Genomic DNA, 124439 nt, shown 5'->3' with positions numbered 1-124439 from the left:
CCAACAGGAGACAGATGAATTAGCATGGTTTATCCGATCCACTGGGTGCAGCCAACTTCTTCGATGTTTTCTCAGCTATGTCCCTGATTTTCTACCGTGTATCTCACTTCTGCTCTACGGAGAGATACAGCGAATATGGTGCGGAGCCTGTGGGAGGGGGGCTGAGGCCAAGAATCCAGGGTCTGCTCTGTGTGAAGCGTGTTGGTTGGAAATAGCAAGTATCTCTTGTCGGCTGTGATGCTTGCGTATCGGTGCTGGTAATATCTTAAAAAGGTCTCCGTGACGGTGCCCAGTCTTACAAAGCACAGCGGCCTCCTGACCAGGTCTAGTCCTTCCGCTAGAAATACCCAAAGGGAACCATAATTAACGCTCAGGCCAGAGTCTCAGAGTAGGGACACTGTGAGTTTGTTTTCCAAAGGCAGCAAAGGGAGAAAACATAAACATACAAATGGTACAACGTGGGGGCACATGAAACATGGGCTGACCAGCAAGCTTCGTCAAGATCCAAAATAAAACTCTGACCTCCGAGGGATAAGCACACGTGAGGAATGCGCGAACACAGTTTTCTTCCCCGTATCCTCGGCTTCACAGAAAACACTGGGGATTCTTTCCTCCCCCTCTAGATTTTGGGTTCCGATGACCGACGTGAACCGCGAAATGCAGAATTTAGCACGTGGATCTCTTAAAGCACAATGCAGATCAAGGAATGTAAAAACGATTTTCATGGCCCTTTGATGCTTTTCTACGAGAGACTGTATCACTAATGGGGGAGCAGTTCTGTCTTTTCACATCCGTATTCTTTGTCAAGATGAGCGTGTTCATGGTAAGCAAGTGGCTGTGAGTCACTGAGCTGGAGCTGTTAGTCATTCACAGGGAGGCAAGGTAGAGTCTGGCTGATTCATCGGGAACTCGTAGTGACAAAGGCCAAGTATTTCACAGCAAACTGGGGCTTCAAAGGCTTTTGGTACAGGACTCTGTGTCACTGCTTTTCAAGAGACACACAACTGCACATATATGTATAGATATATACGTATCCCCGTATATATGCACACACATATGCGCACAGACATATGCATCTGTATATATCTATACACATAGGCATACCTACCCTGCCCCCCCATAAGCTCTGGAAGCTTTCAGATTACTAGTCACCAAAAACACTCTGTGTTCACACATGTTTACAAGGTAACAATGGAATGACTTCTAAATCTTTGGTTTCTCCAAGAGAGAACTTCTAAAATCACAACATTTTTGGTTATTTTCTCCGTAAGTGCACAGTGAATTTTTTTTTTTTTACAAAAGAAGAAAACAGTGCCTTAGTGATTTAAATTAAAACAACAACAACAACAACAACAACAACAACAACAACAACCAAACCAGCAATAGCTACTTTCTACAGCATGCAACACTAGAAAACGGTGAGCTGGGAGCCACAGTGAGCTTTAGAGAGACTGCCTTGCCACTTGAGCTGAAAACAACTCCCAGCAAAAGCACAAGATAATGAGGAACGCACACGAGAAAAATTGTCTTTCTTCCTTCCCTCGTTTTCCATGTGCGACTCTGTTTCCTTTCACCACCAAGACCTGAAATCCTCTCTCCTGGTAAATATCGTTCACATCTATTTTTACAACATAATAATTTCCAATTTCCCCTGAACCACCCAAATTGATGACTGCAGTAAATCAAATGACTGAAGAATGAGCTTTGGGACGGAGGACCCCAAGGTTATCCTTCCCCCCTCACTGCAAGGACATTCTTTCGGCTTTTTGAAGCAAATTATGCATATGGAGAATGAGTTCTCCAGGAGAGCCTGGGAGTTTTAGCTTTTTAAAATATGGCTTATTAGGGGTATGGCACCTTGTTAGATCTGTAGTCCTCTCCTCTCCAAGTTGGGGCAGAAAAAGAAGGAGTTTCAAAAGGAGAGCAAGAAAAGATTCGTATCTTGAAAGAAAAGTGCAGTGGGAGAAGATAAAACAGGTGGGCCCCCTTCCACCCTCCAAGAAAAGTTGGACCTCCATAATTAGTCATCCGGCTATAGTAATCCATGGTGTTTATTCTCATGACACGTGAAACTGTGTTCTCTATAGCTTGTCTGAATGATCCCGCCATGGCTTCCCGAAGCTAGAGATGTTCTTCCCATGTGATCATGGGATCATCTCCAGTCTTTGAAACTAAAGGGGGGTTGTGTTGGGGAATGTTCCATATGGCAGGGGGTTTTGGTTTTTGTTTGCTTTCAGGTTCTTGGCTGTTTTGTGGTGCTTATCACCACAGAGACAGCAGCAGGAATGATTGGGCTACTGGTTGAGAAAGAGGGAAATTCTGGGTGGACCAAACATAGGTTCATTGCTATCAGTGACCACATGGTAATCCTGGGTCCAGAATTGGAACCACCCCAATGGGGCAGCTTTGTGGCCAAGAGACACCGAGTTGATTCCACTTCCTTGGGAATGGGTTGGCTCTGTTCCTCTATTCTATCTCCAGCACCCAACTGAAGTCGGGCCTGACTTCTATTTGGAAAGACAGGGAAGGGGGTGCTGAAACACAGCTTCCACCACTGAGTGAATCTTCCAGAAACTTTGATGGTTATGCTATACTCCCTGTACTCCAAAAGAGCTACATTTCCTTTCCACGGTATAAATTCACGAGAAAAGCATACGAAGCGCGATCACGCCCAAACAATGCCTGAGAAAAATTATGGGCTACAAAAACACTGGTGTTTGAAAAGGCAGTGAAAGAATTTTAGGTTTTTTTTTTTTTTTTTTTTTGGCATTCTTGATCTCAGAAATCACATATCTGAGTGCACAGCTGAAATCATGAACAGTTACTGCACGTTGGTAAATATTACATTTTACATAGATCTAAAGACTCCTATTTGCTCTCATTGACTGTCACAGAAGTCTCCATCATGTCTTTTTAATTTTCTCCTTCTCCCCTCCTCCTCCTCCTCCTTCTCCTCGCCTACCTCTTCCTCCTTTTGGATGATAGGAGCGTTTTTGGTTGTGTGATTTTCCCCATGGCATCCCCATGGGTCTGCCTAAGCACCTCTTCATCAGACATTATCTACCACTGCTGTAAATGAAGGTCCATGGGGGAATTCAAATTGAGATCCGTGACGTCCAAGAAATCAATGTTAAAGATGCTGGGGCCGCTGGGGCCCAGGGAGCTGAAGCTTGGTGTAGAACTGGGTGGAGTAAGGTCCAGCCACTCCATGGTTTCCCAAGGAGATTCGGTGAAGCTTAGCCGCAGCCCACTGCTGTCTGCAGAGGAAGGTGAAAACTGAGTCTGCATCGGGGAGAGGGGGCCTGGCAAGATCTCGTGCGCGCTGAAGAGGTCTTCTGCTGCCTTCCCGGAGAATCCATCCATTATCCCGTCAAAAGGAGGCTCTTCGTGCCCGATTTTTAGAAGGGCCACATCACTCACCTTCCCCAAGGGGCTCTGGGAATTTAATAAGACTTCAAGGTGCTCATCACTGTCGGTACCATAGTGATCGAAGGAGAGTTGGCCTCCTGAAGATGAGGGTTTGGAGAGGGCGGCGTTAGGGCTTCGGGAAGACCCGGCTATTTTGGGGACTTTTTGAAGACATGAATGATCCTCCCTAGCGTCAGCTGGCATTTCTGTTGGCAAAACACAATGGGGATCGTTACACTACTACCAATGGAGATGCTACACAGCGGGGATCTTTATTTTTATTTAAAAAAATTTTTTTTCAACGTTTGTTTACTTTTAAGAGACAGAGCGTGAGCAGGGGAGGGGCAGAGAGAGAGAGAGGGAGACACAGACTCCGAAGCAGGCTCCAGGCTCCGAGCTGTCAGCACAGAGCCTGACACGGGGCTCAAACCCATGAACCGTGAGATCATGACCTGAGCCGAGTTGGATGCTTGATCGACTGTGCCACCCAGATGCCCTGACAGTGTGTGTTTTAGATTTGGAGGTACAAAGTCAAGAGTGGAGTCAAGGGCCATCTCTAGCTTTTTGACCTGTTTTGACCCATTGGCCCCAAGATAAATATTAAGGAAGGAACAGGTCCTGGTGATTAAGATAATTAACTTATTTTAGGTCACATAGAAGGACTCCATCTTGGTTTTAAGAGCTGGATAGACTTAAAGTACTTTTTATTTTTATTTTTATTTTTTAGAGAGAACGTATAAACCGGGTGGGGGTGCAGAGGGAGAGAGAGAATCTCAAACAGGCTCCATGATCAACTTGGAGCCTGACACAGGGCTCGATCCCACAATCATGACCTGAGCCAAAATCAAGAGTTGGATGCTCAACCGACTGAGCCACCCAGGTGCCCCTAAAGTACCTTTAAAAAAATTATTTTTTAATGTTTATTCATCCTTGAGAGAGAGAGAGGCAAGCATGAGTGGGGGAGGGGCAGAGAGACAGGGAGACACAGAATCCGAAGCAGGCTCCATGAACCATAAGATCATGACCTAAACCGAAGTCGGATGCTTAACCAACTGAGCCACTCAGGCGCCCCATATATGCTCAATCCCCTTGCCCCATATTCCCTTGGCAAAACTCCACACCTGAATGAATCTTGGTTGCAAGAGAAAAATGACACAACAGAGCTGGCTGGTCTCATTTTAGATTCAAGGTGACCAGCCTACAGCTGGCACTCAATACAGCATAGCAATCCCACTGTGTTTCTCTAGGAAACTCCATTCATTTGTGATTGATTCGTGATTGCTCTTCTGTGCTTGAATCTCCCGTGCTCCCCCCCTGCACCCTCACCTTTGTTGACTGGGCCGTACATTTCATTAAAAATATAAGGGTGGGGGTGCCTGGGTGGTTCAATCAATTAAACGTCTGACTCTGGCTCATGGTCTCATGGCTTGTGGGTTCGAGCCCCGTGTCAGGCTCTGTGCTGACAGTGCAGAGCCTGCTTGGGATTCTCTCTTTCCCGCTCTCTCTGCTCTCCCCCAAAATAAATAAATAAAAGAAATATGGGGGGGGGGTCTGATAGTCCCTCTTATCTTTCCATCACAAAAGTTATAAAGATACAGACTCCTGTGACCATCTGTTCCTTCTTACTCTTGCTACACACAATGGAGAAACTGCCTGTTCACTCTCCTGTTTTCCATCTCCTTTACCAGACTGCGAGCTCCATAAAGGTAGTCTTTGTCTGGTGCAGCATTGAGCCAGTAAATGCCTGCCTACTCCTTCTCAGAAACTTTGTTATTTTTTTATGGTTATTTTGAGAGAGAGAGAGCATGCGTGCATGCATGTGAGAAGGGGAGGGGCAGAGAGAGAAGGAGAAACAGAATTCCAAGAATCCTAAGAATCCACGCTGAGCCTGGAGTCCGATGAGGGGCTCAATCTCATGACCAACCATGAAGTCATGACCTGAACCGAAATCAAGAGTCGGACGCTTAACCAACTGAGCCACCCAGGCGCCCCCATTTTTAAAAGCTAATAAATGAATCACTGCAAAGGAACCCAAAAGAACACGTTGATCATTTTTTTGGTGTTGTTGCAAGCGTGCATGATGTCTGCACCTGAACAGACCATCCAGTGGGAGATCGCTGATTGAATTTCATTTCGAGGACGTGGCACAAAACTTGCTTTATCTGCTCTCTTGTTATAGGGAGACTGGGATTAGAAGGGCCAAGAGAAATGGAGTCACAAGGCAAAACACTTAGGGAAGTAGGGTAAATAGGGTCAAATGATTGGTGAGCAAGTTCTTTGGGCAGGGGGACAAATCATCCATTGTGCCTTCTTTCCCCCACTCCAGCGTGGACGGAGAGCTCCCACGCAGAGATATCCTACCCATCCATGGCTTTTGGTGAGCATCCGACCTTGGTCCTGAGGGTCCACTGTCTAGAGCACATGCAGGTACCGGGCGTTCCAATGGGCAAGACGGGCAGTCTTACCTCCACTTTCAATGAGGACATCCAGGAGATCATCTATCTGCTGACTCCGAGTCACTTGCTGTCGCAAATTAAGCAGAAGAGAACGGAGAGGTTAGAAGGCTGGCTCCCTCTTCTGTGGGAAACCATTAGGAACAGGACTACAGGTTTTTGAACTAGGTTTGGTTAGGGTATTTTTTTCCCCCTCAAATTGTGATAAAAATACACACAACACAAAATTTACCATCTTCATCGTTTTTTCAAGCAGACAGTCCAGTGACATTGCATACCTTACAGTCACATTATTTATTTATTTATTTCCTTTATTTATTTTTGAGAGAAAGAGACAGAGCATGAGTGGTGGAGGGGGAGAGAGAGAGAGAGAGAGAGAGAGAGAGAGAGAGAGAGAGAATCCGAAACAGGCTCCAGGCTCCAAGCTGTCAGCACAGAGCGTGACGCAGGGCTTGAACTCACAAACTGCGAGATCACGACCTGAGCCGAAGTCAGACGCTTAACCAACCAAGCCACCCAGGTGTCTCTACAGTCACGTTATTGTGCCACCTTCACCCCCATCCATCTCTAAAACTTTTCATCTTCCCAAACTGGAACTGTCCCCATTCAGCACGAACTCCCCATTCTCCTCCCCATAGCCCCTGACAACTTCGGTTCTGCATCCTGTTCCTAGGAATCTCACAACTCTAGATCCCTCTTATAAGTGGATTCACACAGTATATTTCCTTTGGTTACTGGTTTACTTCGCTGAGCATAATGTCCTCTGCGCTCATCCGTGTTGCAATACCCGTCAGAATCCCTTTCCTTGTTAGGCCTGACTAGCATTAATTGTGTGTGTTCACTGCATTTTGGATAACCATTCATCTGTCAGCAGACTTAACGGGATGCTTCCACCATTTGTGAATGAAGCGGCCATGAGCAAGACGGTAACCGACTGTGCGACTGAAGCTCAAGGTTAACTTCAGACAGGAAAAGGACTGAATGAAACAATTGACTACAACAAGAGAAGGGGACAAGAAGGCAGAGTGCTCCCAGCAGCATCCCTCAGAGCGTGTCCCGTCCTTTGAGAGGCCTCCGTTCCAGGAGCGAGGCATCTTAATCCACAGATAGTATACCCATTTTTGGCCACTCTGAAGTGACTTGGATTTGCTTCCTGTTTGGGTGCTGTGGTTGTGGCCCAAGAACGTGGCTCATACTTTCCTAGGGCATCATCGCAATAGCTTGTGGAACCCATTGACACATGTAGTGTCCACACCCCTTCCCTATGGTTCATCTGAATGATTCGGTAGAGTCTTGTTGATGGAAGTCCACTTTGCTTGACCATTTTCTTTTCTCTGGAAGCCATAAAGGATCAGTTGGTGCTTACAGATACCAGGGGTAGGAAATGGGGGGAAGAGAGACACATACGTATCCCACTCCCCTGAGAGCCCACTCTGAAATAAACAGAGGCATCAGCAATCAACACGGATGGGAGCCCTGCTCAAAGAATGAATTGTTTGTCAGTCCAGGAGGCATGAGGTGTCCACAGGGTCTGACAGGTAATGTAAAAGAGCCCAATATAGAACAAGAAAGAAGGGACAAAATGCAGGAACCATGCTGTGGTTCAAAGACGCAGCGGATACTTTGTTCCAGGCGACTGTCCTCTGGCAGAAACGTGGCTCTGCCATTGTTACATCCTCTCATTTTTCCGAAGTGAGAAAGCCCACTTTTTGCATAAAATCTCCTGACATTTAAAAATACTCTTGCAGCCAAGTGAGACTCAACTACAAGCCGATTTGGCTCTGTGGGACACCAGCATGCGGCAGCTGACATAGACTGTCCTTGCTAGGTTGGGCACATACAAAGGGCCATCTGATACTTGATCCGGGCTCAAACCATTTGAAATGTGAGATCATTTAGTGCTTCTCTCTCTCTCTCTCTCTCTCTCTCTTTTTGGTTTATACTTTTTATTTGGATAATTTCCCAACATAAATGACGGTAGAGTATACCACAGTCATCAATACTTTGCCAAGATCATTGGATTTTGAAACTAAGAAGAAACTCACAAAGTATCAGCCTGGCAACTGCTCTCAAATATTTGAGTAGCTATCCTGTGCCCAGACAATGTAGTCGGTGATACACTCTAGAGAACCCTTACAAAGTAGATAGGGACCCTATTTCACATAAGGGAAGTTGAGAACTTGTCCAACCTTAGTGGCAGTGACAGATGGCTGTTGGCAGTACCAAGTCCAGGCACCTGGTGTTGGTACTAAGCCCAGCCCAGACTCTTCTCCGTCAGCTCTCTACATACAGTCAAACCTTGGTTTGCGAGCACAATTTGTTCTGGAAACATGCTTGTCATCCAAAGCACTTGTAATATCAAAGCGAATTTCCCCACAAGAAATGATGGAAACTCAGACGATTTGTCCCACAACCCCAAAATATTCATGTAAAAATGGTTACAATACTGTAATATAATACAAAATAATAAAAAGAATATAAAATATAAAGGAAAATAAACAAATTCACCTGCACTTACTTTCAAAACCTTCGTGGCTGGTGTGAGGGAGACAAGAGAGAGGAGGGTTACTGCGTAGGACGACTTTCACTATCACTAACGGAAGTTGACTACAGTACGGTATTAATAAACTCTTGTCTTATACTGTATTTAGTGTAACTGGCCATAAAGCAGCAGAGGAAAGGGTCTCTATCTGCAGGCAGCCTGACCTAGAATGGAGCAAAGCACTCCTAAGCTCACTCTTGGATGGAAAAGCAAAGGACTGTCCATAGGTGCCTCAAAGTGACAAAAAATACATTAATGCCAGTTGTGGGCACCTTCCAACGTTCTGGAAAATCACTTTCTGCCAAACACTGTGAACTGAGACAAAGCATCCGAGCATGGGAGATGATCACCCACAATCCCGCAGAGAGAGAGAGAGAGACAGAGACAGGGAGAGGGAGAGAGAGAGAGAGAGAGAGAAGAACCATTGGCTCAGTTGTGATCATGTGACGTTCAGGGTCACATACTACTCGTATTGCAAGAGATGGCTCGTTTATCAAGTTAAAATTTATTAGCCATGTTTGCTCGTCTTGTGGAACACTCGCATAGCAAGTTACTTGCAATCCAAGGTTTTACTGTACACGCACTACCTTTCTACAAGTAGCATCTAGAAACTCTGCCCATCCTGGTAGGGGGGCACCAATGCACTCAATGTTGGCACCTAAGACTGCCCGAAGTTGAATAATGAGAAACAACGCCCATTTAGGCAACCTGTTTCTCTACAGAGAACAAAACTTGTAGTTACCTGCTTTACTGCATCTTCGTACGATGGAGGCTGTGTTATCTCTGGAACTGCTGATGTTGGCTTGGAAAAAGGAGGGGAAGGAATTGAAAACTTTGGCCCTGTCTTGTCAGAAGAGTGCAGACCAGCCATCTGTGGGAGTAAGATGCAGAAAAAGATAAGTCAACTCAAGGGTCAGAGATGGGACTGCTTCGCGCTTTCAACAATAGCCAAATTAAGGAAAGAGCCTAAATGTCCATCAACTGACGAACGGATAAAGAAGATGTGGTTTCTATATACAATGGAATATTACTCGGTGATGAGAAAGAATGAAATCCTGCCATTTGCAGCAACGCGGATGGAACTGGAGGGTATTAGGCTGAGTGAAATAAGTCAGTCAGAGGAAGATACTGTGTGTTTTCACTCATGTGTGGAACTTGAGAAACTTAACAGAAGACCATGGGGGAAGGGAAGGAGGGAAAAATAGTTACAGCGAGAGAGGGAGGCAAACCATAAGAGACTCTTAAATACAGAGAACAAACTGAGGGTTGATGGCAGGGGGATGCAGGGGAGAGGGGAGAATAGGTGATGGGCATTGAGGAGGGCACTTGTTGGGATGAGCACTGGCTGTTGAATGTAAGCGATGAATCACAGGAATCCACCCCCTGAATCAAAAGCACACTGTCTACACTGTATGTTAGCCAAGTTGGCAATAAATTCTATTAAGATAACAATAATATGAAAAAAATACAGCTTTTAAACTTCTGAAAAAAAGAAGAAATGGGTCTGCTTCTGTTTTACAAACTCCAAGCTAAATTTTGGGAAAGAATTGATTTGAGTGGAAAAAAAGAGCCAAGGCTTAGAAAACAACCCCAGTGTATTAATAGTACATATGACCGTGGACATATTGCTGGAGACATGATACGATGGGAACCTTGCAGATTCTTCTTTTCCATTTTTTTAAATGTTTATCCATTTTTGAGAGACAGAAAGACAGAGTGTAAGTGGGGAAGGGGCAGAGAGAAAAGGAGACACAGAATCCGAAGCAGGCTCCAGGCTCTGAGCTGTCAGAACAGAGCCCAATGTGGGGCTCGAACCCACAAACTGTGAGATCATGACCTGAGCCTTGATCTTAGTCGGAGGCTTAACTGAGTCACCCAGGAGCCCAACAGATTCTTTTCCCCCTCTAGAGTGAACCACCTTTGGTTAGGAGCAAAGGAAATAAAGTAAGAGTCCAGTCCAACAGGAAGAAGTCACCCAGGAATTCCCAGAGTACTTTACCCCCTCGGGACATTTCATTCCTAACTGGTGCATTTGCAGAGAGGTGGAGACACTGTTGGGGTAGCTCTTCAGGGACCAGCCTTGTGTATTATGAGCTCCATGTTCTATGGAGTGCCTGGGCCATTTCAGGGTCTCTGTCTCCAAAGGACGCCCTGTCCATACTTGTAGCAGGTAGCACTTCTGTATGGTGGCCATCTTGTTGGCCTCCTTATTACCTCTTCCTTAGTCCTTGGGACTTCCCATATCCTGGTTCTCTCACATCCCTGATTTCCACCTGCTGGTATGTACCACCTCTGCCTTTTTCCACCGAGATACTGCACTGTGATTCGAATTCTCTGCACCTTTCTAGACCTTTCCACAGATCCACATACCTTCCTCTTTCTCAAGCACCGTTTTCCCGCATGCCTCTATTCCAATCTTCAACTCCATGGAAACTGATTTGTCTGCCATGTTGTTTCACAAACATACCGTGCTCATTTTAGTCCTCATGATTTCTAGAATGACCCCAGGAAATGGCTCCCTGGAACACCCTAATTTATATCTGTACATCCATTTCACTCTCTTCCAAGTGGATTTGTTTTTATCGAAATGTCATTTATGTCTGCCTTTTGTGAAATTTTTATTTTATTATAATTTGTTTTTAATTTTTAAATGTTTATTTTTGAGAGGAGGGGGGAGGGGCAGAGAGAGGGAGACACGGAATCGGAAGCAGGCTCCAGGCTCTGAGCTGTCAGCACAGAGCCTGACGCGGGGCTCCAACTCACTGACGGTGAGATCATGACCTGAGCCGAAGTCGGACATTTAACCAACTGAGCCACCCAGGAGCTCCTCTATTATTATTTTTTTAATGTTTTATTAGTTTTGAGAGAGGGGAAAGCATGTGGCAGGGAGGGGCAGAGAGAGAGGGGGACAGAGGATCTGAAGCAGGCTCCATGCTGACAGCAGAGAGCCCAAAATGGGGCTTAAACTGACAAACTGTGAGATTATGACCTGAGCCGAAGTTGGAGGCTTAACCAATGGAGTCAACCAGGCACCCCCACCCCAATTTCTTTTAGATAAATTTTTTTTTAATTGAGAGAGGAGAGAGAGAGAGAGAGAGAGAAAACGCACAAGTAGGGAGAAGGGAAAAGAGAGAGAGAGAATCCCAGGCCCCATGCCCAGTGTGGAGCCCGACCTTACAGAGCCTGGGTTCTATCTCACAGTCGTGAGACCATGACCTGAGCGGAAATGAAGAGTTAGATGCTTAACTCACTGAGCCGCCCCGTTTATTTCTGCCTTTGAGCCTCATCATTTGGAGGACGAGGCCACAGAAGAGGGAAGAGGCAAAGTTTAGACCTTTGTCCAGGTGCCTACCTTTTGCTGGACACCTGGGCTTTTGGGACAAGGATTGCCCCCAGCGCCATGATTGCTGTCTGCTTGGGTTCCAGAGAAAGGGGGGTGGAGGCTGGAAGGCTGGGGAGAGAAGCTTGGAGGATGGCCCTCATGTGCCCCTGAGTTCTGAAAGGAAGAAGCAATGAGTTCATTGGTCACCAGCAGCATACTGGACAACATTTGCTGAGACTCCTGGTCCCTGCCCTGCTGTTTTAGCTTTTCAAACCTCCCTTAATCCCACGATCAATGTCTCAAATCTGGCTTTGTGCACATCACCTCCTGCTCAAACACTTTCCATGCCTCCCCTGCATCCACCGTGTAGGGTCTCCGCCCGAAACCAGGTCAGGTACTATTTCTTTCAAAAGCCTGTATTCCAGTAACTGCCACGGACTTCCCTCTGTGTGCCCTGTGCATGGTACCTCCCTACCTTTTCCTACATGGAATGTTCTTTTCCCAACTTTCCTTTTTCGTTTAAAAAATTTTTTAAAGGTATTCATTCTCAAAAATGATTTTTTGAGAAAGAGAGAGACAGAGCGTGAGGGGCAGAGAAAGAGAGAGACACAGAATCCAAAGCAAGCTTCAGGCTCTGAGCTGTCAGCACAGAGCGCAATGCAGGGCTCGAACGCACGGACCGTGAGAACGTGACCTGAGCCAAAGTTGGACGCTTAACCGACTGAGCCACCCAGGCGCCCCCAACTTTCTTTTAAGTCTACACTTCTCATTGAGTCCAACCCCTTTGCAAAAACCTTCCTGGACCTTTCTAGCCCTTCGTGACCAACCCGCTTCCCCCTGCCTTCCCCAGTGCTTTGTGCAGCATTTAACTGCCATTAGCCCAGATCAGGCATGTTATTCTATATTGTTCTTTATCTTTTTACCATGTAATATCGTGTAACTGTTCATATCCTCAAAGAGTGCTTTGTAAACCGTGGCAAAGAAAGGAAAAGGAATTAGAGCGCATGAGGTCATGGTGAAAATTAACGAGATTACTCAGACGCATGCTTGTTAACACTGGTCACCAATGTGAGTCTTCTTCCTATTTCCTTTCTCACCGATTTCAGAACTTTTGATGATGTAAGTTTCTTTCTCAGGTAGACTTCGGTAGACTTCCCCCATAATTCGTTAGCTTCACGGACAAGGAAAGTCTCGGATGATCGCCTTGGTCTAGTCTTTGAACTATTTCCTCCCGTAAGCTGTCTCTACAACTGCGTCTCATTCCGCTTTGGCCACACGGGCCTTCCTTCCGATTCTTGAACATTCCGCGCATTCCCCCACCTCACGGCCCTTAGGCTTGCTGTTTTTCCTTTGCCTGTAACACCTTCACCCCAAATATTCACAAGGCTTTCTCCCTTACCTCCTTCAAAGATTTCCTCGAATGGTCCTGCACCTTTGACTTAAAGTTGCAAATCTGCAAATGTCCCACCATCCCAGCCTCCTTTTTCTCCACCTGATGCATCCTCTTCTACTATGTTGTATAGTTTACCTGTTTATTTTATTTACTGTCTGTCTTCCCACGAGAGCAGGGATTTTTGTTTGGCTAGTTCAGACCAGAGACAGACCAGAACAGGGGCTGCAACATGCTAGGTGGTCGGTAACTATTTGCCCTATGCAAGCCAATGCGTGCAACGAATAGTAAGGTCTGGTAGCTCCCCCCCTTTGGCTCTCTCGATGAATTGATTTGGCCCCCGCTAAGGCTCTATGCCGAGGAACCCTGACAACGGGGGTTGTGGCAATCTGGCCCACCACCTGCGTTTGTGAATAAAGTTTTATTGGAACACAGCCACATGCACTCACTTGCAGATGTCTGAGTTCACGCCACAAGGGTCCCGTTGAGACCAACATGGCCCAGAGAAGCCAAAACACTCGTTACCTAGCCCTCCGGAAGGCAATTTTGCCAACCTCCATTTCAGAGAAGGGGGTCCGGTCCACCCTGAAGGCTTGGGGACGGTGGCAGAGTCCAGAAGTTGCTTTTGGTCAACCCTTCCCACCGAAACTTGCAAAGTCAGCTTTTTAGCCTTGCCAAGCCACACCCCACTTCCAGAAAGCTGGGTGCACCGGGCCCAGGCGTTCTTACCTGTGCCGCGCATGCCTGGCTGCCCACAGGTGAGGAGACCCTGTGACCCTCTCCTTGCGTGCCCCCCGACGAAGAGGGAAGGAAGTAATGGCTGTTGGGGGACGGGGGCAAGCTGATGTGCTGGGGGCTTTGGACGGCCCCCAGCGGGGAGTGCTGAGGGGAGCACTGGGGGCTGAGAAACGTGGAGGGGAGGGCGTCGGGGCGGCCCGGGGCCTCAGAGGCGCAGGGAGCAGGGCCCGGTCTCTTCCCAGGTCTCGGCTGGGGCGCAAATGGACAGCTGGGGACGGCGTCCTCCTGCTTGACCGGCACGGCCAGGAAGGGGGGCGGCCTCTCGGGCCCGAGGCCCCTCTTCTGCTTCTGCAGCTGCATTCGCAACTGCTCTACGTGCCGCTGCTCCTGCTGTAGCTTCCAGGTGAGCTCGTTGATCACCTTCTGCTTCTCCACCAGCATCTTGTCCTTCTCCGAGTCCGGCGCGTCCAGCTCGGGGGCCGGGGGGCCCGCGCCCAGGCCGCCCAGTGGGCTCTCCTCGGCGCACGCGGGGGCCGGGGACGGGTGCAGGCAGAGGGACGGGGACGCGTCGTTGAAGGTGTCCGGCAGGGACCCCGCGGCCGACAGGTCGGAGGAGGCGGGCGAGATTGGGGGGCTTGAGCTGGTGCTGCCGAAGTGGTACAAGCCGTTGGGTAAGGCGCTGGCGGGCGGGGAGGGCTGGTAGCCGGGCAGCGCGCTGCTGGGCGTCACGGGGAAGGTGACCGTCGTGATGTCACCGAAGCTGGGCACGGGGGTCCCCGAACAGTCCTGGAAGGGCCGCAGCCGGTCCATGAGCGCCGTCTTGGTCCCAGACACCGGCAGGCCCCGGAGGCGAAGCTGCTGTCTCAACTCGGACACCTGCAGGGAGACCAGGGCGTGGTGAGTGAGCTGTTGAGGGACAGTGACTTATTTATTTTTAATTTCTTATTACATCAGGTTTTGTTTTGAAAAAATTTTTTAACGTTTTATTTATTTTCAAGAGAGATAGAGACAGAATGCGAGCGGGGAGGCGGAGAGAGAGGGAGACACAGAATCCTAAGCAGGCTGCAGGCTCTGAGCCATCAGCACAGAGCCCGATGCAGGGCTGGAACTCACGAACTGTGAGATCGTGAGCTGAGCCGAAGTTGGAGGCTTAACCTTCGGAGCCACCAGGCGCCCCTTATTACATTAGCCTTATTTTTATTTTTTTATTATTTTTTTTAACGTTTATTTATTTTTGAGACAGAGACAGAGCATGAACAGGGGAGGGGCAGAGAGAGAGGGAGACACAGAATCTGAAACAGGCTCCAGGCTCTGAGCCATCAGCACAGAGCCCGATGCGGGGCTGGAACTCACGAACTGTGAGATCGTGAGCTGAGCCGAAGTCGGAGGCTTAACCTTCGGAACCACCCAGGCGCCCCTTATTACATTAGCTTTATTTTTTTATTTTTAAAAAAAAATTTTTTTTTTCAACGTTTATTTATTTTTGGGACAGAGAGAAACAGAGCATGAACGGGGGAGGGGCAGAGAGAGAGAGGCAGACACAGAATCGGAAACAGGCTCCAGGCTCTGAGCCATCAGCCCAGAGCCTGACGCGGGGCTCGAACTCACGGACCGCGAGATCGTGACCTGGTTGAAGTCTGATGCTTAACCGACTGCGCCACCCAGGCGCCCCAGCTTTATTTTTTAAAAAAAAAATTTTTTTTTTCAACGTTTATTTATTTTTGGGACAGAGAGAGACAGAGCATGAATGGGGGAGGGGCAGAGAGAGAGGGAGACACAGAATCGGAAACAGGCTCCAGGTTCTGAGCCATCAGCCCAGAGCCCGATGTGGGGCTCGAACTCACGGACCGCGAGATCGTGACCTGAGCCGAAGTCGGACGCCCAACCGACTGAGCCACCCAGGCGCCCCACATTAGCTTTAAATTAGCATCCCAGAATGCTCGAAATGCAGAGCTCACATGAACCATAGGGGTCACCTACTCTATTAGCCTCCAAGCCCCAGCCTGGTCCTTGTCCCCATTTTGTAGATGAGAAAACTGATCTCTGCCTGGGTTTGGCCATCAGCCGGCAACCCATCATCCCAAAGCAGGTGGAGACTCCTGGTCTCCTGCTCCTAGGTGAGTGCACTCTCTCTACCAGGCTCTCTCTGTCCCTAGTGCTCCAACCCGAGCACGTGCCGGAACCACTGGTCCTCAGACGACAGCACAGACACCCCGGCCCCGGCCTTGAGTTTCTGCTTCAGTGGCGCTGGGGTGGGGGTGAAGGGCTGAGAATGTGTATTTTTTTAATTAATTACTTTTTACTTTTATATTTTTAAGTTATTTATTTTGAGGTGGGGGAGGGGCAGAGAGAGAAGGAAAGAGAGACAGAATCCCAAGCAGGCTCCCAACTGCCAGCACTGAGTCCAATGGGGGCTCGAACTCACCAGCTGTGAGATCATGAGTCAAGTCAAGAGTCTGATGCTTAACCAACTAACCCACCCTCAGGCGCCCCTGCATTTTTTTTTTTTTAATGTTTATTTATTTCTGAGACAGAGAGAGACAGAGCATGAGTACGGGAGGGGCAGAAAGAGAGGGAGACACGGAATCAGAAGCAGGCTCCAGGCTCTGAGCTGTCAGCACAGAGCCCGACGCGGGGCTCGAACTCACAGATCGCGAGATCATGACCCGGGCTGAAGTCGGACGCGTAACCGACTGAGCCACCCAGGCGCCCCCCTTTTTTTTTTTAAGTAGGCTCCACTCCCAGTGAGGGACCCATTTCGGGGCTGGGACTCATGACCCTGAGATCAAGACCTGAGCTGAGATCAAGAGTCAGCAGCCTAACTGGCTGAGCCACACGGGTGCCCCAAGAATGTGCATTTAAAAAAATTTTTTTTTAACATTTACTTATTATTGAGAGACAGAGCGTGAACAGGGGAGGGGCGGAGAGAGAGGGAGACACAGAACCCGAAGCAGGCTCCAGGTTCCGAGCTGTCAGCCCAGAGCCCGACGCGGGGCTCGAACTCACAAACTGCGAGATCATGACCTGAGCTGAAGTTGGACACTTAACCAGCTGAGCCACCCAGGCACCCCGAGAATGTGCATTTTTAACGGGTTCCCAGGGGATGCTGATATCACTGGTCCCTGGGCCAGTTTTTGAGATCCATGGTTCTACATGAACACTTTTGTCCTAATTTTAGTAACTGGCTGGATATACTGAGACAGAGAGTATGTACGGAGAAAAGAACATAGATTCAAATCCCGACCTTGCCTCTTACCAGCTCAGTGATCACTCCGTGCCTTGGTTCCCTTTCTATAAAATGGAGAGAATCATACCTTATGTGGTTTTGTGAGGCTTAAAATGGCTGAACATTTGTAAAGTGCTTGGAAAAGTGTCTCGCAAATGGTAACTGTGGTGTAAGCGTTTGCTATTATTATTATGTGGCTTCACATCTAATTATTTCATCCTTGCATTTTTTATAATGTTCACAAATTATAAACTACAGATACCTAAAAATACAGGAACTAAATTAATGACGGTGCCTACAAATGATGGAATGTCTAAATCCCTGAAGACTGATGCTATATGTATTTGCTGACATACAATAATGAATAACTGTTTATGGTATATTATTAAGTGAAAAATAGTATGAATTGCTGGATGAGAGAGAGAGAGACAGACAGACAGACAGACAGACAGACAGTGTGAGTGGGCTAGGGGCAGAAAGAGAGGGAGACACAGAATCTGAAGCAGGCTCCAGGCTCTGAGCTGTCAGCACAGAGCCCGATACAGGGCTTGAACCCACAAACGGTGTGATCATGACCTGAGCTGAAGTTGGACGCTTAGCCAACTGAGCCACCGAGGTGCCTTTATGTGTGTGTGCGTGTGTGTGTGTTTAAACTATGCTTGCAGATGAAAATATGTGGCTAACGATAGCCCAAAATGTTAACAGTGGTTCTCCTTATCTCCAGCCCCTAAATATTTCACATAAGATATTACTTTTGTAATTAAAACAGGAAACATTAAATATCTAAATGTTAATGCCATAAAACAGCTAGAAGACTATATAGGGAAGGGAAATACTTTTCTGATATTTTGTAGGGAAAGATCTTTTGAGCCTGAAAGCCAAGAAAGTGATCATAAAAATACTGACAGCAAAAATCAAAAACTCCAGGGCGCCTGGGTGGCTCGGTCAGTTGAGCGCCCCACTCTTGATTTCAGCTCAGGTCATGAACCCAGGGTTGTGGGATCGAGCTCCGTGTTGGGCTCTGTGTTGAGTGTGGAGCCTGCTTAAGATTCTTTCTCTTTCTCTCTCTCTCTCTCTCTCTGCCCTTCTCCTCTGCTCATGCTTTCAAATTAAAACAAACAAACAAACAAAAACTCCTGTCAGTCAAAAACACCAAAAAGAAAATGCAAACGCAGATAGCAGTCTCAGACAAAAAAAAATTGCAGGGCAAATAATAAAATGTCAGTAAAGCTCAATGCACCAAATGTGCTTAATAACCCCCCCCCCCCAAATAAACCAACACCCCAAAATGGGTCATGGACATACTCCAATGCTTCACAAACAAAAGATACATTAAAAAAAATGTAATGTTTATTTATTTTTGATGGAGAAAGAGAGAGAGAAAGAAAGGGAGAGAAAAAATGAGTGGGGGAGGAGCAGAGAGAGAGGGAGACACAGAACCCGAAGCGGGCTCCAGGCTCCGAGCTGTCGGCACAGAGCCCGACGCGGGGCTCGAACTCATGAACTGCAAGATCATCACCTGAGCCGAAATCAGGAGTCTGATGCTTAACTGACTGAGCCACCCAGGCGCCCCTCAAATAAAAATGGTTTTAAAGAAAGCTCTTAAAACACCTTGCTATTCCAAGTGTGGTCCTTAGACCAGCAGCACCAACAGCATCTGGGAACATGCTAGAAATGCAGAGGCTCAGCTCCCCTCCCCATAACCTACTGAATCAGGACCTGTATTTTATCCAGAGCCCCAGGTGACTCAGTGTGCACATTCGTGTTTGGTAAATGCTGCCTTAGCGCGCTGCTTCTGGCAGTAGATTGGTACGCACGTTCGGGATGGTTCAGTGTTGGTCGGGCTGTACTTCATGGACGTGAGACACGCAAAAACCTTCCATGCTGTTTTGCCATCTTGGCTCCTCCAATTTTCTGGCACATTCAGTACAGACATCTCACAATCTGAATTCTTTGGCAAGAACTTTAATATTGATATGTTGTGGGTTTGTTTTTTTTTTTAATGTTTATTCACCTTTGAGACAGAGAGACACAGAGAGAGAGGGAGACACAGAATGTGAAGCAGGCTCCAGGCTCAGAGCTGCCTGCACAGAGCCCGAGGTGGGGCTCGAACTCACAGACCGCGAGATCATGACCCGAGCTGAAGTGGGACGCTCCACTGACTGAGCCACCCAGCCGCCCCAAGAAATATTCATGTGTTTTGGTTCACGAATTCCACTCCCAGGTATTTAGCCTGGGGAGATAATCAGATAAATTAATAAACGGATGTGCAAATTACATTTTTAATAGAAAAAATTTGGAAGCAAGTTAAGTGTCCAACAGAGGAATATTAACTAGGTGGTAGAATGATGTGCTGCTATCAAAAATAAAAATGAGGGGCGCCTGGGTGGCTCAAGTCGGTTGAGCGTCCGACTTCAGCTCAGGTCATGATCTCGCGGTTCGTGGGTTCGAGCCCCGCGTCGGGCTCTGTGCTGACAGCTCGGAACCTGGAGCCTGCTTCGGATTCTGTGTCTCCCTCTCTCTCTGTTCCTCCCCCGCTCGCACTCTGTCTCTCTGCCTCTCGAAAGTAAATAAAGATTAAAAAAATTAAATCAAAATTAAAATGTTAGTTGAATATTGAAAGTTATGAAGAAGGCTCATGGTACGTTACACAAAAAAGCATGCCAGAAATTCATGCTTTTACAGAATTACTCGACAACAGTAACTTTGCAAACAAAACATGTGCATCTGCCTTTGAAGTCTATAAGGAAATATGATCTGCAATGCTGTGAATCGATGATCTTTTTGGGAGGGGAGAGAGAGGGCACAAGGGAGTGAGGGGGAAAGAGACAGGGAGGAGGAAAAGGGAGGGAGGAAGGGACAGGGAGAGAGAGAGAAAAGCAGAGCTCACTGGAAGCAGGGCTTGAGCTCACCCAAAGTGGGGCTCGAACTCACCAACTATGAGATCATGACCTGAACCAAAGCCACCCAGGCGCCCCTCAATTATCTTTTAAAATGCTCTTTACTTTTCCATACCTTGTCACGCTTCAATAGTAAATATATTACCACCTTACAATCATTTAAAAGTTATTTTAAAAGGATCGCCACAACTCACACTACCACAGGCAAAAAATATACCTTCTCCTCTTCCTCTCTCTGGTATGGTTTTATCATTTTCTTTTAGATTTGCTGGTTTGAAAAAGTGCGAAATGGCAACCCATTATTGTTTTAACTTTGAGTTCCTTAAAATTAACGAGTTCTACATTTATTTTTAGGCTCTGTTCTGGCACTGAATATTTTAGACTACATCATTAAATAATGCAGCTCATATTCTGAAATAACAGGAACACTTGTTGGGTTCAGTTTACTTTATGTTTCAGAATATTAGGCTGGGTGGGCTTGGTTGGGACAAAGGTTTGTATACACCTCTTTCCTACATTCACAGGTCTTTTATTCCCTGATAACTCTTTCAACCACGTTGTATGAAAAATTTCGAACCTCCACAAAAGTTGACAAAATTTTAAATTATAATGAGCCGCATGTACCCATCAACCAGCTTCAACAATGATCAATTCATGTTCAGTGTGGGTTCAGTTAATCCCCAAACCATTTCCACATTTCCTGAATTATGTTGAAGCAAATCATATAATTGAATCTGTAAATATTTTGATATCTTTCTCTAAAAAATAAGTACATTACAAAAAACACACAGATAAAAGACCATTATGAGAACTAAAACGCACGGACAATTATTTCTTAAAATCTTTCATATTTTCCCAGTTTTTAAGTTTCCCATTTCTCTGTCTCTCCCTGTCTCCCATGCTCTCTGGCTCTCCAGTTTGTTAGAAACAAGATACAAAAAAAATGCACATACTGTGATGTTACCATGTATAACTCTTTTTTGAAGGTATAATTATTTTGAGAGAGAGAGAGAGAGAGCACAGGAAGGGCAGAGGAAGAGAGAAAATCCCAAGCAGGCTCCACACCGTCAGCACAGAGCCCGAGCGGGGCTCGATCCCACGAACCATGAGATCATGACCTGAGCCAAAACCAAGAGTCAGACACTTAACTGACTGAGCCACACAGGCGCCCCCATGTATAACTTTTTAATGAGAAGTCAAACTCTTTTCTCAATGCTTTTCCCCTTTTATTCCTATTCTGCAAAATGTGAATATTTTGGGAGAACATCCACCTTCGTTACCTTATCTTTCTGATTGCCTGTTTTAAGGGTCACCTTTATTAGTTCCTCTTACTTCTTCCTTTTCCAAGATATGATTACATCACCTGCTTCCTTTATTCCTCTTCTCCTTCCTTCCCTCCCACTCTTTCCATTTGCTCTCCCTTTCAGTCAGTCCTGTATTTCGAACTGACCCGCTATGCAAACAATTCCAAATTTTTTTTTAATGTTTGTTTATTTTTGAGAGAGAGAGAGAGCGAGCGAGACAGAGAGAGAGAGCATGAGCAGGGGAGGGGCAGAGAGAGAGGGAGACACAGAATCCGAAGCAGCCTCCAGGCTCTGAGCTGTTAGCACAGAGCCCGACGCAGGGCTCGAACTCACGAACCATGAGATCATGACCCGAGCTGAAGTCAGATGCTTAACTGACTGAGCCTCGCAGGTGCCCCCCGCTTGTGTTAATGTTTAGATTCCAAAACTTCTGTGCCTAGCCCGACAGCACAGTTGAGCTGAACTGCGGCAGTGTGTTTCTAACTGCGTGGAAACTGGCTAGACATTTCCCCTCGCTTGTCCTGGTGGTACCCGTGACTCAGTTTCCCCAAACTGAATGCACTTGCCAACATCCCTTCAGATCAGATCCCCATTCTGCCCTCCCAATTTCTGCCCCCAGTGTCACACTCCCAGGTGGCACCTCTCCCCACACACCCAGTCGTCAAGTCCAATTAAGGTTTCTCTGTCTGTCCCTCCCCTCATCTCAAATGACAATAGCAAAACCTCTGAAATCGCTCAGTTAAAAACAGAACCACCCTATGATCCAGTAATCGCACTACTGAGTATTTATTCAAAAAACACAGGGGCGCCTGGGTGGCGCAGTCGGTTGGGCGTCCGACTTCAGCCAGGTCACGATCTCGCGGTCCGTGAGTTCGAGCCCCGCGTCGGGCTCTGGGCTGATGGTTCAGAGCCTGGAGCCTGTTTCTGATTCTGTGTCTCCCTCTCTCTCTGCCCCTCCCCCGTTCATGCTCTGTCTCTCTCTGTCCCAAAAATAAATAAACGTTGAAAAAAAAAAAAACACAAAAACACCAGTTCAAAGGGATATATGCAACTAATACTGACGCTGTGTGTTAACTATACTGGCATTTAAAATAAAATAACACTAAAAAGACAAAAACGTCACTCGCTTACGGTCAGCCCCCCAGTTTTACCATCTACAAGCTGGTTAACTTGCACAGCATTCAGCCTGTGGGCTCTGGAAGCACAAGGCAAAGCTGTCAAATGACCACATGGAACTGGGATGGCTTCCACAGGCGAGGGAGAAAATTCACGAAGATAAAAGATTTGCACGTCCACCTATGTTCTGATGGAACGCGTGTATTTGTCCCACTATTCTCACCTGTGCTATCAGGTTCGGTATTGGGTTTATTCACGATATCTTTCTCTTATACAGAAAACCACCGTAGAGCACTCACGACACGTAAATATCAACACTATCTAGGAGGAGGAGTGATGCATTATTCATTCAGCTTCTCTGAGGTCCCGATTTGTATGTTCACATTTAAAACGTATCTTGCACGGTGGAAAGTGGAAGCAAATCTATATAGGATGGTCGACTGATAGTTTACGCCAAAAAAAAAAAAAAAAATGGTAGCTGCCACGGTCATCATTTCCTCGTACCCGTGCTAATTACTATAACTCTAACCAGCCAATCGTTCTGAGCACGTGCATATGGAGGAAGCCATCTCTGGGGGACTCTGCCAGATGGCACATCACATCTGGACTGTGCTTTGTCTGGGGCCAAGCCAACTCCAGATCTACCTGACCCAAGCTCCCATCCTAAGGTAAATTATTTTTTTATTAAAAAAATTTTTTTAAATGTTTATTCATTTTTGGGAGACAGAGAGAACAGAGTGTGAGCTGGGGAGGGGCAGAGAGAGAGGGAACCAGAATCCGGAGCAGACTCCAGGCTCTGAGCTGTCAGCACAGAGCCCGATGCGGGGCTCGAATTCACCGACCGCGAGATCATGACCTGAGCCGAAGTCGGACGCTCAACCGACGGAGCCACCCAGGCGCCCCTAAGGTAGACCACTTTTTTTTTTTTTTATTTTTTTTTTCAACGTTTTTTATTTATTTTTGGGACAGAGAGAGACAGAGCATGAACGGGGGAGGGGCAGAGAGAGAGAGGGAGACACAGAATCCGAAACAGGCTCCAGGCTCTGAGCCATCAGCCCAGAGCCCGACGCAGGGCTCAAACCCACGGACCGTGAGATCGTGACCTGGCTGAAGTCGGACGCTTAACCGACTGCGCCACCCAGGCGCCCCTAAGGTAGACCACTTTTAAGAAAAATCATTTTTATTGTGGTTAAAGATGTACAGCATACATTTTTACCATTTAATCACCTTTAAGTATGAAGTTCAGTTGGGGTCGGTACACTCATGCTGTTGTGCAAATATCACCACTATCCATCTCCAGAACTTTTTCCTCATCGCAAACAGAACCTATGTATCTGTTAGACACCAACTCCGCATACTCCTCTCCCCAGCCCCTGGTAGTCACCAATGGACTTTCTGTCGCTATGAATTTGTCTTCTCCAGGCACCTGCTATAAAGCAGACTCATAGAAAAGTTGTCCCTTTGTGCCTGGCTTACCGCATTGAGTATATTGTTTTCTAGGTGACAGGACCTACTTTTACCTCCATGGATTTATGATGTGGGGAGTGAAGGGTGGGTGACCCACTGCTTGGCGGGGGGGGGGGGGCATTGTCACAAGCTTGGCATCCTCCTCCAGGTTTATGGACGCAAAATTAAAACAATCTCAGTGAAACCTAAGCATTTTTTATTCCAAGTGGAAGAGACAGAGGAGCGATTGCTATCAAGTGACTGGTGTTGGCCCTTGGCAGCCATAGAATTAATTTTCTTTCATTCGAAATAATCCCAACCCTACCTTTCCCCCAGAGCAGATAATGACCAAAGGCTGAGAATGGGGATGAGGGAGACAAACAGGGACTAAGAAAGACTGGTATGGTGAAGGCCCTGGGGACCTATAGGAATCTGATGTTTTGGGGAAAACTGATAAGGTCCTTGGGGGAGGGTAGAGAGTAACACAGGGGCAGAAACCAGGCGAACAGGTGTAACCACAGAAAATGGAGTGAGGCACTGGGGGGGAGAAGGTGTGCTCACACATTACAGGAATCGAAGGCACTTCAACCACCTTCTTTAGTTCTTTTGCTAACACCGGATGGCTGAATATATATGAATATGCCCGTTCTGAGCACTGCTCTGAAACGCACCAGGTTCAACTCAAAGCCCAAGGTCATTTGATCCTCTGTGACCTCCGTGAGGTCTGTGATCCGGAGCAAATGGCTTTCTCTCTCATGCACACAGCACTTCACGAGTTGCTGTGACATTTCAGGGCAGAGGTTCTCAGATTTGGGGATTTCACAGAACCGTACATTGTTTTCAATTATGCAGTGGACATAGGGTTACCAACATTTCACCTTGTCAACTAAGACTAATATTCTTATTTAACAACACCCCTGCTTAATACAAAGAAACAAAACTCTACTAGAAACACCTACCTTCCATCCACTACTGTCACTGCTCCTTAACAGAAAGGATCTTCAGCATTGAAAACGTCGGGAGGAAATAAATACTTGGAATAAAGGTGTGTTGAACACACTTAGATTTATGAAAAGCCCTTTACGTGATTCTTACTTTTTTCATTTCACCAGAGGCTGTAAAAGTTCATCATGGAATTGACCACTGGCTTAGAGCATTCTGGAAGCTCACGTCAATCTTACAGTTCCTCTCCGTGCGAAGCTCTAAGAGCATTCTGGAAGGTCACATCAGTCTTACAGCTATTCTCTGTGCTAAGCTCTATCATGTATATAGGATTCCACTGGGTTCTCACAATAACTCATTTGTGCAAGTAAGCAATCTAAGATGTAGAGAAATTAGGAAAGTAGCCCGAGGTTGCACGGGTCATTGTCTCACGCTTCATGAGTTGAGCCCTGCGTCGGGCTCTGTCCTGACAGCGTGGAGCCTGCTTGGGATTCTCTCTCTCCCTCTCTCTCTCTCTGCCCCTCTTCCACTCATACTCTCTGTCTCTCTTTCAAAATACATAAATACATTTTTAAAAATAAAATAAAATTCTGTCACTTACTTAAGTCTCCCCCATACATTCTCCCTTTCACTAGTTTACTCAAGAAATCAGTTGGTAAAAATGGTGTTAAAAATCTACTGATGTATTTGTTGGGGTGCCTGGCTGGCTCAGTCGGTGAAACATGAGACTCTTGATCTCGGGGTTGTGAGTTTGAACCCCATGTTTGGTGCAGAGATTAATAATAAAAGCTTAAAAAAATCTGTTGTATTTGTTGAGAGAGAGAGAAAGAAAAAGAGAGAAAAAGAAAGAGAGAAAAAGAGAAAGAGAGAGAGAGAAAAGAAAAGAAAAGAAAAAAGAAAAGAAAAAAATCACACCAAATCCTCTACCTTCAGATCATCTAGGTTTGATGGGAGGGGGCCTGGTTTGAGAGAAGAGACACCAGTTTGTCCAGAAAAGCTGTTTTTGACAGGAGACAAAGGGGTATTGCTCAGTGGTGCTGAAGTGGAGTTTGGATTTCTGACCATCTGTTCGTTTGGTTCCCTGAAAAGCAAACAACAAAAAAGGGCCCTTAAAACATGGCCAGATACACATATGGGGGTGTGATACTGTGATGTACAATAAGAAATTACATATTTGGCTCTCTACCCTCTTTCTGGCACAGAGCTCCTAAAATCCTTAGAATTTCTAAGTGAGAAGAGCCCCAAAGGTGCCACTTGTTATGTTAAGGAGGCGACTTTGTGAAAGCCCCTGGGTCACCGAAGGGTGGGGGCCGATTGCCTGAGAACCAACCCTACGATTTGTGGTTGGAATTTTAGTCCCACCCCCTGAACTCTGAGGAGACAAGATGGGGGCTCAAGGTCAAGCCATTCACCAATGGCCAATGATTTAATCAGTCATGCCTGTAAGGAAGACTCTATAAAACCTAAAAGAATGGCGTTCAGAGAGCATCCACGTTGGCGAACACGTGGAGAACGAGGGGGAGTGGAGGGGGCAGGAAGTTCCTCACCCTTTCCCACATCCCTTGCCTTGGGCATCTCTTCATTCTGGCTGCTTCTGAGTTCTATCCTTTTACAATAAGCCAATGATCTAGTAAATAAGGTGTTTCTCTGATTTCCGTGAGCCACTCTAGCAAATTAATCGAACCCAAGGAGGAAGTCATGGAAGCCTCTGAGCTATAGCCGGGTCAACCAGAAGCCCAGGTCACAACTTCTACACTTGCAATTGGTATCTGAAGCGGGGGGAGGAGGCTGGGAAGTCTTGTAGAACTGAGCCCTTAACCTGTGGGATCTGATGCCATGTTTAGGTAGACAGTGCCAGAATTGAGTGGAACGGTCGGAGCTTGGCGATGTGGGGAAAGCCTCCCCAGCACATTGGAACTGGGTGGCCGGAGCCCTGATTGGGCAACTTGCATTGAGATCAGGTCACAAGCTAATTGCCGGCAAGGATCGGGCAACTACTAAGTCGGCAGAAGAGGCTGGGTGAGGAAGACAAGAGTCCAGGCTCCATGACACGTGGCAAGTGAGCTCCAGCTGAGTTCTGGGGAGACAGGAGGGAGTGGTAGAGACTTTGGCCGAGGGGAGAGGACGTGTCCACCTATGGTTGAGCAGGTGCACTGTCCCGTGGGGGCACCATCATGCCTTGTAGAGCATGACTGTATTCAGCACTCAGCATCATTGCCAACCTGATCGGACGCTGAACAGAGACAGGTGAGGGAACCTATGTCCCACCTGTAGAGTTGAAAGGGATGCCCATTTAAACGGTGACCCACAGTGAGGTCACACGCCCCCATCAGGGTCCAGGAGTCAATCTTCGGGGGCTGTTACTGAGTCGCTCAGCGCTGTTGCTTCCTAAAGCGTAAGGGCTGAGTGAATTCAACCAACCGTTCTTATGGGGGCACCTGGGTGGCTCAGTCTCTTAAGCGTCGACTCTCGGTTTTGGCTCAGGTCACAATCTCGTGATCGTCAGTTCGAGCCCCATGTCGGGCTCTGCGCTGACAGCGTGGAGCCTGCTTGGGATCCTCTCTCTCTCTCTCTCTCTCTCTCTCTCTCTCTCTTTCCTCTCTGCCCCTCCCCTGCTCTCTCTTTCTCAAAAATAAATGGATAAGCTTAAAAAAAATCAATTATTAAAAAACAAAACCAAACCATTCTCGCATGGTTTCTCCTCTCTGTTTCACCATTCAGTCTGAGAGTGCTAATCCCTTCTCTTGTCCCGGTTCCCTTCACCGGGGCACTGATTTCTTTGCTTCCTCCCAGCCTTAGGTTCCTGAAGACACGGGCACGGGTTCTCCACGGAGTCCCATTCTACACCCACCTGACGAGGACCCGGCACGATCCGGGACTCACGGGGCATCCCGGTGCCGGCCCGGCAGGTGCCTCAGACACGCACAAGCCCTCGCCAGCTGACCTCTGCCCATCGCCGCCACCCCCCCCCCGCCAGGCTCTCCCGACTTACTTGAGCTGGGCTTGGTGAATCCCAGGGTAGCTGAGCCGGTGCTGTTCCTGCTGGCTGAGGATTTGGAGCTGTAGAAACAGCTGTTGCTGCTGGAGCAGTCGGGCGTAGGCCGAGTCCATGGGCGGAGGCGACTTCTCGGCCTTCTGGTCTGGGGGGATGTACTGGTGATATTTGAGCTTCTTCACCTTGGGCTTGGGGTCCTTGGGCTTTTTGTGGCGGTTCTTACTGTCGCTCAAGGACTTGGACTGCAGAGGGGGGTGGAGAAACGGCACGTGCTTGACGTCACGGGTAGATCACGAAGGGGGTCTGTTTGATGGGCTTTCTCGGATCCCACAAATACAACACAGCAGAGGCACCATGCACAGAGATCCTGGGGCATTAAGGTGTCTATCCAACAGAACTACTACAGGTGCATCACTCTAGAAGGAGGGTCGTGAATCTTGGAAGGGGCTCCAGGAGCATTTCCTTCCCAGCGCAGAGGAAGATGTAAGTAAGCCTATGTTTTGGTGAGGAGGCTTCCCTAAGCTAAAACCAACAGGGGGTCTAAGAAAGGATACGATCTCGGGGCGCCTGGGTGGCTCAGTCAGTTAAGCGTCCGACTTTGGCTCAGGTCAGAATCTCACGTTTTGTGGGTTCGAGCCCCACGTCGGGCTCTGTGCTGACAGCTCGGAGCCTGGAGCCTGCTTCGGATTCTCGGTCCCTTCTCTCTCTGCCCCTCCCCAGCTCGTGCTCTCGTCTCTCTCTCTCTCTCTCAAAATCAAATTTAGAAAAACTTAATAAAAAAAAGAAAGGATACGATCTCATCTTGAGATGGAGTCATAAGAAAGTTCCTTCAAATGTGTACCCGAAATCACGTTTAGTAAAGCGCTTCAGTAAATTGACTTATGAATCACATCACTTTGGGGGCTCCTAGGTGGGTCTGACTTGGCTCAGGTTATGATCTCAAGGTTCATGATTTTGAGCCCTGCATTGGATTCTCTTTCTCCTCTCTCTCTGCCCCTCCCCTGCTGGTTCTCTCTCTCTCTCTCTCTCTCTCTCTCTCTCTCTCTCTCAAGATAAATATATACACTTAATAGAAAAGTAACGTCATCCTGGATGAAATTAAACCTGTCCTCAAAAATCCACAATGTGGATTTTTGCTGCTTTGGGTGAAAAAGTAAGATAGAGTCCCCTTTTCACCAATACTTTCCCCAAATACTGATATAAGGCCAGGAAGTGACACCTTCTGGAATAATGATTCTTGACTTACCGTGAGAAGGGTTAACCACCCACGGGGACCCTTCTAGAAGCTACCCATCGCAGCACATGACTCAGACGCACCGAAATGAGTTAAAGCTACAGGCTAGGAGGCTACGACAAATTTCTGAACATGGTACAATTACTTTGCCACATCTCTGTTACTTTCCCCTGAAAGTTGGGGAAAATGTTCTTCGTTTTCCTCTCAGGGACCGATGCAAGGACGCTGAAAGATACCAGTGAAATAGTAACAGGTCTCAAAAGGACACTGTGATTATGCCTATAACCTGCAAAAGGTAGTCCGTACAGTGATCAGCTGAAACAAAAAATCTTAATTTTCAAGCCCTGACTTTATTACAGAAGATTGAAACGGAGAACCGGGAAGTCACGATAAAAGCATCCTGAGGCTCTGGGCAAACTGTGCAGGGGAAGTGTAGTACCAGCGGTGTCCACAAGAGGGGGCTCCCAAATAGCCGGCAGGCAGGTTCCCACTGGGCAGTGTCCCCATTTTAACCACAAAGCACACATCTGAAAGTGACCCCATCGGAAGGAGCCTACAACCTGCAAGTCTCTGAGGCCACACGTCCCACCACCGAAGCCCCTTCGGTGTTTTCTCAAGGTGGCTTCTTCTCTCGGAAAGTCATAGCTAATGAGAACAAGCATTCCCCTGTGCTGCGTGGCGCCATTCCTCCTTAATCGATTAGCATTCTAATTAACTAATCAATCAGCCTTCTGCACTGGGAGAATTTCTGCAGGGCTTCTGCAATCAGCTGGGCCCTGCTTTGCTCCAGCCCGGCTTCTGTTCCCACCTCGTCCTGGGACTCTGCAAGCCTGGTCTTGCCGGTAAGTCAGAGGTGGGGAACTTTTTCTCCAGGCCACTGTCGTACAGGGACTCGGAACATTCCGGAAGTTACTCAAATTGGACCATTTTCTCTGGAGAGTGGAGGGCAAAGGCTATTGTCCCCACGGAACTCTGACTCTGTCCCAGCTCACAGTGCTCTCTTTCACCTGCAGGTGTCAGGCAGCATTTTGAGGCAGTCTGATAATGGTCGCACCACGGCATACCCTGCCCCAGGGGTGGGGGAGACTGAAGTCCTGCTTCCTACACTGCTGGCCCTGATGGGGGCGCTGGCCACCCAACAGGAACCTCTTCTTTGTATTGTGGTAAAGCACAAGTAACCTACAAATCGCCCCAGTAACTACCACAATTCACAAGTATACAATTCACAGTGTTGTGTGAAGGTCATCACTATATAGTTCCAGGACGTTTTCATCACCCCCAGGAGACCCCATACCCACTAAGCAGTCACTCCCCGTTTTCTCCTTGGTGCGGTCCCCAGAAACCACTCGTCTGCTTTCTGTCTGCCTGGATTTGCCTATTGAGGACATTTCATACACTGGGGAGGTGCCTGGTGGGGTTCGGTTGGTTAAGCGTCTTGACTCTTGATTTCAGCTCAGGTCATGATCTCATGGTTTGTGGGATCGAGCCCTATGTTGGGCTCTGTACTGACAGTGTGGAGCCTGCTTGGGATTCTCTCTCTGTCCCACCCTGCTCTCTCTCTCTCTCTCTCTCTCTCTCTCTGCCCCTCCCACACTCTCGCATTCTCTCTCAAAATAAATAAACATTAAAAAAAAAAAAACCACCCAGAATCATACAGTATGTGGCCTTTTGTGTCTGTCTTCTTTCACTTAAGCATCATATTTTCAGGACTTCATCCTTCTGGATATACCACAAGCTTATCCATCCTTCAGCTCATGGACATTTGACTTCATTCCGACTCTTGAATATTGTGAATCGTGCTGCCATGAATATTCATGTATAACATTTTGCTGCGACACCCATTTTCCATTTTTTTTGGACATACACCCAAGGAGAGGGATTTCTGGGTCATAGGGCAATTCAACGTTTAATTTTCTGAGGAACCACCAAGCTATTTTCCGCAGTGGACGCACCATTTTACGTTGCCACCAGCCATGTGTAAGAGCTCTCCAATCTCCACAGCCTCATCAACACTTGTTATTTACTGTTTTTTCACTAGAGCCATTTTGGTGGGCATGAAGTGGTATTTTGTTGTGAATTTGAGTTTCATTTCCCTGATGGCCAATGACACTCGACACCTTTCCAGGTGCTTATTGGCAATTTCTTTCTTTTCTTAAAAAAATTTTTTTTCCAGTTTATTTGAGGGAGAGAGAGAGTGCACACGAGCACGGTATGGGCAAAGAGAGAGGGAGAGACAGAATCCCAAGCAGGCTCTGCTCTCTCAGCACAGAGCCTGATGTGGGGCTCGAACCCATGAACCTTGAGATCACGACCCTAGCTGAAATCAAGAGTCAGACGCTTAACTGACTGAGACAGCCCAGGCACCCTGGCAATTTCCTTATCTTTGGATAAATGTCTACTCAAGTCCCTTATGGTACATGTTTCTTACCTGCTCAAAACACTATATGGGTTAGTGGTGGCTGTGACCCAATTAGACTACAGGCTTCTTGAGAACAGGAATCCTATTTTATTCATCTCTGATATATATCTTCAAGGAGCCTGCATTGAGAACACCTTTCCCTTACATAGGGCTGGACAGTTTTCAGGGAATTCTGGTACATTCTCTCAGTGGCCTCCAATGGACCTTACAAAGTCAATAGGGCACAGATGTCTTCCCCCCAGCTTGCCCACTTCCTTCTTTGAGAAGCCCTCTAGCATCTTCCTAAGGTAGAGATAATGAATGTCGAACAACTGAGAATTCACAGGCACTGACCAACCCAGCAGGGATGTTGGCTCTCACATACACAACCAGTCCCATCGGATCCGCTGCCCATCAATCCGCTCTTCACTGAAATCGACCTGTCCTCCCTCTGGGCAACCGTCACATTTCCTTAGTACAGTGAGGCTGAAGGCAGTGCTAATCTGACCTATGCAACACTTAACTACGCTGGTAGAAATAGTAATAAAATTTCTCCTTGTGCACAATGGTATAGATAATGCGAACCACCTCCTTCCTCCACCTGCAATGAGCAAAACCTATCAACGGCCCTGTAATTTCAAAGGCTGTTGAATCTGAGTGAATTGCCAGTAAGATTTCAGCTACGTAGGGAGTGGGTTTCTAGCGAGGTTTAGGGAGATTTACAGGGAAGCGGAAATGCCTGCCGTCCACTTGGAACACGAGAACCTCTTTTGTGTATACGCGGTAGAAGGGACCCGGGGCTGTTACTTTAAACGCTGATTCTTATGCTCTTTTAACAAATATTTCATAAGAGACATCTCCGCTCTCATTAAGTGGTGACCCTAGAGAAGCTATTTGGGATAAATTATGATTAGCGACAAAACCCAGTGATCGTTAGCAGGCAGTTAATTGGAAAGAGGAGAGAGCCTTCTGTGAACCATTAGCTATAATGGGAAGATTTAACCGAGAATCTGCTATAATGCTTATAGTTATTAGTCTACTGTGAAGGCGACCCCACCCTTTATCTTTCTCTCCAAAGGGAGACTGGCTTAGGTGATTTGAGCCTTACGTTACGTAAGCCCTCAGACCTGCTTCCCCTGCATAAGACCCAACTCCCCTCTACCTGTCTGATGGCATGTATAAACCCTGTGTGCCTTTCGACCTGCTGTGGCTGTCTCGAGGCTGGCCTGATGAAGTCTTTTAAGTCAGGCCCATGCTGGCTGACCTGTGACCCCAAACAACCGCGAGCTCACAGCTCACAGGTTTCTCCTCTACACGGAAGACCCGTGCTGCGTTTGCACAGCGAACCGACTCTTGGACCATGCACGCGGAGGGCCCCTTTCTCCTCTCCTGACTCGTGATGTTCCCGGTGGACCGAGCCTACACAGGGGTCCCTGTGACTCCCCCCACGTTGCCACACTAAACTCAGAGAGCTCTGCCCCCTGCTGGCCCATCCCTACCTTCACAGCAGTGTGCCCAGCACTGGAGGGGCCCAGGGTCCCAAGCCCTTGCTTGCCCGTGTCTGACTGGTTGCTGAGCTGTGAGGCTGAGTCATTCTTGTCATTTTCCGAGCCAGAAGAGTGATCCTGAAATCCAAATTTTAGCAATATTAGGATGCAGGAGGAAAAAACGTAGGACACAGAAATAAAGTAGAGTGGCCATATGATTTGTCAACCAACTGAGGTCACTGTTGAGAGATAAGGGGGTCATCGTCAATAATTCTTCCGGAAAACAGGTATAGAAATGGCCTGTTCTAGGCCAACCCAAAACTCAGGTGGCTGGTCAACCCTGTGAGAGTTCCACCTGTGACAAGGTCTACCTGTTGGACTTGATAACAGGACTGAAGAAAAAAGGAGGAGGGAGAAGTGGGTGTGGGCATTTCGGCGGAAAGTAGGACCCAAAAAAAGATAAAAGGGGGGTTAGCGGATGGGAGGGAAAACGTGTGTGCGTGTGTGTGTGTGTTTCTGGGTATACGTGTTTGTCTGTGTGCATGTGTGCATATGTCTGCGTGTACACATTTGTGTGTTTATCTGTGTGTGTTTTTGTGGGTCTGTATATACGTGTGTGTCTGTCCATATATGTCTATGTGTGTGTAGATGTGTGCGCATACATGCATAGGTATGTGCATGCGTATATGTGGGTATGTGTAAATATGTATGCATGTGTCTGCATGTCTGTGTGTATATGTGTTTATGTACATTGATGTGTATGTGTATAAAGAAAGTGTGTGTATATGTGTGTGGTATCTGTGTGTTTATGTATAGTTCCTTATGAGCACACGTGTATATGTAGGTGTGTGTATATATATGTGTGTGTGTCGGGGGGGGGTGTGCATGTAGTGTCACGAACAACCTTTCTGAGAGACGTGTTCCAGGATGCTGAGAACTTGGAAAAAAGAGTAATCGTCTTCTGTCCCTCTCCTGCCACCCGATGCTGTGGCAGAAAGGGACAGGGTGCCGCTCACGACCTCCCCCTGCAGCCTCCCCATCCTTTCCTGAGCCCCGGCGCCCGAAAAACCTCTGCAGAATCCTTTCCTCTGGAGCCTCAGTGTCCTTCTCTGCTCAGCGGGGCCGCTGGGTACGATCACAGAGTGATTTCTGCACCCGGCCCGGCATCACCCCCCCACCCCCCGGCTCGTCCTCTTCGAACTGGGTGAAGCAGAAAAGAACTCGTCTTCTCCTCAAACCGTTCTTAAGTCAGAAGCTGAGGAATTTACCATCGGAACCACAGTCACAAGCGATCCAAACTGCTGTCTGCTGTTGTTGGAGAAGCCGGGCGGCAAAGCCCGGCCGCCGCGCGCAGGGGAAGGGAACACGCGTTGCTTACAAACCCACGCGGGACACACGCCTGGGTGTTTCGGCTCTCCTTGTTATCTTTCTCCCACTTCTCCTCGGCAGGTGCGTGAAGAAGGGCATGATGATGACCAGCGAGTAACATGGGTTCCGGAACAGTGTGTGTGTGTGTGTGTGTGTGTGTGTGTGTGTGTGTGTCCACACACATCTCCTCTTTGGGTCTGCGTGAATACCATCATGCTAGGCTGACGGCAGCCCCCATCCAGCCTCTGTGCGGCTTCTAGAAGTAAAAGCTCCAGGGGGGTTGGGAATCTGCAGCGTCTGGAGACCACACAGGGGCTCGGCCTCACAGAGCCTGGGTCCCCCCTCCATCAGAAGGCACATGGATGCTACCCGCCTGGAGGACAGTGGGGCATCTCAAAGGAAACGCTTGGGAAATGCCTAGCGCTAGCCGCTGTTAATTATTTTTCTTAGAAAATGTGCTTTTGAACAGTATTTGCAATATACACGCCTCGCGGCCCAAGTGTCTGTGGATTGGTCCAGAAAGTGGGGGGGGGGGGACTGCTGTTCTCGGGCTGGGCTGGACGTGGACCCTGCAGTGGTGTGGGAGGCAGAAACCCGCTAACCGTAGAGGCACCTCGGGGGCCCCCTGCTTTGCAGCCTGTCGGCACTTCCTGGTCCCCCCTCCCTCCGGACCATGCAGAGAATATGCTCAGGGAAGTCCGTGGGGTTTGAAGCCAGAAGCCCGCGCTGGCACATTCTATCCAGGAGATGACTGGTGAGTCACCTGACGGCAGAGAGCCTCTTTTAGCCTCGCGCGTAAGTTTGGGAGATAGTAGGCATCTACTTGGCGGAGTAGCCAAGTAAGCCAAAGGGTACAGCCCCGAGAGGCTCCTCGTTCGGTGTTTTCTGGAGGCTTTGCCCCCCCCTACACCGATCCCCGGACCGGATCGGGTAAGAAGAGGCACCCATCTGAAGCGCCATCCAGGGACGTACCGGGGTCTCTATGCGAAACCAAAGGTGGCAGTGTGCCTTGAGGACCACAAAGACACGACGGGCTGAGGTGCCGTTTATTTACCTGGACTGCCCCCAGAGCAGGACCTGCTAACGGGGTCTCCGAAGCTTTGGTGTCCGCTGGGGATCCTGCTGAGCCCTGGGGGTCTTCGCTTCGAGTCTGGTCTGGAGAAAGCCCATCACTGCTGCTGTCCTCCTCGAAGGCAAAGGCATCTGCAGATTTGGAGAGACTCACCTGGTTACCTGATGGGGTGAGATCCAAGAAGGGGGTCAGAGGCTGAGACGCTGACCACAGGGCTTTCGGGAAACACTTCAACTTGTCGTCCCTGTCAGGGGCACGAATCTGTCTCCTTTGCTCTGTTTCTAGCTCAAGGTAAGAGTGAAGACAGGTTTTTCAATGATGTGGTTTCTCATGCGTTTACTCCAAATGGGGACCTGCATTTATAAATGTGACGCGTCTGGAGGGAAGGATGTGTGACGTATGCATATTTAAAACAATGTTTTTATTTATTTATTTTTGTGAGAGAGCACACACAGGGGAGGGACAGGGAGAGAGAGAGAGAGAGAGAGAGAGAGCGCGCGCAAGAGAGCAGGGTGCACGCTCAGTGAGGAGCCCGACGCGGGGCTCGATCCCATGGCCCTGGCATCACGACCTGAGCTGAAATCAAGAGTCGGATGCTCGACAGCTGGGCCACCCAGGCGCCCCGCATGCAGTTTTCTACGTGAAACCCATAGCTTTTTGAAACGAAATCAGGGAAGACGATGGAAAGAAAGAGACCACTGGATACAGAATGAGGCCAAAGGAGAACGCAGTGTGGGAGAACGCCCATGGCCCTCAGGTTTTAGAACAGGATATGCTGGGGCCGCTCCCAAGTTTAAATTCCTGAACGTCAGCATTAGCTAAGGTCACCGGTGGCACAAGGCCACTTTCAACGAACGTGCTGCCGTTTATAAAAGCCATAAATGTGTCTTAGAAACTGCAATGGGGTTTGTCTGTCTTTCTTTCTTTCTTTCTTTCTTTCTTTCTTTCTTTTCTTCTCTTCTCTTTTCTTTTCCTTTCTTTTTGTTTCTTTCCTTTTCTTTCTTTCTTTCTCTCTTTCTTTCTCTCTCTCTTTCTTTCTTTCTTTCTTTCCTTTCTCTTTCCTTTTCTTTCTTTCTTTCTTTCCTTCTTTTTCTTCCTCTTTTCTCTCTCTCTCTCTCTCTCTCTCTCTCTCTCTCTCTTTCTTTCTTTCTTTGGATTTTCTTTGTCTACCTCCTAGCTCTGTGTCTATTGTGGACCCATCACTTCCTTGGCCGTCTGCGTGGTCTTTGGAGGGGCTCAGGCTCATAAGCGTGGGGAGGGGGGCTACCAAGCCAGGTGGGATATGATGACATCTTTATACATTCCCCCCCACCCTTTTTTTTTTCTTAAATTGCCGAATTGCATCCGGTTCGTCATCCAGCTGCACGGCACAGAACGTGCTCAGGCCACATAGTGCTTTGGAGCCCATCCCAGGCGCGGCTCTTCTGAAGGAATCATTTCGGTATTATCAGGAAGTTTCCCAGCCCGGTATTCTGCAATCACACGGACGAGAACTTTTGACTCCTGCTTTGTGCAGATAAGAGAGGAGAGCTTTCACGGCGGAGATTGCAAAGGCAGCAAGGAGCTGCACGAAATGGAACACGTGTGGTTTGGGACTTGTCATCACCCCCCACTGCCGGCACCTGTCACGGACCCTCACTCAGACATCCAAGTGGCAAATCAGGAAAGAGCAGGACAAGGACAGGGTGGCTGGAAATTCCTGTTGCTGACCCCACCCCCATCTCCCCCCCCCCCCGCCCCCGGGTACTCCAAAAACCTGGAAGGACTTGGGGACCATCCCCAGCTGCAAGGCTTGTTGACAAAATCATGATTGCCTTCCTATGATTGTAAATGTAATGGATACTTACGAGCCACATTCACACGTACACATTCATTCTGCTTCCTGCTCGTGATCGCCTGCCTCTTCTAGGTTTAGTTCTGTACGTATAACAAAGCACACACACACATGCAAAGCACTTCACATTGGTAGGACCGGTCACAGAGGTCTTCTGAAACTTGCTTATTCACGCTACGTTACTTAGAGTCCTTTCCGTGGGAGCACACAGAGATCATCCTCAATTAAAAAATATATATATATGTATTTTTTTTTAATTTTTTTTTTCAACGTTTATTTATTTTTGGGACAGAGAGAGACAGAGCATGAACGGGGGAGGGGCAGAGAGAGAGGGAGACACAGAATCGGAAACAGGCTCCAGGCTCTGAGCCATCAGCCCAGAGCCTGACGCGGGGCTCGAACTCACAGACCGCGAGATCGTGACCTGGCTGAAGTCGGACGCTTAACCGACTGCGCCACCCAGGCGCCCCTATATATGTATTTTTGGTAACAGCTACCCAGTATGTCATTGCATTACTGGAAACTTTAATTTTTCAACTTCTATTTTCAGAGGTGTCCTTTTTTTTTTTAAGCAATAAAAAATTCTTTGAAATAAAAAAGTACAGAAAGTAATAGAAAACAGCTGTCTACATATCACCTGCAAGAAAGAAATGCTAGCTTTTTTGGGTCTTACTGTCAGCGACCCATTTGTTTTCTAAGAGAGGGGTTTTCCCGGGTATTTGACAAATGGCAACTTTTCTCTCTGAGGTCGGGGGTCACTCTCTCCCCACCCCCCTTCAGGACTCTGATCTATTTTAAGAGTCCAGAGTTAGCTCACCACCTTCGTTTCCTTCTTCTCTCACAGCAAACCCTGGGCTCTGCAAACAAACATTTGTCATTGAAACTTCAAGTCCTGGGGGCGCCTGGGTGGCTCAGTCGGTTAAGCATCCAACTTCGGTTCAGGTCATGATCTCACAGTTTGTGAGTTCAAACCCCGCGTTGGGCTCTGTGCTGACAGCTTAGAGCCTGGAGCCTGCTTTGGATTCCGGGTCTCCCTCTCTCTCTGCCCCTCCCTTCCCCCTCAAAAATAAATAAAAAGTTAAAAAATTAAAACATTTTTTCAAGTCCTACTTCTATTGGTAGAAATTAAAGGCTTTGTCCCTGTTAAAAGGCAGGGAGAGAGAGAGAGGATAGTTTCTTATGTCCAACATGCCACTTTGTTTCAAGCCGGGTGACAGCAAACGATAAAAACAGCAGTTTGCATCAGGCATTCGCTGACTAGTGGCCGCAGTAACAAAAAGCGTCAACTTGCGCGAGGCCTTCCAACCGCTAAGTCGGAGGAAGGGTGCGTTTTCTCATCACTGCTTTGTGGAGGAGGGCACACAGTGTTCAGCGCGCACAGGGACTGAGCTTGGACTGCAGTGTGGACTCTCAGAGCCACCAGCAGAGGGGTGGCAAAAGCCATCACCCTCCCTGGAAGCCATCGGGTGGTAAGTCTTTAGGAAACACCCAGTGGGGAATGGCCAATGTCTCTCCTTTATCAGCACACGTGACCTAAGGATATCTCCATGTTCCACAGCATCTTGTACTTGAGTTCTTGAGGTCTGAGGGACTCTTAGTGACACCGTGATCGTGAGGACAGAGAAGGCGGGACATTCTGGGGAGGGCATTTATGACGATTTCCTGGGTGGGAGGACTGTGGTAGCCCTGTTCTTGCCACTCATCCCTCAGCCTGCCCTTTCCACTTGGACATCTGGCATTTGGTGACCTTGGAGCGAGGCACTAGAATAATGTGGAAAAGTCTCAAAGTCGGGTGTCTGGAGTAAAGGAGTCGGGAATGCTGCACGGAGTGTTCCCCGATTATTTTGTCCCCATCCAGCCTTCACACTTTAGGAGATGCAGAAAAGCAGAAGCAAAATCAGATAGGACGCCGTGAAGACTGTGGGACACAACGGGAGACATCTGTCAAGGACCAGACCACCCGGTGAGTGCTGTCCTGGACAGACGGAGGAGACCGCAATGTGGAGACGTCCAGGGAGGAGGTGGGGTTGGGCTGAGCCTGAGATGACCTCAGTTGTGGACAGGACGACAGACGGGGGGGGGTGGTGGGGGGAAAGGGTGCACTTGACCGCGATGGGGGGAGCAAAGGGGAAGTTGTGCAAAGAGCAGCGTGGTGGTGGGAAGGGTGAGGAAGAAATCCCCCAGCCAGGGGAGAGGAGTATTTGGGGAGCCGATCCCTGGAGAGACACGGCTTCTAGAAGTCTACTTGATCAAGTGACAGCCATCATTTAAAGCAGTTTTTCTGCTTGGAGAGCCTGGGTGGCTCAGTCGGTTGAGTGTCTGACTCTTCATTTTGACTCAGGTCATGATCTCACAGTTCCTGAGTTCGAGTCCCGTGTGGGGCTCTGCACCGACAGGGCAGAGCCTGCTTGGGATTCTCTCTCTCCCTTTCTCTCTCTTTCTCTCTCAAAATAAATAAATAAAGGGGTGCCTTTATAAAGGGTTGGCTCAGTCAGTTAAGCGTCTGATTTCAGCTCGGGTCACGATCTCACAGTTGCTTGGGATTCTCTCTCTCCCTTTCTCTCTGCCTCTCCCCTGCTTTCTCTCTCTCTCTTAAAATAAATAAATAAATAAATAAATAAATAAATAAATAAATAAATAAAGGGGTGCCTTCATAAAGGGGTGGCTCAGTCGGTTAAGCGTCCGATTTCAGCTCAGGTCATGATTTCATGATCCGTGAGTTCGAGCCCCGCATCGGGCTCTGTGCTGATGGCTCAGAGCCTGGAGCTTGCTTCAGATTCTGTGTCTCGCTCTCTCTCTGCCCTACCCCCCCCCCCCGCCCCAACTTACACTCTGTCTCTCAAAATGAATAAATGTTAAAAATATTAAAAAAATAAATAAAGATCAAAAAAAAAAAAAACCCACAAGGTTTTCTGCTTACATCCACAAAGACGACGTGCATCCATGCAACTACATATAGGGCAGTTACTTACACCCTGAAGGAGTCAGTAAGGTGATGGCTAAGGCCCCAAACCGGACTCTGGAACTGTCTGATCTCCAAAAAGCACCGTGGGCCAGATCAGAATCAGAATATGCCAAGTGAGGAGGACCACTTCCTTACGGCGCAGGCCCAAAGATCCTGCCTAGTCCCTCCCCACCCTCCCCCATCACCACTGTCTTAGGGCTGCTGGTGGCTTGGATTTGTGACGGCCCGGACGGAAGAGGAGCGTCCACTCATGTGCACGCTCGACTCGGCCTCTGCTCACGGGAGAAACTGAACAGCAGAGACGCTCTGCTAGCAAAAGGCAGCGACGTCATTTTGAGATGACATATGTGGGGTTTGCTCAGCAGGGTCAGTAAGAACTTCAGTTCTGGACTCGAACCGTCGAGGGTGGTTTCTCAGCCCTATCGCGTTTCTGCTGGCAAGTGATTTCACCTCTGGGAGCCTCAGTTTCCCCACCTCTAAAACGGAAATGGCAGAGTTAACCTCTCAAGGATCTGAGGATTAAAACAACAGAACAAGATGTGAATGGTTGAGCCCAGTCCCTGATGGGCAAGTGTTGAATAATTCCTAGCCTGGTGGTGATTGTGGCTGCTTTTGTTGGGGCCGTCATCAAAAATTTAAAAAGACCCACCCAGCAGGCACCTTGTCCTGTGGTCAGCTTTGCAAAGACCTTCAGAGCTGGGAGTCACTGCAAAGGCTGCTGTCACTCCTTCCCTCCTGGTTCAAGCCAGGCTCACATGGACGGGGACAAAGGTCGCCTTATCTGGCTGTCTTTGGAATAACCATGTCTGTCGCTTTGTGCCGTGACCCTGGGCCTCTGCTCCAATCTCCCAGGGCACGAGGCACCCTGGGAGTTGCTGGAGTGTGGTGTGCTGGCTATTGTCCCCGGAGACACACGTCAGGGGGTGCGGTGACAAGGACCCACTTCGGGAAGCCCTGACATCATCCTCCGGCTATGCCCCAGGGGCCGGCTCTGGGCACTGGCCCCCGGGGGATGTTGGACTCTGAGCTTCCCCCTCCCCCGTCCCCCGGGAAGCAACTGGATGAATGAGTCAGTTGTACTTTCTCTGCATAAACATTTAAGATTCCAAGATTAAGGGAGATAGCTGGAGTCCTGGGTACCTTTTGGCTAGGAGACCACGAAGCGGCTTGTGGAAAAGGACCTGTTTGCTTATCTTCTCCCAAGCCTGTTCAGTGCATGGCCCGAGAGCTATTTTTAATTCGCGGACAGACCATCTCTTAATGCCCTCTTGGAAGACATGGAAGGAAAATCCATTTTCTAAGGGACAAGGTGATCCCTGTGTTAATAGGTAGGGTTTAAATGTGGCCCTTGCCTAGGGGCGCTTTTAAGCATCCGACTCTTGATTTCGGCTCAGCGGTCCTGAGTTCGAGCCCCACGTTGGGCTCTGCACAGACAATGCAAGCCTGCTTGGGATCCACTTTCTTTCCCTCTCTGCCCCTCCTCCTCCTCCTCCTCCTCCTCCTCTCTCTCTCTCTCTCTCTCTCCCCAAAATAATAAACTTTTCTTTTAATGTTTATTTTTGAGAGAGAGAACATGAGCAGGGTGAGGGGCAGAGAGAGAGGGAGACACAGAATCCAAAGTAGGCTCCAGGCTCCGAGCTGTCAGCACAGAGCCTGACGCGGGGCTCGACCCCACAAACCATGAGATCATGACCTGAGCTGAAGGGACACTCAACTGACTGAGCCGCCCAGGCGCCCCTATAATAAATAAACTTTAACCATGGCTCTTACCTAAAGGTTTTTCAATACACGGTCTGTAGAGGAGGGACTATATCGTCCAAGAAAGACAGAACCCACTGCTCTTAAAGGGGGTCAGGTGCCATTATTACAGAAATGGGTGTCCGTGGAGGTTTGGAGGAATGAGGATTCCTTTTCCTCTGATTCCTGGCATCTTTGAAATTTGCCTGAAGCCTCTAAGACATACTCTGATTCTGGGACCACATGAGTGGAGGAAAACAGTCAACCAGAAGGACTTCTGTGCTGGCACTTGAGGTTGATTCTCTAGGGTCAAAGAAGATTGTCAGGTGTGTAAAGAGATTTGAGCCCTGTCTCTTGCTTCCCCTCTGCAGGACCCCACCCTTTCAGAGCTCTCTCGTGGGGGTACATCAGCTCTCCACAGCTGCAGACCTCATAGCGATGCCCGTGACTGCTTTGATGGGCAGCCAAGGCCAGCAGCACAGAGAAGTATTTTCCACATACGCCTCACTGTGCCTCCGTCCCTCCAGGATCACGTGCACTTCAGAAATGATTTCTCATTACGGAATGATAAATTTTGTCCAGGAGAAAGCGATGCCAAAGAAACCCTTTTTCTTTTTTGACGAGGCAAATGGTCTACCATCTGGCTTAGGGCCACAGTTATTGTCTATGCGCCTTAAAATAAATGATCAGAGTGTTCAGGAAGGGCTTCCAGAGTCTCTGAAGAATGATTGGATTCTCAGGAAATAGGGATTGTTTCTGCTTTGTTATGAAGTCTGCACCTTGGGGGTGTGAGTGAGCAAACACCAGTGTAGGATCTTTTTTTTTTTTTTTTTAAATTAATGTTTACTTGTTTTTAAGAGAGAAAGAGAGGCAGGGGAAGAGAGAGAGGAAGAGAGAGGATCCCAAGCAGGCTCCACACTGTCAGTGCAGAGCCCAACGCAAGGCTCGAACCCACGAACCGTGAGATCATGACCTGAGCTGAAGTCAGACACTTAACAGACTAAGCCACTCAGGAGCCCCAACCCACATAGATCTTTTAGAAATGTAACAGCTGGAAATGGAGGTCTTCTGGACCAGCTCTAATTTATCTTTGACAACCAGACTGTATATTCTCTGAGATACAGGTTCAAGTCTTTAAAAAAAAGTAGCTAAGTAGGTGACTTGGGCATTCAGGGGGCTGCCTGGGCCAGACCAAGGGAAAGGTGAGGACGCTTTAGGAGAAGGGGCTCATCTACTGGAGCTGAAAACCAGAGTCCTTCCACTGTTTGAAAAAAACCAGGAAAGCCAGCAGGGGTTCAGTTTCACTCAAGCAGAAGCCAGGCCTCTGGATAATAGGCAGCTTCCATGGGAGCTAAGGAATGTTCCTCCTGTCAAGGGAAGGAAAGGCTTACATGGCCAGAGAGAGAATTAACAAGCCACAAGCAGGCTCCTAGGGGTCTCAAACTGAGGGATTTTTTTTTAAGTTTATTTATTTTGAGAGAGATAAAGAGAACAAGCAGGGGAGGGGCAGAGAGAGAAAGAGAGAGAATCTCAAGCAGGCTCCATGCTGTCAGCACAGAGCCCGATGTGGGGCTCGAATCCATGAACCATGAGATTGTGACCTGAGCTGAAACCAAGAATCAGGCACGTAAATCACTGAGCCACCCAAACTGAGGGATCTCAAACTGAGGGATCTTTAATTAATAATGACCCACTCATCAGCTCAAGGAGGCCATGCTAAACTCTAGGATATAATTTCTGTTCTCATAAATCCTCACTCCCGTGTAACACCATATCTACTTTTTTGTTTCAGTATTCTGTCCTGAGAGACTGTGGCTGTTAATAATTGTGAATGGTGATTTATAATAAGAAATCTATATTGGTTTCCATCCCCCTTTCTGGCACAGAGCTCTGAAAACCCTTGGAACTTTCTAAGTGATGAGAGTCACAAAAGTGGTGTTTGTTATGTTAATAAGGTGGCTTTTGAACCTCACCAAAGGATGGGGGCTGGTGGCCTGGGGAACTAACCAAGTGACGGTTGGAACTTTCAGTGTCAGCCCCTGGCCCCCAGGAAGGAGAGAGGGGCTGGAGATTGAGTTCAATCACCAATGACCAATGATCTAATCACATCGTGACTGTATAATGAAGCCTCCATCGAAAACCCAAAGGGAAGGGGTTTGGAGAGCTTCCAGGTTGATGACCTTGTGGAGATTTGGGGAGAGTGATGTACTTGGGGGGCATGGCTACCATGGCTTGTCCTCCACATCTCCCCCATCTGACTGTTCCTGAGCTATAACCCTTTTATAATAAACTGCTAATCTAGTAAGTGAATGGGTTTCCTGAGTTCTGTGTTGAATTGTCAGCTGCCCAGCTGGTGTCCTGAGCATTGCCTGTTAGGATTGGGAATCCTTTCCCCAACACACGTTGGAAGTGGGTATTCAGACCCAGATTAGTGGCTTTCTAGGAAGAGGAAACAGGGAATTGGGTACATATTCCCCAGATGTGGCCACAAGGAGGCCCAAGCCTCCTCCTGTAGAAGTCAAATCAGAAAGCCAAAGCAATCTTGAAAAAGAAGAACAAAACTGAAGTTATCACAATCCCAGATTTCAAGTTATATTACAAAACTGTAGTGATCAAAACAGTATGGTACTGGTACAAAAATAGACATACATATAGATCAATGGAACAGAATAGAAAGCCCAGAAATAAACCCACACTTACATGGCTAATTAATCTTCAACAAAGCAGGAAAGAATATCCAAAGGGAAGAAGAAAGTCTCTTCAACAAATGGTTCTGAGAAAACTGAAGAGCTGTATGCAAAAGAACGAAACTGGACCACTTCCTTACACCACACACAAAAGCAAACTCGGAATGGATTAAGGACCAAAATGCGAGACCTGAAACCATAAGAGTCCTAGAAGAGAGCACAGGTAGTAATTTCTCTGACATCAGCCATAGCAACATTTTTCTAGATACGTCTCCTGAGGAAAGGGAAATAAAAGCAAAAATAAACAAATGGGACTACATCAAACTAAAAAGCTTCTTCACAGTGAAAGAAACACTCAACAAAACCAAAAGACAACCTACTGAATGGGAGAAGATATTTGCAAATGACATATCTGACAAAGGATTAGTATCCAAAACATATAAAGAACTTATATACAACTCCACGCCAAACCAATGATCCAATTAAGAAATGGCAGAAGACATGAACAGACATTTCCCCAAAAAAGAGATCCAGATGGCCAAAGATACAAGAAAAGATGCTCACCATCACTACTCATCAGGAAAATGCAAATCAAAACTACAACGAGATATCACCTCACAACTGTCAGAATGGCTAAAATCAACAACACAAGAAACAACGAAACAGGTGTTGGCGAGGATGGGGGGGAGGGAAAAGGAACCTTCACGCACTGTTGGTGGGAACGCAAACTGGTGCAGCCCACTGTGCAAAATAGTATGGAGCTTCCTCAAAAACTTAAAAATAGAACTACCTTATGATCTCGTAATCACACTACTAGGTATTTACCCAGAGAATATGGAAACACCAATTCAGAAAGATATATGCCCCCCTATGTTTACTGCAGCATTACTTACAACAGGCAAATTGTGGAAGCAGCCCAAGCGTCCACTGATAGACGAATGGATAAAGAAGAAGAGGCATATATGTACAATGGAATATTACTCAGCCATGAAAATGAATGAAATCTTGCCATTTGTAACAACACAGATGGATCTGGAGGGTATAATACTAAGTGAAATAAGTCAGAGAAAGACAAATACTGTATGATTTCACTCATATGTGGAATTCAGAAACACAGCTAATGAACAAAGGGGGAAAAAAGAGACAAACCAAAAAACAGACTCTTAACTACAGAACAAACTGATGGTTCCCAGAGGGGAGGTGGCTGGGGGTGGTGGTGGATAAAACAGGTGATGGGGATTAAGAGCACACTTGTCATGATGATCACTGAATAATGGATGGGAAGTGTGAATCACTACATTGTACACCTGAAGCTAACACTGTATGTTAAATATACTGGAACTAAAATGAAAAATAGGGGAGCCTGGGCGGCTCAGTCAGTTAAACATCTGACTTTGGCTTAGGTCACGATCTCGTGGTTTGTGAGTTCAAGCCTTGCACTGGGCTCTCTGTGGACAGTGTGGAGCCTGCTTCAGATCCTCTGTCCTTGTCTCTGTCTCTCCCCTGCTTGTATTCTCTCTCTCTCAAAAATTTATTTAAAAAAAATTATTTAAAAAATAAAAAAATAAAATTTTTTTTAATTAAAAAAAAAAAATCCCTTTCCTGTGTTGAGAGAAGTTCTAGATTGGTCTTCACTAAAACCTGGAGGAAGACAATGACAAAGCATTCCTCTCAGAGCTTGGCACATCGAAAGCCAGCTGCAGGGAGAGCTGGAAAACGTAAGCACATCTGGAAGAGCACGTGGAGAGAGGGTGCGACACACAGATGTCAGGAGAAGAGCCCATGGGGAACCTCTGCCCGGAGTCACCAGTTCATCGTGGGGAGATGATTCGATCACAAGAAGTGACAGGCAGAAGAGGGGGCTGGGTCATCATCACCACCGGATGGGCCACTCAAAGTGCCATCACCCCCCGTAGAAACTCTTACGCACATCGAAAGATTACTGCTAAGAGGCTGATGCCTGGGTCAATTCCCCATTGCTGGTGCTGGATTTTCCTCAATTTGGACAACCTCCTTCTGTAGCCATTCCTTGCCTTCATCTTCATAGACTCCCTCCCTCTGCCTGGGAGCCTCCTAGCCCTCTTTTCCTTTTATACATCCTTTCTTTCTCCCAACTACTCTCTAGTGGGCACTTTTGATTCCTTGAACCCTGTCCTACTTTTACTTTTGTATCAGTTACACCCTTGTATTATAATACGTAATCATTCATTATGTTTATTGTCTATGTCTCCCCACTAGAATATAAGGTCTGTTGAAGCACAAATGTTCTGTTCACTGATATGTCCCAAGCCCTTAGAATAGTGTCTGATACCGAAGATTCTCTGTAAGTATTAAGTGAATAAACAAATGAACGAAAGGGCAATCTTATCTAGACCATTAGTTTAAATTTACATCTACACTCAAGTCTCCCAAATCTGTAGTTCTAGACCAATATTCTCCTGAATTCTAGTTCGATGGAACCCATTGCTTACTTAGTCGCTTGCCCCTCCATTTTCTGTGGGCCCCTCAAATCCAACAGTTGAAACGAGAATTCACATCTTTCCCTAAATCTGCTCTTCTACTCACGGTCCCCATCTTGACAAATGGCGGCCATTTACCCAGTTGCCCAGGAGAGAAACAAACCTTGGTGTTATCTCTGCTTTCCCTTTGTCTCGATTGGTGTATTCCACTGACCATCTAATCATGCAAAATCAATTGTCTTTCAGAGTCTCTCTTTTCCACACCCCCAATCGTGACTCTTATTCATGCCTTCATCAACTTTCCTCAGACAACCCAAACAGTCACCTAATAGAAGACGGCACTCTGGCTCCATTTCATGTCTCTCAAGTCCACTTTATACTGCAGCCAGAGGGATCTTTCTAGAGGCAGGCTCTCCACCTTGTTTCCACACAGACATAGCTCTGGCTTCCACCATGAATGCTTCCAATGGCTCGCCACCACTTTATTATTATTGGCATCATCATTATTTTAAATTATGTTCTCCCTTGCTGGGGAACTAGAAAAGTGTTTATGTTGGTGTCCTTAAATGACAAGAGAAGTTTGAGTCTCTCTCCTGCTCTCGAGACACAATATAAAGGGCCCTTATGACCTCACCATCCTTATTACTGATCTCTGCCCCTCTCCCTTCAGAGCTCGCTAAGCAGTCATACCTCCAGGACGTGCTAGTTAGGTACAGGCATACACGTTCCCACTGTGACTTTTATCCAGCCCTTCAGAGGAACTTTCATGTGGAAAGTTGGCTCTCTTCTTCTCTTTTCTTGAAGCGCAAAGTCCTTGAGGTCCGAAATTAGACGAATTCCCTCATGTACTATCAATGCCTTGCTAATTCTTTACATAATTTACAAACTGAGTCCAACTTGAGAAAAGACCCCGAGAGAGCTATTATTGTTGCTGGGGTTTCAGAGAGGAGCAAATGAGGTATTTAGGATTAAGTCGGTGTGTGGCTGTGTGGCCGAAGTCACAGAGTCCAGCTCTAAAAGCCAGGGTGGTGGACCCCACAGTTCTTGCTTCACACCCTTCTATTATTATTATTATTATTATTATTATTAGCCCTCATGTTTATTGCTTTCTATCCTTTTCCACTGACCGTGCTCCTGCTCATACCCTCTGACTCCTCGCCTGAATAGGGGCACACTGTGTAACCTTCCCTCTGCCTCCACCTGTCTCCACTGCACTTGAAACCAATGAACATCCTGGACCCTCAACCCTCCTTGTGGAGATTCTCCTGCTCAGTGACCTTGACGAGCAGCGACACTAAATGAATCCAAGACCAGAAACCAACAACATTTGTGAACAAATTCATGAACTGCTTCACGAAGGGAGAAAACACACAAATGACCACATTGCATTGAAAAATGGCATCTAACCCCTGGTTGAGAGCAGCCTGGAATAACTGTAAGCCAAGACTTTACAGAACTTTAGGCTAATAACTTTGCAATTCAGAGGGACGATGGGGATTTTTTGCATAAGGTAAACTGCACACACTACCCTAAGGAGAAAATCTGAATACCCAAAAAAACTATGTACAAAAACAGAATGAAAGCTGTTAAAGGCCTACTCCTAAGGAAAGTATTGAGCCCCCGTGACTTTAATAGGCAATGTTTTCAAAGAGCTGATCACTGTGGTCATAAACGCTTTCCAAACATGGGAAAATATGGAAAGATAATTATAACTTATTTTGTGAAGCACGTGTAAGTCTTGATATTGAAACCTGACAAGGGTAAAATAAAAACAAAGACGAATACTATTTGTGAACGCTGTAGCAGAAAAGACCAGCTAGTCATCAAAATTTATGTTCTCCCTTCCATAGTAGAGAGACATTGCTGGAAAATCACTGTTCCGCCAGAAAATACCTTCCCGAGCCATCGGCGCTATTTTCACAGGGAAATGGGAACAGACGTGATACGCTGGTGTCCAGGTGGAGGCTTGTAACACAGGCGGGTGGGCCTTTGCGTTCGTGCCTCGCGCTTGCTGGCTCGGTACAGAGGATGAGGAGGCTATGGCCTGTGAACCTGCTTTTGTAAATAAAGTTTTATTGGAACACAGCCATGCCCCCTTGCTGACTTCTCGCTTATGGCTCCTTTCACACTGCAGTCGCTGAGAGCTGAGCGGTCGTGACAGTTTAAATAGCTTAGCTCATTGACTGTCGGCCCTTGAAGAAAAAGTTTGCAGCCCTGCTCTAGGGGTGGGTGAAGCCGCCAGAGGGAAGGAGGCTGTGTGCTTGAAAGATCTGCCGTTAGGGGCGCCTGGGTGGCGCAGTCGGTTAAGCGTCCGACTTCAGCCAGGTCACGATCTCGCGGTCCGTGAGTTCGAGCCCCGCGTCGGGCTCTGGGCTGATGGCTCAGAGCCTGGGGCCTGTTTCCGATTCTGTGTCTCCTTCTCTCTCTGCCCCTCCCCCGTTCATGCTCTGTCTCTCTCTGTCCCAAAAAAAATAAATAAACGTTGAAAAAAAAAATTAAAAAAAAAAAAAAAGAAAGATCTGCCGTTAAGGAAAAGCCTCCCTCGACCGTTTATGAACAAGACATAAAACTTCTAGTGTTAGGCTGCTGAAATTTTGTGGTTTAGCAGCTACTGTTATCCTAACAAAGAGATGCGAATCTCAAATAAAATACCAGAAAGTTCTAGAAAAAAATTGTATGTGGGATTTTTTTTCCCCCAGAAATGCAAGATAATTAGGAAAGACAGCAATGCCACATTCCCCACGTGATCGTCTTTTTGTGCACGTTGAAAGCATTAAACATTTTTTAAATATTTATTTATTTTTTTTTATTTTTTTTTTCAACGTTTATTTATTTTTTTTGGGACAGAGAGAGACAGAGCATGAACGGGGGAGGGGCAGAGAGAGAGGGAGACACAGAATCGGAAACAGGCCCCAGGCTCTGAGCCATCAGCCCAGAGCCCGACGCGGGGTTCGAACTCCCGGACCGCGAGATCGTGACCTGGCTGAAGTCGGACGCTTAACCGACTGCACCACCCAGGCGCCCCAAATATTTATTTATTTTTGAGAGAGAGAGGGAGAGAGAGAAAGAGAGAGGGAGGGGCAGAGAGAGAGGGAGACACAGAATCCGAAGCAGGCTTCAGGCTCTGAGCTGTCAGCACAGAGCTCCACGCGGGGCTTGAACTCACAAACTGCGAGATCATGACCTGAGCCGAAGTCGGATGCTTAACCCACTGAGCCACCCAGGCACCCTGAAAGCATTTTAAGAATTAAGCATCCATTTTATACAGAAATACTTCCTTGGAATACCTATCTATACCAAAGGCTAATGGCATATAAAGAGATATATGAGTGAAGAAATCCCTATTTATGATAGAAACAGAAAAATATTATCATCAACATAACAAAAACATAATGTATAATATAAAACCATATAATACTGCTTGAAGCACTGGCAATGTACCAATAATAATTTTATACTATGTCATATATTAATAGTTGTTAAATTGTATAGTGAAATACTGTCTATTGTATATGAAATAACATAAATTGTGTGCCTTATATAATTCACATATATAATTTTACATATGACATACATTTACATATAACATATTATATGTACAGTAAAATATATATTATTAGGTTTATTATAATACAGTATATCATACTTTAAAATTTATATAAAACTCAATTTAACAAATATAATTTGTAAATAAGCATGAAATTTGGATATGACATATGTTATGAATATGCTATATACAATGTTCTACATGATTGCTAGTTATATAATAACTTAATAAAAGCTTGATGTTTACTTTCAAGTATCAGCCAAGGATCAGTGCACCAAGGCGGAAAAAAAATGCAGGCAGGAGACAAATTTTCATTAGTTTTAGGAGCAACTATTGGAAATATGGAGAAACCCTTCAAGGTTATGAAACGTGCAAAATTAAACAGATTTCCTATAGGGATGCCAATAATTGATGTGACTTCACTTAAAAAAAAAAAAAACCTTACAAGGGAAATGATAGAGGAGTTGAAGAAATGGGAAGAGAGACTGTATTTCTGTCTCAGAAGAATTGATATATATTTTTTTTAATTTTTGTTAATGTTTTATTTATTTTTGAGACAGAGAGAGACAGAGCATGAACGGGGAAGGGGCAGAGAGAGGGAGACACAAAATCGGAAACAGGCTCCAGGCTCTGAGCCATCAGCCCAAAGCCCGACGTGGGGCTCGAACTCACGGACCGCGAGATCGTGACCTGAGCTGAAGTCGGACGCTTAACCGACTGAGCCACCCAGGTGCCCCAGAATTGATATATTTTAAACGTAAAAATGCACCATCATGGGTGGCTGGTGGCTCAGTCAGTTGAGTGTCTGACTCTTGAATTTGGCTCTGGTCACCATCTCATGGTTGTGAGATCAAGCCCCATCGTGGAGCCTGCTTAAGATTCTCTCTTCCCTCCCCCCGCTCTCCTCTCTTGTGCTTTCTCCTCTCTCTCCCTCAAAAAAAAAAAAAAAAAAAAAAAAAAAAGGAACCATCAACTAATGTATAAATTTGCTACAGAGGTGCCTGGGTGGCTCAATTGGTTAAGTGTCTGACTCCGGCTCAGGTCATGATCTCATGGTTTGTGGATTTAAGCCCGCATGATGGCTCCGTGCTGACAGCTCACAGCCTGGAACCCGCTTCAGATTCTGTGTCTCCCAGTCTCTCTGCCCCTACCCCACTCGCTCTTTCCCTCTCAAAAAATAAACCTTAAAAAAAAATTTAAAAAAATAAATTCACCTGCAACCCCAAACAAACATCTAACAAGACTGAAACTGGCATAGGCTAAACTGATTTTAAATTTCACCCAGCATATACTTGTGAGAATAAGCCAAGAAACATTAGAAATATCAGACCAGTGCAAAGAAACTTGTGGAGATAGGTACTAAAATACATTGTAAAATACATCAGTAAAACTGTGGAAAAACAGAACTAGCAGTGTCTTTTTAAACTACACACTTAAGTAATTTTGTATGCCGTAAGGCCTGAAATATAAAAATGAAATATATAAATGCTAGAAGACAACAGAGGTGAATCACTCTAGATTCCTGAGCTAAGAAATGTTTCCAATAATTGATAAATTCAGAAACCACAAAAATTACTAGATCTAACTATGTAGAAAATAAAAACAGCTTCTAGGCAAAATATACAAAAGGCAAAGGACAAACTGGTAAAGATAATTGTGAAAGACTGAGGGTTAGCATTATTGGTTTTTCTATATAGATAGCTTTAACAAAGCAGGAAGGGGAGAAAATGCCCAGTAGAACAAAGGCAATAGCCACGAATTGCCACTGGACACGAAATCACATGGAAAAAGAGAATCTCACCATAAACCAAAACCGCAAATTGAGATCTTTCCCCTTATCACATAAAATCGATGATAGATTTAAATGTATGGAATAGAAAATGTTAAGAAATGAGGAGATGCCCCATGGAGATCTTTTTCCTGTCCTAGATCTTATCCGAGTAGAGACAGACATAGCACCCAGTTGGGTGGTCTTGGCTAGTCTATGTTCAAAGGCATGGGATATTCAGTGTGGAAGGAGAGAGTAAAGAGAGAACGTCACAATGGGACAGTAGGTGGGCGCTGATGGGTCACCGTGTCATCTCTCCCAGAGCAGAGATTTTCATATTTACAGGTTCCAAACCCAAAAATCACATGGCTTTTGAATGGTTGGGTGACAGCAAGATTTTAGAATGAGGGATAATACGTCCGATGACAGGTTTAACATTGAACTTAAGTGCTTGATAAAATATCTTCACAAACACCTTTTGACAGTGGGTTGAAACGTTTAAATGTGTGTTGCTTATTAAACATCAATAATCCTTAGAGCTCCTGGTGGTCATCACTGGAAGAAAAATCAAGTTCACCTATGGGAATGCTGAGTTCCCCTTTCTCTCCTCTACCACCGTTTTCCCAGTGCACTTGGGCTGTTTGCATCTACTTGGTCTCAACGATTTTATAGAGCTTATGAAAGAATTAATGTTTGTGTTTCCTCTGTAAGTATTTGTACTTCTTCATCCCTGGGGCCCCCATGAGGATTGTTACAAAGAATTTTCACACATGTCTATAATCTGAACGTCACTCCTGAGAGCCTCTGAGTTGGGCTAGGCTGGTGTCATTATCAGCATCTCAGAGAGGCGAAGGGACCTGGGGAAGCCCCAACACACAACAAACAGGGCTTAGAGTTCAGGTCTTTTGATTCCAGTCCAGTGTCCTTTCTGCTCTACCAGTCTTCTTCCCTCTAGAAGAGGAGGGCTAGAGGGGGCTGTGACTCCTAAGTGAAAGAACCTTGCAGGGGAGAGGTTGGGAGAGTTCCATCAATTCAGGTTCTCCACCTGCTTGACTAGGACAACACTGATTGCTGTTAACCTGACCTTTGTAGGGTGAGTGGGTGGGAATCTCGTCCTCACTCCTAGGACCTCTGGTTTTGGAGACCACTCTGGGACAGCAACCCTTGGCATGACTCTTGCCTAGTGAGAGGCCCCGCCCCCAGGGCCCCAGGCAGGTCAGAGCCTTGGCTGCCCTCAGATCTCAGAGCACACAAGAGAAGCATGCCATGGGTTCTAAGTACCTTTTATGGCCTCTTTCACAGCAGAGTCCACGGGCAGTATGTTCTTCTCCACCAACTCCAGTGGCCCTGGCCGGAGAGCAATCTTTTCATTGAGATCATCCGCAAGTCGGGCTCTCTTCAGCTTCATCTGAGCAGTTGGGATGGACCTCTCTGTAGTGGAGGCTACGGGGTTGAAGCACAAAGAATCTGTTCTAGAATGCGACATTATTTCTGGTTTGGGGGTTTTGCTTTTGTAAGTGAAACTTTGACCCACATTGGGCTCTAATAATTTTCCAGTGCAATCATCATCACTTCACACGGATTAGCAGCAAAGACTAGATGCTTCCAAATAAAAGCAAATAGAGAGGCACAGAAGAGTTAGAGAAATGCATTTGGCGACATTTCTTTAAAAAAAATGTGCGATGTGGTGATTCTGTGAACAGGCAATCCATGGGATCTACATTGCTTGCTGACCCTAAGCTGCAGCACTTGAATGCACATCCTGTCTATATATTGCCTGGCACAGGATAAGCCAGAAGCAAATATTACCTAGTAATGTAATTACTTGCAGTAGTAGAACTTCTTAAGGGGTTTAGACTTGGTGATGTTGTGATACTACCTGATTCAAATGTCAAAGTCAATTGTCAAAGGAAAAAAAAGTCCCTTTGAAACAGTTACTTAATTAAACGGGGATCTTTAACACTGAATTTATCCAACAGGCAGTTTCTCATCATCTGAGGGTGACAAAGGTCACCAAGAACACCTAAATCACCCCTATATTCCTCTTTTGGTTAGTCCCCAACTTATTTCTGTGTAAGAACTTGGAGGAGAATTTAGTCAACCGGTCATTGCTGTAAGGTAGAACTGTTAAGAGGCCATAAAAATTTGTACCTTTCCTCTCAACTCTGCAGTTTTAAAAGGGCAGATATTTACAGACCAGCCTTCCAGCCCTATTGTTCTGTTATTATCAACCTACTAACCCAGGCCTAGTGTCTGGTGGCTGATCTAGAAATCTCCATCCAGGAGCAGTCTAGGGATGCTGTATGGTTGTAACAGGTCAGATCTTGTCTAGAAGCCACATCTTCAATGCACCTGATGCAAGGTAGAGACCACATCAGTACTCCAAACCAAAGAACAGGTGCACTCGAGCCTCAGTCCTCTCCAAAACATCCCCTAATCCTTCCTTAGGTCATGGCAAGGACTTCTCACTGGATACCCTGCCTCAGGGATCTTTCTGATTGGTCCTACACATCAGTGCAGGATTAATCTTCAGAAAACACTCCTCTCTCGCATCCCCCTGAATGATGTTCTTCTGTCTGTCAGTCTGGCTGTTATGTGAGTGGGGATTCTCCATTCCCAAACGACTGTTCCAGCGATCCCGGTCCTCCCCCTTCTGTCCTGCATGTCTTAGTGGGTTCACCTTTGTACCTCTGCTTAGTTTCCTCGCCCTGGAGTGCTTCCTATCTTCTCCCTACCAGCAGCCGCCTACTCTTTGGGTCTCAGCACAAAGCCTCTCTACTTCCTCTGTTCTTACCTGCCTCTTTTGCTGTGACTGCTTCTAGCACTCATGGCCATGGCCCTTGATCTTCTACTACTGTTTCTAGAACTAGACCATGAGCCTTGGGAAGGAGGGATCATTTTGTACCCCAGCAGATCCTTGGTGCTCTAGGCCGTTAATCCTCAATTTCTGAGAGGATCACATGGGAACCATCAAGGACATGCAACTGAACTGGGGGCCAGGACAGCTCACAGTTTCATTTAATTGAAGCCTGTGATGAGTTTGGGGCATCTGGGTGGCTTAGTCGGTTAGGTGTCTGACTCTTCATCTTAGCTCAGATCTTGATTTTGGGGTCGCGAGTTCAGGCCTCGTGTTGGAGCCTACTCTAAAAAATAAAGAGGGGTGCCTGGGTGGCTCAGCTGGTTAAACTTCTAACTTTGGTTCAGGTCATGATCTTGCGGTTCGTGGGTTCGAGCCCCACATCAGGCTTTGTGCTGACAGCTCAGAGCCTGGAGCCTGCTTCAGATTCTGTCTCTTTCTCTGCCCCTCCCCTGGTCATACTCTACCTGTCTCTCTCTCAAAAATAAATGAAACATTAAAAAATTAAAAAAAGACAAGACCATGATGATGTAGCAAGTAACATTTCTCATGCTTTTTTGATTATAGTATTATTATGTACTTGTCCTCCCTAAGTACGGGGAATGCTAAAAAAAGGTATATAAAAGACAGTGGAAGCACTGAGAAACTCTGTTTTTAATAGGTGGATGTCTTTCTTAACTATTTATACTTATTATTAGGGGTATGTTTTTGTTTTACACCCATAGTGGGGCTCGAACTCACAACCCTGAGATCAAGAGTCAAACGCTCCCCTGACTGAGCCAGCCAGGTGCCCCAGGGCTGTTTTTTTTTTTTGTTGTTTTGTTTTGTTTTGTTGTTGTTTTAATCACAGCTTCAAACTGTAAATACCACTTACATATGTTTTTTCATCCCTGAACCTGACCATATGTGTTTTCATCCCTGAACCTGACCATACAGTTTTGTTTTCTGGTCTCTTTCACTCAACATCATCTTGGAAGACCTCTCTCATTAAATCATTTTTCTTTGAAAGCCTCGTTTGCAGTGGCTGCAAGGTATTCAATCACGTGGATGATGCAGAATTAATTCAGCCAATCCCCTAGAGTTGGACATTTCCCTGTTTTCGATGTTCCAACATCTAAAGTAATCCCTGAATAAGCATCACTGTATATATCCAGTCTAGCGGATAGGCACGCCTAGTTAACATGCTAGAGATTTGTTACTGGCTAAAGGGCGGGCATGCTTTAGAGGAATCTGGCACATGGCGGGGAGAGACAGGCTCAGAGATGGCACAGTGGAGATTGGAGCCCAGCCTATACCTTCCTGATCAGACCGTCTAAGTGGCCCTAAAACAACTCAAATGACCACTCTGGAAGATCAGGGGACGCTGTCTAAGAGGGCTTCACAAACATATAAAGAAAAAGACTCTGGCACAATGGCCCACCATTCGATGGGCATCTGGGTTAATGCTTGGGTGCAGCCTCACCTTGAAGTATGTGCATATTAACCACGTCCGCGCAGTCAGGCCTGTTTCTGACCTTGTGCTTCAGCGCGTCTTCAGTCTGCAAGCACAAACAAAGAACAAGTTCCACTGTGGACCTCAGACAGCCGAACTGCCTAGTTTTGGGCTTGAAAAGAACCCCGATTTCTCTCGAAAGGGGAAGGCATTCCTCAGAACCTGCAAATCTCCCCGGTCTCCTCCATTTTGATGCGGGAAGATTTACAAAAGCCTCTCTGGTCATTTCAGGATGGAAAAATTCAGTGAAGAGGTAAGAAGCCTGGGTCCACCCTCAAAGGCCGGGCAGGTATGTGTTAATAAAATAATAATAAAGCTCAGATGACACTAAGCTGCCTGTGTTATAGTCCATTCTATTCCAGGGACTCTTAAAACAGCCACAAAACTGACTATGGTTAGAGACGAAATGTAGTCTGAGTGCATCCAGTGTAACATGACAATGTATGCCCTCTCTCTTAGGACCCATGGAAATGTAAAGGCTGCCATTCAGAAGCACGGTGAGTTAGAAGGATGCCCAGAGATAATGTACTGAGTCCCATAGTCTTCTTGATGGTGGAGTTGTCTGTGGGGACAGTGTGGACTCTGGCAGGGCACACCCGGACCTCGGGCCCTGATTTCCAGTTCTGGGTTTTTATGCCACTCTATTGGATCTCCTATCTGCCCCCTGAGAGGGATCTAGAGATCACTCCAGTTCTGATCAAAGACAGCTGTTTTCCAGGGAACAGAGACCACAGCCTCTCCTGCACAACTTTAAAGAGGTACAGAGCTCTGCTCCTTTCTCCACCCACAAAGTAGCTGTGAGGCTAGGATAGGTGGACAAAGAAATCCCAGGACAAAGGCACGCCCCCCGCCCCTCCACCTCCCTGCGTTTCCTTCTCATATGGGGCTGATGCCGGCTAAATAGTATTTATTGTATTACTGATAAGTTCAGTTTGCAGAGATCTGCTATGAAGGTGCAACATATGTGCCAATTATGCCCCCTCCTGAATGTTAAAAAGAAAACCAAAAGAAACAAACAACAACAACAAAAAACCAGAAAGAAAGAGAAATAAACTCAATGCCTTTTGCCTTGAAGTCGCTGTAGGTCATCTCTGTACGCACAGCCTCTATCTTATCACTGAATTGGATTTTTAAAAATCCGATTGTTAGAAAGGACTATAAAAGGCTTTTGGAAACCTGATGTCTATAGCATCCTTGCAATGATCTTCCCAACATCAGAAAGACTGGAGACATGTTTTTGTTTTTGGGTTTTTTTGGAGACTTTTTTTAAGGTAACAAATAGTTTCAAAGCTAAATGTGGTTGATCACATTTCCAGTCTTGGGTACACAGGAGTAAGGTCCCCTACAGTGTGTGTGTGTGTGTGTGTGTGTGTGTGTATGTGGGGCGGGGCACGTATTAAGTTTACTGTGGAAATTCTACCTGCTTGAGCCAAAGCTCAGCACTCAGAGATCTATACCCTGGAGTCTAAGTTCAGAAAGAAGGGCAGCTTGCCAAAAAATTACCTTGTCACTATCCAAATGTTTTCTTTGCTCATGGAATTCAGTTGGGCTTTTCAGTGCTGCAACAGAAAGACAGAGACGTGAGCAGAGGCGGGCTGAGGACACCAAGCAGCAAAATGGTATCTGCCGGTGTGCTTGCGGAGCTGTGCACAGTATGGGCGTGAGCACCTTTATTAGGCCATAAGCGATCGGAGAGGAGAGGACCGGAGGATACCAGCTTCCCGGAAGCCACAGGATACAGAGGCAGGTGGAACCGAGGCCGAAGACAGGAGGAGCAGCAAAGGCAGGATGTGCAATAGAAAGAGAGGTGGGGGAGACAGAGCATTCGAGATCCTGAGGAAACACGGGGGCCTGTGGAAGACTAGGCACAGAGGAGATGCTCCAGAGTGAGGGAGAGGGGTGGATGGGGTGACTAACGCCCTCTTTGATTTTGCTCTGCCCTTGAGTGCAAACGTCTGGGTAGAGGCTGCGGACCATGGCAGGTGCGTCCCAACCCGTAGGAAGGGACACGTACTGTGGATAAGGTCGGTGACTGGTTGGACAGGAACATGCAACTGAGGGTGCTGAGTGAGAAGCACAGAATCAGACTTTGAGGGCTGGAAGGGACCCTGGAGATAATGAGATAAACTCTCACCCTGAACAAATGGGGCAATAGAAGTCCACAGAAATCGGATGACTTACCCAGGGTCACACAGTTAGGGCTAAGAGCCTAGGTCCTCTGACGACCTCACTTCTTTCAAGGCGTATCAACAAAATACGCCAAAGCAACAAAATATGTCAAAATATTAACACCCAGGAGACACAGGCACCGGTCAGGCAAAGCACATGGCAGCCTGGGCCCGATGCTGCTTCCATTCCTCCCTCTTGCTCCTGCTCACGATTTGAAAGCAGCTCTCCACCGTGATGGGGACTGTCTTTTGACTTAGCAAAGAAGTAGAACATCATTCAGCAAAACTCCGCATTTTTAAGGAGCTTTCCCGATCCCCAGAAACGATTGATAAGGAGCCGCACGCAACCACTGTTTGTAACAAGCGAGGAGCTTGGTCAGTGGTTACAGAACCACACTGAGTACTTTTCTGAACTGTTAAGTCTGGGCAAGCCAATGAATCGCATGATCCGGAGTTCTAATACTGCTCCCGCAGATGCCCACTCTTAAGTGGCAGGCAATGAAATCTTCTTCCAAGCTTTGGCCAGCTTAAAAAATTGGGTTTCTGGCCGGATTGGCACTTGGGGCTGTGTGTGTGTGTGTGTGTGTGATGCCTTGTTTGGTCTTTAAGGTCATGCTAAATCTGAGCAACATGTTCAGGAGGGCTCTCTGGACATCAAACAAATGGCACTGCAGTCCTGGCAACTGGTCAACCCCGTTATCGTCTATGGAGGGCACTGCTTGGGAAGCCACTAAGGCACGCTCCCTCTCAGTCTCCCTGCCTCACCTGGACATTAACAATGCTGACCAAAGGAACATGCTGAATCGCCCCAGCTGGCTAAGAATACTGGACAGGAGCACCCTCCTCACTTTGAGCAGAGATTAAGATGCTTCCCTTCTTATAGGAAAAGTGACAGAATACGTTGCTTAAATATCACATTTCCCAATGATCTAACACCAGTTTCTCTTTGCTGCTTTCACTCTTAAAATGGGCTTCTTTGCAAACTCTGCCATTTCACATGGCTCCCCCCCCCCCCATTTGTCCCCACTCAGTAACTCTGGGAAATCATCTGGAGAAACGTGCTGTTCAACCACATCGCTCGTGCATTGCCTCTGATTCAGGTCTATTTGCCATCCTTTGAAAGGAGGCTCGTCTTTTCCTACATTTGATCATAGTTGCAACTTATCTTGATGGAGTTCTGAAAACAACTCCTGTTTCCCCAGGTAACCAGATCTTGCAAGTCTGCTTGAAGTCCGGGGGGGCCCTGGTGAATCTGTACGATCTCAATGGATAGGTCTTCACCTCCGACCTATAGTCTGGCAGTCATCTAGGCATTACATATCGATGTTGGCCTAGTCACTTCTCTAATCCAGAAAGGAAATGATCTTTGTGTGGCTGTACTAAGCGGTTAAAAAGAATGAACACATCCTTCTCCTTAAGCAGCAGCTCTTAAGGGAACAGTATGAATCTATCCTGAGATACCACTTACATTCCAAACTCGATTGGTTTTAATTGGGCTTAGGAATTAGGAGGAATTTATCTGGTTCTCTTGCTCCCAAGGCTCTTCAATTCCTATTAGCGTAGCTTATTGAATGTTCTAAGAAACACTGCATTTCCTGTATCTTAGCTTTGGAGTGAGAGCTGTAATTCATCACTCCTTGGTGTTAACAACTCCCCCCGTGAAATGATCTGCACAGTCCGGGTCTCTGATGCCAGGAACACAAAGGTCTTCTGGAACCTTCTATCACAGGGTGGGAGATGCTATGTCCGCTTGGCAAGGGCTTGGGAAGAAAGCCAAAGAGGTCCCTACACTGCATTTTTACCACACGCTCTTCCCCTCAGGGCTTCAGAGATGTTACGTGGGGTACTGGCTTGAGGTCACACCATGGAAAACTGTCCTGTCACGGTCCTGTGATTGACATTTGCTTTTTTCTGTGACTCGAGAGAATGTGCATTTTAGCCATTTCCCCCGAGGGCCAGAGAAGACCGTATCACAACCCCCCGAGTCGACTCTTTGGAAAATAAATAAAGGACCTCTTGCTGCCAGCCCTGGGAATATCAAATGGCAAAATTTTGTTTTACAGGGACACTGACATTTAAGATTGAAAAGGAATTTGGATTTCTAAATTAAAAAAAAAAAAAACCTAATAAGTCAATGTGATTTCAAATTAGAATACGGTTGTAAATTCAGTCAGCCGCATAGCTAACTCGTTCTCCCTGGAGGAAGATTAATCACTTCTCACAAGGGAATTCATGTTTTCGCCTTGGAGTTTGGTTACGGGCTATTCCTATTTCGGTCCTGTGGCTCTAGCTAATTTGGGTCAGCTGTGTGTATAAACATTTGCTTACTAAAGCTCAGAAAAAAAGGTCCTAAGAAAGGCCAGGCCCCCTGCGGTCCCCGGCTCTGGACTCTACAGGAGCCCAGGAAAAGGAGAATGCAGGTCTTGGGGCCCCTGGGGAATCAGCTAAGGGAAGGGGCTGACTCTCCAGTACAAGGTGGGGGGCCTGATGTTGACAGCAGCTCGTGGGGTCGCCCCCTCCCAGGCTTGCAGGACAGAACCCAGCTCCTCAGTGTTCCAGAGGAGGACGAAAATGCAGCCTCAAAGGGCTGGTGTCCTGGGACACCAGACGGAACAGCGGTTCTCAGCGTGTGGCCCCTGGATGGGCCGAAGAAATGCCAATTCTCAGGCCCCACCCAGACCCACAAAATCAGAACCTTAGGGGTGGACCCCAGGGATTCGTGTTTTAATGAGCCCTCCTTGCCGATGGTGACATACAAGTTTGAGAACCTTGGCTCTGGAGTTTGTAAGGCCAGTGTCTCCTGATCTAGGGTCTTTGGGAACATGGGAATCCAACCAGGGAGTGACGAATTTCTAGGACCGATTTTCAGGATTTCAAGTAGCTGAAGAAGAGGGGTATGGGTGCCCAGAGAAAGGCCAATTGGGGCTGATGGAACTGTCACTTTTCAATGTTGCTACCTAGGATCCTAACGGCATGCTTTTGAGATGGCTGTTCTCCCCAAAGACCAGCTGTTCAGTTTAAATGCCATCAATTCATCAAAAACAGACGGGTTCATAATTTACAAGTTTAGGGTTCTTTGGGCGCGGGGGGTGGTGGTGGAGACGAAACAATTTGAAACACAGGATCCATGGCAGCGTGGAGAATCACTAAAGTCGTTTTGGGTGACCGAAAATTTGGGAGCTACCCTTCCGGGTTCCATCCTTGCTTAGTCTCCTCAAACACGTCTGGGAGTCTTCCTGCACCGTCTCCCACCTGTAAAACGGGCTTAGAAATGCTTCTGTTTGCCTCACTTTTAAAGACAAAGCGCATCGTGAGTGGCTGTCTTCCCGAGATACGTGCTCTGCGTAAGCGATCATGCTTTGGAAAGGACATTCCCTCTTTAGATTGGCAATGCGCTGCCCATTCGGTATCAAAGGACAGTCTCAGGAGTCTGAAAATGTAGCTTCGTTACATTTAAGACCTGGCCACACGCTTGAGGCAGACGAATGCAACATGCGTGAATACTTTGGGGATTTCTCAGAAGACGACTGTGAAGACAAATTCAAAGGACGCCTGTCATCACCGGCTTACTGGTTGCCGAGGAACAAGGAACCAGGAAAATGGGAGGGGAAAGAAAACATTTAGGGTTGTTGACCACCGCCCCCCCACCACCCCGTATGGGCTTGCCAGGAAAATCCACAGTGCCTTCTCCTGACTCTGAATTTGACATGTTAGAAAGGAGAGAAGAGGCAGACAGATTAAAACCCTCGTGCCGTGTTCTGCTGAAACAGCCAACAGTGTGTGCTGGGGTGACGTAGGGAGAAGCCAAGTCAGAAGGATGCACTGAGAAGAGGAAGACACACTTTGCCCAGGCAACTTCTCAGAACTACCAAGAAGCTGCATGTGGTGTGGGTACAGGAGTTGCCCCAGTCATTCTCGCTGCTCTGCAGGAAAGGCACCACAGAACTCAGGGATTTACCAGGGCTTTGCGGTTAGTATGAGGCTGCTGTGGCTGGAATTTAGTCTGCAAAACAAATAAAGGCAGCACCGTTCATAGACAGCTCATCGTATCTTGAAATCCATTTACAACGATCAGGCCACGGACCCAAGCTGCCCAGACATCTCATCCTGGCCGGCGGTGGCTCTCTCCGACTTTCCGTGGAGATGCCGCGGCCACTCGGGGCCACCCGTGTATGCGGTTCTCTTCAGCTCTGTATTCCGGGAGAATGGGCTACTTGTTCGCTCCTCTCCCGCCTGGGTTCTTACAGATCAGCCCCACTTTACTAGCGGAGGGAGAGGGAAGGAGAAAGTAGTTCTTTCCTTCCGTCCTCGAAGATATTCAGTCCCACGCAGTGGTGCATGGTCGTCCGATATCGCTACTCTAAACAACCAAGCAGGGGTGATCTGGGGCCCCTTCCAGACAGTAAGCATCTGAAACAGAACCCACGTCTGAGTCCTCTGTGTTCCACAGGGCCCTCCTCACAGCAGATGGTCAAAATACTACCGAGCTGCCGTGATCATTCATCACACCTACTCCACAGAGCTCATCACCCTTCTGCACGGAGGCTTCCCAAGTGGTTGGAATAAGGTGGTGTTAAGACTCCACCCAGGAGAGTGATGCCCCAGGAAAAGAATGGTGATGGAGAAAATCTGCAGGAGAAATGGTGAACAGATCCAAGCCCCACAGGTCCACAGGGGAGGAGGTTGGCTCTGTCGTAAAGCTGTGAGAAAATAGAGAAGGTAGATGTCTTTTGCAGGCTTGACCCCCCAAAGGGTGGGGCATCGAGGTGCTCCCTTTGAATCCTGGTTGGTGGTGCGGCACCTGGGTGGCTCAGTCAGTTGGGTGTCTGACTTTGGCTTAGGTCATGATCTCGTGGTTCGTGGGGTGGAGCTCCCCCCCCCCCCACCCGTCAGGCTCTGTGCTGATTAACTCAGAGCCTGGAGTCTCCCTCTCTCTCTCTGTCCCTCCCCTGCTAGTGCTGTCTCTGTCTGTCTGTCTGTCTCTCTCTCAAAATTAAAGAAACATTAAAAGAAAAAAAATTGAATCCTGGTTGGTGGTGGCAAAGGAGACAACTTGAAATCTCCATTTGGAGAGGTGGGATTTTGGAGAGGGTATTTCACAGAGATTTTACGACTATTTTGAAAACGTGAATTCTACAATGGCATTTTAAATGTGAAAGCAATCTTAGAATCTGGCCTGCGCCCATGCTCCCTGGTCTGAGAGCCTCTTCCCACTGCTGAGAGTTGTCCTAGCAGTTCCGTGCTGGCCTCGGAATTCTGCCCTTGTTGACTAAATTCAAGGAACAATGGCTTTCCGTTCATTCAAAGCATCTGAAGGGGGAAAATCCCCAGACCCATAATGGACAAAAGGAATAAGTAGGGCGCCTGGGTGGCGCAGTCGGTTACGCGTCCGACTTCAGCCAGGTCACGATCTCGCGGTCCGTGAGTTCGAGCCCCGCGTCGGGCTCTGGGCTGATGGCTCGGAGCCTGGAGCCTGTTTCCGATTCTGTGTCTCCCTCTCTCTCTGCCCCTCCCCAATTCATGCTCTGTCTCTCTCTGTCCCAAAAAAAAAAAAAAAAAAAAAAAAAGTTGAAAGGAAAAAAAAATTAAAAAAAAAAAAGGAATAAGTAAATGCTTAAGAGAAGTGATTCAGGGGGGTTATATAAAGAGAATGTGTCCCTGGGTGCTGGAGACTGTTTCTCAACAACAAAACCTGCAGGATACATGCCCAAGAAGAAGGAAGGAGTTAAATTCAATTCATTTGGACCAGTTTCACTAGTCAACGGAAAGTTACACGCGGCTCAGTTCATCGGAGTCAGTAGGGGGAGAAACCTTAGAATTTCATCAGCAACGTCATGTGCAGCTGAAGCGAGATCTGCCACGGGGCGAATGCGGTGAAATTTGTCCTTCACTCTTGGCCATGGTGAGGCGTAGGTGATGATGTAAAACCTGACGCCATTTTGTGAGAACCATTGGGTTTCCCTTGGCATGTTCACACACACGTATTTTTAATTTTCCCACATCCCGACTGAATCTTTTGGCCACAAAATGCTTGATGAGAGGAGCGTAAGTAGGTGCTTTTAAAGTTCAAGCAATTCCTGGGGCGCCTGGGTGGCGCAGTCGGTTAAGCGTCCGACTTCAGCCAGGTCACGATCTCACGGTCCGTGAGTTCGAGCCCCGCGTCAGGCTCTGGGCTGATGGCTCAGAGCCTGGAGCCTGTTTCCGATTCTGTGTCTCCCTCTCTCTCTGCCCCTCCCCCGTTCGTGCTCTGTCTCTCTCTGTCCCCCCCAAAAAAATAAATAAAAAAACGTTGAAAAAAAAATTAAAAAAAAAATAAAGTTCAAGCAATTCCTTTTGAATATTTGAAGAAAGAGCTCTACGCAGGGACCAGGATGTATAGGTTCTGCCCTCAGTTCTGTCACCATAGGAGTGGCATTGAGATTTAATCTAATATAAAACTTAAGACAAGGATAGCAGGTGTTTCTGTCGACCAGTTAAGAACAGTGACGCTATATAGTAATGATGTAGGGACAGTGAATAGTTTGCTTGGCCATCAGCCTTCAATGTAGGTGATTTATGACAAGTTTTAAAACTTGGTGGGGGGGGGAGGAGGATTGCAGTTATTTCAAATGTTATGGATACAGTGAGATTATATCAAATAATTATGTAAAAAACTCCACCCTGAATTCTACGTCTGTGAGTTTCCTACCACCAATCCCCCTAGAATTTTGAGTCTGTTCAAGGGACTGTCTTGCTCATCGTTGTCCCTACAGGGCCCAGCACACTACCCTGCACAAAGTCTGGTTCACAACAACATTTGTTGAATTTGATTGAATCGATGGGACCCTGAGACCGTCGCCTCTTCTTTGCTTCCTGGGATCAGTTGCCTTTACACACGAACCGTTAGGTGCCAGAGAAAACACACGCTGCTCTGTGCTGCATTTCGGTGGCATGTTTCATCTCTGACTGGATTGACAAGGCTAACCATCTCCGTCCCCAACCTCTCAGCAAGTGAAAGATATGTCTTGGGTCTAACTTCCTGAGAAGAGCTTAGTCGAGGTCTGTCCGGGTTGGGTGGGGCTGGCCGTGTGCACCTGTTGTGGGTTTGACATTTTTTCCACGGCAGAATCTATACCCTTAGGAAGCCTAGTTGAGGGGAGGCGGCTGATGACCATGGAAACCGGATGACATTTAATTAACCTTTATCATTTTGCTGAATGAGAAACAAAAAAAAAAATCACTTTGTTCTCATAGGACTTTCTCCCAGTAATTATCTTAATGGTTCAATGGACTAAGGATGCAAAATTTCTGTCGGGCGGTATTTCCTTAATACGCACATAATTTGGTTCTGGAAATCCTTGAGAACAAAATATCATATCGCCATTGAACCCTACTCCATCCACAAAGGGACACTAAATTTACAAAACATACATAGAGGTATTATTTTAAATTGCATCATAGGGTTCATTTCTACCTTTCCTAGGTGTTTTTTTTTCTTACGGATTTCCAAAGATTTAATCCCATAAACGTCAAAAAAAAAAAAAAAGATGGGGTACCTGGGTGGCTCAGTCGGTTAAGCATCCGACTTCGGCTCAGGTCATGATCTCAGAGTTTGTGAGTTCGAGCCTGTGTCAGGCTCTGTGCTGACAGCTCAGAGACTGGAGTCTGCTTCGGATTCTGTCTCTCCCTCTCTCTCTCTCTCTCTGCCCATTCCCTGCTCACACACACTCTCTCTCTCTCTCAAAAATAAATAAGCATTTAAAAAATTAAAAAAAAAAAAGAAAGAAAGGGGGAAATGAATTTATTCTTATCCAAATGCCAGTTGCAAGGCTCAGGCTCAGAGTATTTAAGCACATGACTCAAGCTTTAGATAAATAAGGTGTGAGCAGCTTAAGCAGACTGAAATGTACTGGGTCTCTCTACCCCACGTGCCTTTCCAGAATCAAAGAAAAGAAACACCGGTGAGGGAATAGATTATTTTCATACTACCCAACTGGACGTGTTCCTCGTATATCTGAGGGCATGCGTACAGATCGAGGCCCGCCGAGAGAGGATCCTGGCGGACCTACGCTCGTCCACAACCCACTCTTAGTGAATAACTCTTCCAGGTGAAGCATAACCACGTCAGATCCTACACATTTGTAACAGGATTCCCCAAAACACTGGTCTGATCAGCTTTGAGTGAAAATGTAGTGATCTGCCCGGAAGTCTGCAGACTTTTGCGCTTTCCCGAGTTTTTAGTGCTTGTCTTTAGTGGGCTCAGATGAAAGAGGCCAGTCAGATGTGGCCCCTCTGGGTTCTCAACTCGGTTGTACATCTTGTGTGAGCGGGCTTTAAATTGCAGGGTGAGCTGTTTCTTTTGTGCTCATTAGCAAACCTCTAAAAAAAAAAAAAAAGGTGTTCTCCTGGAAGGTCACCTGTGGTTTACTGTCGGTAGGGGTGAGCCATTAACAAAGAGCTATTTTTGAATTACAAAGGAAAAGGCTTGAAAAATTCTCAGTTCTCATCTGGCTCAGAGGCACAGACTATACTTAAACTTTCAGACCTTGGGTCATAGGGCTCTGTATTACGACCCGCAGGACATTGTATCCAGGCCAAACTGGCTGCTTGTGAGAGGCTGAACTCTGAAGTCGTAGTCATGACGAGTCTGGATTTCTGCGGGAGTCATTATGGGTTTTGATTTTTAACTTTTGTTGGGGAGGAAAGTTACAAAGCATGACCTAAAGGGGCTTGAACTGGGACTTCATTCATTCAGGGAGGTCTTCTGTCTCTTTATAGATAATCAAGAGTGGGCTTTAATTGCTTACTTGGTGGGAAAATTTAAATCTATCTACTAAAAAAGATAATGACAATCCTCCTTCTTTGACCCAATTTACGGCCAGTAATTCAATATTATACTATTTATGCTAGAGTGTCATTACTTCTCAGCCTTCCTTGATGGTATTCAATTAATTGCGGACTCAGGTACCCCAAATAGAACTGAGGTGAGAAGAGGGATAAGTGATGGATGCCTCTGGAAAGAGTGGTGATTTACATCCTATTCTAAAAGGAAGAGAAGGGTGAAGGGGGCCCACAGGGAATTGCACTTACTCTTAAACCCATCAACTGGAATTTTAGGTACAACCTATAGCATTAAAGGGAAGCCCTTGTAGGTGAGTAGCATCTGGGGCAAAGCATCCAAGGTCTGGAGTTTCTGCAGACATAGCATCTATGAGGATCTGGGGAGACCCATGTGTTGGCTTAGGTTCAAGGACCTCTGAGGTGCTTTCCAGCTCCCAAATTGTACGTCCCCATAGTAACAGGTCAGCGAACAAGAGACAGGGCTACTCACGTGGTGTTATGCCTTGGTTAGCAAGTCGTTCCTGGGTCCTTCTCTGTTGAAGTCGTAACTGCAAAACTTAGAAAACAAAGTGTTCGTTTGTAAGTTGGGTCGCGTGTGATTACAGTCATTTATATTCACATCATAATTTTTGCCCAGCTCTTCTCATTTCATTTTTAGACCAGTCTCGAACGTTTGCGTCAACTACGTTTGCGTTTCTGTGGCAGACGTGGAGAAAGAAAAAACTGAGAGATGCCAAGCGGGTTGCAGGGATTTGCAGGAAGTCTGTGACAAGCTAGGGCTGGAACGCCCGTGCCCTCTTTGAAGTGAATGTTGTTCTCACAGCCCTAGGCTCACTCTCTCCTCTTTATTAGCCACTTGGGGGGATAAACACCACCCAGTTCTGCTGGGAATTTGCCTGTGCTTTCGAAAGGGAGCCAGCGTGAAGAAAGCGGAGGCCTTGGGGTCTCACATGGGTTCAAATCTCATCTCTAGTGCCTTCAAAAGGCAGGTAATCCTGGGCAAGCTGCTTACCCTTTCTGATACTCACTTTCCTCATCTGTAAATGGGAACGATGTGTTCCCGAAGGTGTTGCTATAAAGTCCGATAAACAATAAACGCAAGTTGCTTAGCCGAGTGCTTGGCACACAATAGTTCATCAATAAACAGTGGTATTATGTGCATCTGGGATCCATTTGGAATTTCAAAGATAGGCTATTAGAGTCATGCTTTGCTTAGAAGAAATAAAACACTGTAAACTGTCCAAACTTTGTATTATAAACATTTATGTTGCTATTCATAGCGCAAATAGATTATATATATCATACACAATATACATGTAAATAGTAAAAAAAAAAAAAAAAAAAAAAAAGACTATATGTAAAATTGTGAGTGTAGCATTTGTGATTGTCTCCTCCGCCCTCCCCCCTCTCCCCCTGAAAAATTCTACCTTTGGACACTTGGCCTCTCCCTCATGGAGAGTCCATTTTCTCAGGGAGACTCTAAGTTTACCATCTTGGCTCCTGGGTTTGAGTGGCTCAGAATAAGGACAGAAAGAGCAAAAGTTTGTAAAAAAGAGGGACTGGTCTAATCAACATGTAATGAAAAGAGAGAAGGAGAGAACTGCTTTGAGGAAGAGAAAATGAGAATGGAGACAAGAGCAAAAACAGGAAGGCTATGTGGACTGACTTTCAAGTTTATTTAGTATCTCAGAGTGAGGCTTCAGAGAAAATGTAGTCACAAGATCTCCTGAATGTCAGCGTAATGGGGAAAGATGATTTTTTAAAGTGCTGTCATGGTTTTGAATTGGATCATCAACCTTCTTCTTCGAGAGATCGATGCTGTTGAATTAGTTTTAATTACTTTCAGTTGCTAGACTGTGTTTCATTGAATAGCCTCATCTGACTCGGAGTTGGACTGGACAATAAAGAAGACAAAATTATGTTACTTTGCAGGTAAATGAAAACGATAGGAGACTTTGTTATTTAAGCCCTCCTTCGGAACAACCCTCCCACCAATAAAAACTGTAAGCTCTGAACAAAATATGAGAAATAACCACCTGGGGATTCTGAATAGGAAACAAAATCATATAGGGTATAGAGGGAAGTTGAAACTTGGAGAGGTGACTTCCATGGGGGTGAGCTTCCTATTTGGGGGACAACTGAGAGTGACCTGGAGTCATGAAGTAGCAGGTCAAAAGCAACTAAAACTCTAACAGAAAACCCACTCATCTTTCTGGCCCAAGGACTCAGGGAAAGGAAAGCAGACAACCATGGCTGACCACCATAGATTGAGGAAGACACCATGTACGGGAGAGAGCTGGAAAAGGGAGGGATCCCCTGACTATGTGTATGGACCCTCACAAGTTTCAATCTGGTCCTTTAATGAAGTTTCCATGGGGCAGACTCAAAGCAGCACGGCAAAGGTTTAAAATCAAAGTGAAACTTGAACCTCTGTGCACATAGGCAAAAAAGGACTTAACGTTTGAATATTCAGGGTTAATTTTGTGCTCAAACCAAACAGAAAGAAATCACCAGTCTCCAGAGGATTGTGAAAGAACTCAAGGGTTTATGTAATACAAGACAGAACGTCCAGAATACAATCCAAAATTACTTTACACACAAGGAACCAGGAAAATGTGACTCATTTTAAATAGAAAAGACCATTAGCTGATGCTAGCCTTGAGACGACCCACATGTTGGAATTATCCTACAAGTACTTTAAAGTAGTTATTTTCAACTATGTTCAATGAAGTAAAAGAAAACATGCTTGAAATGAATGGAATGACAGGATATCTCAGCAGCAAAATAGCCACATAAAAAGAAACCAAATAAAAATTAAAACGTAATGGTAGGATATCTATACTCTAAATAATAATAATAGTAAATGCTAATAAGTATAAATATACTCTAATAATAATAAATCCATGGATGACCTAATTAATAAAAGAATAATTATCAGAGGAATGAATCAGCAAACTTGAAAATAGACCAAACTTATGAAGAGAGAGAAAAATGATGGGAAAAAAATGGACATACAGATAGCCCCACGGATCTGTGCAACAATATCAAAAAATCTAACATCAGTTAATTAGAGTCCCAGAAAGAGTGCAGAGAAATAACTAATAGCCCAAACATCCCAAATTTCATGAAAGACATAAATTCACAGATTCCAAAAAAGTCAACAAACCCCACACCAGCCATATTCACAGAAAACCACACTTAGACACATCACAATCCAATGGCTGAAAACCTAAGAAAGAGGAAATCTTAAAAGTATCTAGGGAAAACCAACACATTATATAAAGGGAAACACCGATTCTCATCAGAAACTATGGAAGCCAGAAGATAAAACAAAAACAAAATGCAAAACAGAAAACAAATGTCAACTCCAAAGAGAAAATGTCCTCTAGAAATGAAGGTAAAATAAAGATGTGTTCAGGTAAAGGGAAAGGTCATTTGTTACCAGCAGATTTTGCTACAAGAAATGCTTAAGGAGGGGCGCCTGGATGGCTCAGTTGGTTAAGTGTCTTACTTTGGCTCAGGTCATGATCTCATGGTTGGTTTCATGTGTTCAAGCCCCATTTTGGTCTCTGTGCTGACAGCTTGGAGCCTGAAGCCTGCTTCAGATTCTGTGTCTCCCTCTCTATGCCCCTGCCCTGCTAGTGTGCTCGCTCTCTCTCTCTCTCTCTCAAAAAAAAAAAAAAAAAAAAAGAGTAAATAAACATTTAAAAAAAGAAAAAAGAGGGGCACCTGGGTGGCTCAGTAGGTTAAGCGTCCAACTTTGGCTCAGGTCATGATCTCACAGTTTGTGAGTTAGATCCCTGCATTGGGATCGTGGTTTGTGAGTTCGACCCTGCATCAGGCTCTGTGCTGACAGCTCAGAGCCTGAAGCCTGCTTCAGATTCTGGGTCTCTTCTTCTCTCTGCCCTTCCCATGCTCATGCTGTCTCTCAATAATAATAAATGTTAAAAAAATTAAAAAAAAAGAAAGCCAGACAGGTTAGGGGTGCCTGGGTGGCTCAGTGGGTCAAACATCTGACTCCTGATTTTGGCTCATGTCTTGATCTCATGGTTAGTGGGATTGAGCCCCACGTTGGGCTCTGCGCTGGCAGCATAGAGCCTGCTTGGGATTCTCTCCTCCCTCTCTCTCTGCCCCTCTCCCACTTGTATGTGCGCTCTCTCTCTCTCAAAATAAATAGACATTTAAAAAAATGATACACAGGCTATATCAATATCAGATAAAAAAAAGACTTCAAGTCAAGGAGTATTATCAGAGATAAAGAAGGGACATTTTATAATCATAAAAGGGACAATTCATGAGAAGACCTAGCCACTATAAATGGATAGGCATCAGGGGCACCTGAGTGGCTCAGTTGGTTAAGTGTCTGACTTTGGCTCAGGTCATGATCTCATGGTTCGTGAGTTCGACCCCGCATCAGGCTCTGTGCAGACAGCTCAGAGCCTGGAGCCTGCTTCAGATTCTGTGTCTCCCTCTCTCTCTCTGCCCCTCCCCAACTCACACTCTGTCTCTCTCTCTCAAAAAACAAAAATAAACATTAAAAAAAATGGATAGGCATCTAATAAAAGCCTCAAATGAAGTAAAAACTGACATTATTAGGGGGCGCCTGGGTGGCGCAGTCGGTTAAGCGTCCGACTTCAGCCAGGTCACGATCTCGCGGTCTAGGAGTTCGAGCCCCGCGTCGGGCTCTGGGCTGATGGCTCAGAGCCTGGAGCCTGTTTCCGATTCTGTGTCTCCCTCTCTCTCTGCCCCTCCCCTGTTCATGCTCTGTCTCTCTCTGTCCCGAAAATAAATAAAAACGTTGAAAACTGACAATATTAGAAGGATAGACAATTTCAAAATCATAGTAGGATATTTTAGGGTCCCCCTCTCAACATTTTATAGAATAGATTTAAAAAAAAATCACTGATGACATTGGGATTTGAACAATTATCAATCATCTTGACTTAATTGGTATAGAGCACGGTGTTCAATAACTTTATTTATTTATTTATTTATTTATTTATTTATTTATTTATTTTGAGAGAGGGACAGAGAGAGAGGGAGAGAGAGATTACAAGCAGGCTCTGCACTGTCAGCGTGGAGTCCGATGCGGGGCTGGAACCCATGAACCGCAAGATCGCGACCTGAGCCAAAACCAACAGTCAGTCGCTTAACCCACTGAGCCACCCAGGTGCCCCTAAATTTAACATTCTTTTAAGGTTCACATGGTACATTCACCAAGGTAGACTAGGCCACAAAACAAGTCTCAATAAACTTTTTTAAAAGATTAAACTTATATAGAGTATGTTCTCCGATCACATTGGAATTACTCAGAAATCAAAAGCAATACGCTACTTAGGAAAATATTTGGCAGTATACTTCTAAGTAATTCATAGATTAAAGAAGAAATCACAAGGGAAATTAGAAACATTTTTTTTTATTTAAAAAAAAATTTTTTTTTAATATTTATTTATTTTTGAGACAGAGAGAGACAGAGCATGAATGGGGGAGGGGCAGAGAGAGAGGGAGACACAGAATCGGAAGCAGGCTCCAGGCTCTGAGCCATCAGCCCAGAGCCTGATGCGGGGCTCGAACTCACGAACCGTGAGATCGTGACCTGAGCTGAAGTCGGACGCTCAACCGACTGAGCCACCCAGGCGCCCCGAAACATTTTTAATTGAATGATGATACCTATACAATATACAATTTATGGGATACAGCTAACACAGTGCTTCAAGGGAAATTTAAGAGTTTTAAGTGCTTAGGTTAGACAAGTAGGAAGATTTAAGATAAATGACCTAAGATACTACCTAATAAGCGAAAAGAACGTTCAAGGTAATTGAAAGGAAGAAAGTATTAGAGCAGCAAAATAGAAATCAGACAAGAACATAGAAAATCAACTAAGCCAAAAGTCGATTCTTTGCAAAGACCAACGAAATTGGAAAAACCCCTAGCTAGATTCATCCGTAAAAAAAGAGAGAAAGAATAAATTTTACCAATATCAGGAAGAAAAAAGATGGGTTATAACTACAGACCTAAAAGGATACTAAAGGATTAAAAAGGAAAATAGAAGAATATCATTAACGATTTTGTGATGGGGCACCTGGGTGGCTTAGTGGGTTGAGCGTCCGACTTCAGCTCGGGTCATTATCTCACAGTTCGTGAGTTCGAGCCCCACATCGGGCTCTGTGCTGACAGCTCGGAGTCTGCTTTGGATCCTCTGTCCCCCCCCCCTCTCTGCCCTTCCCCTGCTCATGGTCTCTCAAAAATCAATAAACATTAAAAAAATTTGGGGGGGTCACCTGGGTGGCTCAGTTGGCTAAGCATCTGACTTGGGCTCAGGTCATGATCTCAAGGGTCCTGAGTTTGAGCCCCACATTGGGATCTGTGCTGACAGTGCAGAGCCTGCTTGGGATTCTCTCTCTCTCCCTCTGTTTCTTTCCCTCCCCTACTTGCACACACTCTCTCAAAATAAATAAACTTAAAAAAAATTCTAAAAAAAGAATTTTTGTGCCAATATATTTGACAACTTAAAAAACATTTTTTAAATGTTTATTCATTTTTTGAGAGACAGAGAGAGACAGAGCACAAGCAGGGGAGGGGCAGAGACAGAGGGAGACACAGAATCCAAAACAGGCTCCAGGCTCTGAGCTGTCAGCACAGAGCCCCACTGGGCTCGAACTCATTGACCATGAGATCGTGACCTGGGCTGAAGTCGGACGCTTAACCGATTGAGCCACCCAGGCGCCCTGACAACTTTTTAAAATGGAACAACTTCTTGAAAGCTACAACTTATCAAAATACAAGAAGAAACATAAATCTGAATAGTGTTGTGTAACTAAATTGCATTGATTATTAAGAACTTATCCCCTTACAAAATCCCAGGCCCAGATGGTTTTACTGGTAAATTTAATCAAGATGTTGTGATCGCAACCAGTTGTTCTCCAAGTTCTCCATCAAATAACTTTCACCTTCTACATATAACATCAGAGTAAAATAGAGTACTCACTTATATTTCAACACCACAGATCTTAATTCAGCAAATGGAAAACGTTGACGGAGATCTTCTGTTGTTAGAATCAGCCATTTTGAAGGCTGTTTGGGTGCTCTAGACATTAAGCTATTTTGACTTAGATTGAGCCGGATGAAGACAGTAGAAATGGAAATGAGAGAAAAGAAATGAAAAAAAAAATTGAACAGAAAGAACTGGAAAAATCTAGCGATGGAAGGGAGGAGATAAATGTGTATTACTATCTCTCAAGGGGCTTGTTAGTCTGGGATGTTTAGATATGCTGTTGGAAATTCAAGAATTCCCTGATGTTACCAGTAACTACGTTTGCACGTATTTATTTTTTCCTGGGGGTGGGTCCATAGCACTTGCCAGGTTCCCAAAGGGGGCCAAGGCATCCAAAATTTAAGCCCCACTAGCCCAGAAATTTGAAAATCTAGGGTTTTGAGAGCATGCATAAATTATGATAGGTTGACAAAGAAGTCTGGAAAATGATTAGTTTCATTTTATACAATCTGAATTTTAGGAGTCCTGGTAAATTTTAAATAATGTGCCTGACAGGCCATTGAAATATGGGGCTGGAGAAAGGCTAAGGAGTCAAGGCTGACTTGGGGTATTATCTTCAAATAAGTAGCCACAAAAACCTTTTTATCAGAATTCCTAAAAAAAGAGGGATACATTACCAGAGGAAAGGAAAGATAAAAAGAAAACAGGAATAGGGGCACCTGGGTAGCTCAGTCGGTTGAGCGTTCGACTCTTGGTTTCTGTTCAGGTCATGATGTCGCGGTTAGTGGGTTCGAGCCCTGTTTCGGGCTCCACAAGGACAGTGCAGAGCCTGATTGGGATTCTCCCTCCCTGTCCCTCTCGTGCTCTCTTTCTCAAAATAAATAAATAAACATTAAAAAGAAGAAGAAAATAGGACTAAAAATTACATCCCAAATCGATAAAGAGTAACGTTAAAGGGAGCCAGTAAAGGGCTTAAATAATTTGGGACACCATTAGTTTTGGGTATCTAATATGGAGAAATCATTGTGCTATTTCCATAACTCATTTCCATACTTCTTGCTTTTTGGTTAATCATTTGCAGATTCCCACATTTACAAGATCAAAGGCATTATTCGTTATGTTCCTCCAATGTGCCAATAACTGTCTGTGTGAGAGGCGTCGCTTGTTGTTGGCATAACGGTGAATGGGACGCATAGTTACACCCCTCCAAGCCATAACTTCCTAGGGGGCGAAATAAACTCAATGTTTTGAGTTTTTCCCGAATACGCAATCTTTTTATTCCTTTTTTTTATTCCTACTTTATTTTGCCTTCTCTGAGCACCAACCTTTTGGGATAACCTTCTTCCCCCAGGGGCCTTGTTAATTTCCTGAAACTGCATGCGATGTGTGCGTCTATGCATATTTTTGTGGAGCGGCCTGTGACTTCTATCAGATTTTAGGACGTCTCTGGGACTTCCAAAAGTTAGGCACCATCAACTCCCATCTAGACTAGATCATCCCGTATTTTTTTTATGGGATGTAAAAAAATTTTTTTTTTTTTTTTTTTTTTTTTTTTTTTTTTTTTTTTTTTACTAGTTAGTAGAGTCTCTTCTTTCGGTGCACCTTACATGCATTACCAGACTAATTTCCCAAAAACTCTATTTTCATAGGATTATTTTGCGCAGTATCTTCAGTGGCTCCTGATTCTGGCATTTCAGATCTTCTCCACCAGCACTATTTCCCACCCAAACTTTCTCCTCCAGCTCAGTCTGTTTCTACCTGAACCCAACACCTACCAAATGCATTTACACACCTTGCCTTTGATTATGAGATCCCCACACATGGAATCGGATGCAGGATTTGAGGCCAGGCTAGGATTTTAATTTACTCCAAAGAGTTGGCAAACTATGTACATCAGCAATTTATTATAGAACGTTCCTTTGTGCGCTGATTTGTAATGTCACCTTTGTCATTTACTCAAGTGCTAATATGAGCTATGATCTGTTTCTAGGTGCTAAATGCTAATTTATATGAATTTATACTTCCTATCCCTCTCTCTTCTTTAGCAGCAAAAGTAGTAAATGTTTTCTGTCTCAAGATGACAGAACAGGTACACACCTGATTCCTATAACAGAATGATTATAAATAACAGAAATGGTAGCTTTAAAAATCTTTATCTGCAGTAGAAAAGACACAGGGGACACCTCAGTGGATTGACAGTGTAAGTAATCTATGGGAGATAAACAGAATACGGGACTGGACTGGAAAAGCACATGGTAAGACACACACATGTCAGTGATGGAAAGTCTTGCCAAGAATCCTCTTTGCCCAGGAACAGGAAGGTGTAGTAGGCTCCCTCTAATAGGGCTGCTAGAAGGGGTACCAAAGGGCAAGGCCAGTCTCCAACATATCCTGTACTTTTCCCCACATTGGCCCTCCCCACATTGGAATTGGTTATGGGATGGGACTGCCAGTCTCCAGGTAGGAGTGGCAAATAAGGCATCTTGGGAGACACAGGAGTGAGCTCCGGATTGCTGGCAATACCCAAGAGGGTCAGTTATCCTTTGCTCCCTGAAATCAGCTACTGGTCATCCTGTGCCTCTCCCCCAATCCCTGATATCAGATCAAAGCACACGTGTCAGCACATATCTCTTCTCTCCAGGCTGTGCTCACCTGTGCATCACATAGTCTAACAGGTCTCTACAAGGGTACAACATGAGGGTGTGATCAACAATCGCCTAACCTGGGAGCAATGTCTCCACCCCAAAAGGAAGACTCTAAACATATAAGAAAAGAACACACACTCCAGGAGACAATGTGAACAAATGAAAACGGGTCGTTCTCAGCAATAGGCAAAAGAATTTTCATTAGTTAAAAATAAAATAGGGGCGCCTGGGTGGCTCAGTCTGTTAAGTCTTGATTTTGACTTAGGTCATGATGTCACGGTTCATGGGATCTAGCCCCGCGTCAGGCTCTGCGCTGAGAGTGTGGAGCCTGCTTGGGATTCTCTCTCTCCCCCTCTCTCCCTGCCTCTCCCCAGCTCATGTGCTCTCTTTTTCTCTCTCTCAAAATAATAAAATAATCACCATCTCACACCCGTTAGGATGGCCACGATAAAAAAAAAAAAAACTACACACACACACACACACACACAAACACACACACACACAGAAAGAGAGAGAGAGAAAATAACAAGTGTTGGCAAGACTGTGGAGAAATTGGAAACATGCGCACTGCTATTAGGAATGTATAATGCTGCAGCCCCTATGGAAAACAGTATGGCCTTTCCTCAGAAAATTAAAAATAGAATTACCATACAATCCAGCAATGGTGCAGCCCCTATGGAAAACAGCATGGCATTTCCTCAGAAAATTAAAAATAGAATTACCATATAATCCAGCAATCCTGCTTCAGAGTATATATCCAAAAGAAGTAAAAACAGCAACTTGAAGAGATAACTTGTACACTCATGTTCATAGCAACATTTTTCATGATAACCAAAAGATGGGAGTAACCCAAGTGTCCATCAACAGATGAGCAGACAAACATTGCGTTGTATACACATACACTAGAGTATTAGTCAGCCTTAAAAAGGGAGGAACTTCTGACACATGCTGAAGCATGGATGAAACTTGAGGACGTTATGCTGAGCCAGTCACCCAAGGACATTAAGCCGGTCACCCAAGGACATTAAGCCGGTCACCCAAGGACATTAAGCCAGTCACCCAAGGACAAATAATGTAGGAGGTACCTAGAGTTGTCAAATCCATAAAGACAGAATGGTGATTTCCAGGGGATGGTGGGGGAGGGCGGGAGGAAGAAATTGGAAATTAGTGTTTAATAGGTGTGGAGTTTTTCAGTTTTGCAAGATAAGAAAGAGTTCTGGAGACAGGTGGTGGTGATGGTGGCATCACAGGCAAATGTTCCAAATGCCGCTGAACTGTGCACTTAAAAACGGCAAAGATAGTAAATTTTGTACTGCATACGTTCTACAATAAAAAAATTAAATCACGAAAATAAACCAAAAATCAAATAAGAATAGAGTTCATTAAGATTAACTCAAATGGGGGCACTCGGGTGGCTCAGTTGGTTAAGCATCTGATCAGGTCAGGATCTCGAGGTTCAAGACATCGAGCCCTGCATTGGGCTCTGCGCTGACAGCATGGAGCCTGCTTGGGATTTTCTCTCTCTCCCTCTCTCTGTCCCTCCCCCATTCTCAAAATAAATAAACTTAATAAAGAAAAAAGATAAAGTCAAATGGGTGGCTGAATATTGGAATGAACATAGTTAAAGATGATTTCATAAGCGAGGAGATGAACTCAACAGTTCTTAGAATGTACTACAAAGGGAGAAAAGACTGGGAAGCAAAATCAATATGTGTTCAGTGTAGACACACTGCAAAATAAAGAAAAGCTTCCGGGGGGGGGTGAAATATATATATATATACATACACACACACACACACACACACACACAAATATATATATATATATATACACACCTATTCCTGAACTAGAACCATTATTCATGTCTAATTCACGTCCTTGGGGTCCTTTTTCCTAAATTTTCCTTCTCTAACTGATTTTTATTAGTATTGCATCACAGATATTCCCATATCATTTAATACCCTTCAAAAGATACTATTTTGATAACTGCACATTTCATTTTTTGGTTACTCTGTACGTGATCAAACCAAACGCTTATAGGCACTTGGGTATTTAGTTTGTTTCTAGTATTTTACAACAGTGGGAGTTCTTTGTAGTTAATTTTGGACCACATCCTCAATATTTATTTATTTTCTTTCTTTCTTTCTTTCTTTCTTTCTTTCTTTCTTTCTTCTTTCTTTCTTTCTTTCCTTTTCCTTCTCTTTCCTTCCTTTTCTTTCCTTCTTTTTCCTTCCTTCTTTTTCTTTCCTTCCCTTCTTTTTCCTTCCTTCCTTCCTTCCTTCCTTCCTTCCTTCCTTCCTTCCTTCCTTCCTTCCTTCCCATTATTTATTTTTCCAATATTACTTTACGATACACTCCTGAAAGCGAAAGTGTTTGGGTACGGGCAAATGTCAAATTTGCAGGCTTGTGGTCCGTGAAAGCAAACAGCTCTCCTGAAAGGTTGTTCTGATTCTCTTCTCGCTAGTGAAGCGTGGCTGTTTGCCCGCTGCCCGCTGCCCTTGGCTGCTCTGATCACGTTGCAATCCTTCTCTCCACTGAGACTGGAGGCCTGGCGGTCAGCTCGAGCTGAAAGAGAATGGCCAGAGAGGGTACTGAGCGGCCCCCTCCCTTTTTGTGGCTGGTTCCCCACCCCGCACGTGGGGGAGTCCCGATGCTTCGGGCAGGAACCCTGTGCTGGGTGAAGTGGGCTTCCCCTGTGGGCACAGCTGTCCTTGGTCAGCACTGGCCTCCTTCCTGAACCGCCTGTATGTGTCTCCCTGAGAGGTCCCCCCCCACCCCTGCTTTCAGCTGGCTGGAGCCTTTTGTGTCCCCAGAGCTCTTGGCAAACCTCCACTGACCCACCGTAGCTAAAAATACTCTTAAGCAGAGGGTTGCTTTTTGGCCCAAGCCTCCCCTCCCCCCTCTCGGTTCTAAACACCTACAGGTTACAGGTTTTCATGGGGTTTCCACTTCCTTTGAGGCCATATGGTTATCTTTGAAGGGTGAGGTAAATTCTTGCTGTCTTTTCCATGGCACCTCAGTCTGTTTTCTCATGGTTCTGGCATTTGGGTATCAATCTTTTGCAGCTTCCACGACCCCATTTTTTTTTTTTTTTTTTTTTTTTGCATTCTTTTGGTCCTTATCCAATTGGGTGTCATAAGTTTGCACTCAAGTTGCTTCTTTTACTCAGAAGTCCTGGGCTCTCTATTATCCTTTTTTTTTTAATTAAAAATTTTTTAAATGTTTATTTTTGAGAGAGAGCGAGAGAGAGAGAGCACAAGCAGGTAAGGGAGAGAGAGGGAGAGGGAGAGGGAGAGGGAGAGAGAGAGAGAGAGAGAGAGAAAGAATCCAAAGCAGGCTCCAGGCTCTGAGCTGTCAGCACAGAGCCCGACACAGGGCTCGAACTCACAAACCATGAGACCATGACCCGAGCTGAAGTTGGACGCTTCCCCGACTGAGCCACCCAGGCGTCCCTCTATTATCCTTTAAAAATAAATACGTTGTGACTACCCTAGCCTGTTTTTCCCCCCAAATAAACTTCAGGACCAGACTAGCAAGTTCCACTAATCCCCCAAACACCTACTACTCCTAAAGGAGAGTATATTCCTTTAACATTCTGTAGCCATTAAACGTAAACACCAGCCAGAGAAACAGCCCTCCTGTTTAATGATGATTAAAGAATGTATAGAAACTTCTGGATCAAGGATAGCACGGGACCAGTTGGCTATACATACAGCTGGGACTGGGCACCTGATTCAAGAATGGGACAATATCCTGGGGCGCCTGGGTGGCGCAGTCGGTTGGGCGTCCGACTTCAGCCAGGTCACGATCTCGCGGTCCGTGAGTGCGACCCCCGCGTCGGGCTCTGGGCTGATGGCTCAGAGCCTGGAGCCTGTTTCCGACTCTGTGTCTCCCTCTCTCTCTGCCCCTCCCCCGTTCATGCTCTGTCTCTCTCTGTCCCAAAAATGGGTAAACGTTGAAAAAAAAAAATTAAAAAAAAAAAAAAAAAGAATGGGAGAATATCTTTATACGCCACGAACACGTCACTTGCTTGTGCCCAGGAGATTAAGGACCAGGTCTTGTGAGGGTTTCAGGATGAAGAGGCAGGGAATATCAGGATGGATGGACATTAGGACATTTCTCTTATCCCATAGACAGCTACCCCTGCCACACACCTAGGGCTGCAGGGCAGACCCTCCTGGGTGTGCAGGGGAGAGGCAGCATGACGGAACAAGGGAGCTGGAACAGAAAACAGAGACTCGACCTTGACTCTGCCGCGCTGTGTGACCTCAGACAAGTCACTGTGTGTACAGTTCCTATCCTCATCGTCTGGATACAGCAATATTAGTATCAATAGTAAATCATAATAACCACTTGCATGGGGTTGTTGAGACGGAGGTAATGAGTTAACCACTTCCTGAACTATACAAGGCTGCCCAATACCTTTCTGGGTTACATTGATAACGGTAGCTTCAGGAGAAAGTCCATCCGTGTGGTTCTGGTTCCAGAATCTGAGGAGAAAAGCCCACTTCACCCAGCACAGGGTTCCTGCCCGAAGCATCGGGACTCCCCCACGTGCGGGGTGGGGAACCAGCCACAAAAAGGGAGGGGGCCGTTCAGTACCCCCTCTGGCCACCGCTGCCTGCGGTGGGAACGATAATGTATAAGTTGACGAAATCATGCTGCCTTAAACACTGGCCACGCCAGGGCTCCAGGCTCTGCGGGGAGGTGGTACAAATTGGGAAGGAGGAATGTGTAGGAATCTCACACGAAGAGGGCACTGAAGATACAGGGGTTCCACCATCCATTGAGGGAGGTGGGAACAGCAGGAGAGAGAGAAAGGACTGAACCCACGAAGCTGGGTCATGAACTCATCACAGAGCAGTCCTTTCTCTCCCTGGCTGGCATGGACTGTAAAGGGCCAGTGTCTGGAACAGAAGCTTTCATAGACATCATCTCCTCAAAACCCCCCACTAATCCTGTAGGGACTAGAAATGATTATCCCATGTTGTGGCTCATAAGGCCCAGAGGGTGCAAATAACTCATCCAAGGCCATCAAGTTATGAAGGGAGAGGGGCGCCTGGGTGGCGCAGTCGGTTAAGCGTCCGACTTCAGCCAGGTCACGATCTCGCGGTCCGGGAGTTCGAGCCCCGCGTCAGGCTCTGGGCTGATGGCTCAGAGCCTGGAGCCTGTTTCCGATTCTGTGTCCCTCTTTCTCTGCCCCTCCCCCGTTCATGCTCTGTCTCTCTCTGTCCCAAAAATGAATAAACGTTGAAAAAAAAAATTAAAAAAAAAAAAAAAGTTATGAAGGGAGAGAAGCACATTTCAGACCCGTGACTTTGGACTCACGGGTGCAAATTCCAGATGGAACCATGTTCTCTCTTGTGTTTTCATGTATTTCCCCATCTGGGGGGTTCCTTTCAAAGGAAGAAGGAGAGGCTGCTGTGACATAAGGCACAAACCTCATGCCACCTGTCACCTAGGTATCTCAACACGAGGGACCCTCAGCTCAACAGCACTGCCCGCAGCATCTCTATAGCAACAGTCATGCAGGGTACCATTGTCTTTCTCGAGCCAACAGGCGGCTGGGTGACTAGTCTAACCGACACGGGTGACCGTCCCAGCCGAGTCTCTGACTAGGACGAAGCTCCTGAATGGCCCCACGCTCTGACGGCATCTCACAGAGTTGTTGCTATGGTTTTGGCGAGAAGTATTGCTTTTCTGAGGACTGCAAAACACTTCACTTTCCAACCCCAATGCTCGTTCATTCCTGACAGAGTGGAAAATGTGCCTCCTTGGCTGAAATGTTCCTCTTGAGTCCAGCCCAAAGATGACATTTTTAGGAAAGTTTGAGAAGAATCCTGTGGCTGTTACTGAGTCACGATAGAGTAGAAATGGATCTTTTCTATTTAAAGAGTTCTGTGCTACTGTTTGAAAATGTCATATTGCTAGGGAACAGTGGAAATAGAAAACTTTCCATTTGCCATCAACAAAGAGAGATGGTTCCTGAATGAGAAACGATGGAGTTGAGGGCAAGTTCTGTTACCTGTCTGACTGAAGTAATAGGCCGATGGGAGTTTAGTTAGGGAATATTAGTCCAAATAAGCCGGGTGTGCTAGGAAGGGATTGTTCATCTGAAATAACAGCACATGCGATTCTAGATCTCTTTCTGCTATTTAGTTGTTGCTTTAGACAGGTCCCAGACTCTCTCCGGACCTCAGTGTCAATATAAATGAAAAGGGGAGATTAGATTAGATCCCAATTTCCCCAATTTCCCTGATATCAAGAGTCACTTAGGGACTGAAAAAACCCCAACCAATTCCTTGGTTCCTTTCTAGAAGATTCTAGTTCAGCAGGTCTGGGAATATATTGGAAATCTATTTTAACAAGTCTTCCGGAAATTCTGAGGAGAAAGTAGGTGTGAGAAAGAAAAACAAGCAAATATAATGTGCAAAAATGGGACCACGTTTTTACACCGTTTTGTGCCTTGCTTTTTTACTGATAACATATGGTTACTTCGTGTGTGTGTGTGTGTATAAATTCTCATTTTTAATGGCGACATTGTATTTCATCGTGTTTCAGTATCTGTTTAACCCTCTTTTATTACACATTTAATGTTTTGCTTTCCCCAGAAGTGATATATTCTTTTGCATTGCCAGTAGGACGACGGGCGGGCCCCCATTTCACGACACCCTTGTTAAAGAAAATTCCAAATTACGGTAAGCACTGCTGAGAGAGTCTTTCAGAACAGGGTGGGGAGGACACTGAGGAAGGAGGCTCGTGCACATCTCCTATCTCAGCCTTTGGAACACCGGGGACTTTTGACTTCTGTCAATTGCAACTTGTCAGTTTCCCGGCCACCACCTCCCACAACAGGACTTTGGACTGGAACGGAGATAATGCAGCATCTGTTGGTGGGAGAGCCAACCCTGCAGTAGGGAGTCAGTTTAACTCTGTCAGCACCAGTCCTGATTCCTTCAAAACAAGTTACGTAACTATGTTTTCTGCCTTTAGAAGCCTGCTCCCTGCTCACAATGTGAAGCACACAGAGTTTGGTTCCCTCTGTGTCTCCGGGACTACAATTCCTAAGACCCCCAAATTAAGCATTTTTGGTTACAGCCTCTTCTTCTTGGTCAACCACCCCCATTAACAATGGATGATGATGTTATTAAAGAAGAAAAAAGCTTTGCTAATTCGATAGTAAGGGGATTCTCATTGTATTTCTTAATCCGCCAAACATGTTTTCAAAGACTTGTTGACTATTAATATCTTTTTTATGTGAATTGCCTGATAACATTCTTGGCAAATTTTTTTCTTTTTTTCTTAACAGAGCTATTTATATTTAAAACACGCTAAATATAGTCATCTATGTTGTAAATTTCCCCCGGTTTTAGTTTGCTGGTCAATTTTGTTTGTAATGATTTTGGCATTTAACATTGCTACATGCAATCCTTTTAAAAACTCTTACGAATTCTATCTTTGGTGTATACAGAGAAAGACCTCCATATCCAGATAATAGATTTGCTTAAATGTTATTTTATGGTTTTGATTTCTGCATTTGACTTTGCAATGCATCACATTTTACTATACAGTATTAGGAAAGGCTCTAATTGGGGCGTCTGGGTCAATCAGTCAGTTAAGTGTCCCACTTTGGCTCAGGTCATGATCTCAGGGTTCACGGGTTTGAGCCCTGCATTGAGCTCTGTGCTGATGGCTAGGAGCCTGGAGTCTGTTTCAGAGTCTGTTTTCTTCTATCTCTGCCCCTCCCCCACCCTCTCTCAAAAAAGGAATAAACATTTAAAAAAAAATTTTTTTTTAATGTTTATTTTAGAGGGAGACAGAACATGAGTGGGGGAGGGGCACAGAGAGAGGGAGACACAGAATCCAAAGCAGGCTCCAGGCTCTGAACCCCTAAAATTTTTTTTTTTAAAAGAAAAGGCTCGGGGCGCCTGGGTGGCTCAGTTAGTTAAGTGTCAGACTTCGACTCAGGTCATGATCTTGCAGTTCATGAGTTCAAGCCCTGCGTTGGGCTCTGTGCCGACAGCTCGGAGCCTGGAGCCTGCTTCGGATTCTGTGTCTCCCTCTCTCTCTGCCCCCTCCCCTGCTCGTGCTCTCTCTCTCTCTCTCTCAGTAATAAATAAATGTTAATTTTTTTAATTAAAAAAGGCTCTGATTACTTTTTCAAATTGTTAACTAATTATTCTGACATAGTTTCTTTATCAAATGGATTTTAGATATTGTGTTTGCCATATAACGTATACCTGTAGAACCTTGAATCTGTTTCTACTCTTTTTTTATATTCTGACCTCAAAATTTTCTTTTGTCTGGTGGCAGGCTGGGCTTATCAGGCTTAAATATCTACTTTATGGGGGTGTAGGAGTCTAATCTGGGATTTCGATTCCTCAAACCAAGCCTTCAGGACAGTTGCCAATTACAAGGTTTTTAAGGCCCCAAAGTGGAAAGGACCTTCTACCCACATTAGCAACAGAGGCAAAGTATCGAATTAAGATGGCACCACTATTCGTGCAAATGCTTACATGTAACAGGTTGAGGACGTTTAATCCAATGAAACTGGGGTGAATCGGTTGTGAACGTCCTGAGGGTTTTAGGCACCAAGAGAAGCAGACAAAAGAAGACAAGGCAAGGATGGAAGAAAGGTAGAAAGAGGAAGTAAAAAAGAAATATAGTAGGAAAGTAGGTTTAAGTTTTTTCATTGGGAGAAGAATATTTGTGTGTGTGTATACGTAACTATCTCTTTTAAATTTTTTTTTGATGTTTTATTTATTTTTGAGACAGAGAGAGACAGAGCATGAACGGGGGGAGGGGCAGAGGGAGAGGGAGACACAGAACCGGAAGCAGGCTCCAGGCTCTGAGCCATCAGCCCAGAGCCCGACGCGGGGCTTGAACTCGCAGACCGCGAGATCGTGACCTGAGCTGAAGTCGGACGCTTAACCGACTGAGCCACCCAGGCGCCCCTGTAACTATCTCCTTTAGTGAAGATTATTAATTCACGTGTATTTACTAGAAGGTGAGAAACATGTTAAGTCACGGCACGCCAGGTTCTGCCGCAAGAGGGGTATAAGGGGCCAAGTATCGTGGCAAAAACTCTGGACTTATAAAAGGCTATGCTTTGGGTCATTTCATGAGCTATCTGTCTCCCTAGGCTCAATATGGAGGTGATTTGGAGCGAGGGAGGGAGGGAAGATGGATGGATGGAAGAAGGAAGGAGGGAGGGAAGGAGGGAAGGAAGGAGGGAAGGAAGGAGGGAGGAAAGGAAGCAGAGGGAGGGAAGGAAGGAGAGGGAGGGAAGGAGGTTGGGAGGAAAGGAAAAAGGGAGGTAAGAAAGGAGGGAGGGAAGGGGAGGGAGGGAAGGAAGGAGAAGGAGGGAAGGAGGGAAGGAGGTTGGGAGGAAAGGAAAAAGGGAGGGAAGGAAGGAAGGAGAGGGAGGGAAGGAGGGAGGAAAGAAGGGAGGAAGGAGGGAAGGAGGGAGGGAAGGAAGGAGAGGGAGAGAAGGAGGGGGGGAGGAAAGGAAAGAGGGAGGTAAGGAAGGAGGAAGGGAGGGAAGGAAGGAGGGAGAGGGAGGGAAGGAGGGAGGAAGGAAGGAAGGAAGAGGGAGGGAATGACAGGAGGGAAGGAAGGAGGGAGGGAGGGAAGGAAGGAAGGAGGGAGGGAGGGAAGGAAGGAAGGAGGGAGGGAGGGAAGGAGGGAGGGAGAAAGGAGGGAGGGAGAAAGGAGGGAGGGAGGAAGGAGGGAGGGAGAAAGGAGGGAGGGAGGGAGGATAAGGAGGGAGGGAGGGAGGAAAGGAAGGAGGGAGGGAGGAAGAAAGGAGGGAGGGAGGGAGAAAGGAGGGAGGGAGGGAGAAAGGAGGGAGGGAGGGAAGAAAGGAAGGAGGGAGGGAGAAAGGAAGGAGGAGGGAGGGAGGGAAGGAAGGAGGGAGGGAAGGAAGGAAGGAGGGAGGGAGGGAGGGAAGGAGGGAAGGAAGGAGGGAGAGAAGGAGGGAAGGAAGGAGGAGGGAAGGAAGGAGAGGGAGGGAAGGAGGTGGGAGAGGAAAGGAAAAAGGGAGGGAAGGAAGGAGGAAGGGAGGGAAGGAAGGAAGGAGAGGGAGGGAAGGAGGAAGGAAGGAAGGAAGAGGGAGGGAATGAAGGAGGGAAGGAAGGAGGGAGGGAAGGAAGGAGGGAGGGAAGGAAGGAGGGAGGGAAGGAAGGAGGGAGGGAGGAAGGAAGAGGGAGGGAATGAAGGAGGGAAGGAAGGAGGGAGGGAAGGAAGGAAGGAGAGGGAGGGAAGGAGGGAGGGAAGGAAGGAAGGAGAGGGAGGGAAGGAGGACGGAAGGAAGGAAGGAAGAGGAGGGAAGAAGGAGGGAAGGAAGGAGGGAGGGAGGGAAGGAAGGAAGGAGGGAGGGAGGGAGAAAGGAGGGAGGGAGGGAGGAAAGGAGGGAGGGAGGGAGAAAGGAGGGAGGGAGGAGGAAAGGAGGGAGGGAGGGAGAAAGGAGGGAGGAGGAGGGGAAGGAAGGAAGGAGGGAGGGAAGGAAGGAGGGAGGGAAGGAAGGAAGGAGAGGGAGGGAAGGAGGGAAGGAAGGAGGGAGAGAAGGAGGGAAGGAAGGAGGGAGGGAAGGAAGGAGAGGGAGGGAAGGAGGTTGGGAGGAAAGGAAAAAGGGAGGTAAGGAAGGAGGAAGGGAGGGAAGGAAGGAAGGAAGGAGAGGGAGGGAAGGAGGAAGGAAGGAAGAGGGAGGGAGGGAAGGAGGGAAGGAAGGAGGGAGGGAAGGAGGGAAGGAAGGAGGGAGGGAAGGAGGGAAGGAAGGAGGGAGGGAGGGAAGGAGGGAGGGAGGGAGAAAGGAGGGAGGGAGGGAGAAAGGAGGGAGGGAGGGAGAAAGGAAGGAGGGAGGGAGATGAACAAGAAAGGCAAGTAAAGAAAGAAAAAGAAAAGCAACAAAATGAAACTTGTTTTCAATTGGAAGATTTGCCGTAAGAATTTCGGAATGAATCTATCTGCTCAATGGTTTCCATCACGCGGAAGCAGAAAACCGGGGGCTGGACCGACCCAAGTACCCTCCTCTAGCAAATAGGGTCACTACCCACCCACTCGGCCACTTGGGCTCCACTGGCAAAAACTGGCAGGTCCAGCGGAAACCCGGAAATTCTCCTGTTTTTCCCTCAAGGTGGAAAATGGCCGCTTTTGCCTCCATTGGGTGTAGGAGACTTTCCAGTGCTTCCGGCAACATTACTGTCCGCAGACAACAGTACTAGGTATCTTAGTGCTTCTTAACTCTTGGGCAATTGTTCCATCTTGTTTATGATCTCCCATCTGGAATACTCCATGGACCCAAGAAACTGTATCATCCAAAGAATCACAAAGGAGTGCTGGGACCTGCGTGCCAACCTTCTATTTGGTCCATCTCGATAAATCGTCATTTGAGAGCCTCATCCTAGCCTGTACTTCTCCCTCGCTGCCATGGTTACTCTGCCTTCTTAAGACCATCCTATTATCCGTATTGATCGATTTTCTGTCCTATACCCACTGACGGTTCGTCTGTTCCTACCAAACCCTCCATTTGTTCTTCAGCGAATTCCCCTCGGCCTCTATATCCTCTGCGAGCCTCCAAGCACGGTCGTAGTTGATGTCTGTTTCTAAATCATGAATTAATTCGTATTCAAACACTTATCAAAGTCCTAAAATAACTTATGTTTACTTTACATTTAGCAACTCAAGTGTTTTGGAGGGGAGAAATAATTATAAAATTATCCTCCAAATGGTGCATGGGGAGTGAAAGCTGTGTGCTCGCTGTTGCAACCATATAATTCATCGTCCAGAGAATCCTCGTGCTCTCTTTCTTCCGATGGTGCCACCTCCCTCCAGGAATGGCTCTGCCCTGACGCGGGAAGGTGAAAGCAACTCCCCAGGACTTTGCGGAGTGAGCCTAAAAGCCTTCTTCTAACCACCTTACTTCAAAGCTAATAACCCAAGGACTCCTCTTTTGGGGTTCCAGCCTCCTTACCCGTGAAGGGAAGGACAGACTAAATTCGAATTTGGTGCTTTCAAATTTTAAGAAACAAACAAACAAAAAAACCCAAAAAGCACCAGAACCATTTTTAAAACTGACATCTTACATGGAGGGGGAAAAAAAATAGCACAGGGGCAGACGATAAAAGCAGAGCCTGCCACAAATGTCAGAGCCCTGGGGAGCAGAGTTTGAAAAATCATTGGGTTGGATCATCCCTAACTCCTTTCCAAATTAAATTTTTATTTTTGTGAGTTCCATCTAAAAAAAAAGGGGGGGGGGCTTCAAACCTTTTAAGAGATATTGCTTAGGATGGAGTGATTCTACTTGGAAGGAAGGAGTGAGGGGTGGAAAGCACAGGAAAGCTTCCGATTCCAGCGAGGACCAAGGCCAGATCCCTTAGCAACAGCAGCGGAGGAAAGCCTCCTTTTACATCAGCAGATGGCAGTGGGTTCTCGCTGCTCTATAGCACCTTCTGACAATGGCTACGATTCGAATCTTCTGTCCCCTGCCTAGCACCCAGCCCCCCTTGGTAACCACAGGAACGATCCTTCTATCAGACCCCACGATCGCTGCTCTATACGTTTTTTCATGTTCTGCATGTATGATACGCCCCATGCCTAACCGTAAATCCTTTAAATGATTTGCGTATCAGACGACAGAAAACCAAAGTCCAGAATTTCACAGGAAACCCCAATGAACTGTATTTTAAAAAACAACCTGCCTCTGTATTCAACCTCTGCTTTGCATACAGGCCAAGTACCTAAGGGGGGTGATTAGAAGGTCACTCCAAGTTCTGTCTGCTGTGATGAATCAGTGGGATGTCCCCTGCAAGTCACATAAGAGTTCAGGGGGCCAAGCCCCAGTCCTCCCACCAAATAACTACGTGACCTTGGTCAAGACACTTCACCGCCAAGCTTTAGTTGCTTCCTTCAATAAAGCAAGAAAGATGAGCTGATGGTCACAGAGGCTCCTTGAGGTGCTAACATTTCATGACACTCGGCTCCGTTTTTGACCAGGGTCTTTGTACGTCTCCAAGTTCAGACCTCGGAGCTTTTTCTTAACCTCTAGACTTTCCCCCATGAGATCACAGTATTTCTTTCTTGCAATAGTTCTTAGCATTATGTTCAAAGTGCAGGGAAGGGGAGCGAGTACAGGTTCTAAGAAGTCAGAAACGTGGGGGTCCTAAGTGGCCCTGTAGAGGGAAATGTGAACTAGAATAGTTATAGAAATTTTCAGGATCACCAGGCCAGTCCGGGGATTTACACATTCATGCATCTATCTGCCAGGCTAGCCTCTCAAAGTGTATTTAACAGTTCCTTGCAATGGGCTGAAATATCTGTAGACAAGGATGAAACAAAGTAATTTAGTGTTATGTACAACGTAATTAGTAACGGTTCCTTGCTATCTGCAGAAGCATCTGTAGATGATGATACAAAGTATTTAAAGGCATGAATAATCTAGTCGGGAAAGAGAAGGCACACACACACTCGAGTTAGATAAATAAAGCGATGGGCAACAGGTGATTCAAGCATAAATATTCACAGAAGGCTACCCGGGGTGGAAGGACCGGACCCTTAACATTTTCAAGGGAGAATTGTGTGGGTACGATGGTTGAAACAGGGCATTCCTGGCCAAGGAAAGAACACACATACAAACTTGAATGTAGGATAAACACAGCACGTCCTGACCAAGGCCAGCTTTGTGAGCACATGACCCACGCTGCGAGAGTCCCACGCTCAGCAGGCCCTCGTGCTTGGTTTAACACAGTGCTGTGGCCATATGACATTTTCATCATTTTTGAGCCAAGGGCACCACACTGTCATTTTGCATTGAGCCCCACCTTTTTTGTAGCGTCCCCGGAATACTGGCTTGCTCAAGAAAAGGGATCCTTGGGCGCCTAGCTGGCTCGGTCGGTTGAGCATCCGACTTCAGCTCAGGTCATGATCTCACGGTTTGTGAGTTCGAGCCCCGCGTGGGGCTCTGTGCTGACAGCTCGGAGCCTGGAGCCTGCTTCGGAGTCTGTGTCTCCCCTTCTCTCTGGCGCTCTGCCTCTCTTAAAAATGAATAAACATTAAAAAAATTTTTTTTAAGAAAAGAGATCCTATCGGGGGCTGGTAAGAGATGGAACTGGCAAGGGAGGTGGGGATTCATGGACAGAGGGCCTTAAATGCTATGAAGTATTTGAACGACCTCCTGTAGAAAGAGGCAGTATGGGCGTGTTTTGAACAGCAGACTAACGTGCTAACATTGCAGTTTGAGGGGGGACCGATTTCATGCTAACACGGATGGGGGAGACAGCGCTGGTCTGAAGACTGTCCGTGATCCATGAGGAAGGCAAGAAAATCCCCTGGCATGTGGTGGGAGTGGAGAAGAAAGGGAGGATTTGAAGAACAGGTGGAAAAGAAGAAGGACTCCGCCCTGATAATAAATTAAGAAGGTGGAGAGAGCGAGAGAGAGAAAGGGCGGGGTCAGGGTATGAAAGCACTGTTCCTATGATTATTGGTCGCCGAACTGGTAGGTCTACCAGGAGGCCTTGGGGTAACGCCTTCATCCAGGGAGTGGGCAGTCAGGTAAACAGACTGGCATCGTTCATTCGTGCATTTCATTCATTCAGTATTTACTGACCACCTAATATGCTGTCCAGGTGCTGTTTTAGACGCTAAAGAATCCAGCTGCAAATAAAGCTGCCGTGAGTTCCGTCTATATAAATTTTGCAGTCTCGGGAAAGAAAAAGAGAGAGAAAAAGAGAAAGAGGTTAAGCAAATAATTATAATGGCCATTATGGGGATGCCATGAAAAGGGAGCTCTATGTCACCTGGGAACCAGAGAAGGCTTTTCTGGTTCCTTCTCCAGAGATACTGAAACAAATAACGTTGTTAAGCCATATCCCTTAATTTGCTGTGTGGGGGGGGGGGAGGGGGCGGCTAATTTTCATTTCCTAAAGTCTATCCGTGCGCCTCATGACATAGGGAGATACTGACATGGAAGTCACTGGCTGAGTGAGGAATAAAAGAAAAAACCAGCAGCCAGTGACACCTTGCCTTCTACTCTCTTCTGAACGGTTTTCCACTGGTTTCTTACAAAGAAATGTCTTTTTAAAAACCTGCTATGAAAGTGGTTTTTACACAGCTAAGATGTCCCCACCGGGCTGCCTGTGACCACAACTTTTGTTCCGAGGACGGGCACCGACCCAGGCACGCTGGGCTCTTCCTTTGGGATTTGGGAAATCAGACCGAGAGCTAGCAAACTCGGGAGCTTCTGGGGTTGACCACCGTGACCCACGTGAGCTGGGAAAATGGCGAAGCCGGCTGCCCGAGAAGAAAGACCTGGAGTGTGGACAGCAGCCGGGCGAGAGTGTCCTGAAGGCACGCCAGTCCTCCATTCCAGCCGACTTTCCTTCGGGTCCAACCACGTCCTCGTGGCTGAGTTCCAGGAGACACACAGGTACCGCTCTAGGAACTGCTTCTCTTCGCTCCAGCTCGATCAAGATTTCTATCATTGGATTCTGTGTTGTTGCAATCAAATGTTGTCAAACATGTTACCAGCCAGAATTCCTAGGGGTGTAGGCTTGGAGCTCGTCAGGTGGCCAAAACACGCCCACCGGAGCACGCCCTTGACGCGCTCCTGGCCAGGAACCTGGGCTACGCATGTCACGTACAGCATCTTGGGTGGCTGTTTGCGTTTGTGTCCCCTCTGCACCAGGCCAGGTAAAGAGCACAAGCCCTGGACACGAGACAGCAGCAACCAGCCGGGGGTTCTTCCCTCAGAAAGGGCGGTAAATGGTACACGTCCATAACTCAGTCCTTGGACTTCGCTGAATCCTGACTTTAGCCAGGTTGATCTTTACGTACAATCCGTGACTTCGACATTTTTGTCTTCGTGGTGGTGTTTGTCGGGCAAAGGACATTGGGGGAGCCGTTGGCCAAGCAAGACTCCTCTGGAGGAGGAGATGCCGGGTCCCTTCCAGGGCTAAAGCCAACACTGAGGGATTCACTATCTCCACTAGAGACAGAACCCTCCTCTTCTTGCCCAATGGGTGGCCCACCCACAAAATTCTTCCTTCCCCTGGCATTACCCAACTCTGGGACACAGCAACCCTTCACATAAGCCGTCTGAGTCACTTGTGGGTCTGGCATCTTCTTGCTCCGTCTGCTAAAGAGGACCCTGGCTGCCCCTGCGGTAAACTGGGGAGGAGAACGTGCCCTCCGACGCCAGGTTGCCTACGCTGTTCCCACCCCTGTCCTGGCCGTTTCCCAAATGAGGCAGAGAGCCAGGACTTGACTTTGTGTGTCGTTCGATGCCCAAACACACGCTGATGCCTTCTGACTCAAGGTACCGATAGTAACTGTTCCTTGGCCAAACGCTGCCCTGCAGGCTGATGTGTGGCCACGTGGCCGCAGTGGCCAAGAATGATAAAGGCCGGAGCGTCTACCCACTCATTTCTGGGAACATCCAGAGAAGAGGGCGTAACGATGATGACCAGGTTACCGATGTGGCGCTTTGTTGGTCTGGGAGCAGAAGGTGAACCTGGGGTGGGGTGGGGGGTGAGTAACAGACTGGCCTCAGTGGCCCCAGGCCCGCACTCTGTCCTTTCTTAATTCTAAGAGAGGTTCTGACTCTGGTTTCTTTAAGGAGATCGACCGACGTTAATTCAGGCCAGCTTCTAGCACCAGGCCTCTGGAGGTTAAAAAGCAGGAGAATATTCAGATCCAAAGAGCCCAGCTCAGCATACCGCTCAGTTAGGTCAATGAGCAAGCCTCACAGCTCGCTCTAAAGCCATTTATTTTTATTTTATTTTTTAATTTTTTTTTTTAATGTTTATTTTTTGAGACAGAGAGAGACAGAGCATGAACGGGGGAGGGGCAGAGAGAGAGGGAGACATAGAATCCGAAACAGGCTCCAGGCTCTGAGCAGTCAGCAAAGAGCCTGACGCGGGGCTCGAACTCACGGACCGCGAGATCGTGACCCGGGCCGACGTCGGACGCTTAACCGACTGAGCCACCCAGGCGCCCCCTCTAAAGCCCATTTTAGAAAGATGTGTGTTCACACAAACACCGCGAAGCTACTCTTTCCCTAAGCACCCGCACTCCGTTTGTCAAAACATTTGAAGATGACCTAAGTCGTGCCTCAAAAGGCCAATTTCTCTCACCCACAAAGCTGCAGGTTTCTGAGCTTAAGGCTTTTATGTTACAAGAGCTCGAGATGCCAGAGGGGACCAGCAGAGATGCCTTGGGGTTACACTGTCACTTCGGTCACTAAGGGGACAGAATGACATCTTGCATGCTCTCTTGGAGGATGTCTGAGAGAGTCAGATGGCTGAAGCCAGCTCTGGCCGGTCTGGTGCTCACGGAAAGCAGAACAGGGGAGCGGCGGAAAACATGGGTTGGGGGGTACAGGTTCATGTCCCACCTTTTCCATTTCCTAGTCGTGGAATCTTAAGAAATGTTCTTAAAGGTGCTTTCATTTCTTTATCTGTGCGTTTAGGGGCAGGGAGCGGACGGGGGTGGGGGGGAGGAGTGACATCTCCTCATATAGGATCCTTGTTAAGATTAAGTGGGCCACGTGAGACACGCCTCGAGTAGGCCCGGCAAGCATGTGAGCGCCAGATAACTCTCGGGGTGCCCCGGCCTGTGGCGGGAGGACAGGCGAGCACCAGACCACATGGTCCCAGAGCCGCCCCACCAAGGTCATTGCCCAGCCGCAGGGAACTTTTCCCCCCTCACCAACAGGTCCACGAGGCACAGAACAGAAACTCGGCAACTGACATAAACAATTTCAAACAATAATTTCAGAAGACAAATTGTTCCTTTCCCCACTTGTTATGTATTCGTGGCGTGGAGCCACGAGTGGATGGGCAGACAGCTTGCACAGCCCCGGGGACAGCAGGAACGGCCTGCGGGAGAGAGAACTTGCCATTTGACCCGCTTTCCTGAAAGCTATTGCTGGGGCGGTGGGGGCGGGGGGGGGTGGGTTATTGAGAAGAGGGCCTCTCGATTTGCACCTCCTGGTGGCCACCCACTGGCTGCAAGAGGTCACCAGACACGACGCGGGGGATCCAGGTTCCAGTCCTGCGCTGTTGTCTTTCTACGGGCGTGAATTGAGCTGGCGATCAACCCTTCCTGGACCGGGCTGTCCATCTCTACAAGGAAGGTATCATCACACCCCACGTAACGGCACTTGCAACAGTCCGACCGAGACTCCTTTAGCAGCGACAAATCGCTAGGTGATTTTAATAAGGACATTCGTAAGGCCATTAATAAGGCCAGCGTACCTGTCCAGAGCCAACTTGGAGAAACACTGACAACCAAGGGGAAGTGGAGCTTGGAGCAGGGAGGGCAAGGAAAAGACATTCTCCCCAGTGAAGAGGAGAAGTTTCATTCCACATTGCTGGAGTCCTCGAATGTCTATTTTAGTTCTTTTGAGATCCTGAGCGGTGCCGGTATGTATCACTTACAGTATGTATCACCTTTCTGATTAGAAAAGAAAGGCATGTTCATCACAGAAAATTTGGAAACTATACAGAGGCTCCAGGATGGAGAGCAAAGTTCATGGTAATTCACGTCTTTAACACTTGTGATAGAACACCTGCCAACACTTGGCCTTCTTTCTTCCAATTCACATACATGCATATATACATGAAATACATATAATATACACACACAGTATATATACACATATGCATATATACGTGAAATATATATAATATTACCCACAGTATGTGCATATACATATATATATATGTATATATACAATATCTACCCTACGATTTCTCAAGAACTGGGATTGTTTGACATATGGAACACTGAAACCTCTTTCCTGATTTATAAATAGCTTTCTGGGGCACCTGGGTGGCTCAGTTGGTTTGAGCGTCTGACTTCAGCTCAGGTCACGATCTCCGCGGTCCGTGAGTTCGAGCCCCGCGTCGGGCTCTGTACTGACAGCTCAGAGCCTGGAGCCTGCTTCGGATTCTGTGTCTCCCTCTCTCTGTCCCCTGCTCGGCTCTCTCTTTCAAAAAATAAATAAATATTAAATAAATTTTTTAAATAAAGTGTTTTCCATCTCATGGAGGTATTCTTTGAAAGCACCATATTTAATGTGCATGTTCTATCCCATTTGTCAGTGATTTCAAGCAACATTCTCCTTTGGTTGAACATTTCAGGTTTTTCCCTTTAATTTTTGTGCAGCAGATATAACACCACAAAGAATAAATCTTTGACCTTTCACAGGATACATATAATATGTACATACATATACAATAGTCTAATACTATACATTATACACTCGCACTGTTATATATAGAATAGTGACACATATTAAGAGTGATACAGGGGCACCTGGGTGGCTTAGTTCTTAAGCATCTGACTTTGGCTCAGGTCACGATCTCCTGGTCCGTGAGTTCGAGCCCCGCATCGGGCTCTGTGCTGACAGCTCAGAGCCTGGAGCCTGCTTCGGATCCTGTGTCTCCTTCTCTCTCTGCCCCTCCCTGTTCATGCTCTGAGACTGTCTCTCAAGAATAAACGTTAAAAAAAAAAAGGGATGATACATATGTGAGTATATATAGGAGTATATGTGAGTACACACATGTTATATATGTATGTATATATGCCTTACATCTTCCATTAATGTACTGATTCTGGTTATTTTCAACTTTGGAAAAATAGCAAATGTCCATATAAAAAAATTTTTTTTAATGTTAGAAAATAATCACAGCCCTGCTGTTAGACACAAGGTTTTGAAACAACCAGACATAACATTTAGAATATTTTCTGTGTCTGCGACATTCCATGGTGTCAGCTTCTAATCTATGTGTTAAGACCGGAAACTTCTGCAGAGGCTGGCACTCCATGGAGCCCGAGGTTCCTTTGCAACCCCTCGGCTTCATCCTGTTCTCGTCTCCAGCCAAAACTGGGTTCGTCTTGCCGGATTTCCTCCTCTCCTAACCGAAAGCTCTTCGGATCTGAAGCCAGCGCGGGTGGCGTTGAAGAGAGCTTCGAGCAGGGGGATCGCTCTGTCGAGAGAGCCACTGGGTTCAACGCCAGGCGCCTGCTGATCTTAGCACGGTTTCTGCTTCCCCTGCCGGCACATTTCTCAGTGGGGTCATGTGGTGAACTTGGTTTGGGCACCCAGAAGCTAACGTTCTGGTTTTAAATCTACTGGGGACCTTAGACAAATTTCTTCTTTCCCTTTTAAGTTTATTTATTTATTTAGAGAGAGACAGAGACAGCACAGGAAGGGAGGGGGCAGAGAAGAGAGAGGAAAGAGAGAGAATCCCAAGTAGGCTCTGCACTGTCACAGCAGAGCCGATGTGGGGCTCGAACCCACATACGGTGAGATCATGACCTGAGCCGAAACCAAGAGCTGGACGCTTAACCACCTGAGGCGCCCCTAGACTAATGTCTTAATGTCTCCTCATCTGTACGAGCACCTTTGTGATCTCACAGAATTGGTATGAAAATAAAAGCATACGGACTAATGGGATTTATTTTTGGGAGAGAGTTTAATGCACCATAAAATATTATATGTATATAACATGCACTATATATCCAGTATAATAAAGCAGACTGTTCTCTTAGCTACTTGATCCCCCAGTGTTCTTCCCTCTACAGAGAGCTCTTCCCCTTGCTTTTATTTTTAGACAGAACAATATTTTCAATTTTAAGAGTAAAGGATTTCGGTTCTCAGTAGTATCTGAAAAACAGTCATGAGCCTTCGCTAATCCTGAGAACCAGTGGTAACCTTGCAGGGTCCCAGACGAGGCTGGGGCTCTCTTCAGAAACACCTAAAGACCCAAGCTGGACAACAATCACCCCTCTCTGGAGAGTGAAACAAACAAGAAAGCCTTCCCTAAGAATTTTCTGGAAAGGGAGAGAATACGTGATAATAGGGTATACAGAGCACTTTATAGAAGACCGTGTAAATTCTATAATAATACTTATCTTCATACTTTTTTAAAGTTTATTTATTTTGAGAGAGAGGGAGGGAGAGAGCACACAGGAGGGGCAGAGAGAGAGGGGAGAGAGACTCCCAAGCAGGCTCTGTACTGACAGCACAGAGCCCAATGTGGGGCTCAATCTCATGGACTGTGAGATCATGACCTGAGCCGAAATCAAGAGTCAGAGGCTTAACCGACTGAGCCACCCAGGCGCCCCTATGGTGGGAATTATTATGAACTTAACACCCTCCCCCACCCCCATCAGGTTCTCAGCCACCTCTGCATCTAGGCGTGCCTCAGAGAAGGTCTCTCTGACCTCCACTATGCCAGGACTTAAAAAAAAACACTCACTTAGCGGATTATTACCAGAGTCATTCCCGAGTTATAGATGGCACAAGACACACCGAATAATCAAAATAAAGAATATGGGAATATAAAATAAAAATTCAACATTACTCATAGCCTCACCACCCAGAAATAATTACCTTGGCGATGGATTTTTCTAGGCTTTTGTTCTCTATGCATACGCCTTAAACGCTTTTCAGCGTGTCTTGCTGTGTTTGGATTCCTAACTCATGGAGCTTAAAATATTTCGACTTTTAAATATATATTTTTAAAGTGCCTGTGGGTCAAGATGAGTCCTAGTATCTTAAACTTCTTGACATTTCGAGTGTTGGGGTCGGGCACTAAATTTAAAATTGTCTTCTAATATTCTAGATCGTGTCAGAGGCTTAAAATATATAGCCAATTTAACTTTGGTACTCAAACCCTACAAATCCTGATTTGAATTTTTGTCTATTCAGTTAGGCTTACAGAAATGTGTTCTCTTCCACTACTAGGATAATGTGGTCAATTTCTTTATACTTTGGCTTATTTAAAAATTTTATAGAAACCGATACATTCTTATTTTAAAGGGTTCAAATGGCGTGTGTGTGTATACACAAAGATAAGGTCTTACTCTCCTCCTACCCTGGATATCACTGTGAACAGTGTCACTTCTATTCCTGGAGATTCTCTTCTGTGTTTACATCTAAATATTTTAAAAATAAAAATGCAGAGGCGCCTGGGTGGCTCAGTCGGTTAAGTGTCCAACTTTGGTTCAGGTCACGACCTCACAGTTTGTGGGTTCGAGCCCTGTGTTGGGCTCTGTGTTGACAGCATAGGGCCTGCTTGGATTTTCTGTCTCCCCCTCTCTCTGCGCCTCCCTGCTCATGCTCTCTCTTTCAAAAATAAACATTAAAAAAATAAAATAAAAATGCAAATATATTGCCTGATTGTTTCATAATCTGTTTTTAAAAACTGAGAGATCTTTTCATGTCAGTTCATACAGAATTTTATCATTTATTTTTTTCTTTGCATTGTATTTTATTGTATTTCATTGTATGAGCGTACCATAATTAAATTAACCATGTCACTAACTGATGGATGTTTACACCGTTTCCATCCTTTTTGGCATTATAATCTATAATGTGATGTGATGAGAATCCCTGTACATGCAAGCATCTCTTTAGATTACCTGCCTTAATCTTGGTTGATGGTAAGCTCATTTAAAACGTAACAGAAAATGTCAAATTGTTGTTTTCTTTAATTTTTTTTTTTTAATTTTACTTCTGAGAGAGAGAGAGAGAGACAGAGCATGAGCAGGAGAGGGGCAGAGAGAGAGGGAGACACAGAATCCGAAGCAGGCTCCAGGCTCCGAGCTGTCAGCACAGAGCCCGACGCGGGGCTCGTACTCACAGACCGCGAGATCACAACCTGAGTCGAAGTCGGATGCTCAACCGACTGAGCCACCCAGGCGCCCCAGAAAATATCAAATTGTATCCCAGAAGGCTCTCGATATGCTAAGCCTTCGGATGTCTATTCTCCATACTTGCTAAATACTTGATGCTAACCAATATTTAAATTTTACAAATCTGATGTTTTAAAAAATGCTTTCAATCTGAATATTCTTGAATGTGGTTTCAGTATTCCATGTGCTTTTTGACTGTTTTTTTGCCTTTGAATTATCTTTCTCTTTAGGTTGTGGGCTATTAATTCCTATTGTTATACAAGTCCCTTTAATAAGTTTGTCTGAATACACATTTCAAAGTGTTTTCTTGTCAATCTACTGTTTCGATTTTTAAATTTCTTTTGCTGTTTTCTTCCCCCAGGTAGCTTCTGAACTTTTTAAGTGGCCAAATACGTCAATTTTTATTTCTTCTCAGGCTTCGGCAACATGCTGGGGAGGGCGTACTTATTCCAAGATTATAAATTATTGTTTTTCTAACATTTTATAGATTTCCTTAGCTCTTTGATCCATATGGAATTGTTTAAAAGATTCATTACAAAATAGCTGAAATCATTTACTTCCGAAAGGACAATTTTCCCAACAAACCTTTATTGTATTGCTGATTTGAGAGCAGCCATTATCACAGATTAATAGAGTTTAAATTCATAGACACATAAATGTCTACGTGTATGTGTACAACAGACACAATTCTGATCCACTGATAATGTGTTTTACTTCTAATTACTACATAGGTATTTTTTTCCAGCTTATTGAGGTATAATTGACATAATTCTAAGGTAAGAGTGCACAACATGATGGTCTGATATGCATACAGGCTTTTGAAGGATACCCACCACTGAGTTAATTAACATGGCTCTGACCTCACATATTTACCTTAGTTTGTTTGTTTCTTTGGTGAGGAGACTTAAGTTCCAGGCTCTTGGCAAACCAATTATACATACAGTGTTACCAACTACAGTCACCATGTTATATACATTAGATCCACAGACCTTATTGGCCTTATAACGAAAGTCTGTATCCTTTTACCAACCTCTCTTTATTTCTCCCACCCTCCGGCACCTGCCGAACACCATTCTACTCTCTGGTACTAAAGATTTCTTTTATTGTTTTGGGTCTTAGGGCAACTCTATTCTTGTTGTTGGTTTTCAAAAATTCCTTGCATTTTTGTTCTCAAATGGAGATTGAAATAGTCAGCTTTCATTAAAAGTCCTAAAATTCTTGGGGCACCTGGGTGGCTCAGTTGGTTAAGCGTCCAATTCTTGGTTTCGGTTCAGGTCATGATCTCATGGTTTTGTGAGATCGAGCCCCACATTGGGCTTTGCACTGACAGTGTGGAGCCTGCTTGGGATTCTCTCCACCCCCCTCCCCTCTCTCTCTCTGCCCCTCCCCTACTCTCACTGTCTGTATCTCTCTCAAAAATAAACTTAAAAAAAAAGTCCTAAAATTCTGGGAGGATGGCATGTATAATGTATGGATTAACTCATACTAGAAACAAGTCTCTTGATAAATCACTGTTTAGGAAATCAAGGACAATAATGGTAACTGGGTATATGCCTGGAGTTGTAGTCCAGAAAGAAGCATATTAAATCTACTTGGCCAAGTAGGTGTGTATGTTGGAGTGGGGAGGGGTGGGGGAATGGGGGTGGGAGGAGGGAGTTCTAGGTTCTAATAGCAATGGTCATCTTGGCACAGTGGAACCAAGGGGATCAGATGTGGCCTCCACCACTTACTGGTTACATTACTCTGACCAAGTTGCTTAATATCTTTGAGACTTGGCTTCTTCATCTATAAAATGAGATGGATAATCATACGTGTCCCATAGCATTCTGTAAGGATTAAATGAGATCATACAAGTGCCACAGATAACAGGTTCTCATTAACTCCTAGTCCTCTTTGCTTGTCCTTTGATGAGATATCAGTCATATTGGTAACAGGTGGTCCCCCAAAGAGCCAGTCACACAGAAGTTTCCAAAGGTATCTGGTAACTATGACTCCTTTTCCTTTTTATTCTTGACCGAGAAGGTGTGAAAAGCTTATAGAACACCAGTCGCCACTAAGTACCCAAGACAACTCTGAGCTAGTTCTGTTACAGGGGCAAGCATTCATTTCCAAATGGAAATCAGACTAGGGTTAAGCTTCGTACATAGTAAGTACTCCAGAAATATCAGCTACCACGGTGGATCATAAAGATTCATAACCATTATTCCTACACTTGGATAGTTACTCTAAACAATGAGTATCCTATAAAATAATCCTGGGGAATAAAAAGGCTATGTGCATTAAGATTTTCATAGTAGTGTTATTTATAACATAAAAACTATAACTGGCTTCATTTTCCAACACAAGTGGAAAAGGCTTAGCAAATCTCTATACTCACTTGATGGACTTCAATACAGTCTCCAAACCAAGAATGTGATGCTACGTAGCAGCTTGGAAAATGACTTATGACATCATGCTGACTGATAAAATGGCTGAATATAAACTTATGTATACGCTTTGACTGTAACTTTATAAAAATATTCACCCATGGCAGCAAGGACAGGAAGGAAGCACAAAACGATAAAAACTTTTAAAGTCCTGAGGAGATCATTGTTCAAGTAATGTTGAATAGCATCTTCTAGATTTGACCTGTTTTGGAGCTTTATTGCCCCGTCTGGAGCTTGAGTACCAACAAAGCTCTCCCGTGGAACTCTACGTCTCTCAGAGAAACCAGCCGAACCAGTCTTGAGGAGGACCAAGTTGAATGACTTCTGGAAGGAAGAGTGTTTGGGGAAACAGGAAGGACAGAAAGCTATAGGGCACTTTCCAGTCCCTTCACCTTATCTGTGAAAGGAACATACTCCCTGAGGCTACCTGTCTACATTTCATAAGAACTGATGCCTCTGCACCACTTAAGAGATGGAGAAGAGAGATGCAGGTTGAGGGCAGAAAGTCACTCAGATGGCAGGTGGAACTGGGTGCCTGACAAGACAGACTACCTATCTGACTGCTTGTAGAGCCACTCTTTATTGCTATACAGACCGAGCTGTGGCTAAGCTCCTAGACGTGAGGGAAGCCATTAAATACACTTTACAATGTTACAGTAGCTAAAGTCAGTCCTTGTACCGCCAAAATTCTGCTTCTTGGGCTAATCTAAGGTGGCTGAATACAGCAAACGTCAATTGACGTGATTAAAAAGAGAAGCATGTGCTCCCATAGGCCCTACGGGGAAATGGAAACTTCATCTTCCTTCCACCAACAGGAAAAAATAATTCTTCTTTCAATGGCTCTAGAGGGCACTTTGCTGTGCCAGGCAAATATAACCACAAGCAAACAAGCTATATATACATATATCATAATAGATATACATATATTTATATGTATAATAGATATACATATATATAACTATGCATAATATATAATATATAACATATATACAATATATATAATATATTAACATTTATATCTATAATTATATGTTTTATAGTTATATATTAATAATATAAATATATGAATATTTCATATATTCATATACAAATATATTACACATTTATATATTTATATATACTTATTATATGCACATACATATACATATATGTATATACACACACACACACACACAGACACACACAAATGTGAGGAATCAGCCTTATTTATTTTAATATCCGGGAATAGGGGCGCCTGGGTGGCGCAGTCGGTTAAGCGTCCGACTTCAGCCAGGTCACGATCTCGCGGTCCGTGAGTTCGAGCCCCACGTCAGGCTCTGGGCTGATGGCTCAGAGCCTGGAGCCTGTTTCCGATTCTGTGGCTCCCTCTCTCTCTGCCCCTCCCCCGTTCATGCTCTGTCTCTCTCTGTCCCAAAAATAAATAAATGTTGAAAAAAAAATATCCGGGAATAAATGATACATTTTACAGCATTTAGAGACCCTCTATTGTATCTAGGAATAAGATCTAAACTGGTTAAGCAAAGTTCAATTTACTAGTTATTCTGGATTATAGCAGAATAGAGTTTAGTGCATATCACTCATTAAAAACATCGCTAGGGGCGCCTGGGTGGCGCAGTCGGTTAAGCGTCCGACTTCAGCCAGGTCACGATCTCGCGGTCCGTGAGTTCGAGCCCCGCGTCGGCTCTGGGCTGATGGCTCGGAGCCTGGAGCCTGTTTCCGATTCTGTGTCTCCCTCTCTCTCTGCCCCTCCCCCGTTCATGCTCTGTCTCTTTCTGTCCCAAAAATAAATAAAACGTTGAAAAAAAAAAATTAAAAAAAAAAAAAAAAAACAATCGCTACCTGCTTATAAAGTTGAAAGCCAAAGTCCTAAAAATAGTAAGGCTGTAAAACTATTATTTGGCTAATAGTTATTGTTTTTTTTTTTTTTTTTAAAGATCCCATTTATGTCCATCAATGCTTTCAACCCTGGGGTTTAAGCACTTTGGCGTCTTCTGGTACACTCCAATGTAATTCGACTAGATTAGAATCCATGTGATCTGGGTCAGTCCAACTTGACACAATCTTACTGGCTGTGCCTGTCACATGCTACAGCAGGGTGAAAGATGAGGGTTATTCTTTCTGGTCTTGAAAAACTTAATTTTTTTAAGGACCCCAGGTGCACTAAATTGGACTAGTTACAACACTTGATTCATGTTACATTGTCACAGTCATCATTCATCCCTGAATGAACAAGTTATTAATTTGCTTAATAATAACATCCCCCTCCCCCCCCCCCCCACACACATCTAAGAACACCACCAGCAACTTTTTCCTTACTTTAGGCTACACCGTATCTCCTCACCTGGCCCACTCCAGAGATAACTTACTTTTTCTGAATTTCGTATTTTACAGGCTCTTATCCCCTTGCTGTTCCAGCCTTTCTAAGTTACTTATTTTGAGAGAGAGAGATAGAGGCAGGGACGGGCGGGGAGAGAGGGACAGAGAGAGACTCCAAGCAGGGTTCCTCACTGCCAGCGCAGAGCCTGATGCGGGGCTCAAACCCACAAACGGGGAGACCACGACCTGAGCTGAAATCAAGGGTCCGCTCTCAACCGACTGAGCCACCAAGGCAACCCCCGCCTTGTTGTTCTAGTTTTAAAACACACGCACATATGCCTACAAATTATCAAAACATAGATAGCCTACTTGTATTGCTTTCGAATAGTGTTTGGGGGGAAGAATAAAATGTCTTTGTACAAATATTTCGTGGAGCCCTCTATGCGGTTCACTGTTCTAACACCACCACCAAATAAAGCAGTGAAACAAGCTAACAAAATGCTGGCCTCCGCGGACAAATAACAACTTCCATTCAGGAATTAAAATTCACCCTTATTTTTTTTTAATGTTTTTTTGAGAGAGAGAGAGAGAGAAGAGTGAGTGAGTGGGGGGAGGACAGAGAGAGGGGGAGACAGAGAATCCAGTCAGGCTTCTCAGCTATCAGTGCAGAGCCCGCGTGGGGCTCGAACCCACGGACCGTGAAGATCCTGACCTGAGCCGTAACCAAGGCATCCCTAAAATGCACCCATTTTAAAGGGTCAGCTCACTGTGTTTCTCATGTAGACTTGTTGCTGCTCTAATATTCCATGTGAAGACAGGGAATGTTTCTTTCCTGCTCCCCCCAACTGTATACCCAGCTCCTAGCTTCCTGTAACTTGCTTCCTTCCATTGCAAGGGAAACAGAGAAGAAACAGGTGTGGAATGAATGAATGAACAATACAGAACTCACACACAGCATTTTCCAGGTTGCCTGTGAGCTCCTGGAGGACAGGGTTATAATCCTACTGAGGATATCCCTGGGGTCAGGGACACTGATGACTGATACCAGTAAAAAAAAAAAAAAAAAAAAACCAGACATGTGAGGACTGGTAAGATGTGAGCAAGCGCAGAAGGAAAACCATCGGAGTGCACACCTGGGTGGGTGGGAAGGGCCTGCCAGTAACCTACATACAGAGATTCACTCCATTAAATAAATCACTGATGAAAACCGTGAGCTTCTCTGTGCAGAGCGGAATTTTCCACAATGTGTTTATCCAGCAAAAACTGCCCCAGGGGTACTGGTGGATAAAGGTGAAATACATTGAGAGTCACTGCCTCTCAAAAGTTCATAATATACAGGCCCGCCTACGTGGCTCAGTCGGTGAAGCATCCGACCCTCGATTTCGACTCGGGTCATGATCTCACAGTTCAGGAGATCGAGCCCCATGTTGGGTTTTGCACAGACCATGTGGGATCTCCTTGGGTTCTCCCCCTTCCTCTCTCTCAAAATTCATGAATAAACTTAAAAAAAAATGAGTTAATAATACACATTAGAACTAGTAAAGTCTTCGAGAAATCCTGCAGTTAAAGATCCAATCTAATTTTCAGGATATTCTGCTTCGCTTGCTAAAAATGTCCTGCTACACAAATGTTTAACGTCCTGTGGAACTAGTCTTCTGTGGACCACCCTGGGGAAAACACTGGGATTGTGGCTACATAATCCATATTAAGGGGAAGTTCTGTAGAAGAAAATCTGTAGACAGAGGGACTGCAAAGTTGAGGAAAGTGAGGTCATAGGCAAAATAACGTGTCCCCTGCAAAGATGTCCACGTCTTAGTCCCAGGGACCTGTGAATATGTTGCTTTACATGGTCCTATGGGCCATAGGGTGTCCCATACCCCTCTCCAAATTCATATATTGAAGCCCTAACCCCCAATGTGATGGTATTTCCTTTGGGAAATACTTAGGGAAATACTGTCAGTATTTCCTTTGGGAAATACTTAGGTTTAGATGAGGTCATGAGGGTAGGGCCCTCCATGATGGGCTTAGTGCCCTTGTGGCAAGAGAACCAGAGAGTTTCATTCCACCCACCCCCATTTCTGTTCTCTTTCCTTTTTCTTTTCCATGTGAAGACATAATGAGAAGGCAAGCCAGAGGAGACCTCTCACCAGACACGGACCATGATGGCACCCTCAGACCTCCAGCCTCCAGAGCCGTGAAAAAATGAATTTCTGTTGTGTAAGCCTCCAGTCTATGACACTGCTGTGATACCGGCCGTGCTAATAAGACACGGGGCACTGGGGATATTAAGGCTGTAGATGCATTTAGGTTGCTAATCAGATGACCATAAAATAGGGAGACTATCCTGAATGCGCCCAATGGAATGGCATGTGGGAGGCAGAACAGAAGGAAGTCAGAGAGAGAGTTGAAGGTGCTAGACTATTGCTTCTAAAGATGGCTTCTAGAAGGGCCATGACCTACGGGGTGCAGGTGCTTCTAGAATCGACAAAGGCCAAGGAAACAGATTCTCCTTTAGAGAGAGCCCTATTAATAACACTTGGATGTTAGCCCAGTGAGACCCTTCTCTGACTGTCTGACTTCCATAACTATAAGATAACAAATCTGCATTGTTTTAAGGCACTAATGTTGTGGGAAGTTGCTTCAACAGCCATAGGAGGCAAACACTGCTGCTGAGAAAGGAATCATGGCTGTCAGCAAAGACACAGGAAGTTCAGCATAGAAACAGATTGCATGGACACTGGCGTGAGCAGGAGAATTAGCCCTTATCTTCCTCCTCGTCTCATTATATCTGGTAGAAATTCCTGAAGATCTTGACAGAGCAAGTTTTCCCAAATTTTAAAAATGATCCATTGGTCATTTCAATGGCACGATGGGTGGTGGGGGGGGGGTGGGGGCGCCTGGGTAGCTCAGTCGGTTAAGCGTCCAAATTCGGCTCAGGTCATGATCTCGCAGTTCACAAGTTGGAGCCCCCCCCCCCCCATCAGCTCTGTGCTGACAGGTTGGAGCCCGGAGCCTGCTTCGGATTCTGTGTCTCCCCCTCTCTCTGCCCCTCCCCCGCTCACGCTCTGTCTCTCTCAAAATATAATAACACAATAATTTTTTAAAAAATTTAAAAAATTAGCAAGATGCAATTAGGAATCGTTAAGATATTTGTGCTCGTGTAAAAGCACACAAAAACATGGTCTTCAGTGAGATACTGAAAAGGAGACAGAGCACACAAAGCGATCGAAATGATGGTCTTAGAAGACCGTGTTCATCATGAAGACGACAGGTGTGAATTATTTATTTATCTGCTCAAGAAACAGCTGTCGAACATCTCTCGTCTGTGTTCTCATGTAGACACATCCGCTCAAAAAAACGTCATGGTAATGCTTTTATGAAGCTTATGGGCTTCCAATGTTACAAAAACACTCAGGGCTTGGGAAAAAAAAAATATATATATATATAGCTCAAATCTTAGGCTGAAAGCTAATGCAGATGCAACCAGTCAAAAATCCTCTTTTGTGGATGACGAAAATGAAGTTTAAAAAGGTCAATTATATATATACACATATATGTATACATATATATACATACATATATGTATACATATATGTATACATATATACATACATATATGTATACATATATATTATATGTGTATATATACAAATTTATACTATACACATATATAATTATATATACCATAATATACAATTAGGCACTTCCCTAGGTTAAATTATTCTTCTAGGCTACAAAACTAATTAATGATGAAGGCGGGACCAGAGCCTGATGAGCGTCTCTTGAGCTCATGGCGACAATTTCTTCAGTGGTTTCCAATATGGTAAACACCTTCTGGGCCAACATCTTCATTCAATTTCCTCGATTCTAGGAGAGAGATTCTAGGGATGGGAAGGATCTAGCCAAAAGGTGTGAATCCGTTGTCCTTTAAGGTGATCTAAAGGATGAGCGTGGTGTCCTGGTGAGGGGTGCACTGCGTTTTCCAGAAGGACAGCAGCCAAGGATGACAAGACTTGGACTGCAGACCTGGGATGCCTGTGCCTGGACGCCGCTCAGGTTGAAGGCAGGGTTGCCAGATGAAATACAGAATGCCTGGCTCGATCTGCATTTCAGGTAACAGTATGCCCCTTGTTTTGCAATCTGCTAGAAAGCTAAGCATTGTTTATCTGAAATTCAAATTTAACTGGGCATCCTGTATTCTTATTTATTAAATCTGCCCTAAATTTGTAGGGGAAGGAGGCAAGATCATGGTGGATACTGGAGTCTGCCTTGGCATGGACTGTTTTGAGTTGGAAGAGGAGAAAAAAAAAAGCAAAAGAAATGTAGTTCTTTTTGAAGGGGGATCCATAAATGGACCACTCTTTTTTTAGTTTTTTAACATTTATTCATTTTAGAGAGAGAGAGAGAAAGAGCGTGAGCAAGGGAGGGGCAGAGAGAGTGAGAGGGAGAGACACAGAATCCGAAGCAGGCTCCAGGCTCTGAGCTGTCAGCACAGAGCCCGTCGCGGGGCTTGAACTCACCAACTGCGAGATCACGACCTGAGCCGAGAAGTCGGCCACTTAACCGACGGAGCCACCCAGGCACGCAGACCTCTCTCCTTTTGATCCTTTGTGCGCGGTGTGTGTATGTGTGCACGTGAGCATACACACACACGCAGGAGTCCTCGGCTTTTGTTGACACAAAAACTCCGGTGTGAAAGAAAACCATTGACAGTGATCCTGATTACAGATGTTGACCAAACAACACTGAGAATGTTTTAGAGGGTAAAAACATGACCGGTCTGAAAGTACTACTACCTACTGTGGTTATAGAAACGGTCTAACCACTTATGTCCAACAGCTACACAGCCAATCACAATTTTGCTTGTTCCCAGTCTTTGTGTGTTTTACATAGAACCTTAAAATGTGAGGAGAGGGTCTGTGCGATCACCTCATCCAACTTGGACATTAACGGATTAAGTTACGGAGACTCAAGGCAAGTCACGGACCCAGGATGGCGCTCTGTAATAACAGGGACAGTATTTGTTGAGGGCTTAACCAAATACCAGGCATTTAAAAATGATCTGCTTCTATTATCACATTGAATCCTGACTCCAACCCTGTCATCATCCTTATCGTTCAGATGAAGCAATTGAGGCGAGAGAATTATGCAATGTACCTAAGGTCAAGGTTATACCGCTGGAAAGTAGAAACGGCCTGCTAAAAACCCAGCTAGTTTGGCTCCAGACCAATCTCTGGTGGAGTCAGTGAGTGTGTAGTTCACACACTCAACCACGAGACCCCTTGTCCTCTCAAATACGATGAGTTTGTATCATTAAATATGTTAATACATGTAAAAACGTCCTAGCTTCCTGCCGTGGTAAGGGTGATTTTGTACCTAGTAACGAGGTCACTCCAACGAAGTTGGCTGCACACACGTCCGTTTCAGAGTCAAAAACAGTGATCTGTTTACTTATAAACAGCCCCACGACCCTTGCTGTGATCAGAGAACAATCTAGCTGCATTTCTTCCTTGAAATAGTTTTCATTCAATACGTATCACCGCCGTCTACCCTCCAAGCAAACCTGAGGAGCTCATGAAACAAGAAAAAAAAAAAAGCACACCGAGAAAACGCACAGGAGAGAAATCAAAACAGAGAAGAGGCCACCCTGTCCATCGCCGGCTACAAAATAAACCCAGTTCTCTTGGGAAGCGCACCCTGCCTACCAGACATCTGAGGGGGGGGAGCTACGACCGTCATTAGATCCAGCAAGAATAATCATGGTCTGTAACACTTCATTCACTTAGTTTCACGTGCTGCTCGTTTTTCTTCTCCGTCTTTCAGGGGCTTATCAACCCCTTGCACCTTCGAGGACCAAACCCGCTTTGTCCATTTCCAGACCCCAGGTTTGCTATGCCCCATATCTGCATTGGTATCATGTTCTCCTCAAGCTACCCTTCCGGTGACACAAAAGCCAAAGCTTTAAAACAAAAGAAAAGGAAACAAAGGAAGGAAAAAGAGAAAGGGAGGTGGGGACTGGAGTCCTCAGAAGCTCCAGGATCTACCTGGGAAACGCCAGGATTCCACTGAGCCACTAAAACAGGAATTAGGCTCCTGGCTCACATGGTCTTCCCTCTCGTCTGCATTTTCACCCATAGGAAGGGTTCCTTGACGAGTTCCCTAAGTCCCTTTTGCAATTCTACCATCACGTACTTCAACTCCTTTTAGAGACAAACCAGCCCCTCCCCTGCCCACCCCCCACCGCAACGCGAAATTGGGAAGGGCGCACGCATCTGAAATCATGAGCTTAACAGCTTCTTGCAAAAACAAAGCTGCATACTCTCTTTTTCAGAAAGGTGGCGGTGTTGCCTTGCGGTTTTGACCGAATCACCGAGCAGTGGCCAGGTCCAGCGGATTAGCAGACCAACCAGCGCACCTCGCCAGGGAAAGGAGACGAGGGCCTTAATCCAACGAGGGGACCCGGCGCCTGCCAGAGCCCGGAGCATCAGGGTACTGAGGCTTGTGGCCACACAAGCTCTCGAGTGGTCCTGTCCCTTCGGCAGTTACACAGCCATTTACAAAAACCTCCTGTGGGGCCCCCAGGCCTCTAAGGGCCGGGAGGGTCTAAGGGAGTCACAGATGACCCTTCACTTTCCCCCACCCCCTGCTTCTCATCTTCGAAACATGAATCCCAGGTGAAGCACCGAGAGGCCCCATTTGGAAAAGCTGCGGAAAACGTAGCCAACTACAGCAACATGCTAACACCTGTTACCCGGAGTGTGGGCTTAGGAGTTCTCATTAAGGAATCCACCTTCTAAGCGGGAACTCTGCCGTGCTGTGGGGTGGTTTATTACCACTTTTATAAAACCGAGATGCCACATCGTGCTGCGCGGACACCCACACGTCGATACCTTCCATGGGAACCCAAACCAACCCTTCAAGGCCAGCGGCTAGACTTCCCGGCTGTCCCTTCCACTCACCGTCACTCGGCGTCCTTTGAAAAGTTTCTCTGTGCGCCGCTAACACGGAAATTTGGAGGGGGGGGGCGGAATTCTCCATTTATAAATATCAGATGGTTTGGGGAAAAAAAAAGTATTTGTGGCACTGGACCTTTTTTTTCCCCCCTACAGTGATGTCATCTCAAATACTTGGTGTGCTCCAAATTTGCTATTTTTACTTCCCCCAAGTGACTTTTTTTGGGAAATACATTTGTTTGGATTAGCTACATTTTCAGTGACCCGGTGTCTATTAATACACAGAATCAGGTTCATCTCCTCAGCAATTACAACTGATATTATGCGGCGCTCACGCTTGGGAGCCCTTATTTGTTCAACTCCAAAGTTGTTCCTTTCAGATGGACCCCTCCAAAGGTTCTGCTCACGGATACAGAAAAGATAAACACAGAATTGGCCTTTTCACAAACAAAAATCACACCCAACAACTCAAAGCATTTAAAACGGAAGACCTTAAAGTTCCCCCCTCCCCTCCCCCAAACTCCAAAGTCAAATAAAAGTCTCCAGTTTCAAAAATGTGCCTGGGGTGGGTGGGACAGAGTGAGAGTAGCCACGGCGGGCTTCGAAACACTGGATGGAAAGCAGTCTAGACGTGGGAGCTGCCGGAGAGGAAAGGCAATAAGGAACGCTAAACGCCTTAGCCCTACCTGATCTGAATTTGCTCCTAATCAGCAAGGAATGCTCAGACCCCAGGAGCGTCATGTTGAGTGTCCACGAGCCGCTGGTCCCTCTGCCAGACGCCCCCTGTTTTCCACCAGGAACGGGCTCCCGGAGCCCAGCGGAGCGCAGCTAACAACCCAGAATTCATCCACCTCTCCGGGAGCGCCCCTGGGCAGGAGGACAGTGGCAGCCAGCGGCCGAGAGCGGTGTCCCCGGAAGGCTGGCGGCTCCCCCCTCGCCGCGCGGGGCTAACTGCCTCTGAGCCGGCGGGACCCTCCTCCTCCACCGAGTCCGGCCGGGAGCGGCGGCATCCCAGGCGTGCCCCGCTGATGTCATAGGCTGACAGCGATCGCGGAGTATCGCCACCACGCCTTTATGAAGGGCCCAAGTTTGCCATCTGATACTTTTTTACTACTGACAGCGGCTCGGCCAATCAGGCGCGGCGAGCGGGGCCGGCGGCCGCCGGGGGAGCCGCGGGCGCGCGGGGTCCGGGCCGGCGGCGGGTGGGCGGTGCATGGAAGGGGGGCGGCGCGCTGGGGTGGGGGCACGCGGGGTCCCGGCAGGCGGCGGGTGGACGGCGCGCAGGGGGAGGGACGCAGGGGCGCGCGGGGTCAAGACAGGCGGCGGGTGGACGGCGCGCAGGGGCAGGGGTGCGTGGGGTCGAGACGGGCGGCGGACAGGGGCAGGGGCGAAGGGGCCCGGGCAGGCGGCGGGTGGGCGGAGCGCAGGGGCAAGGGGGGTGGTGCGCAGAGGCAGGGGCGCAGGAACCGAAACAGGCGGTGGGTGGGCGGCGCGCAGGGGCAAGGGCGCAGGGGCGCACGGGGTCCGGGCTGGCGGCGGGTGGGCGGCGCGCAGGGGCAAGGGGGTGACGCGCTGAGGCAGGGGCGCAGGGGCGCGCGGGGTGGGTGCGAGTCCCCGGCGGGAAGGAGGCGCCCGCGCGCCTGGAGCCCAGCAGGCTCGGGCGCATCGCGCTCCCACGTTCTGTCTGCGCCGCAAAGACGAGCGTCCACGGAGAGAGTGGAAAGCCTTTACTTTCCCCGGGATATGCGCTTTCGGGGCCAGCCTGATCCGGTGGATGCGCACATCCAGCCCCGGGACTCAAGACCCTCCGTCTGGGGGTCGGGGGAGGAGACACAAGGGTTGGCTGAATACCCTTTGGGGCCCCGGTAGGGCGGGACTCAAGGAGGGATCGTCTCAGGAGCTGTGGTTCGGCTTTAGCTTGAAAAGGCTCAAGGCTTTTCCTATGAATGAGTCCCTCCTTAGCGGGGAAATCCATTCCGGACCCCAAACGGAGTTATTGGACATCTAGAATGCGCCAGGCGTTAGATGCTCTACGTGATCTGCATTTGCTCCTAATCAGCAAAGAAGGCTCATCGAGAAGTAACACGAAAGCCCTGCTCTCAAGAAGTTTGCTTAGTAGGTGGTGGCGTGGAAAATAAAAACCGAGCTATGTTTATATACCTAACGTTGGGTTGGATTTATTCGCAGCCTTACGTCCGTGTGGGCCCCACGCCTCCTGTATCACATACGTAATTGCTTTTGGCTCAGGAGAACTCAACCCTTAAAAGGTCAGAGGGTGACAGGTGGCTCCTGGGACACCTTCTAGTGCCTTGAACTCAGACCTCTGCGGGAATTCTCTGATCCTTGCCATCATTGGATCTGACCAGTCTTTTGTGTCAATTCTCAAATTCTTGGGACAGGCCGTTCAATTCCTGCGTCAGAAAGGACGCAGCGCAATCCCACTCGTGTTCCCATTGGGAATGGTGTCCCGGCCACGGAGGGCTGTTGACAGGCCGAGGAGATGCCCAAGAGGATCGTGACTGTGTCACATTTCCAGAGTGTGTCACTTTCCTAGGCCTGCAGAAATGAGTTACCTCGAGTTTAGTGACCCAAGTTTATTACCTCGCCGTGCTGGAGGGCAGAAGCTGGAGACGGGTTCTCAGGGGGCTAGAAGCCAGTATTAACAGGTATTATCAGTATCCCCCTCTGGAGGATCCAGGAGAAACTGTTTCTGAGTCCGGTTCCGGGTTCTAGAGGCCATCCGTGTTCTTCTGCTCATGGCCCCCTCCTCTCCTCTCCAGAACCAGCGGTAGTGGGGGCAAGCTCTGATTGTGTGCGTGTGTGTGTGTGTGTGTGTGTGTGTGTGTGTTGGGGGGGGGGTGGCTCCGGTCTCCACCCCTCCCCCCTCTTCTGCCTCCCTCTTCCGCGTTTGAAGGACGCTTGTGATTCCCCTGGGTCCACCTGGCTAAACCTTAGTGTAAGGTCAGCTGATTGCCAGCCTTAATTCCATCTGTTACTTACGTCATTACCCTTTGCCAGGCAGTGTTAACATAGTCACACTAGGGGATGAAGGTGTGAACAGCGGTGAGGAGGGCATATTCTGCTGGACGCAGAATGACCCCCTCTCCCTACCAGCAGGTTCCTGCCCTCAGTCAAGCCCCAGGCTCCTGGTCTCCAAAGGAAAGAAGTCAAGGGGGTGGGGTTTGGAAACTTAGAAGAACTCCAGCAACTTCCAGATGCCCGTGGCGGAGAGGTGCTCTTCGGGGAAGAGATTAACGACATGGGGGAATATTGCAAGATAATCCGGTAGAGAAAGAAAAAGAAAAGGAAAAAAAAAAAAAGCCAAACAGATTTTTATCCGGAGGGCTGGAGGGCTGAGAAGAGGTCCATGAAGCTTGGCAGAGAATTATTTTTCAGCGAAAGTTGTGAGGAAAACAGCTGAAGCCAGCATTGGATGTAAGGGTCTGCATGACCTAGGGGAGTTGGACAGAATACATTGTTTTCCCTCTGCAGGCCTGACTCCTGTGTGTGTGTGTGTGTGTGTGTGTGTGTGTGTGGAGGGGAGCATGGTTTCTTTTTTGAGTGAGTTTGGGAAACACTGGTAACCGAGGCCCTCAATTTTCCCATCACAGCACAGAGCTGCTGACGTCTGCCCTCTGAGATTTATGCCCCCTCCGGTGTGGAATATCTCTGGATATAAATATGCTTGTATTGAAGCTCATCCTTCCTCCTCTTCATGCAAGCATTTCTGAGCGTGTGGAAAAAAAAAAAAAAAAGTGGAATTTGGAGAGGAGGTTCCCAAAGCAAACAGATCTCCAAGGCGGCTGTGAGAACAGACTGCCACAGCAATGATGCCCCCCCCCCCCGCCCCCCGCTCTGTCCTACCATTTGACTACCTCGGGGGCACCTGTCCCGTGTCTTGTTACCCTCTGGCTTCTCTCCTGAGGCCTAGAGTGAGCCTGTGATGTCAGGCGGAGGAGAGACGTGAGCAAACTGCAAAGTCAAACCTTTGTTTGACTTCATTTGACTCTGAGCTGCCTCCATGACCCGGCGTGAGTTACTGAAGTCCTCTGAGACGTCGGCCTCTTCTGTAAGAGGAAGCTGGGGATACTTCATTCCAGAAGAGCTGGGACGTTTAAATGAAGCAGGACATCGGGGGTGCCCAGAACAATCCCCACGGCGTTTCTGGTCCCTCCCTTTACCCTCCTGATCATTCTCGACGATTCCAAGTGATCCTGAACCCCTTTGCCATGGCTTTCCTTTCCTTTGCCTGGAATTACCGATGGCTGCGTAACAAATGAGCACAGGTGTAGCGGCTTAAAACAGCACTCATGTTTTTTCTTTTTATCTCATGATTTCCGTGGGTCAGGATTCTGGATATGGCTTAGCCGGCCCTTTGCTCAGGATTTCACAGGGCTGCGGTCAAGGTGCTGGCTGGGGTTGTGTCCTCTCCGATCCCAATTCTACCAGTTCTGTTGGTAGAATTCAGCTCCTTGCAGCTCTGGAACTCATCACGGCTTGCTCTGTCAAGGCCAGCAGCAGACTCTCCCTCTTTCAGGAAAGACCCTTTTCAAGGACTCCCCTGATTAGGCCAGACCCACCCAGGATAATCTCCCTTTTGATAAACTCCAAGTCCTACCATTCAGGAACCTTAATGATATCTGCAAAACCCCTTTGCTTTTGCCATGTAACATAACGTGACCACGGCAATGTCATCTGTCACATCCACCAGCCCCTCCATGCGGAGGGAAGAAGATTATGCTAGGTATAACGCACTGAGGGTCACTTGAGCATTCTGCCTTTCCCAACTGTGGTCCTGGGCCTTTGGCCAATCGGGAGTGGTTGTGTCTATAGGCATGAGTCCACAGCACAGCTCAGGACTGTCAGCTTGAACCCTGACCCTGTAATAGGCATGAGTCCACAGCACAGCTCAGGACTGTCAGCTTGAACCCTGACCCTGTAAGGACCTCCTCATGGGGCTACTTGGAGTCAGGGGCTGGGTCACAGGGCATGCAGTGGTATGCAAAGGGACAGCTCACTTGTGTTGGCCTCAGGATGCCTGGTTCTTCCCTTCTTAGCAAACCCCCTCACCCACCCAAGGTCACCACTGTCCCCTTGGACCTCCTTGTCTTTATGTCCTCAGCGCTTTGTTCCTGGTATCACATCTTGTCTGTTTTCTCTTTTTGTCTTTCACGTGTCTGACGAGTGACTTCAGGGAGCATCTGTTCATCTTCCATTCATTCATTGCAAACATGCGTAGGGATCTGTGCAAGCCGCTTCGGCGGGTGCCCTGGTCACACACAGCATAAACACAGGTTTGCAGACTCACACGATAGGACCCGGGATAAGAGAGAATGTGGCAGGTGGGGAGAGGGCTGTGTCTGTGGCCGACTGGACCCACAGGTCTTGTCCAAATGGGGCAGCTGTGACCCAGCTCTGCTTGACTGCGGCCAGACAGACCCTTGCTGCCATTCCCTCCAGATATCCAAACAAACTGAAAACGAGGGGTAAAATATCCCATGTATTTGGTTTCTAAAAGTGCGAATGAGTATTAGTAGGTCCCAAAAAAAAAAAAAAGCCCAAAACGAAAAAAAAAAACCAAAAAAACCCCAAAACCAAAAAACGAAGTCTTAAAACAGTATGAGCCAATGAGGGTCAGGTTCAGGGTGGGACCCGAGCCTTACACATTGGGGGATGGAGAGCTTTTAAAAATGAGCGCAAAATTGGAAATGTGATGGTGACTTTTGACTTATTTTTTTTAATGCTTATTTACTTTCAGAGAATGAGAGAGAGAGAGAGAGAGAGAGAGAGAGAGTGTCTCAGAACGCCTGTGAGCCACCCTATTAATATAACCCAGGTTCTTTCACAAAGGCGAATGGGAAAGGACTTTTGCCTCATTGAAACAAAGGCATTAAGTTCAACGTGAAGAAAGTAGTGTTGGTTGAAAGTGGGTGATGGGCATTGAGGAGGCACCTGTTGGGATGAGCACTGGTTGTTGTATGGGAACCAATTTGGCAGTAAGTTATATATAAAAAATAATAATAATGCTGCGATGAAAAAAAAAGAAAGAAGGAATCTGTCACAGCTCCCTCTTCCCCTGCCTGCCAGCAATGCTTCCCACCCTTTCCCTCTCGCTTTGCAAGTCTCCATCCCAGCTCCTAGCTGCGGAAAGGGAATGCAATGTAATCATTGCGGTTTCAAGCCACCGGGTCGGGCCACATTCACTAGAGGGCAGGGTCACTGCGTTAAAAAGTCATGCATCCGTGCATTTCCTCTTCTTGGGCTCCTTCCTTGCTGCTGGGACTGTTGAGAGGGAGGGGAAGCAGCACGGATCAGAAATAAGGAATGTGCATTCCGACGGTGTTCGTATTGCTTAAGCGAGTTTGCAATGAATTTAGGCAATGACTGTGTCCTTGAGGTCCAGGGTATGTCCAAGAGGCCCACCAGACCGTGGTAACTTGCTTGTCCTGGAGAATACGGGAGCCGGGGGGGGGGCGGGCGGGGAGTGTCGACAGAGCGGGACTCAAGGTTGCCCTTCACTATTGGGTAGATGGAATTTGCTTGTTGCCAATTCTTCCAATCCCTTCCACTTTTTTTCTGTACTTCGAGGGCACAAGATGGTGAATAAATTACCTTTTTGTCCAACAGACACTTATCCGTCTTTGTGCTTCTGGATTCTCTTGGGGATTGGGCACTGTTGATCCTTTCCTTTCTTTTAAAACTCCTTCCGGGGTGGCTCAGTCGGTTAAGCGTCCAACTTTGGCTCTGGTCATGATCTCGCAGTTGGTGAGTTTGAGCCCAGTGTCGGGCTCTGTGCTGACAGTGTGGAGCCTGCCTGGGATTCTCTCTCTCCCTCTCTCTCTGCTACTCCCCCTGAGGCTCACTTGTGTTGGCCTCAGGATGCCTAGCTCTTCCCTTCTCAGCAAATCCCCTCACCAGGATGACCTGGCACATCTGTATGTCTGCCTGAAATTGTTCCCTTGTGCTCTAGACTCATACCAAATGCTTTCTCCACTGGACTTTCCCAAAAGCTCTTCAAAGCCAACAGGTACAATACCTACACTTACCACTTCCTCTCACCAAGTGTCCCTACAAACCTGCCCCTTTTCCTGCACTTCCTGTGAAACGGATTGGCAAAGTATTCACCTAGTCTCCGGCTTAGGAAAGTGCCCGCAGTCTCCTCTCCTGCATTCTGTCCATCATCAACCTGTCACCATGCCACATCCATTCTCCTGAATTCCTCTCGAATCCACCCCTTTAATTTGTTCCCAACACCTCTTCCTTACTTCCAGCCCTCCTTGCATTCCTCCTGGTTTATTCCAAGTGTCTCTCGAGTGGTCTTTGGGCTCCCAGTCCTTCCCAGCTCCAACTTGTCTTCCCTGTTGTCATCAAAGTGATGTCTCTAAATCCTAAGCAGGATCACTTTGCTTCCTGCCTGAATCTGTCTTTGGCTGCCTAGTGCCAAAGAATGTCCATACTTTTATTTTTAGTTTTTATTTTAGAAGTGGGGGGAAGAGGAACGGGGAGGGGTGGAGAGAGAGAGAGAGAGAGAGAGAGAGAGAATCTTAAGCAGGTGCTACACTCAGAGTCTGACACAGGGCTTGATCCCATGACCCTGGGATCATGACCTGAGCCAAAATCAAGAATCAGATGCTCAACCAACCGAGCCACCCAGGAACCCCTGTCCACACTCGTAAGAATGACATAGAAAACTCCATGTTATTCGGCCCCATCAACTTCTACTTTATTTCCTGCCTTTCTCCCCATATTATCCTGTATTTACCAGCAAGGACAAATAATTTTCCAAACACTGAGGCTTTTCTCTGTTTTTATTTCCCTACAATGTTTCTTTTTTCCCCCCCCAGAATGCCTTCTTTTCTCTGTGTTGAGACATCCTACTTATACCTCACAACCCAACTCACACTTGACCGTAATTCAGAAAACCTTCCTTGAAAACTCAGGCAGAGTGCTGATTTCCTATGTTGTGTGTCCTTCTATTATTACACTTGTCGAGGAGTATTATCCATTATTTTTTAACACGAAAATCCTTCCACTAGTTTATAGGCCACTGGGGGACAGACGTATTGTCTTCATTCATGTCCAAACCCACTATCTATTTTCCGTTTCAATTTCAGTTGGTAGTTTCCTAGCTGCCCTTCGAAATAATTTGTGATTGAATGATTCTAGAAGAGAGTAGTGTTCCTTATTTTTTTTTTTTATCTTCCCTTCTTCAAAGAGTTTATAAATTTCTTGAGGGCTTCGGTGACACCTTATTATTCTTTATACTTACCAAGGTGTCTTAGCTGGTGGCTTTCGGGCAGTAATTGCAACAGGAGTGGGTGAAGTGATGCCTGGGGTTTTGGGACTGTTTGATTCTGAGTCACTCCATTCACGTTTTCCAGAGATGACGAAACCAAGTCTGGGTTCATTTGGTCTGATCTGGGAGCTTTGCTTTTCTTCCAACACCCCCCCCCCTTTTTTTTTTTTTGGCAACTAATCACATTCTGTTTTCCTAACTCCTCACTTTACTCAGCTCTCCTGCCGTCTCCCCCGCTCCCCAGAAAACAGAATGGAAACCCCATAAATCCTCGACCTGCTTCGGATGACCTGGCAAATCACACATGCCTCCTTAACCTGGGCCGCCTATTATGGCCAAGGAATGGTCAAGCATTACCCAGGGCGGGGGTGGGGAGGACAGCCGTACTCCCCACTGAGCCGCAATCACTCCAGAGCTTTCCAAAACCCTTCTATACCTCGTCCCATGTTTCGAGGGCTGTGAATGAGGCAGGAGAGTTCTAGGGGACACTGTCTGGCTTGTCCCTCTGAGAACACCAGGGCTCACGCAGGGAGTTAGAACAGGTTAACTAACACTGACATCTGACTATTAAAACTAGTGCCTTCCCAGTGAGAACGCCTGAAAAGGGAAAATTCCAAGTGCTATTAAAACCAGCTATGATAACAGCAAAGGAAATTCAGAGCGGGAACCTTGTTACCCAGCAATACCCTCGGCTTGTCCCATGAACCCCAGCGTTCAGTTAAAAGAAATTAAAAAAAAAAAATCATTCAATTCAGCCAAGGGGGAAGCAAAAATCCTTATGACAAACACACGTTGAATGGATAGGTCAGTTTTATGGAAACTGACAGAGGCATCTCACAGACTGAAACCCACGTGGTGTTAAGACAGGGGTTGCAACCTTAGTCTGGCTCTTCTCGTAAGATTTTTCTTTTTAAATCAAGACTATCTTTTTTTAGAGCAGTTCTGGGTTCCCAGCAACATTGAAAGGAAGGCACAGAGATATCCAGTATAGCTCCTGCCCCCAGCAGAGTGGTCCAACTGATGAACCTATGTGGATACATCCCCCAAAATCCAGAGTTCACATTATTTTTTTGTTTTTAAATTTTTTTAATATTTAGTTTTGAAAGAGAGACACAGCGGGAGCAGGGGAGGGGCAGAGAGAGAGAGAGAGAGAGAGAGAGACATAGAATCAAAAGCAGGCACCAGGCTCTGAGCTGTTGGCACAGAGCCTGATGCGGGGCTTGAACTCAGGAACCGTGAGATCATGACCTGAGCCAAAGTCAGTGCTCAACCAACTGAACCACCCAGGCGCCCCCAGAGTTTCCATTATAATTCACTTCTGGGGTTGCACATTCCATGGGTTTGGAAGAATGTATAACAACACGACCCACCGTTACAGTATCTTACACAATAGTTTCACTGCTCTAAAAGTCCTCTGTGCTCCACTTCTTTGCCACCCCTCCCCGCTAAGATTTTTCTGTTTTACAACTGTACTATTCCCATGCTTCCATTCATAGGTACTCTTACCTGTTTTGAAGCTCCTTGTTGTGTATTTCGCTTTGCGATGCTCATAGCAATCCTGTGAGGCGTTGAAGACAGTGGCAGCTGGACGACCTGACTTGGAAGACAGGGACCCCTGATTCACCAGAGGTTAACACTCCAGGTAGAGGCGAAGCTAGGACTAGGACTTGGGGGGCTCCAGGCTTCGGTGTGACTGCTCTTTTCAGGGGCTTATGCCGCCTCTGCTTTGACAGTTGACTCAGAGACCTGCTTCTGCTTCTCTCTCTGGGTCTACCATGCCCTGCCTTCGACAGGTGTTTTTTTGTTTGTTTGTTTGTTTGTTTAATTCCCCTGGGTGGTCAGTATTCATGTCAGGGAAAATGTAAACATCTCTATGTTGCTTCCTGGCTCATGCCGTATTTTCTTACGGTGCATCGCCAATTCCTGTTTTTCTTCTGGAAAATTCTTTATTACCAACTGACCTTGGTACTGATCCATTCCATTAAAAAGAAAGGGGGGGGTAGTTGGTGCCTTGGTGGCTCAGTCGGTTAAGCATCCGACTTCGGCTCAGGTCATGATCTCATGGCTCATGAGTTTGAGCCCCGTGTTAAATTTAAAAATGTTAAAAAAAAAAAAAAAACCACAACTACCTCACGCTCACTGGCATATACACAAAACCAGGGTTTTGTTATATTATCACCTAAAGCGAAACAATGGTAACTGTGTCTCAGGCTTTCCAGACACGGGGCTGGAGTATCTTTCAGTGTGCTTGGCAGAAAATGTTAAAAGCCACCAAAGGAGAATCCTAAAAGATTCAATAAAGTTTACACGTCGGCTGAGGGGTTGAGTTTGGAAAGAAGTTTATGGAAACATGGAGCCATTGGCAGTGAAATTCTTCCTCTTGTGTTCAGGGGTAGTAGCAGCATGGCGGCTACTTAAGGCAAAGGACGTGGGTTCTGGAGTCAGATGCCTGAGTGTCATTCCTTGGCTCTACCTTTTCCTACCTGTGTGACTTGGGCTCTGTTCTTTATGTCTCAGTTTCCTTGTCTGGAAGATGAGGATACCTAGGTTGTAAAGTTAGGAGGAGGATTCAACAGATAAATACATATAATGTTCTCAGGACAAAGCCTGGCACATGGGAGGCTCCCAAAAAAGGAGAGCTATGATGGTGACCATAATGGTGGTGGTGATAGCAATGTTGCGTAGGCATCAACCAACCCAGGCAAGGCTAAAGTGCAGAGAAGCACATCATATATTTTATTTATGTATTTTTTTTTTGAGAGAGAGAGAGAGACAAAGCATGAGTGGGGGAGGAGCAGAGAGAGAGGGAGACACAGGATCCGAAGCAGGCTCCAGGCTCTGAGCTGTCAGCACAGAGCCTGACGTGGGGCTCAAACTCACGAACCACAAGATCATGACCTAAGCCGAAGTCGGTCGCTTAACAGACTGAGCCACCCAGGCACCCCGAGAAGCACATCATATATTTTAAAGAGCTCTACCAATGCTACCTATTAGCATCTGTGAATGGTGATCCTTTGGGAGAGAATTATTTTCTGTCGTAGAAATAGCCAGAGCGATTCCAAAGGAGGGGCAGGGTCAACATCCTTGAAACAGCCCCCAGTGACATGAGACCAGACTTTCCTCGAAAGAACTCAGTGCCTCCAGGCTGGGTGTGGTACTACAGGTGGGGAGCAAACCCCAACTCACAGGTTTGCATTGGTTCGCATCTGAGGTTTTTCTAAAGATTCCACTGGCAATATCAATGTGGAATGATCCATGCTTGAGTTAATTATAATCATAGAAACAAGAGGTTTTCAGTGTTAAGGTATTTAGACTTTGCAAGTTTTGTTTTTGCCCTGTTGGAAAAGGAAAAACAGACCCTGTAGACTGATACCTACTTGAGTAGAGCTTTGAGAAGCTAGAACGAATGTTTCTAAAGGTTTTGTGTCTCCTTTTTTTTTTTTTTTTTTTTTTTTTTTGCTGTTGCTGCTGTATTTGGGTTTGCCAATTGGCAGTTTTGAAGACAGACACACCACTGCACCTGCCAGAAAATACAGCCTCGTATTAAATGCTGATAGACATAACCTATCATGAAAAAGTTTGCTGAATCTGGGCTATAACATGCATATTTATGTAGTGTATTTATATGTACATACGAGTCCGTGACAACATTAGCTACCATCAAGTGGATGGTTTTGTTATCTCATTTAACACACACAATAACCTTGGGAAGTAGGTAACATTTTTATGCCCATTTTAGAGAGAGGGAAACTGAAATTCAGAAAGAGTGCCATCCTTAGACGAGGGGCTCTATCCCGGATGCCACGTCAGGGATGTGCTTTGCTTTGGAGTAACTCCCTTGAAATTTTCTAAGTCTTCTTGCGGTTCCAAGGAGCTATAGAGGTCAACAGTGCCACCTGGGCTAAGAGCTCTGCGCCCAAGTCAGACTGGGTGGGCCCCCTCCCTGGTCTCTGTTTCTCTTCCTGAGGTATTCTCTAAACTTCCAGTGCGTGGTGGGGTTGACCAGATGCCCAAATGAGCTTCAGCACTGGAGCTTAATGAGTTGTCCTTGGCCCTGTGACCAGCCCTGATTCTGTCAGGACAGCCTGGTGAGCTGATCACTTCTCCCAACTGGTAAGTGTTAACAGGCTGCCAGAATCATGCTGACATGCTGATGTTGAGGGACTCAAGTTATTTACATTGACAGGATCCTCCCGACACACAAAATATTTCCCCCAAAGACCCTGTGCCTCCTAGATGGGTAGCCTTGCTTAGACAAGTAAAGCAGTTTGACCAAAATCATCCAGCTGGGTAAGTGACAGGGCTGTTATTAGACCTCAGTCATGTCAGAGGTACTCACATATACATCTTTTATCTAAAATTTTTAAAAAATGTTTTATTTATTTATTTATTTATTTATTTAGAGAGACAGACTATGAGCAGGGGAGACACAGAGA

The 124439-nt window shown here is 46.4% G+C and overlaps 1 protein-coding gene across 2 annotated transcripts; it reads right to left on the bottom strand.

Moving 5' to 3' along the window:
- Positions 1 to 2744: 2744 nt before the first annotated feature.
- On the bottom strand, positions 2745 to 112625 carry MYOCD (myocardin). 2 transcript variants are annotated; one of them, XM_030296579.1, is made up of 14 exons: positions 112394 to 112625; positions 68166 to 68231; positions 58191 to 58246; positions 56658 to 56733; positions 53620 to 53781; positions 35324 to 35502; positions 32914 to 33039; positions 27780 to 28024; positions 25715 to 25868; positions 13845 to 14729; positions 11756 to 11899; positions 9146 to 9274; positions 5874 to 5931; positions 2745 to 3614 (listed from the first exon to the last, which is right to left on the bottom strand). In XM_030296579.1, the coding sequence occupies exons 1-14, from the start codon at positions 112446 to 112448 to the stop codon at positions 3061 to 3063; spliced, it is 2889 nt and encodes a 962-aa protein (XP_030152439.1). In that variant the 5' UTR covers positions 112449 to 112625; the 3' UTR covers positions 2745 to 3060. The 2 variants fall into 2 exon arrangements, with proteins under 2 accessions (XP_030152439.1, XP_032447064.1); XM_032591173.1 differs by lacking the exons at positions 68166 to 68231; positions 112394 to 112625 and adding an exon at positions 58356 to 58689.
- Positions 112626 to 124439: the final 11814 nt, after the last annotated feature.

This window comes from Lynx canadensis, chromosome E1, assembly GCF_007474595.2.
Source record: "Lynx canadensis isolate LIC74 chromosome E1, mLynCan4.pri.v2, whole genome shotgun sequence".
In the NCBI taxonomy this organism is placed as follows: Eukaryota; Metazoa; Chordata; class Mammalia; order Carnivora; family Felidae; genus Lynx; species Lynx canadensis.
This window is presented reverse-complemented; position numbering and strand designations above follow the sequence as displayed.

Coding starts and splice junctions, on each gene's coding strand:
- MYOCD (XM_032591173.1), bottom strand. CDS start 58,512: ATGCTCTGTCTCCCCCACCTCTCTTTCTATTGCACATCCTGCCTTTGC. Junction 33,040..35,323: donor CTGCTCTGGGGGCAGTCCAG/GTAAATAAACGG, acceptor TTTGGATTTCAG/GATCACTCTTCTGGCTCGGA. Junction 3,615..5,873: donor TGTCCTCATTGAAAGTGGAG/GTAAGACTGCCC, acceptor TTTTGCCAACAG/AAATGCCAGCTGACGCTAGG.